The following is a 144,179-nucleotide window of genomic DNA, read 5'->3' on the forward strand; positions in this document are numbered from 1 at the left end:
CCCCTGAGCAGCATATATGTGTTCATTTAATCCTTTCAGCAGCCCTGTAAGTCCTATTATTATCAATATTTTACCTTTAAGGTAATTGAAATACAGAGAAGTTAAATGACATGGCCAAGATCATACAGTTCACAGAATCCTTCAAAAGACGGATGTGGTAAAATGTAATCCCATTTGCGCTCTTCTTTCTCAGCAGTCATGCCAGGAGCCAGGGGCATTTTTGAGGGTGATAACTCCAAATCTGTGCTTCCATGTAGCTAAGAGGCTCTATTTTGTGTCCTGCAGTTAGCCTAAAATACGGGCATCCTTCACGGCTAAAATAGTGATGACTACGCTGAGTAGTGAAATTTTGTAAACCTTTTAAGCTTTAGTGTCATAAATGAAGATACACATGTGTCACATAGAATGATCGCTGCTATTATTTTGCTCCAAACTTGCTTCCCACACTGTTACTGGGTTAGAGTAGGGGTTAAGAACAGGGGCTGGGGTTAATTCCTAGCCAAACTTACTAGTGATGCAACTTGGAAAGTTATTTATCCTACAAGGAGCTGGTGTTTCATTTTCTGCACAGTGGGGATAATAATAGTCCCGATCTTACAGGCTTGTTGGTGGCCTTAAACACGATGCACACTAAATGCTTTGCACAGGACCCAACACTAAGTGCTCAGTACGTGCCAGTTATTATGGTTGGTTTTTATTATTCTGAAGATGAAAACAGAGGAAATCAGGGAGGAAAGAATCTTTAAACTTCATCATATCTCTGGCTCTCTTCTCTCTTTTAAAAATTCTACTCAAGGTGCAGTTAGGACTTCGACAGTTTTAAGATGGGAAAGGCCAAGGTAACCTTTCTCTCTTGTTTTGCCCATCTGAAAAAATGACAGTTTCTTACTGGATTAATGGGATCACTGATCCAGGAGAAAAGAGTTGATGAATAGAAGGGACAGACAAGAGGTAGGAATGAAAGATAAGACTTTTGGGGGGAAGGGAAGCTGACTAGGAAAGAGTAGGGAAACATTGATAGTAACATCTTGTTTTAGGAACTTAGAGGAGCTGGCAGTGGTGCTGCGGATGGAATGCGATGTTGGATAATTTTATAGGTGATGACATCTACATTATCATCTACATCAGGGAACCAAACTTCCTAAGCAGGGTTTAACAGAGACTTGTTTTATACCGACTTCGTTATGTAACACATATTTTAAGATGTTTTCATGAATTCTCCACAGGTAGTTAATTTTGTGGAATATTATTAATTGGTATATTCCCTTCCTCTTTCTCACCAATACTGGCAATATCAAGAAAATAGAAAAAGTATACTAAGATATTTATTAGAAAATACTATGTTAAAAAAGGAACTTACCTATACACCAGTAATATTCCATTAGAAAATATAATAGAAAAAAAAATCTCATTCAAAAATTAAAATAACATAAAAAGTCTCCATAAGACTTTTGTGGAGAAAACTGCAAACCTTTACTGAAAGATATAAAAAAAGGCCCAACTAAATAGTAGATTTGACCATTGAAAGATTGAGGAAAACTCGGTGTTTTTAAATGTCAATTCTCCTCCAAATAATCTACAAATTCAATGTAAACCTAATCAAAATACAAGAAGGATTCAAAAATGAAATTTAACAGGATGATTCTGAAAGTTTTATGAGGGAAAATGTGCAAGAATAACTAAGGCAATTTTGAAAAGGAATTACAGAACAAGGGCTTGCCAATAGCACCTGTTAGAAAATAAAATAAAGTTGTATTCATTGAAATGGTGTGTTGCTGGTGCAGGAATAGATAAGTCAATGAAACAGAATAGAGGTTAGAAACATATATTATATACAAATTTGGTACATTATGGCTCTGGTGTTTAGGTCAGAGTTGAAAGGGTAGGTTATTCAATAAATCAGCTCTCCATTTGGAAAAAAAATAATCAGACATCTGTCTCACAAGATAAACTCAGTTGGATTAAAGACATAAGTACTTAAACTGTGTAACAAAAGAAAATTCTTAAGTGTAGGGAAAACATTCATAAAAGCAAAAACCATAAAGGAAAATACTTATAAATTTCATTAATAATAACCTATAAACCCCTGTACCACAAAGTTCAATAAAAAGTTAGAAAATAACTAATAGATTGGAAGAAAATATTTGCAACACATATAACAGACTGAGGGTTCATATTAGAAATATATGCTTGTAAGAAAAATAAGTGACAGAAAAGGGGATGGGGGAAGCTATGAAAAGACAATTCATAGAAGTAGACATACAAATGCCAATAAAGTCATGAATAGATGTCTGATCTCACTAGTAATCAAGAAGTAAAAATTAAGATAATGTGTCATTTAAAAAATCAATTTGGAGAAATTGAAAAAAATTGATGATGTCCAATACATGTAAGGCAGTAGTTTGACATATTCTCATACACTATTGTTTGGAGTGATAATTATCACAGCTGATAAGAAAGGTGATTTATTGCCACTTATCAAAGCTAAACAAGCACATTCCCCATGACACCCAAATATCACCCCTTGTTTTCTACCCTGAAGAAACATTTGCAAATGTACAGAAAGAGGAGCATATAAGAATGTTCATTATTGTGTTGTTTGTAATAGTGAAAACATCAGAAAAACAATCTAAATTTCTATTTAATTAAAAAAGTTGAGGGGCTTCCCTGGTGGCAGAGTGGTTAAGAATCCGCCTGCCAGTGCAGGGGACACGGGTTCAAGCCCTGTTCCGGGAAGATCCCACATGCCACAGAGCAACTAAGCCCGTGCACCACAAATACTGAGCCTGCGCTCTAGAGACCGCGAGCCACAACTACTGAGCCCGCATACCACAACGACGGAAGCCCGCGCACCTAGAGCCCTTGCTCCGCAACAAGAGAAGCCGCCGCAATGAGAAGCCCGCACACCGCAATAAAGAGTAGCCCCCGCTCGCCGCAACTAGAGAAAGCCCGCCTGCAGCAATGAAGACCCAACACAGTCAAAAAAACAAACAAACAAACAAAAAAAGTTGAACTGTAGTATTTTCATACTATGGAATTCTAAGAAGTTAAAAGGGATGAGTTAGTTATATTTGTAGCAACATGTTCAGATCTCTAAGCTCATTTGTTAAGTGAATGACCCAAGTTGCTGAATGATGAGTAGAGTACAGTAGATGCCATTTATTAAAAACAAAAGAAAACACTTGGCATTGTCAGCCCTTTTGATTTTAGCATTCTTAGAGGTGATGTTGCCACACTGTGGTTGAATTTGCATTTCTCTGATAACTAACGATGATGAACACCTGCTTATAGGTCACTTGAACATCTTTTTTGAAAAGCCGATCAGGTCATTTGCTTATTTTGAATTGGGTTGTCTATTTCTTTTGTAGAAGTTTTTGATTGTAGGATTTATTCATAATTCTTTCTCCAGAAAGTCTTTTGTCAATGATATGTAATTACAGAAACTTCTCCCATTATATGACTTGACTATTCACTCTCTTAATGTTAGCAAGAAAGTAAATTAACTGAAACTCTCATACATTGCTAGTGGAATTGCAAATTGGTATGACACTTTGGAAACTCTTTTGGCAGAATCCGTAAAATTAAACATATGTGCACTTATGACCCAGTGGTTCCACTCTTGGTTGTATGAGTGGAACACAAATGAGATCTTATATACACTAAAAGCCATGTACAAGAACATTTATAATGCTTTAAAAGCTCCAAATGGGAATCATCTCAAATGTTCACCAGCAGTAGTAGACCAGAGAATAAATTGTGGTATATTTGTACAACAAAATATTACATAGCAATGATAGAGAACAAATAACTACCATGTGCAAAAATACGGATGGTCTCATGCATCTATTAAGCAAAAGAACGTAAGCACAAAGTGTGCATATTGATGATTCCATTTATATGAATTTCAAAACCAGGCCACACTAATCTATGATGACAGAAGTCAGACTAGTGGTTCCTTCTGAGAAGTTATTGATTAGGAGGGGACAGGGGGCATTTTGGAGATCTAGAAATATTCTGATGTGAGCGTATACCTACATATGTAAGTATATGTAAAATCCACCAACATGTGCACTAAAGATTTGTGGAACATATTTTACATAATTTAAACTTCATAAAAAAGTTTTAAAATTTTTAGAAAAACCTCATGAGATAGACACTATTATTATCCACCATCATACAGATGGTGTATCTCTTTTGCTTTCTGCTAGAGTTTGTGGGAAGACCTATTCCCAGGCTCTGATAATACACAGCGAATAGGACAGTCCAGGTAACCCAAAGCAGCCTCTTTTCAATTCAGGATACACACCTTTCACAGCGATGAAAGGCTCCTAGGCAGTACCCCCTCCTGCCCCATCCCAGGCCTTTCTCTGTGGGGCCCAGCTCTTCCAATCCTCAGGAAACCTACAAAGGCTTTTTCTCTCTTTGGGTTTAGGCCAACCTGGCCTCCCCCATCTGTGGGTCAGAGAGTGAGGGAATTAATCATACAGGAAATCTCTGCTGTCCTTACACATGCCAGGCTCCTCACCACTTGAAGCAAAAGAAGCTACTGAAAGGTTTTCTGAACCATCTAAAGTGTTCTATATCATCTTGCAACCAGTCTATTATACTGCTTATACTCTAATTTTTTGAAAATCCATAATCACAAACAGCAGTGATGAGGGGGTTCTTTAGGCCTAAGAGTTGGATCTGACCTGAGGCAAAACTAACCTGTGGTAATAGAAGTGAGAATTGGGGCTACCTGTGGGGTCAGGGGATGTTGACTTGCAAAGAACATGAGGGAGTCTCCTGGGCTGTGGAAAGCTTCAAAATATTAATTGGTATAGTGGCTACACATATGTAAAAATTCACTGAGCTGAATTCTTAAGATTTTATATACCTTACTGCATGTAAAATATACTTCAGTTGTAAAACAAAGCAAAACAAAAACCCCAGAAGTAACGATAAAATAATATATAGTAATGAAATAATACCAAGTCATGAAAATTATAGAAAGATCTGGAATGATAAAGATCAAATTCCTAACAAGTTACTTATGGAGGGGTTTGGGAGAGAGAGGTAAAGAGAGAGAATGTGCTTAGTGGTTAAAGGGATCTCACCTTCCTCCTAGTATGTACTTTTTTCTAATACAAAAGTGAGAAAATGCTATGTAACATAAACACGTAGACTGAGGATTTCTGAATCCTTTCTGCCATTAAATGCTCATCACCTTACCTACAACCACTGACATAAAATGTTATACCTGGAACACATTAACTCCTCAGAGCACAATCTATTTCTTAGGTATTTTCTCATCACTCCATTCCATGTGCTGACTTTGTCTTGGTCCTGATATAGATATAGGTCCCAAGATATAAGCTAGGCATATTTTCATTATAACATGTTACTTAATCTGTCATAGGAGGTAACCCCCGTCATAGCCAGTTCTCATTCGACCTTGGAGATAGGTAGAAAAAAAACAATCTTCTCTGCTCTGGCTTTCCATTTATGCAGTTGGTAGTCAGCACTGAAAGAACTGATTAAATGAAAACACCTCTTTCAATATTTCTTTTTTTTTAAGTTAAAATTCAGAGAAAAATGATTTTTACGTTATCAAACCAGCATATGTAAATTTCACAAAAGGCTGCTTTTTAATAAAATAACTTTAGAGATAATAGAATGTATATTTACAGTTTTTGCATCTGTGAACTTTAATTATGGTTTATATTTGAGGGTTGGCTGTAAGTTCTCTAAACCACCTTGCGTCTGAATTGGAGAATTAGGGTCAGGGTTAGGAACAATATTAGGATGGCTTTTATCTTTTATTGTCTGGAGTTGCAGTAAAATGGATTTTAAACATACATTTAAATCTTGAATATTTCCTTTTTTTAAAATAAATTTATAAATTTATTTATTTATTTATTGGCTGAGTTGGGTCTTTGTTGCTGTGCGCGGGCTTTCTCTAGTTGTGGCGAGCGGGGGTTACTCCTGATTGTGGTGCCCGGGCTTCTCATTGCGGTGGCTTCTCTTGTTGCGGAGCACAGGCTCTAGGTGCGTGGGCTTCAGTAGTTGTGGCACACAGGCTCAGTAGTTGTGGCTCGTGGGCTTTAGAGCACAGGCTCAGTAGTTGTGGCGCACGGGCTTAGTTGCTCCGTGGCATGTGGGATCTTCTGGACCAGGGCTCGAACCTGTGTCCCCTGCACTGGCAGGCGGATTCTAAACCACTGCACCACTAGGGAAGCTCTGGAATATTTCTTGTATCCAATGTCTGTCCTACGTTAGGATTGATATCAGACAATGTGCCCTGAGTTTTGGGCCAGAAAAATCTCATCATGATAGGCATGGAAATAGCTAAATTAACTAGATTTTTCCAAATTGCCTCTTCTCTGTGCATAAGAAAATGCTCATTAGCGCCCAGACACTCTCTCTGTGTGAGCTATAACACTACTGGAAACAGAGGTCAGGGCTCTTCGCCTGTATGTGCACATGGTAGAGTCCATGTATCTTTGGGTCAGGTTTGCCAGCCTGTGATCTGAGGGCCACTGAGGTGGAATGACAGGACGTGATTCGCACATTGCTTCCCATGTTCTTTCTTCTTCCTCCTTTATGTCTTCCCTCCTCTCTTTACCTTTTCCTGCTTGTTTCCTTTCCTTTTGTTTTTTTCTTAAATAGACTTTATTTTTTAGGTTCACAGTAAAATTCGGTGGAAGGTCCAGAGTTCCCACATACTCCCTACCTACCCCCCCATGAATAGCCTCCCCCATTATCAACATCCCCCACCAGAGTGGTCCATTTGTTACAATCAATGAAGCTACACTCACACATCGCAATCACTCAAAGTCCACAGTTTACATTGGGGTTCACTCTTGCTGTTGTACATTCTACGGCTTGTTTCCTTTAAAAGAATTCTCTCTTGCTTTATACCTGATGGTTAAAATGTTGGCAGATCCTGGTCCTCGTCTATGCCAGGCGCACTGGAATCACAGACCTTTTTACAAAGCCATCATGCCCGAGTATGATCCCATTCTGATCCTCTCGGAGGTTCCCTCATGGGAAATATTTATATTTTGCCACTTATATCCCCCGAGTGCAGTTTCTCATCACCTTGGATTGTAGAAACTCTATGAAATGCATTCACTTATTCCTCAAATACTAATGACAATTGAGGGCTGAGGATAGAATAGAAAAACAACAGAGTCCTTGGCCAAATAGAGAATACATTCTAGTGTTCGGGCAGCTAAGTAAACAAGCACTTGCGCTGCAGAATGACCAGCCCTGGAGGATCTTTAGTGGTCCCTCCTGGATCAATTCATCTGGCACATAACTGCAAAATTAATAAAACACTAGTGCTCCATCAATGAGATGTGCAGCCCCAGATTCCCATGTTGCTTGGAAATTTCCTATAGAATCAATATGGAAATTTTACTCCTGTTCTAGGGTGACTGTAGAACACTGCAGCTATGCTGGAAGCCAGTGGGACATTAGGGTAAGTCTTCAGCAGACTATCAAGGGACCCCTCCAGGAGTAAGGAAGAGAATAAAAATGATGTATCTTTCATATAATGTGACTCCTTGGTGCCTGTTTCCTCTCTCTCAGGGTGAAACTAATAGTCAAATATAAAAGATATGCAAATCATTGGCTGCTTCCTATGATTTCACCTGAAGTTTTCACTGTATGCAGTAGTCCTTTCTGCTTTCTGTACCACATCTTTTCTCACTGGACCAGCTGGAGCTAATCTCTTTGAGCCAAACATTTTTAGGAAGGAATCACTGGCCATCCCTACATGCTCTCTTTTAACTTGAGCACTAGCGTGGCCTCTGCCAGCCCTCTTTGTCATGGTCCACAGAAATGGGCTAGAGAATACCCTTGTTTTTACTTAGAGTGTGCATGTAAAGGTGATGGCAGGATTAGAGGATATTAAGAATACTGCAAGATTTATGCTGGCATGCAGAGATGACTGGTTTTTGCCTTTCCTGGTTTTTGCCTTTCCTGGTTTTAGCTGGATAGCAAAGACCAGGATGATTTCATCTAGTTGTTGGAGGGACACATGTATGTTGAAAGAAATGTGTGTGTGTGTGTGTGTGTGTGTGTGTGTGTGTGTGTGTGTCTTTGGAAGAGGACTGGAAAGAGTTTTTAAAAGGAAAATAGAAAAGTCTTTCAGAATAGTGACATTCTATTCTCAAACCATTTCCTTTCATTTCAAATAAAGGGCAAATGGAAAAGTCCTTGCAATCATTAGAGGGCCTACCCAAAGACACATGTACTAAAAAGAGGGACTCAGAAAAATTTAGTGGCCAGTGTGAGGCCTATTTCGACTGTGAAGCTCGACTGATAAGTATGTAACCAGCCAGGTGATCAGCGTAGTATAGCAGGGGCTGGTCAGCAAGATTAGCCAGAGATATTGACAATGAGACAGCCCAGGCTGATGCCAAGGAATCCTTGAGTGGAGAAGAATCCCTCATTTGGGGTCTTTAGCCAGTGTGGGTCAGGTAAAATATTCAGGCAAAACCTAGGTTGTATATTAATTTTTTTTTGCAGGTTCCTACAATTAAACTTATTTCTAACAAAATCTCCCAAGTGGTGGCAACTTAAGCTTAGTCAATTCCAAGTAAGCTCAGTAAATGTTACGTTTTTCCTTCCTGTTTTCTTCTCGATTTTGCACTTACGTTTTGGAGTCACATGTAACCTCAAAGCACCAGGGAACAGTTATCATGCGCCCTTATCCCCGCTTCGGGGTCTCCCGTAGCCCATTGCAACTCCATGCCACATCCATGTGGCTCTTGGATACTCGCCATGTCACTGGGGCCTCTATGAAGCTGCTGTGGGCCCTTCTGCTTAGATTCCCTCACAGCCCCTGAAGTCTGCTGTGGTCATGCTGCGCTGGGGGTTGCCCCTCACCTGGGAAACAAAGCCCGTGCTCTTCTGCTCTCAGAATCCCAAAGGGACCTAGGGTTTTTATACTGTTGTCTCACTGCCCTGACTTAGGTTGAGGGGAGGGGCCAGATACACAGCTTTTTTTCATACACAGCTTTTTCTCAGAGGCACTGAACAGCATAAAAACTTCTTACTTTTTCTTTGATTCTTCTCTCTTATTTTCCTCACTCTGTAGGATGTTATCTCTCAGTGGGATGGGGTAGAGGTTGGGATGGATGATTTCCTCTTCTAATTAGAATCATTCATGCACATCTTTTTGTTAAGAGCTAAAAATAATATGCCAGAAGTCCTTCAGCAGCTTTTTTTTTTTTTTCCTTTCATACTATCGTCTCTGTTATGAGTGTCAATTTTTTTTGAAATCCAAAATTCAAGAATTGACTGCTTTTAAGCAACAAGAATTTACTGTGTAGCACAGGGAATTATATTCAATATATGTAATAACCTGTAACGGAATATAATCAGAAGAAAACAACTAAATCAGTATGCTGTACACCTGAAACTAACACAATATTGTAAATCAACTATACTTCAATTAAAAAAAAAAGAATTGACAGCTTAGTTTTGTTGAATCATCATCCACACAGATGTGTGGAATTCTCCAGCTGTTGCCTGATATGCAACAACAGAAACTGCTGAGATTAAACAACACAACCATGAATATGCCAAATGCTATCATGTTACTTAGGCATGCATGTGTGTACATGCACACCTAAATATCATAGCAAACGATCCCAGGTCAATTCTTGGTGAATTACCCTTTATGTTTCCCAAACTCTCCAGCTGAAAAACCAACCCAACTATTACAAATCAGTCATAGATGAATTTGTGGAGTTAATTACCTGATCACCATCTTGGTGCTTGGCATGCAGTATTGCCAAAATGCCGAAGAGTCACAGTTTATTTATTTATTTAGCCATGCCCTGCGGCTTGCGGGATGTTAGTTCCCCTACGAAGGATCGAACCCACGTCCCCTGCAATGGAAGCGCAGAGTCCTAACCACTGGATCGCCAGGGAAGTCCCCTGAAGAGTCACAATTTAAAACAGATCTTAGAGGCCAGCCTGATTGCAGCTCCAGTGTGAATCCCCTCTACATCGTTCTCAGTTGGCCCAGGAAGGAGGACTGGCCATCTTTGTGAAACTAAGTGTCATGTACTTAGGGGCAGGACTGGCTGTGCACAGAGTAGGTAAATCCCAGTGTGATTTTGTTAAAACAGTTTTGTTATGTTTTCTGGGTACAGAATAATATTTTCTCATTGCAAAAAAATAATCGGAAAATGCAGATAAGTGTTTGGATAAAAAAAGAGTATTAGGTGTAATCATACCATTCAGATATAACTCTGTTAACATTTTGTTGTAGATTTTTTCCTATGCATACCCAGGATGTATGTATGTTCGTACATATACAGAAACATAACACATATTTATACAAAACAAAATCCAACCATATTGTATGTATTGTCTGCAACCCTCATTTCCCCTTAAACTATATATTATGAACATTTTTACATGTCAACACATGTGGATCTATAACAGGTTTTTTACAGAAATAACAAATTACTTAACCAATCTCCTATTGACAAACATTTAGGTTGTTTTCAACTTTCATGCTGAAACAGTGCTGTTGCAAAAATCCTCAAACATTCTAAAAGTGGAATCTCTGGGTCAAAGGAATGGACAGTTTATTACCAAACTGCCTCCAAATAGTTTATCAGTTTAGACTTGAGGCAACAATGAGTGCCAATGTCATGGTCCACACAGTGGGATTTGAAGGCCAAGCCAGTCTGTCTAAATGTCAGCATAACCATAACCGAGTACGGTCACCTTCCCCCATCAGCCAGTCATTACAAGTTCACTCATAAGGACTTTCTTAGAGATTAGAGTTTTTTCCAGGAGAACATGATGGGAATGCATCTGTGATCAGAATAAGTGGTTTCAGAACACTCATATAGCAAGCCTGTGTGTGTCTAAGTGTGTGTGTGTGTGTGTGTGTATGTGTGTGTGTGCAGGCAGGCGTATGCTTAAAGGGAGCAGCAGTGATCACAAGTATGGGTACAGTATATATGTTCAAGCTTTTTCTAGGACAGTCTTAATTTTATTATCTCCTTAGGAAATCATTTAATTCTCAATAAATGTATTTACATAAGATGTATTATATAATCTCTTTATATAACTGCATTTACCAATTTATAAAGTTTTTTTTATCAGCTTATTTGTTTTGCCTTTTAACTCAGGACATACCATCATTGTGCTATGGCTGCTGTCCTCAGAGAGTAGATAACGTCCTATCTCAGGAAGGCTGGGCATTCCCCCATAAAATGAAATCTCTAGTTCTGAACCATCAGCAGTTTTTGAAGGAGGCAAGCTCCTGCAGCTGCTGCTTCGTCTCCCACTCTCCGCGTCAGAGCGTGGACCACCCGGTGAGCCCCAATCAAGGCTCCCATCCTTCTCTGAGGCAGTCTTCCCCTATCTGCTCTCACGTTTCTCTCCTGTTATTTCTCCCTTCTCAGGGTAAAGCGTGGGAGTAAGAAATGAGAAAATGCACCATTTTTCTAGGGATTGAATGGAGACTGGGGGATGTTTTTCTTTAAACCTCACTAATCTATTCCAAGCAGGTGGCCTTAGGCTTTCTCTCCCACATCCCTACCCAACCCTGTCCTGCTCCAGTCTGTGTTTATTGTCACAAATTGTCTGGCTTCTTTCTCTTCTTTCTTCCATTTAAAAAGATATCCATGTCCCAAAAAGAAAGGACCTGAAAAAATCCTATGGTAGGTGTGGTGGGTACTGCTAAGTCTTGAAAGCTCTTAACTGTGACAGACCAAAACAGTGTAATCATAACATGGGGGAGATTTGCAATGGCGAGAGAAATGAAATACAGAGAGAGGGAAAAGAGTGACAGTGACAGGGAGACCAATGCACCTGAGGGGCTGCTACACAAGCTGTTCACGCCCGAGGGATGGACAGGGAAAGATGGCTGGCTGTAGTGTAGTGTAGTAGTGATTTTCAGGACAGTGCAATGACCCTTCTGCAGAGAGTAAGGAGCACAGTGAAGAAACAAAGGTCAGGGAGCTTCCCTGGTGGCGCAGTGGTTGAGAATCTGCCTGCCAATGCAGGGGACACGGGTTCGAGCCCTGGTCCGGGAAGATCCCACATGACGTGGAGCAACTGGGCCCGTGCGCCACAACTACTGAGCCTGCGCGTCTGCAGCCTGTGCTCTGCAACAAGAGAGGCCGCGATAATGAGAGGCCCGCGCACCGCGATGTGAATAATGAGAGGCCTGCGCACCGCGATGTGAAGAGTGGCCCCTGCTTGCCGCAACTAGAGAAAGCCCTCGCACAGAAACGAAGACCCAACACAGCCATAAATAAATAAATAAATAAATAAAAATTTAAAGGGCCAGAATTAAAAAAAAAAAAAAAAAAAGAAAGAAAAAGAAACAAAGATCAAAGTTGTTCCCCCGAGACAAACCAAGAAGAAAACCATCCATCCTCTTTGGCTATAATCATTTCCAGAAGTCTTGTCTATTTTTTCTTCCCTTTCTTTTCTCAACCCATCTACAACAAACTAACCCGTGAAGGCATAATTTCATTGTGTGCCTTTATTTCTAATTATATTCTAGAGTACTAAGGGGATGCATGTGGACCCTCCAATCTGGCTTTACTGCTATATCAGGGAGCACATTTCTTTTCATGTCACCGATGAACTGACAAGGGGTATTTTCTGTTGCTCATTTGGAGGCTGCCTGTGCCACTGAAATAAGGCAGGTCGGTTATGATTTAGAGCTGTGTTTTGAAACTGTGGTAACCAGGATGTGACCTTCCCCCAAAGCCGGGCCCTTCAGGAGAGCTGAGGAGGGAGGGCCAGCTGGTCCTGGGAAGAGAGGGTGCCTCCCAGAAGGGGCCCAGCAGAAGAGAGAAAAGTCATTCTGTTTTTCTTCTGAGCAGCAGCTGTATCTTAGTCCCCTGGCCCCTCATATTGCCACATCCTCCTCCTTCCCTTGGCGACACAGCATTGATAAAAGATAACAGAAGGAAGGGTTCCGTAGATAGCAAACCTGCACATATCTTTTGTAATCCTCAAAACAATGCTCTGGGCTATGACACCTTTCCCCCATTGTCTTGATAAGGAAATGAAGCTCAGAGACTTAAATGACATACCTGGGGTCACTCAGGTGGTAAGGAACAGAGGCAGCACTAAAACCCAAGTATCTGACTGCAAGCCCAGAGTTTTCCAGTCTATCACCTGGATGCACCAGCTCCTGCATATGATTTTACGAAGTTTCTTGGCAATCTAGACCATATTGGCTTTTATGCCGCTTATATTTCAAATAGCTCCAAGAAAATTTCAAACAACAAGGAAAACTTAAAAGGGTAAAAGAACTAAGCTTACAGATTCCCATGCATTCACTATTCTTATCACCAAACAGAGCAAATAAAGACATAGGGCTTGTCATTCATGCAGGTCAAATCACAAATGGTGGTTGAAATTTAAAAGAAAAAGAGAGGAATTGAACAGAGAAGATACAAGTCAAGATGGGGTGGGATGCGGTGGGGAGAATGCAGACATTAGAGAATTCTGGTTCTGGAATCAGATTACCTGAGTCTCAAACCCAGTCTCATTGCTTTCTAACAATATGTCATTAGGCAAGTTGGTTCACCTCTATAAGCCTTGGTGTTCTCATCTGTTAAATGGTGATAACAATAGTATTTACCTCAGGGGTATTAGATGAAATAATCCTTGTAGACATAAAGTTGACTTTGTATAAATGATAGCTATTATGATTTTTTATATGAAGGAGCATGCAGGGTCTGGTGTGAAGAGCCAAAATCCATGCCCTCTTCTCCATCTAGGTACATTTGGGGTCTTATAGGCAAGTTCTAAGGGTGTCCTTTCTGGAATGGAAGGAAGTCACAGAAGGAATTTCTTGGCCTTTAACGGAAATAGTAAAAAAGGAAAAAAAAAATCAAATGCATATATGTCCAATTTGCCTTGCTGCCAAACAGGTGATGCCCTGGGATGGAGGAAAGATGGCAGAAAGATAGAAAGTTCTTTCATCATCCCCCACCTCTCCATCCCCCACAGATCCACTGGGAGAAAGGTTTCTGGTTGCCACTGTGATCGCCGGATCCTCTGGCACCGGGCCGTTGCAGCTTGTGTATCCCAAGCTGTCCTCCCTGTGCCTCCGGTTCGTTGAGCAAAGTCCCTGCCGCCTGAAGCTCACCTGCTGCCCGAGGTCTCTTTTGCCCTCTGCCTGGTGCGGGTTAAACCTCGACTCCCGGCAGCTGCTGTTCCAGCGTCTGGGGAGGGCAGAGGCCCCCAAACAGCCTTCCTGTGCCAGGACCAGGTGGGCTTGGGAGGCGGGTCTGGGCTCAGGCTAACCCTGCCACCGCCTGCTTGCCTACGGCGTCTCTCCCCTGCTAGGCAGCTGCGCGCCTGCATTTGCCAAGAGGGAAAAGTGGGGGCCGAAAAAGGCAAACACCTAAGAATTATTTCGTCTTGTTCCTAAGATCCGCGGAACGCACCCCAGGAAGCCGATGAATTATTCATTAAGCCTAATGGCGCGGTCACAAGGGAGCATTGCTGAGATGCAATTAAGTGGTGCTTTAATTTGAGAAATATTTATCAGGGTGTAGCGAACAACGTTCATTCATATCTTTGTGAAAAACAATTTGATGGTAACTAAGGAGAAGAAAAACCAGAGCGGTTAGTAGAGAAGAAGCCTATTCTATAAGCAGCTTTCCTGGGCGTCCTGCCACTGGCTCCTGCCTAGCATCCTGATGTAAAGGATCGATTTTGAGCAGAGCACAGTAGGTATCATTTGCCAAGGATCTGCTCTGGCCTAGAACTGCATTAAGGCGCGTTTGCACATGTATCACTGAATACTCACGCCACTGTCCCAATAGAGTCAGGATCTCTTCCACAGGACCTCACACTCGTTCAGTATATTGGTGGTATTATGCTGACTGGACTTGGTAAGGAGGAAGTAGAAACTATTCCAGCCACTTGGTAAGACACTTGTCTGCTAGGAGATGAATCCCACAAAAATTCAGGGGCCTTCCACCTCAGTGAAGTTTCTAGGCAAGCAGTGGTCTGAGTTATGTCAAATGTATCCCTTCTAAGGTTAAAGTCTCCATTCCTGCAACCAAAAAATGACTTATCATGGGCCTCTTTGGATTCATGGAGGCAATATATACCTCATTTGAGTGTGCTACCTCAGCCGAAAAAGCTGCTAGCATCGAGCGGGGCCCAGAACAAGAAAGGGTTCTCCGACGGGTCCAGGCTTCTGTGTAAGCTGCCCTGCCATTGTCCCACCAGCTAGGACATAAATTCCATGTTGTGTTCTACACGGGGAGAGATTTTGTCTATTTTACTGCCTATTTTACTGTATTTCTAGGACCTCAAACATTACCCAGCACAAAGCACTCAAAAAGTATGCACTGAGTGACTGAACATCCTATGAGGTAGCTGCTATTATTCTCCTCACTTTAGTGACAGAGAGATGGAGATTTCTAGAGATCAAGTTGCTCAAGATTGCATAGAGTGAAAGACAGAACCTGAAACCAAACTCAGGCCAGCTGGGTTCAGTAGGACTCCCATTTTCACCCAGGGAGCAAAGAGAAGCCCATACATCTTCTCTGAAATCATTCATTTGCTCAGCTCAGGTTCTGAGTTCATCTTCTCTGGCTCTTGTGTGCAGCTCCTGGATAAAAGGCATAAATAGAGCAAAATCTGAGATTCCTCCACAACCCATCTGCTCTGCAGAGGGCGCTCTAGGCAAATCTGGAAAATCAATGACTTCATTGGTGAAGTCCCTTTCTATGCCCTTCTTACTCATTTTTTGCGCCCTGGGCTCCATTTATTTATCTGTTGCTTGGTTCTTAACATAGATAGGAATTTTCCCTGTTGTATGGTTTTCTTCATAATCTGTTAACTTTTATTGAATATTCTTTCGTGTGTTGGGTACAGTGCTAGATATTTCCCATATGTTTTCTTATTTAACCAAGGAGAGCTCAAAGAGACCCCAACATTTGGGGGAACTTGTAGTATTGGGTTGGCCAAAAGGTTCCTTCAGTTTTTAAGTAAAAATAAAAGACACATTTTTCATTTTCACCAAGAACTTTATTGAACGATGAATGTATTCACCATTTTGTTCCACTACCTTCTGTCATTTTTCAGGCAACATCATAATTCCATCTTCCCAAAACTTTTTATCTTTTGAGCAAAGAACCTTTCCAGGTGCCTTTTACAGTCTTCCAGGGAATTGAAACTTTTTCCATTTTAAGAGAATTTTGTAAAGACCTAAATAAATGGAAATCTGAAGGTGCAATATCTGGTGAATAGGGTGGATGAATCAGAACTTCCCAGCCAAGCTGTAACAGGTTTTGCCTGGTCATCAAAAAATACGTGGTCTTGCATTATCCTCAGGGAAAATTATGTGTTTTCTGTTGACTAATTCTGGATGCTTTTCGTCAAGTGCTGCTTTCAGTCAGTCTAATTGGGAGCAATACTTGGAATTAATCGTTTGGTTTTCCAGAAGGAGCTCATAATAGAGGACACCCCTCCAATCCCACCATATACACAACATCACCTTCTTGGGATGAAGACCGGCCTTTGGTGTGGTTGGTGGTGGTTCATTTCGCTTGCCCCGTGATCTCATCTGTTCCACATTACTGTACAGTATCCACTTTTCATCTCCCGTTACAATTTGTTTTAAAAACAGAATGTTTTCTTTACATTTAAGTAGAGAATTGCATGTGGAAATACAGTCAAGAAGGCTTTTTTCACTTAACTTCTGTGGAACCCAAACATCAAAACGATTAACATAACCAAGCTTGTGCAAATGATCTTCAACCCTTGATTTGGATATTTTGAGTAGGTTGGCTATCTCCCGCATGGTATAGCGTTGATTGTTCTCAATTAATATCTCGATCTGATCGCTATCAACTTCAACTGGTCCACCCAACCGTGGAGCATCGTCCAGTGAGAAATCTCCAGCAGGAAACTTCGCAAACCAATTTTGACACCTTCGATCAATCACAGCACCTTCTCCATACACTGTACAAATTGTTTTTTGCATTTCAGTTGCGATTTTACCTTTCTTGAAATAATAAAGCATGATATGCTGAAAATGTTGCTTTTTTTCTTCCATCTTCAATATTAAAATGGCTACACAAAAATTCACCAATTTTGATAAGTTTTTTTTAAAATGCACGCTGATATGACAGATGTCACGGTACAACCTAACAAACTTGTTTAGAATGAAGTTAAAGGCAACTAAGCACTACTAGAGCCATCTTACGGAAAAAAACAAGTGAACCTTTTGGCCAACCCAATATTTCCCAAGCCATGTTGCAATGAATAATATTAAACCAGGACTCTGCTGTGCTTGGAGAAATCTGGGCATTAAGGTAGCTTGTGAATATTCATCCATACATCACATGGACCCAGCTCATAACCAAATGGATAGTAAAGAATATGGTGGTTACTTGGCTAAGAAAGACAGTCTCAGTCTCTCTTTCTCCCTGTTCCCCATTATTTTAATTTATTTTAAAATGCAGTCTGGGGACACAAGTTACCAGTGGTGATCATCTGTATAAATCACACTTGTTAGAGGACTTTATTTCCTAATCACTTTCCCTGGCAGGTTACTGTAATGACTTGGAAACATTTCTAGTGTATGATAATAAACAGTTGATTTTTATTTCTCAAAATTCACTTTTCTCTAAAAAGCATTTCCTATTTCTCACCACCAACCTCTTATTAGCATCCCTTTAATACTTACATGCTTAAAAGTAATATTGATAAGAATAAGAAAAATAAAGCAAGCTCTTAGTAGTGTCAGGTACCATTTTACTATTATATTACAAATCGTAACTCATTTAATACATCTGGCATCTCTGTAATTGTAGTTTGTATTATTACCATGCTATAAACGAGGAAACTGAGTCACAGAGAGATTAAGTAGCAAAGCCAAGATTTGAACTCAGCCAATATCGCTCCAAGTTTTGTGTTCTTAACACCTATGCTATGAGATATGATTTTATCACATCAAATCTGTAGTAGTGACTCCTATATGCTAGGCATTGCTAGATAGCTGGGACGACCTGCTATTTAGTGTCTCTAAAACTTTGTAAATATAGTCAGGAGTTTATGTATTTCTTTATTTGGTTGCACCACCTAACTTGCGAGATCTTAGTTCCCCAACCAGGGATCAAACCTGTGCTCCCTGCAGTGGAAGCAGAATCCTAACCACTGGACCGCCAGGGCATTCCCAATATAGTCAGGAATTAATTGTTATTTATTAAAACTATCTTAACAGTTATTGATTATGGATACAGTTTCCAGAAGTGTTGCTGATAATGTCTTTTATTTCTAATAAATATCTATTTTTTTTGTAAAAAGCATGTCTGTATGTTAGTGCTAATTCTCAATTATTTTGAGAAAGAGTATGGCTCACCCTATTTGATAGATGAATAAACTGTGAACAAGAGAGCCTACATAACTCGTCCAAAATCATTCAGCTATTTATGGGCAGAGGTAGGACATGAACCCAAGTTAGACTGAGTCCAAAGCTCACATCCATTTCACTGTATCTTACTGTCTTAGAGCTATACCTTGGTACAAAGACGAGTTCCCGTGCATATGAGAAAAAAGCTGAGTGGATTATGGGATGGTCTAAGGCTAACTCAATATTTTTCAGACTTTTGTGTCCATCACCAGAAGAGCCAGTTAAAAATTCAATGGCTTTGGCCTCACCCCTAGAAATTCTGCTTCAGTATGTCTAGAGTCTTTATGTCTAGGAACTTTAGTTCCTAAGAGTTTATTGGCAAATTATTTTTCAAGGATCTGGGATAGCATTTCCCAATCCTGATTTATCTGATGCAGCTGGATCCATTAGTATGTAAACAATATATTCTGTTGATTAAAAATAAACTAGTTTCCTCAATTTGTTATAGGAATGTGGTATGGGGGGCATGGTGGGGAGACTTGGAGGTTTTCTGAGAAGGCAGGACTTTAAATCTTGTGTTCTTCTGCTGTGGTGGGCTCTTGAGCACACCCCTCCCCGCCACTTATCAATCCCCAGGGATCTCTTCTTTCTCTGAAAACCTACATCATTGGTTCTTAAAATGTGGTTACTGGAAGAGCAGCCTGAGCATCACCTAGGAAAGTATGAGAAATAAAAATTCTCCAGCCCTACCCCAGATATACTGAATTAGAAGCTCTGGAGGTGAAGCCAACTATATATGGTTTAAGGAGCCCTCCAGATGATTTGAAATTATGCTAAACATGTAGAACCAATGGCCTGCATTATTTGCTACCAAGCCACCCATTTGGCATTGCATTAGTTTCCTAGGGCTGCCATAACACAGCACCATAATCTGCATGCCTTAAGCAACAGAAATTCATTGTCTTACAGTTTTTGGAGACTAGAAGTCCAAGATCAAGATGTTGGCAGGGTTGGTTCCTTCTGAATGCTGTGAGAGAGAACCTGTTCTGGGCCTCTCACCTAGCTTCTTGAGGTTTACTGGCAATCTCTGGCGTTCTTTTGCTTGTAGATGCGTCACCTAGATCTCTGCCTTCATCTTCACATAGTGTTCTCCCTCTTTGCATGTTTATGTCCAAATTTTCCCTTTTTTTCATAAGGACACCAGTTATATTGGGTAAGGGGTCTACCCTACCTCATCTTAACATAACTAATTACATCTGCAATGACCTTATATCCAAATAAGGTCACTTTCTGAGGTACTGGGGGTTAAGAGTTCAATGTATGTATTTTTGGGGGTTTTTTTTGCTAGAAAATATTTTTATTTTATCTCCCATTTGATTGTTTGTTTAGCTAACTACAGAATTCTCAGTCCAAACTCATTATCTTTCCTAACATTCAAAGTATAGTTCTGTTGTCTTCTAATGTATGTGTTTTAAGGGGAACACAATTCAGCCCATCAGCCCACAACAGGCAGTTTTATTGATAACTGACTTGTTCTGTTGACATAGGAGATGGACATAGGCAAGCTATCCTCTTACCTGGTAAAAGTCTTTAACTCAGGCTTTCATGCACCTCACCTGATGTCCTAAAGCTCTACATCTGAATCCATTTTGCTTAAAAGATTGTCAGTTTTTAGTGTAAATACATTTCATCTTTTTAAATTAAATTGTCAGATTATAAAATGGTTTAAAAGCAAATATACTGTCAAACATTGCTGATATCCCTGTTTTAGAATACTGATAACAATGATAATAATAGCTAACATTATTGAGAGCTTACTATGTTCTCGGAAGTGTATTAAGTACTTTATGTGCATATTTTCCTTACAACAATTTTATGACCCTGTTATATCAATTTAGAGCTGAGGATGCCAAGGCTTAAAATGCTTAAATAGCTTGCACAAACCCATACAGCTATTAAAGAGTATTCCTGAGATTCCAACTAAGTTGGTTTATCAACTGTTCAGCTAATAACTGTACAATACAGTGAATAGAGTAAGAACATAAAAATGGCCCCTTATTGCAATGTTTTATGGCTTTTACAATTTCGTGTGGGTGAGTGATGGCCTGCATTTGAGGTAGGTTGACCCTGCAGTGTTAATTGGAATGTCAAGTGAACATGCTGTGCTGGTCTACTTGAAAACATTGCCCCTGGGGTTCAACATAACATCTCAGTGATGCAGAATTAAATTGTTAAAAAAGGCACCTTACTCTCTGGTTCTGAGTTTGACTTTTTTAGATTCCATATATAAGTGAGATCATACAGTATTTGTCTTTCTATGTCTGGCTTATTTCACTTTGCGTGATGTCCTCAATAAAGCTGGAAAAAATTAAATAAAAAATAAAAAGGCACCCTAACTGTTGGAGATATGATAAACCATGCGAAATGACCTACATAGACCATGAAAGAAATGTCACAGTTCTTTTGTGTTGCGGTAAAAAGGTCACAAAATTTTCAAGATAACTAAAGGCAAATAAAAAACAATGAGAGACTTAGGTTACATGACAGATTATGCAAGCATCTACCTTTCTCCCAGCTCTAATTACCTAAACCTCTCTACCTCATCTCTGATTGACTATCAGGTAAACATAATTTTCTTTTCCCCTTCACTAAAATCAAAAACACTTTTATGTTCCCCAGTGAGATTCTAGCAACACTACTTAAAATTCCTGTGACATATTAAGGAGACATTTATAAAGTTCTTCTCTTTGGGGCTTTCCCCACAGATTGTTTTAGTGAATTTCCCACAATTGAATGAACTGTTGATGTTAGCATGCTCATCCAGTTTAGACATTAATGAGGTCAAAGCCTTTGGTCTATTTGGAATTGAGTAGACATGTTCTTAGAAGGTTCTAAATAGTACCTTAGAGCAGTGCTTCTCAAACTTTCATGTGTACTTCAATCACCCAGAGTTCTAGTTATGCAGAATCTTGGGTTCTACCCAAACACTGAAATTTTGCATTTCTAACAAGCTCCCAGGTGATGCAGATAGTGCTGGTCCGTGGACCACACTTTGAGTAGCAAAGACTTGGAACAGTGGTTTTCAAATCTGTCTACACGTCAGAATCACTGGGGCAACTTTTCTCTCTCTCTTTTTAAAAAAATATAACAGTTCTATTGAGATATAATTCATATACCATAAATTCACTCATTTAAATTGCACAATTCAATAGCTTTAGTACATACACAGAATTGTGCAACCATCAGCACAAGCAATTTTAGAATATTTTAATCACCTTCCCCCAAAACTTTGTGCCCATTAGAAGTGTATTCCCCTGTTCCCTCCATCAGCATCCTCCCCCTACCATATTTTAGGCAGCCATTAATCTACTTTCTGTCTCTCTCTATTTGCCTATTTTGGCCATTTCATACAAATGGAATCATACAATATGTGGTCTTTTGTGACTGGTTTCTTTCACTTAGCACAATGTTTTCAAGATTCATCCATGTTGCAGCATGTATCAGCAGTTCTTTAGTTTTTATGGGCAAACGATATTCCGTCATATGGATTAACCACATTTTATTAACGAATTCATTGTTTGATGGACATTTGGCTATTATGAACAATGCTACTATGGATATTTGTATACCAGTTGTTGTCTGGGCATGTGTTTTCAATTTTCTTGTATCTGTACCTAGGAGTAGAATTACTGGGTCATGTAACTCTATTTTTAAACTTCCGGGGAACTGTCAGACTGTTTTCCAAAGTTCCTGTACAATTTTACATTCCCACCAGCAGTGTATGAGGATTCCAATTTCACCATATCCTCACCAATGTTTGCCTTTTTTCATTTTAGTTATTGTAATGGTTGTGATGTGGTATTTCTTTGTGACTTCAGTTTGCATTTCCCTGATTGTTAATTTATTCCTAGACTCTGCCCCATATCTACTGGATCAGAATCTCTGAGAATTTGGGTTTGGAGAAATCTATAATTTTTACTAAACTCTTCAGGTGATTTTGATCATCAACCAGCTATCCGAAGTGCTTCCCATCCTAGCAGTTATCTCAAGGGAATTACTTTAGCCTTAAGGAGAAGTGATCTCTGTGTTGAAGATTTCAGAATTCTTTATGTCTCGTGACTTGATAAAGTAGATTAGAAAATGTATTTCTTTTAAGACACACAGATTAACAAATTGTAGATCTTCCAAATGAAATTGTCTCTTAAGGGCACATTGACAATTTTCCTGCTAGTAATAGATTTTTCAGCAGTGTGTATTCTTTTTTTTTTTTTTTTTTTTTTAGATTTATTTTTTTATTGATTAATTGATTGATTGATTGATTGCTATGCTGGGTCTTCGTTTCTGTGCTAGGGCTTTCTCTAGTTGTGGCAAGCGGGGGCCACTCTTCATCACGGTGCACGGGCCTCTCACTGTCACGGCCTCTCTTGTTGCGGAGCACAGGCTCCAGACGCGCAGGCTCAGTAATTGTGGCTCACGGGCCCAGCCGCTCCGCGGCATGTGGGATCCTCCCAGACCAGGGCTCGAACCCGTGTCCCCTGCATTAGCAGGCAGATTCTCAACCACTGCGCCACCAGGGAAGCCCAGCAGTGTGTATTCTTGGTAGAAATTTGATGTGGGAGTCTTCTCTGAAAATGATTACATGACTTTATAGTTTATTTATTTGAATGGCTAGTCTGTAGCAGCTATGGTTTGAATGCCTACAGAACCCAGGAGCAATTAATTGGGTAGCAGTTTAAAAAATACATGATATCTAAGACACTGGGTGATTTAGTGGATGTGTCAGGAAACTGGGAAAAGAAAATTCTTGTCCTGACTCTAATTTACCATAGCTATTAGGCAAGTCCCTTTCTCTTTTGTCAGTTGCCTCATATAGTGAGGTAAAAATAAATTACAGAGAATAAAACACTGACTTGGATAATTGTTTGTTTGCATCCTGTTGCCCACTTTTGAAAGCTACCATTAAAGTAGATACCATTTATTTATTGAAGGTCTCCTATTTGACAGATATTGTGTTAACTGCTTCCTACATTTCTCATTTAATCATTATACCACTCCAAGGTAAATATTATTACACCCACTTTATAGATAAGGAAATTAACATACTTAGCAGCTAAGAAACTGGCTGAAGGATATACAACTATTAAGGGGTAGAGCTGGAATTTGAATCTGGTTGTTTTCAGACCTGGCTTTATAGTTTTCAACTTGCCTTATAGAAAACATAACAACAGGGACTTCCCTGGTGGCGCAGTGGTTAAGACTCTGCACTCCCAATGTAGGGGGCCCGGGTTCAATCCCTGGTCAGGGAACTAGGTCCCACATGCATGCTGCAACTAAGAGTTCACATGCTGCAGCTAAGGAGCCCTCGAGCCTCAACTAAGACCCAGCGCAACCAAATAAATAAATAAATATTTAAAAAAAAAAAAAAAAAGAAACTATAACAACAACAAACAAACAAGCAATAATCAACCAAGCAAAAAAAGACTTCTCAAAAATGTGTTTAAAAAAATCTTATGTAACCCTACTATCCAGGAAGAAGTAGAGTTCACTTCCACTGTCCTGCTCAGTCTCTTTTCTCTGCCTGCACCGTGAAAGGAGGGACTTTCGTGCTAATGCATGTCTAGCAGACAATGGACAAGTAAAGGGAGCTGTGCTTAAATGGAGACAGTACAGATTTTGGAGATATATCAGGCATTATTTGAAACCTGCCTTAGCTGTGTGATTTTGGGCAAATTAATCTCTTGCGGCTCACCTTCCTCATCTGTTAATTGCTGGTCGCAATGCCTACCTCGTAAGCTTATGTAGTGATTATGAATAATGGTTAAAACATACATAACATAGAATAGGTATTCAATAATTGGTAGGTCATAATAATGTGTATTGACTGAGATGTAATGGAAACATTGGTCCATGAGGGCCACGTGACACCCAGTTCCTTAGGCCAAAAATCTAGTAATTATCCTCAGTTGCTCTCTTTCCCTCATAACTTGTATTCACTCCATCACCAAATCTTGCCAACTCTATCTTCAAATATGTCCCCAACTGGACCACTTGTTATCTTCAAGCCTAACACCCCAGGGCAAGCCTCTCTCACCTTTCACCTGGCATCCCAACCGGTCAGCTTCTAGGCTCTTACAGTCTATTTTCCACACTGTGGACTGAGAGATCTGTTAAAAACATAAACCAGCTTAAATCACTTCCTTGGTTAAAGTCCTCTAGAGGTTTTCCATTCCTCTTAGAATGGAACCCAAACTCCTCACCCAGCCAACATGGACCCCCATGATCTCCCACTGTCTTCCTTTCTGAACTCATCTTTATCACTTTCTCCATCATGTGCCAGCTTTCTTTTTGTTCCTCTCAGGATCACTAGCTCATTTCCTCTCAGGTCTTTTTGACTTGCCATTGAAGTCATCTCCACATTCCTTCTCCCCAGTCCTGGCTCACTTTGTTCCTTTCAAATGTACGTTCTTTTCCCTGATCACCCATCAAAAATTTTACTCCCACCCGTTTCCCTTTATCCATTAACATGTTTTTTTTTTTATACCATATATAATATTTTTTGATTGTTGACATATTTATTCACATATAGTTGAGGAAACAATTGCTTGTGTAATATAGTACACTCCATTTAAAGGAAACAATTGCTGGTATAGTGCTGATAACTAGGGAGTAGCATAGTTTGAAAGGTCAATTAATTGCATGCTAGAGAGAGTACAATAGAAGTCAGAGAAGGGAAAATACAGTGGTCTAAAGTCTCAAGTTCACAAGGAGCCAGGAGCCAGGTTCTTGATTGACGCTGGTTAGAATCGAAATGGTAAGGGTTGGGAGACAGGTCAAGAAGAGCCAGTGAGGCAATAAATTCATGGTGAATAGGAGACCAGAAGAAGCTTGATATGACTGGAGAAGAGTACCTGATTTGAAGAAATGAGTGTAATGCCTAGAAAGGGTGATGGAGGCATGTTGCCGAGAGTCTCAAGTCTCAACTGCTAGACAGAGACACTGATGAACATTCCAGGAGCAAATGGTCTTTACATTCTCTATTTTCAGCTGGTTTCACTTATGTCTTACTGAGCGTCCAACATATAATCCCATGGGAGAAGCCTTTCATTTAGAACTACTTAAATACCAGCAATTTGCTTTGGTGAGTTTTGCGTTTAGTTAAATGTGTGTCTGACAGTACCACAACAGTCCAGCCATTAAAGACAGAAGCTAAGTTGGGCTCCTCTGAGATAGAAAACAACAAAAACAGCTAGAAACAGAACCATGTTTGCTTTGGGACAGGCACTGCCATTCTGCAGTTTAAAAAAGGACCTTTTCATTCATCTAGGAAGACTTACACTATGCAAGCACACTTCCAATAGTAATGCTATTATCATAAAGAAAGCAAAGAGTTTTCTCTTTTCAGCTGCAGGCATACAGTGCTTTGCTACAGGCTGCTCTGATCATGAGAGGATTATTTGTTGTGACAGGAAAATGTGTACATCTCTAACTCCTTCCTCAGCTCTCCTTTTCCCTCGGGGAGGGAAGTTTGTCCTTTTCATATCTCTTGGAGAATCGAAGTATATGAAAATCAATGTGCCACGGATGAAGTTTTCCAAACTTCAAAAGCCAGGTGCCCTTGGGCACAGAAGGGACTGCCTGCCACCCAAGTGGTCCCAAGCATGCTCCTCCACTCTGGCCTCCTCCCAGCAGGCAGGTCCTAGGCTGTTTAATGTGTTTTGAGGGCATTTGGGAGCTAAAACAGATGTTTTACCAGAAGTATTTCTTCCTATTTGGAGGAAGAATAAGGGAACAGCGTGGGTTGTTGAACTCGTATGTTTGGAGATGGAAGGATGTTGGAAGCTATTGCTAAATCATTTCTTTCCTGAGGCGCCCGTCTACCGTGGGCTGGATCAGCTTTTCAGCTTGGACTTGAAAATCAAGTCTCGACAACAGCCACCCATTCTGCTAGAGACCTGCTCTGTGTTTTTAATTTTAATTCTCTTGAGTATTTTGGTTATGCACTAAACTGTGAAGTCAGAGCCCATATGTGTTGGGTGGGAGGGAGAGCAATATTTTATATGCATATATAATATATATGTATGTATATGTATGTCTCTATATAAACTGTATATATAATATATGTAAAATAGACACAGCCACATATATATTTATAATACATTATGTATAATATGTATTTGGTATATATCTATATTATATGTATATATAAATTATGTAGTATGTATGTATATTTAAATGATTTTCTACAACCCTTGGGACTGTCCTGCAGTTTTCTTCTTTCTCCTCCTGTTTTCCATCAGCTCTGCTGAGGTTGTTTAAATGCGAATTCTCTGACTACTCCCCTTGACAGGATGAGGGGCACAGATGAATGAGTTCTGGCCGTTCTCGTGGTGGCAGGGCAGGAGACACTGCGACCTACAGGAAGCTTCCTCGCTGGAGAGTCCTGTCTGAGCCACTTCCGAAGGGTGGGCTGGCTGCCCATGAGGCCGGGAATGGAAGCTTTGGCTTGGCCTGAGTTCATGGACATTTTTCCCTGGTTACCTAGGGAAGTTCTGCTTCCACTTCAATTTAGTAAGTGAATTATGTCCTCTTCCCCCAAACTCAGGAGGAGTGGGGAGATGGAGATGCTGCATTTTGTGCCCAGTTCACTTTCATGAGGTAGGATGTGTCCCGTCTCACAATATCGCAGGGCTCCCCCTGTGACTGGGTCCCCCTGCAGTTGTTTTTTTTTTTTTTAAAGATCTCAGAAGTCTTCACTGAGGAGGTAGTATTTCAGTTGTCTTTATTTATTTTATTTATTTATTTTTATATTTATTTTTGGCTGTGGTGGGTCTTCGTTTCTGTGCGAGGGCTTTCTCTAGTTGCAGCAAGCGGGGGCCACTCTTCATCGCGGTGCGCGGGCCTCTTACTGTCGTGGCCTCTCTTGTTGCGGAGCACAGGCTCCAGATGCGCAGGCTCAGTAATTGTGGCTCACGGGCCCAGTTGCTCCGCGGCATGTGGGATCTTCCCAGACCAGGGCTCGAACCCGTGTCCCCTGCATTGGCAGGCAGATTCTCAACCACTGCGCCACCAGGGAAGCCCCCCCCCCCACTGCAGTTTTTAACTCTCAGAGTTGTCCACACTGAGTCTCCAGCAACTGGTCATTCACAGTTCAAGTTCTCCTGCCCCAGCACTGGCTGGTTCCCCTGACGGCGTCTGCTCCAGAGCCTCTGCCCCTGAGAGCCGTGATTCCCTGTGTTTGCCTCTCTCTCCAATCCTGGGGGCAGCCTTTTGCTCTCTGTCCTCCACTCTCTTACAGATACAAGAAGAGTTGTTAATTTTTCAGTCTACTGAGCTTTTTTACTTGTTGTTAGGACAGAATGGTGACTTCCAAGCTCCTTACATGCAGAACCAGAAACTGGAAGTCTTACTTCTATATGCCTGAATGTTGACTATTGAAGTTCATGGTAGCAGAATGAAGGGCTACAAGGTTAAACTCAAGGTAAGCATTTTCCTCCAGTTAAAGGTGCCAGGGAAGTTATTTCTGGGTAAAGGGGAGGAGGCAGTAGAAGCTGTTAGTGAAGTGAAGCATTTGGGTTCATATGGATTATAAGTTGTGAAATACACAGATAGTTGAGAGTTGTCTGAACTTGAAATCTGACTCCAGTTGTGATTTGCTTCTTGGGGGCGACTGAAATAGGCAATGAGAGTGACCCACTGAAAGAACTAAGAAAAGTTAACTTTTGATATTTCCATTAAGCAGAATTTTTTTCTCCCATAGCTGAATCCTTAGGAGTTGGGCAATTCTTTCTGATAATGAATGTTTTCCCTACTGCTGGTTACATCCTTATAGCATGTATTGGCTTGTGTTCTCTGGTGATGTAAGTGTTGGGGAAAGGTCATTAGCTGTGGAAGCTAAAGATCACAGATATTTCCCCTTATCCCTGTCAATTTTTTAGATGTTCATCTCAGTGTTCTGGGAGGCCCAGTAGGAAGTTCTGGGAAATAATTCTGGGATAAAAGAAGTTTTAAACAATGCCCATTTCAAACACCAGAACACTGTAAATAAACCAAGCCTCCCGTTTACTTCCCTTTTAGCCATAAATACATCTCTTCCTCTTCTGGATCTTACTGGTTCCCTCTTATAGGACCTCAAGCCTGCAGCATCCTTGGCAGATTTAGTTTATCTCCATTCTTCATCTAGTCTTTCCTCAGTCATCTGGCCTTCCTATTGCTCTCTCTCTCTTTTTTTTAACATCTTTATTGGAGTATAATTGCTTTACAATGGTGAGTTAGTTTCTGCTTTATAACAAAGTGAATCAGTTATACATATACATATGTTCCCATATCTCTTCCCTCTTGCATCTCTCTCCCTCCCATCCTCCCTATCCCACCCCTCTAGGTGGTCACAAAGCACCTATTGCTCTCTTGATCCCGAAAACTTAGCCTCTGTGCACCAGTGCCAAACTGAATCTTGGCGATAGAGTTTTGGGTGAAGTAGAAAAGAATAGCTTTACTGCTTTGCCAGGCAAAGGGGGACACAGCAGGTTCATGTCTCTCAAAACGGTGTGTCCTAATCTGGGAGGATTTGGTGAGGAGTGTTATAGCAATAGTTCAAGGGAGCGTTGCCAATAATGATTAGGGTGTGTGCAGGGCCTGCACTCATTTAATCTGGCCTCAGGTGGTCTCTTGAAGAGCTTCTCTGGTTCCTTTAATCTGGAATGAAGAATGCTAACATCTTCCATTGTTGGGGGTTTTAGTTCTGTAAAGAGAGCTCAATGATATTGTTATGTGTATCTCTTCAGGCGGCACCAGAATCCCGCCCCAAGGCTGCACTCTTGTTTCTTGGCTGCTCCTCCCTTGTCTCTGCCTCCCCTCCTTCCCTGATTAGCAACTGTTTGAATCTGCCCTTTGGAACTCAGGGAAGGTCATAAAGGCTGGAGTCTATTCCCTACAAACAAGAAACAGGGGACACGGAAAGGTTTCTGTGTCCAGGAGCCCCACAAGGTCCTGCTCAGTTTCACTCTTAGGCTATACACTCCTTCCTGCAATTGCTTGAGCAACAGACATCTGAATTTTAATGGGCATACTTGTTGATTTTCATGTGCACTGGTATTTAAGAACTACCATCTTAATCTATTGATTGTACTTTCTTAATATATTCATTCCCTTCTCTATAAAAGATAGAAGCAGGAATCTATATTGGTTAAGAACAAGAACGCTGGAGCTCTGACATTTAGTAGCTGGGCCAGTTCCTTAAACTCTGTGCTTCCATCTCTTTATCTGTAAAATGAGAATAATAAGAGTACCTCGTCTACAGAGGCTAATAAGAAAGATTAAATGAGTAAATATGTGTAAAGTATTTAGAAGACTGTCTTGCATACAACCAGCTATTATATTGCATAACAACTATTATCATTACTGAATCCTTCCTATCAACATTGAAAGCTATGCAAGAATCTCCTATTATCCTCTGTAGACCCTTTATCTCTCTCTTTCTGTAGTCACAATCATATCACCTTCCCTTTTTTATTATTTTCTCCACCAGATCCTGTTCCCTTTCCCCAGCAGGGCTTTAGTACCAGATAAGATGCTTTTCTCAGCTCCACACTTTAACCTAGTTATTTTCTACTCATTCTTCCATTGTCAGCTCACTGGTCCCTTTTGTAGGGAACCTTCAGACTAAGCAAATACCCCTGTTATGTGCTTTAAAATCCTTCATAGCATTTATCACAATTGTAATTTTATATTTATGTGTACAACTATTTGACTAATGTCTGTCTCCTCAACTAGACTGAAAGCTCCAAAAGATGTGGGATTCTGTGGATATTTCCATAAATGTTTCCCCAATGCTGAGCACTGGCCCTGGAGCATAGTAGGTTCTCATAGGTCTTTGGTACATGAGTGATGAACAAATATGAATGTATATAAAAATCCTAAGGAGAGAGACAAGGCGGCGCTGCTGGTAAGTACTTCACCATTATTTAAAGAGTCTACCTTTGATATAAGACAGACCTGAGGACCAGTCTTCACTCTGCCATGTGCCAGCTATGTAATCTTGGGCAAGATTCTTAACTTTTCAAGGGGCTCCCTTTCCTCATCTGTAAAATGGCCATACCACTCTAGGGAAGTACAGTGTCTACCATACAGAGTTGTCATGGGGATTAAAGAGAAAATGCATGCATAGGGCTTACCACAATGCTTGGGCCAAAGCAAATGCCCTATAAATGTTCATTATGATGCAATGATAATGACCTTCCTCCTGTTAACAAAACTCCCTAGAGGTCCCCAGTCTTCTCAGTGGCTAATTTCAACCATGCAATCCTTAAGTGATCTATTATGCATTTCCCATCCCATCTTTACTCACAGCAAGGAGACTGCAATGCCTTGGATATCTCCTGCACAAACTGGTCAGAGTTTGCTCTACCCCTTGCCTACTCTTGCTGTCTGTCACTGCTTCGACCTGCTCAGCTTGCCTGGTATTTGTTTCTGCTGCTAACACCAAGGCATGCACCTCTATGCACATTCATCAATTGCCAGGGCCTTTGCCAGAACTACTCTGTCATCTTCAGTGCCACCCCTGCCACTTCCTTTCCTCAGCAGGGTTGGGCTCCCTCTTTCCTTTACTGCAGTTGGCAGAATAGAAAAAGGAATGAAGCCTGACCCCCTCGGAGCGAGATGAGTGATCTGTGAGGCACAGCTTTTCTAATGCGTCCTTTGTCCTTTGTGCTTTGAGGTTTCCTCTCTCCAGGGCATGCCTCCGAGGGCCCAGGCAAGTAATGTCATGATCTTCCCGGAGATCCTAGATGAAGGCTCTGTCTCCCTACATCAGTGAGGTTGGGGGCAGTGAGAGTAATAGGAAGGAGTGTCAACCCTAGGAAGCTTGGAGCAACTATTGTGCAAGCTCCCTTTCAACTCTAGGACATGCACCTTTTGTCTCTCCCCCCAACCCCTAGGCCAACTTTCTCTCATGAAGAAAATCCTTCTTCCTCTTACGAAGTAGTCTTGCCCTGGTCCAAGGGCATTTGCAGATCAACCAGGGCCATTCAGAGGGGCCCTGAGCAGTTTTAAAGTTCTAAGATGCCCCCACTTTATACAATAATTTTTATGTTATATTTTTTATTTTCACACTAAGGAACATTTGGTTCATCCCTTCCCTTCACACCTTATCCACGACACTCTTCTTTCCATTTATTTGGTGAGGGTTTTTTTGTTTTTTGTTTTTGTTTTTTGCAGTAGCAATGGGAGTGGGTAGGGCAGGTAGATTATATGCTCTTTTGCTTCTCTGAAGTGGCCTTGAAAAAGTTTGAAAATCACAATTTGAGGAACACATCAGGGAGGAAAATTCACTCTTGCCAGACCTCCCGTGAAGAAGAAATAGAAATAGAAATAGTCAAATGATCAGTGTTCTACCTAAATTTTGTTAGTCTTTTCCCAAGGTAAAGTGCGTACAATTATTTTTTACAGGATGCTTTGCTGATTTTTCTTTCAAGGACAAAAGATTTGTAGTCTGAGCAGCTGGATCACTTCCTCCCACTATTTTGTCCTTGGAGACATTTGGCCCATTAAAAGAAGCCCACGGATTCCATTTCAACAGATGCATCTCACATTTATTCAGGATATAAGTGATAGGGTGACTCATTGTGCTGCTAATACAATTGCAGTCTTTGTTGTTTAAGAATCATATCTTGATTCCATATAGGCAAAGATACTCTGTTGTAAGGAAAGACTAAAAGGACAATATATGTGTAACATTGTCAGAGAAACTGGAATGTTCCTACTTGAGAATAAAATGAACAGTTTGTCATTTGATTCACAGCCTTAGGTGAATGCACATAGAATGTGGGCTTTCTGAAATTCAGTATAAAGTCAGGGACTCCTGGGTTTGTAACACTGGGAAACCTACAATGAGGTGCTCTGGGTAGCTGGCTGTTGAGAAATAAAAAAGAGAGAAAGAACTCTTATTCACTTTCTTATATGTTTTGTACCAATTCTATCTCTATGTGAGTAAAATGCAAGTACTGGCAAGTACAGTATTTGAATTTTACGTTTGATCACTTTTGGACAAACATGTACATACATTTAAATTTTCCAAAGCAAATTTTTGAAAAAGCTTTATTATTAAGACGATTCTGTTTCTCCTTCAACAATGTCTGTCCCTTCCCTTTCTTTCTTCCACTACTTTTAGCTCCCAGTTTCTGTAGGGGTTCTTGAGGCAGCAGGAAGAGTGAATACAGCTGCCTACTCTTCCTCAGACTACTTTCCTGGAGCCCAAAATTTCATTCAGGAAGTGAAAGAAACAAGGTATCTATCTACCTGACCGGGGTTGGGGGTGGGGGTGGTCTTGTCACTGATAAGCAGGAAAAACATCCTTGTGATTTTTCTCTAAGGTCTGAATTTAGAAGTAATTTAAGCAGATGAGGGTTTGAATCTCAGCTCTGCTATTTACCAGTTGGGTGACCCAGAGCAGATTATCCTAACTCTTAGTGAGAAATAGTTTACATAAAATGGCATCACAGTTCTACTCTCCTTAGAGGATCATCAAAGGATTCTGAATGATGTCACACTGACTGGTGCATACTTAGTACACAGTAAATGTTAGCTATTCTTTTTCTTTTAATTATTATACTCTCAGGACTAATTGGTAGCCAAATGCATGAGAGTTATGGACTATTTTGGAAGCCAGCTCCAGTTAACCGAGTGAGAAAAGAGGTGGAATATAGTTTTTGACATATGACCTATTATTTGATCTCTGGTGGGCTAGTTAACCTCAAATCCAAGGAACTATATACCAATCATAGGACTGGGTTTTGATTAAGGTTATATTAACCATGATTTGATTCAACAATGAACAGACAATAAGAGCATGTCATAGGTTAAAGGAATTAGGAAGAAGTAAGAGAATTCTTGACTCAAGATAGGCAAAATGTTGATATTTTGTGCTCACGAGGCAGTGTTGTATAACAGAAAGCCATATGCTTTGGAACTAGAGAGAGATGGGTTCAGATTGCAACTCTAAGAGGTACCAGTTGTGTAAATTTAAGGAAAATGTTTCCTTTTTTTTTTTTTTTTCCTGTAATATGTGGATAAGCATACTTACTTTGGAGTATCAAAAAGATTGAATGGATAGCTCATTTTAAAGTACTTATTAATACCATGCTAGTCATATAGTAATTTCTCAAAAAATGTTAGTGCTTTTTTTTCTCCCTGTTCTCACCTCTTTAATGATGCATAAAGCTATGATTTGACACTAACTCTAAATTTAGCTCATACTCTGTCCTAAAGAGCATTTTCTCTGCTGGCTCATGATCTGATTTGCTCATTTCCTGAGAAGCCATCTCTCCTTGCTGGGTTTGTCCACTCAAGCTTGACACAGCCCATCTTAACTAAGTGCTAGAAGAAGGCAGATTTTTGTCTCAGATGAATTTCTAATCGATGACATATAATTCTACCTAGAATTGCATTGGTTGGGGAATGTCTCTTCAGCTACACCATGTAGGTGAACCTTTGTGTATATATTACCAGTAACAGCCACTTGGGATTTATTTTTCTTTTTGAAAGTAGATAAAGCATAAATCATGAATTAATAAAATACTCTGACAGTGAAGCTGCTTCTGCATCTGACTAAGGGAATTAATTCTCCATAGCCATGACTGAAAGAAATCAGATTATAGTTTCAACAAACTAGTAAACTTTGGTTGTTTCTTTCTTTCCCTCTCAGTTTGATGTTCTGGTGATTTTGTATTACAATCCACAGTCCTGGTGCCTGCTTTTAAATACTTTTTTTTTTTAAATTTTATAGCTACTTTATTTATTTATTTCTTTATTTTTGGCTGTGTTGGGTCTTCGGTTCGTGCGAGGGCTTTCTCTAGTTACGGCAAGTGGGGGCCACTCTTCATCGCGGTGCGCGGGCCTTTCACTATCGCGGCCCCTCCCGTTGCGGGGCACAGGCTCCAGACGCGCAGGCTCAGCAGTTGTGGCTCACGGGCCCAGCTGCTCCGTGGCACGATGGGATCTTCCCAGACCAGGGCTCGAACCCGTGTCCCCTGCATTAGCAGGCAGACTCTCAACCACTGCGCCACCAGGGAAGCCCCTGGTGCCTGCTTTTAAAATGAAGTTTTATTAGTACACAGCTGCACCCATTCATTGATGTATTGTCCATAGCTGCCTTCAGGCTACAAGGTAGAGGTGAGTAGTTGCACAGAGAATAAACCATGTGTGGCCCCCAAAACTGAAAGTATTTACTATCTGGCCTTTTACAAGAAAAGTTTGCTGACACTTGTTGTAAAGAATTTGAAAACTATTTATGTGTTAACCTATGCTTGGGCTCTCTTTAGATGGAACCTGGGGCATAGGGTGAATAGTTTCTAGAATAGGACACAGTAGGTCTGTGACAAATGTCAACTGAATTAAATATCTAAAAAGCATTAGTGCTGAAAAAATGTTAGTAGCCATTCTTAGCATAACGACATAAATTTTTACTCTTCTCTGCTTGTTTAATTGGTTCTCACTGAACACAGAAGAGTGATCTCTATTGTTAAAGAAAGGTTTGGCATCATTGAAAATGGACACTCTCATGAATCCAGTTGAGGCGAAGGAAGGGTGAAAACTTCATAACTAGAGGTCGCTGAGCTCCACCCAACTGTCTGGTGAATTCCCATGGTGTCAGGCCATTATGAAGCCTTGCTCATGAATGGAAGGCCATTTTTAAATTTTTCCTGCTAGTAAACCTTCAACACGAAGCCTTCCTGCCTTTTCTCTATCCAAACATCTCATTTTCCCCAGGATTAGCGTGACTCGGTCCAGTCCCTCTCACAATGTTGTGGCAAAGAAATGGAAAAACTATTCAAGTTGAAAAATTACACCAACTGGTAAAATTTAGTTGGCTCAGTACACTTAAAATGTCATGCATTTGTAGCTTCAATGAACGACTTTATTTATCCAGAAGGAGCTCCAACCTCTGGTCTAATGGGGCTTTGGTGGCTAACTCTATCCAGCCAGAGCTGTATGTTGACTCTTTGTGTTCAGTTGACCCTCCCCCGAGCCTGGGAGTGTGGGAACCAGTACCTGGGCAGAGCTGAGCCTAGACCACCCACTCATTTCACAGAGCCCATTGAACGGTTATCATATGATGCTATGTTACTCCTCCTGTTGACCTTGCCCTGAACGGCTGTGTGTCGAATTACTAATTATCCCTGCAGCTTTGCTACGTAAATGCCAGTTAATTTCCACCTCCACTTTTGGAAGCCACACTGCTCAGACAGAGCCACTGCAATAACCTCAGGAGCTAGCTGTTTCTTGTAAGGCAGTGGGATGCCATCTACCACCACTGTAACCATTACCACCAAGAAATGTTTTCTTAAGTACACAACAATAGCTAAACACCAGAAAAAGAAAAAAAAAAAAGAAAAAGAAAGAAAGAAAAGAAAAAAAAGCCTTGCATTCACTATTCAGCTCTGGACCATTCTCATGCTTCAGTTTCATGCCTGGTCGACACTGGACACTTGCCTGTGCTGTATGGAAATAACAAGTCACCATCTGGGGGTTTCATCATCTTACTCAGAGGCAGGCGTGTCTCTAAGGATTATGCTTTGCCTACTTGGCACGGAAATCCTGCTTTAGCTTCAGTGATTAGCAAATGTAGGGACTGATTTCCCTCAGTCTAGACCCCAAAGACTAGCCCAGACAGACACAGGAATTCCCATGAAAACCCTCTAGGCTGCAGGCCATGATTTACCTTCTGTTGTAATATTCTTGCTAGGATATTGCTAGTAAGGTTTTGCAAATCTTTTGGTTTAAATTGACCCATTAATCTGGGATTACAAAGTGCTAAAATCACGATCCTATTTGAAGAAGATAACTCAGGAGCACTGTAGGTCACACAGGAGTGGGCAGCGGGCGTGGGTTGGAAGAACAGTTAGGAGGCCGATGATCATTGTTTTGATTTAAGCATTATTTTCTAAGTTAAAATTATTTGTAGCCATCAGAAAATAATGGACTACATGGATCTCTCACATATGGCTAAATTCAAAGGGCTTTGATTTTAAAATAAGAACCCAGGTTTAATTGATTCTTTCATCAATCAACACTAAAATCAAGGCAAGGGTCTTAACCTAAGTAGTGTTTGTTGTTTTATTGGGTGTTTTTATTGGTGAATTTCCTAGTTGGCTTTCCAATTACTGACGTGTAGTTACCTACACCAAGAAATAAACAAAAAGATGCTTATTTTTATGAATACAAAGGGCAGTATTACTTTATTCATTTCTTCTTTAAACATTTATTGGGCTTCTGCCACATACCCGGCACTGTGCTAGGTGCTGGAAATACAACAATGAGAAAAATTACATTCCGTTCCTCCCTCATGAGGTGATAGTACCTCTTGAGACATGATCAATTAGAATAGATGTAAATTCACACATTTAGCAACTAAAAACATAAAAACTTTACAAATGACTGTTGAGTGACACCATTTCCTCTACATTAAGACACCAATTTTTTCTAGTTTATTACCATTCAGCAAAACTTATTTTTTTCTATCAATGTCTTTTAATTAGGAAGATAACTCTACTTTTTGGAGAAAATGGAAAACTTTGGAATATTTTTCTGTTTGGAAATACATTTCCCATCATTAGTTTTTATTTCAAAACTCTTCTATTATGATTGAAGTTATACTTTCTCCCAACCTCTCTTTCTGGCCTTATCTTTCATTATGCCCCCTTCCTGCTCAATGCTCTAGTCAAACCAAGCAGCTTCTCTTCTACTAAGATGCCCTACCTTTTCCCATCTCCCTATCTTTGCTCACCATGTCTCCTTTGCCTGAGATGCCCTTCCTCCACCTACCAACATCTCCACTTACCTAATCCTACTCAGTTCCAAGAGCCGGCCTCTATGCCATCTCCTTTATGAAGATGTGCCTGCAGAAGAGGGAGTTAAGCTTTCTGTTCTCCTCTGAGCAATTAGAGCACTTTTTACTTCTCAGCAATAATGCAGGGCCAATAACATGTGTGTATATTTCTCTTCTTTTCTATTGGCGTGTCAGCTTACAGAAAGCAGGAATAATACCTTACTTTTATTACATTGCTTATAAAAACTTTTAATTTATTTATATATTGTAATAGGCGATTATAATTACATGTAATATAATTCTATTACATGTGATTATAATAATATATACTTATTGTAATAATATAATATATAATTATACAATTACAATTATATTTTTATTTGTAATAAATAAGCTTTATTACCTCAATTATCCATGAAGACATGGCACAAATATTTCTTGAGAACTTCCTATGTGTCAAGTTCCACGCAAGGCTCTGGAGATATAGATACCCTTATACCCCATCTTACTGGTGGGCATTAAATACATGGATGCTATAAATATGGTATTTGTGTGATACCAAATTAATGCTCAAATACTCTTCAAATCTCGCCCAATTCTTGACCTGTGTTGGAGTAGAGGTCCCAGAGGCCATGGGGAATGAATTTTTTTAGGGGTTTACACTCTCTGACAGTGCTTATTTTTAGTGGTATCTGACTCTTTATATACCTTGCATCATGAAAATTTGGTTAGGTCAACACTGGATCACCAGGAGAGAAGAGCTGGGCAACTCTTCAAACTAGCAGCTGCAATTTATAATCAGGCCCAGGGGTGTAGCTTCTGCTATTGTCCAGGCTCTAACTGCCTTTTTCAGTCATGCAGTAGAGTGACAAAGTTGGAAAAGTATAGGCTGCTTTGGTGTTAGACTTGCCTTTAGTATAGACACAGCTTCACCCATAACTAGAGGGAAAGCTTTGGGGGTGCCTACTTCATCTGTAAAATAAGATAGTAATACCCTCCTCAGTGAAGATAAGTAAAACATGTAAACTCTAGTGTCCATAACTATGTCCATAAACTAGGTATGGTCTGTAGGCCAAATCTGACCTGCTGCTTGTTTTACAAATAAAGTTTTATTGGAACACAGGGACACCAATTTATTATGTATTTTCTATGTGTCTGCGTAACATAGGCAGCACTGAATAGTCACAATCAAGACGGTATGGCTCATGAAGCCTAAAATATTTACCATCTGGCCTTTTATAGACAAAGTTTGCTGATTCCTGGACTAGAACCCAGCCCTGCACCTGGAAGATAGTCAATAAATATTAATTGTCATAATTATTCTCTTTTTCACCAGACCTAATCTGGGTGAGAGTGGAAAAGAAAGGCTGGAGAAGAGTTGGCAGGAGAGGGACTAGGGTGGCTAATTTTCTCTTTCCATTTATTGGAAATTCAAATTGGAATTGAACTTGAGTCTGGGACTGAAACTTAATAGAGACCTGAAGAAGTAAAATTTCTTTCTTTTTTTCTTTTCCTTATTGAAAACTGTCCAAAACTTTTTCTGGACAGCTTTCTGGTCCCAAAACTTTTTCTTTCCTCTTGGAAAGCACTATATGTCACTGTTGAAGTTAATAGTTTGCTCTTAATAATGGTTATCATTGGTAGAGATCATGAAAATCTTCCATCAGAGAATAGCACTGCCATTCCAGGCAGTTTTTGCCTGTGTTGGTATTGATTTCAATTAAAACAAGTTATCTGAATCACTGGGCTTCCTGTTGGCTGCACTCATTGCCCAGTGATGCAAATGGAAAGCCTGTTTCAAACCTATGATATCTGGTTACTTACAACAAGGCCCAGGGAGCTGGGGTATAAACAAACCTCAAGCACCAATCGGTATAGAAGGAAATGATCTTCATTTGCCCTACATGATGTCATCCATCTTGAGCCTGACAATTTTCTAACAATTATTGACTGTGAGGCCAGGCAAATCTTACGAATTCATCTTACTCCTTATCAGGGCAGGTAGTCAAGCGTATCCCAAAACATTTGATTTGGTTCAATTCCTTGTGTACATATCCTTTCCTTCTCTCTCTCTCTTTTTTTCCCCTCCATTATGTCAATCTCTGTGGGAGGAGTTTGTGTGTTTGCACAAAGCATAGCATGATGGTGTTCTGTGTCTGCGCATTTATTCTGTGGGTGAGCATTTGAAAGCCTTTTCTCTTCTACTTGTTAGCTTACAAATAGCATAATCCAGTGATCAGACACCTTCATTTCACATAATGATTCAGCAATTTGTGTCAGAATGGTTCTTTATAATAGGAAAACAGACCATCATTTCCAAAGATACATGGCACATGAGGCCAAATGTATAGAACATGTTGTAATTTGTGCTTTTGTAAATTCACATATTTGAATCATTGCTTTTAAGGCTTGTGTACTAGATCAAGTCACCTAGCTAGAAAGTGAGCCTAAGTCACTGTGGAACAGATTGACTGTTTTTTTCCCAAATTGCCTTCTTTCGGTCACGTAGCTAGATGATATTTCCTAGCCTCCTTTGCAGTTAGATGCAGCCTTGTGTCAGAGTTGTGGTCACTGAATGAGGTAGAAGGGATATACACCTTTTTCAGGCCTAGGCCATAAAATCCTCCCAAATGCAATCCTCTAATCTCTTTACCGATCTTATAGCTGAATAGAGAGGACTCCAAGGACATACAGGAGGGAGATGTGGCAAGATGGAAGGGGCCTGGGTTCCTGAATGTGAATGTGGAGCAGATCTCCTAGCCCCACTCCTTGCCATCACCAACCCATACTGCACCGTGATGAGATCTTTTGTGCCACTCTTACCATCACCCCACACAGGACTGTGAAGAGAACAAGCAAACATTTACTGTAAGTCACTGAGCTTTGGGGTTGTCTGTTACAACAGTGCATCTAGCCTGACTAATGTACTGGCTGTCATTCTTCTGTGTAGCATTGTTAATTTTTAGTCATCATCTTCACAAATGCAATAACTTTCATGACATTATATTTTGCTGTATTGTATGAAATAGATGATATGCTATAAAGGTGTTTAGAAGTGTGAAGATGTGTGGGCATATTCATTGAAAATAAAAAGGCTCTTATGTAGTTTTTCCTCCACAATTTTCCTGTGCTGGAGGTAACTTGTTCAATGTCAAGGTAACAATAAGGGCTTGATGTCTTAGTTTCATTTTGTAAGCAGAACTTTTTTTTGTAGAAATACCTGTTTTCCCTGGGTGGGTCCATTACTCTATATTAATTGAGCCAACTGTATATGAAATATCAAGCTAAATTATTGGGGAGAAAATGGCAAATTATATTTTGTCTTTGTTGGGCTGAACATTTATTTGTGTCTTAGAGGGAAGTGAGTATGGCTTTAAGGAGGAAAGGATAAGGAAGTAATTTTGCCCATGAGGAATCTGCAAAAGGTTTAGTGTTACTCTGTGATTTTCCTCTGTCACTGGCTGGCCTGATCCAGGTGAGGCGGCAGGTTTAGGCTTGATCACAGAGTGAGAATTTTGCAGAGCATAGTGTCAGACCTAGGATGGACACACACATGGGCAAGAAGCAAAGCGCTATTGTTAAAACCAGGAAGATGTTGGGAACTTCTGTTTCTGTTACTTATCCCGAGCTGACTGATGCTTGGGGGCTCAGAGAGTTTAGCTAACTTAACCTAAGCTCATAGACTAATAAGTTGTGGAGCCAGGATTTGAATCCAGGAAGCCTAATTCCAGAACCTGTGCATATAACCACTCTTGTATAGGAGGAAGAATTTCCTGGACTTTGTGTGTAGGATAGACTGGAATAGGGAGAGGCTAGAGACAAGAAGCCTATTTAGGAAAACTCTAAATATGAAGTTATAGGAATCTGGAAGAGGGTGCATAGTTAGGGACTCTGATTTACATAGAGTAGCTGCCTCACAAACAACACTTGAAAAGGTGAATGAGTGAGTTTTTCTCACTACAGGTGCCAGTAAGTGCTGCTGTCACCACCACATTCTGGGTAGTCATTTTCTTTACTGTACTTCTTTGCTTTACCCACACATCATTGCTGGCAGAGTCACTGAGTCACAGCTTCCCTGAGGATGATCGTCGCCCCCCACCAATGGATCTGCCTGCACTCTCCAAACAGAGGGAGGGCACCCTGCCCTTTTGCTAGATCCTCAGTCAGCACCGTCACAGCTCTTTATTGCCTTTTCCCATCCTTTCCTTTGCGGGTTCAGCGCTGTTAACTGAAATTTAATTCACTCTTCCTTCATGCTACTTATAACGTCCCAGCAGAAAGTCTCTTCTCTGATAAGTCCTCTTGCCCTTTCTCTAACCCTTTCTTTTGCATTTTGTGCTAAGGATGGCATAGGGGGTTATTAAAAGATAAAAAGAGTCTCTCTTCAGTTTCACAAATGCAATTCTTTTCTGATTTGGTGATATTTAGAACCTGGGAACATTAGCCTACATTCCCAGTCTGTGCTCCCCGCTGCCTAAATCCTCATGCTAGAAAAGCAGTCAGCAAACTTAAAACCCATGATTGCTCTAAGTGGGTCTAAGCAAGTCCCATATTTCATTGGCAGTTGGAAATGGAGAAGAACAAAGGAAGGAAAGGAAAAGTGGTAGGACAAAGGGAATGGGGTGAAGAAGAAAGAGGAAAGTGTGGAGAAAGCTTGCTTGTACTAAAAGCATGCATTCTTATCTTCAAGATGTCCATTTAATGCCATTTTTTTTTCTTATGTGGTAGAAGCTGATGTCACTTCCTGGGGATAAAATGGTAGGATATCTTTGAAAGTAATTTTTACAGGAATGAATAATTTTGTAAAATTTCTGACACAGGTTTATATAACCAAGATGAATTTTTTCAAAAAAGGATGGTTTAATGTGAAAAATCTATTTCTGGTAGGTATTATGCCTCTCATAACGTGGTCATCTTTTAAATGACAGTAATTAAAGTGCAGTGGGGCTGCGCATGAGTGGTAGCCAGCAGCATTGGAAAGATGAGAAAGGAAGAGCAAAAAAAAAAAACCGATCACTTTGGTTCCAGAAAACCTCCTAAAAAGAGGAAGGTGTATCAGGCCCTCAAAGCCACCCAAGAGAAGCAGGCACTTTTGCAAGAAAAGGAGCAGAGGAAATGAAAAGAGCTCCAGTTTAAGTGACTAGAATGGTTCCTAAATGATTCCTGGCAGCAACTACATGACAGGGTGCACCTTAGATGGTTAGAAGGGAAACCCCATGGCTTGAAAGTGCCAGATAAACCTTTCTTGGCCTTTGTTGTAGGCATCCAAAGGGTTAATGTGGTGAGTTTACTGGTGCAGAGTATCATTGGAAAGCTTTGCCTAAGTAAGATTTGCAGTGGTATCTTTGTGAAAGTAAACCCTCATACCATAAAAACGCTTTGGTATAGTGGACTCTTATGTGGCCTGGGGACTTTCCAAATCTAAAGTCTGTTCGGGAACTCAGCTTGAAACACGGACAAGCCAAGGTCAAGAATAAAATCATCCCTCTGACAGACAACACAGTGATTGAGGAGCACCTGGGGAAGTTTGGAGTTTGGTGTCGTTTGCTTGGAAGACTTCGTTCATGAAATTGCCTTCCCAGGGAAGAATTTTCAGGCGATCTCAGGGTTCTTGCGCCCTTTCCAGCTCTCAGTGGCCCATCACGCTACCAAGAATAGGGCGGCCTTCCTCAAGGAAGTGGGCTCACCTCGTCACGGAGGCACACACATCAATCGGCGCATCCAGCAGCTGAACTAAACTTGGAATCTCTGAAAGTACAGGTGCATTGGAAGAATGTGTTTTTGTTTTATGTAATTGTTACCCAGTACCTTCAAAGAAGGTTGTTTTCTGCTATATCCTCAGAAACTGGAGGGGAAGTGTCAGGCAAAAGATGGCGATGTTCACAGCAGACACTTTTCATCCCACCCCAGTTCCAAGGAAAAGTTCCTATGTATTTTCCACATTAGCCACCATGCACCTCTGAAACCAGCAAAGGACTCATGCCATGGAGGAGGGAGTCCTGTTTTGTCATATCTTCTTTCCTGGGCTTTAATCTTGGTGAATGAATACCCAAGCATGAATACAAGACAGCAGTGGACCAAGCCCAGGGGCCTACTTGAACGTGGGGATTCCCACGGCCTTGTTTTGGGAAGAACTTGAAATACAATTAGAAAGAAGTGCACACGCATATAAAAATTATGACAATTAACCTGGAACAAATATTCAGGAAGGTTGAAGTGAAGTCTATGAAATCATGAAGGGTGTAGCTTCATAATAAACAATAGCTCAGTTTCACAGATGTTTATTTAGTTTATGGATTTCAACTCATGTACTAAGCCCTGAGAATACAGAGACAAAAGAGACACAGTCCTGCAGTGAACAGGGGACTCATACAGTAATTCATGTAGAACAGAGGTAGTGGTGGGCTTCCTAAATGATGTGAAGGATGTAGTAAGTCTTGAGTGAGTAGATCTTCAGAAGAAAACATTGCAGTCAGAAGAAAGGAAGGGCCTCTGAAGAGCTATGAGGATTGTTCAGAATTGATAGAACTTAAAACGTGAAGCAGAGAGTGATGGGCAGTGAGAGTGGAGAAGTAAGAACACTTTGCTACTTTTACATGGCAATTAGGACATTGAAGGATTATATTATTCCATGGAAAGGCTCACGTTCCAGTGGTGCTGGGAAAACTGAATAACTACATGTAAAAGAATGAAACTAGAACATTATCTAATACCATATACAAAAGTAAACTCAAAATGGATTAAAGACCTAAATGTAAGACTGGATACTATAAAGCTCTTCGAGGAAAACATAGGCAGGTACCTCTCTGACATAAATTGCAGCAATATTTTTTTGGATCTGCTCCTAGAGTAATGGAAATAAAAACAGAAATAAACAAATGGGACCTAATTAAATTTAAAAGCTTTTACACAGCAAAGGAAACCAAAAACTAAACAAAAAGACAACCTACGGAATGGGAGAAAATATTTGCAAATGATGCAACTGACAAGGGATTAATTTCCAAAATATACAAACAGCTCATATAGCTCAATATAAAAAGAAAAAAAACCCAATCAAAAAATGGGCAAAAGACCTAAATAAGCATTTTTCCAAAGAAGATATATAGATGACCAACAGGCACATGAAAAGATGCTCAACATCACTAATTACTGGAGAAATGCAAATCAAAACCACAATGAGCTATCACTTTACACTGGTCAGAATGGCCATCATCAAAAAGTCTACAAGTAATAAATGCTGGAGAGGGTGTGGAGGAAAGGGAACCCCCCTACACCATTGGTGGGAATGTAAATTAGTGCAGCCACTATGGAGAACAGTACAAAGGATCCTTAAAAAACTAAAAATAGAGTTACCATATGATCCAGCAATCCCATTTCTGGGCATATATCTGGAGAAAACTCTAACCGGAAAAGATACATGCACCACAATGTTCATAGCAGCACTATTTACAATAGCTTAGACATGGAAGCAATTTAAATGTCCACAAATAGATGAATGGGTAAAGAAGATGTGTATATTCCAATACACAATGGAATATCACTCATAAAAAAGAATGAAATAATGCTATTTGCAGCAACATGGATGGACCTAGAGATTATCACACCAAGTGAAGTCAGACAGAGAAAGACAAAATCAGATAAGATCACTTATATGTGGAATATAAAAAAATGATACAATTGAACTCATTTACAAAACAGAAATAGACTCACAGACATAGAAAACAAACTTATGGTCACCAAAGGGGAAAGGGGGGAGAGGAATAAATTTGGAATTTGGAATTGACAGATACACACTACTATATATAAAATAGATAAACAACAAGAACCTACTGTATAGCACAGGGAACTATATTTAGTATCTTGTAATAACCTACAATGGAAAAGAAGCTGAGAGAGAATAAATATACATATGTATAACTGAATCACTTTTCTGTACACCTGAAATAGTGTAATTCAACTATACATCAATTTAAAAAAATTTTTAATGAATAAGATCAATAAAAAAATAATATTTCAGATAAAACCCTAGAAGATTAATAATAAATTATCTGCATGTTATAGCACATGTTTGATGCCATTCTCAGCATATGGTTATTTCCTATATTCCTACATATAAATGGTGTGAGTCTTGCTCATTTAAATACTTAACTATGTGTGCAGTATGTGTACATCAGAAAACACAAGAGATGTATCAGAGTAGTATATATTTAAGTATTAACTACAGGGCACAAAAACAGTTTCTTATGAATTCAAAGGAAGGAGAAAACCTTTGTAGGTTGAGTGACACCCTGTGGTTCTTCTTCCTCTTTTTACTCCTTTTCCCCTCTTCCCTTTCTTTCTTTCCTTCCACAATTATGTACTGGTCTCCGTGTGCCAGGATGTATGCCAAGAACTGGGAATATAGTGGTTAGCAGAAATAGGTGGCTATTAAACAATTCTCCCCCAAACATAATTGTAATAATAATGTGTTCTCAAGAAAGCATACTCCATAAAAGGGCATAAACAAGGCTGAATGCCACAAAGGAAATCTTCCTGAAGAGTTTGTTAAACTGACACCTGAAGCATAATGAGAAGACAGAACGGATTCCTGAAGGAGGAGTAGGTGTGGACAGATGGTGAGGAGCAGGGGAGGACATGTGAGCCTCGCTAAATGAAGTGACGAAAGACAAGGACAGGAAGACTCCCAAAGGACGGCTCAGAGGATTCATCTGATCCATAATGAGAACATCAGTTGCGACACTATTCCTTCTTCAATTACTCTATATGAAAACCTTTTCTGACACCATTAAAATCCATCCTTTCTTCATATCCTACTTTTTATTTTAGTGGTTTCTGTAGGACTTACAGGCTTTCTATTTTTTCTTTTCTTATGTTCCTTTGTCAGGTCATTAATTTAGACCACATTCATTTATAACTCATTTCGACACAATTTAGTTCAATAAAGATTGCTGTATACTTGGAAGAAACACAAATACATTTCTTTCCATTTCTTCTGTATTTTCTCTTTTAATTCAGATATATCTCACACCAAATTAGACTGCACTGAAGCTCCTGAAACAACTTTGACCTTTTTAATATGGCAATTTCCATGGCAGCCCTTTCTGATCACCATTGCAAGTGTGGCTATAAGACTTTCTTACTGGGTGCCTTGGCTAGTTGGGGCCATGGATTTGGACATAACCTTGTTGCTACTGCTGGCAGCTATCCAGGCCCAAATATCCTGATGCTGGTATTTCTCCCCTTCTATATTTAACAGATGGGCTTATTGAACTTCCTTCAGTGCTCAGTAGCCAATGATCAGGAAGCTGAATATGATAGGCCTGGGGTGAATCATAACAGCTATTCTGAGGTTGCAGGATTCTTCCTTGCCCAAACCCAAGACGCAACTTTGTTGGGAAAACTCACAAAGCTGAGATTACTGATTGAGAACTCAGAAACCTCAAGCAGGCACTCAGAGCTGCTCAGGAATCAAATTATGTTTCTCCATCTCTGTGGGATGACTGTACCATATCATCTCCTTTTTCCTCAAACGTCCCACACATCCTCCTCCTACTTATGACCCAGACTCATATACTTCATTGAGAAAATAGAAGTCATTGAAAATGAACTCATCTTCCCACCACAAAACCTGTCAATTTGGTGCATTTGCATCCCAATTCTCCTTCCTCCACAATGAAGGAAGTGCTCCTCCTCTAAAAAGAAAGGATATTTTTCTACTTTCGCTCTGGATCCCACTACCTCTTGCGTTATCAAAGACTTTGCTCCTTGAGTTATTCATGCTTTCCCTCAGCAGTAACATCTCACTGTTCATTTAATTATCCCCTTTATCATACAAGCATGCTGTACTATTTCCTCCTAAGACTTTTTTTTTCACATAACCATACATACTGTTTCAGTTCCTGCCTTATTTTCTGTTCTCCTTTGAACCAAACTCCAAATATATAACTGAACAAACTGTTTCTACCTCCTCATCTTTCTTCCACTCTTCAACCCAGTCCAATGTGCTTCTACATCTCTTCTACCTGGAACCCCCTCTGGTAAGGTCAACAACAACCTTCAGGTTGTCAAATCCAGTGAACTTCTTCCCTGCTCATCTTCCTTGGCTTCTCAGCAATATTTGTCAAAGTTGACATTCTACTTGCTTGAAGCATGCTTATCTCTTGGTTTCCAGGATCATTTTCCTAATTTCCTACTACGTCTCAATCTTCTCTGTTGGGTTCTCTTCTTAAATGTTGGCATTTCTCAGAGGTTGTCCTAGGTCTTTATCTTATCTTTTGTCTAATTTTTTCTTCTTACTTATATCATTCATTTCCACTGTTTTAAATTTTATGTGTTGAGTTGTGGTAACTTATTTCTTGCTTCTTCATTTGTATAAATTATGAACGTCACATATGCAAATGCCCCAAGCAGAACACTGAACTCCTTTGTTCTCGTTTGACTTAAGCAACTCTTTATCCAGTTGATCAAGATGAAACTGAAGAGCCATTCTTTTTCTTTTTAAAAATTTGAGGTGAAAAGCACATAACATAAAATGAACAATTTTAAAGTGAAAAATTCAGTACTTACTATGACTTAGCCACTGTTCTATTGGTTTCCCATGAAATAATTCATTTAAACCTCAAAACGGTGCAGTAGATACTATTATTATTGCTCTTTGCAGGTGAGGAAACAAAGCAATTTGCTCAAGGTCACCAGCGAATACACGGTTGAGCCAAGAGCTGAGCTTCAGGAATGTCTCATTAGCCTGTTCTCTGATTGTTATATTAGATTGTCTAAATCACATCATGTCTTTCTCCTTCTAAAAGTTGTTCAATGGTTTCCCATTCTACTAACAATATGCATCATGACCTAGAGGCCCTGCATGAGCCGGCCCTTGACTATCTTTCCACCCTCATCCTACCCCTCTCCCCGTCACTCACTCTTCTCAGTGACTTCTTCCCTCAGGCATTTGAACACACTGAATTTCCTCCTGCCTTCAGGGTCTACACACATCCTCCTCCCTCAGCTGAAAACATCCATTCCTCCTTCCATCCTTCATGTCTCAGCTTAAATGACAACTTCTCTGGGTGCCTATTTCTGCAGTAAATATCCTTTCCTGTGATTCATCTCTCTTTTTCTTTTTTAATGCTCAAAGCTGTTATTTCAACTTGTAATTATGGTGTTTTTTATTGCTTTGTTTGGTTGGTTTTTGCCTGTTAAACCTCTAGAATATAAGCCTCTTGAGGTCAAGGACTATGTTTCATTTATTTGTTTGTCCTTGTTATAAATATTATACCCCCTGAATTTTTCACAGTTCCTGGTGCAGGTTGGATTAATGTATGAATGGCTCCAATTCTATATTTTATGTAGGGAAAAATTAGTTGAATTACCTAGATTTTTATTTTGGTCTTTGAGTAGTTCTGTATCCCTTCCTCCTGTCTTCTCACCGCCTACTCAGTGGAGAAAAGAAAAAGAAACTGCCCTCAGTTCCAGATGTTGCTAAATAATTTTCAACTTTATTGCTCTGGGCAGGCTCTGGTTGAATTCCTCACTTGATTCCAGGGAAGATTAAGCAGAACTTGTCCAAACAAAGTACAGCCTAGCAACATCTGGTCTCTTCGTGGTGTGGTTTGAAGTGCTTGCTGGTTGGTGGCTCCTTGTTTCCCCTCCATGTCGCTATTCATTTTTTTCAAGTAATAACACTTGGAGTTATTAAAGCAGACACCTGGCACATTGGTCAGGCAGTACAGCTTTACCTTATAATCAGTGCATCACTGAGATGAAAATAACACCATGCCACAGTGTGACAATTATGACTGCAGGAAGCAAGACAATACCCAGCCTGTGATGACAACCCACATTCTGCCAACTCTATAGAAAATGAGTCCACAAATTGCTTACTCCAAGCTCTCCCACATGAGTCTGTTCCCCAAAAAATACTTGCCTCTTAATTCAGAGAGAATGCCCCTAGGAAGATGAAGAGGTAGAGCTCTGTGAAGTGTCCTGACATGTGGCTTTCTGCTACACATTGATCTTAAACTTACACAGCTGCTGTCCCTTAGGATAATCAGGAAAATAGAGGGCTCAGAAGTCATGACAGCTGTCTTTTACTGACTGCTAGAGGATTTACATGCAACTTTAACCATCTCGCAAAGTAGGAGTTACATTTTTGCCTTCATGTCAGATAACGAAACTGAAGATTCAAGATACTAGCCAACTTGTCCTTTGCCATTTGACTAGGAAGTGGAAAAGCTAGAATTCTAACCTCTGTCTGAATGACTATCAAGCCACAGTGATACCTGGATACCACACTGCTTTCAAGATTAAAGACTATTAATTATAAATAACTTAAATACTAGGTAAATATATATATTAGTAAAAGTTAAACCTCAAAGTGGGATACATTGCGTATCATTAGCAATAGCCTGTTGTGTCTTTAAAACATATTTGAGTTCTTGGTTAATTATTTTAATCATGATATTAATAACATGTATTGATTGAGGGGTTCCCCTGTCCTGGGTGCAGTGCTATTGGTATTATCTTCTTTCTCTTTATAAAAACTCTATGAGAGGAATACTGTGATTATCTTTATCCTATAGAAGAGAAAGCTGAGGTTAGAGAGGTTAGTTAGCTCAACCAGCTATAAAGTGGCAGAGGCTGGAGAGTTGAACTCCCAAACCATGCTCATAACCATGTTAACTGGCCTTCCATGCATTAACTGTGATCATGCAGCTTTCCACCTGTTCCTAGCATTTAAGCAGATGTTATCTGTAGATTCTGGCAGAGTCAACACTGATGGTTCTGCAACTTCCTGTCACAGTACCAAGAACTAATTATACGTCTTTCACAGAGCCATCGCAATGGCATGGATAAGTTGAAGGCATGGGATTCTGGATAATTTACTACAGTCGTGGACTATCTACTGGGTGTGATGCATAGCACAAGGAGCAATTCATTGGCAGACGGAAAAGATGTGGAAATTATGTACCCTATTCTCAAGCAGTTTAGTAAGAAAAAAATTTTAATTGTAAAAGACCTGGTTGAATAATTGAATAGCAAGAATTTAATTTCAAAGGAGTTATAGTACTGGTTCAATGAGTAAAGGTCTATTGAGTGCAAAAAAACTACATTCTAGGAGCTGGCACATGGGTTTTGATCAGGCATCTGAAAATGGTAAGATACAGATTATTAGAGACGGAAGAAAAGTTGGAGAGGAAGCCAAGCATAAATAAGAGCACAGATGCAGGATGTAGCAACTTGGTTGGCAAGCGATGGGCATGAGTAGAACCGGAATCCGGGATAGAGAGCCAGTGGGGGGAAGAGCAGGTCTTTGGCCAAGCTGCCATGACCTCAGAGTGCTCAGAGGGATGCTGTTCTTTAAATGACCCCAAGTATTGTTCAGGCCATCTTGCTTGTCACTGTCTCTCTTTGACTTTCTGTTTGTCTCCTTAAACATGAAACAATTTCCTTCTCCGCCCTCATACAAGTGACTTATATAAAACCTACAGCCTTCACTGCCAGCCACTAATTAATTATCTTGCAGGTACGCCTTCCCAGGTTCAAAGGAGCGTATGCATAAAAATTGCTACATTTTCCACTTATGGAAATATCATGTAATATCAACCAGACACTATTCATCAGCACTTGAGCAATCGACGCACTTTTACCGAGTTCCTTCATGTGCAGGGTATGGGTCTAGGCACTGTTCCTAAAAATTAGGTGTTTTATAAAAAGCACTTGCAATGATTCAGAAATTTCTTTTTCTTTGATATCAAAAGAGCTGAGCGAAATCTTTGGGGTTTGTTAAAAATGATAGAAGTTGGAACTTTTCAGATAGACATTGAATGTGGGTGTTAAGTGGGTTTTCAATGGTATTTGATTCATCAAATTTATCTTGCTGTTATTCTGAGTTATTATTTTTGCCTTTAAAGTAGAATATTTGGAATGGGGGAACACTTCCTTTATTTTTTAGAATGTTTTCAGTTTCCTGAAAATAGATATAATGAAGGAGAGAAAAGAACAAATGGCAATGCTTTGGATAAGTCAAGGCATGACTACTTTATAATGTCAAAACAGCTAAATATATTTTCCTTTATGATGTGTAGGGGGACATTCAGCCCAGCAAGCATGTGTAACATTTTCATATTCAAATCCAGCTGTACAAGCTACCATTGTACCAAGTAGTTCACTCTTAAATGCCCCCACCCCTATCTCAATCACTGGCCCACATTAATTTGTGCAATAGTTAAGAGCAAGCTTCTGCCTGGGTTCACGTCCCAGCTCTGCTACTCACTAACATATCTCATAGGGTTGTTCTGAGGATTAACTGAATCAATATGCATAAAAGCTGCCCAGTATAAGCAATATATGTTGGCTGACAGTAATACTTAAAATAAAAATAAAGGAAAATGAGCCTGTTAGCTCTGTGACTATAATAATACTAACATTGTCTTTGTAATACTGATACTGTTTGAGATGAAATTTATAATCTATTAAGCATTGTGCCTATTTTACATCTCATTTAATCCTCACAATGTAGCCATCCATGAGTTGGTGTCATTACTGTTTCCCTTAACTTACAGTTGGGAGTCAAGTGACTTGCCTAGGGTCACACAGGTTGGGAGTGATAGAGCAGAATTGGAAACTGAGGCAGTATGATTCCAGAACTTTTACCTTTAGTCACTCTGCTGCACTGTCTTTGCATAATTATTCTCAGTTATGAAGCCAGTTCTTAAAATCCAATTAGTCATCCTGCAAGTTCTCTATATTCTCTAGGTAGCCTCAGAACCCAGTACTATCGACTCCCTCTGTAAGGTACTCATATACTTCCGCTGGGCTGAGATTACTTTGGTTGGCTTTTGTTAGAAATCACATTCCAAAGATACCCAATAACTTTACCGTTATCTAGAGATTCAAATTAAATACGAGTTGTACTTTTATAATATTCCAAAATGTTCACATATAGTCCTGTGTGGTAGGTACCATCGTTCCCATTTACGGATGAAAACCTGAGGCTCAGAAAAACTAGATAACTTTCCCAAAGTCTCATAATGAGTATGAATCAGAAAGCTCTTGATTTCTGGTCTAGTGTTCTTTCCATTAGTGGTGTGACTAAATTAGAGTCAAGATTCTTTTTTTCCTTACTAGCATAATTTGGGGTGTCTAGATTGCCCTCATTTCATAGCAACACAATTATAATGATGAACTTTGAATCGATCATCCCCTGGGTTTGTTTAAAAAGGTAAAGGCCATGCTTAGCTTCTAATTTGCTGTGCATGTTTGAGAGGGAAATGGTTTACTACAAGAGCTCTGCTGTATTTCTGTGAAATTTACATGCATGCTGTGAAGTGATCTTTGAGTTCATGCTCTTGGACTGTGTTTCCCACCTACTTGCAGGATGATGAAACTGGACAGCTGCTTCCTGGGGGCAAGGTGAAGATGTAGATAATATGCAGTGCCTTCCAACCACTGGAGAGGAGTTCAACCATAAGACCCAAAGACCCCTCAGCCTTCTGTTCCACCGATGGCTTCTCAATGATCTGTTTGCACATTCTTTTCCTGCTTGGTAATTAGCACCAGCTGTCTCAACTTAAAAGGAAGGAATCCCTTTGAAATCCTCGCTATCCTCCGTGAAATGTGCTACTGAAACGTGCTAATTAGTAACTGGACTTAGGACAACACAGACATGTGTTTCCTGTGAGTACTGTAGTAGGAAGAGGAGGAGGAATACGAACATCTGTTTAGTTGCATATGTGTGTGTATGCTTTTCTAATGTTCAAAATGACATTTTTAATGAAAATCTATCTGCTCAAATGGGATTGGTAGCCAGTAGCTAAGGCCCAGGCCCCCCATGCGTTGATTGCTCTCCCTTCAGTTGCAGTCTCTGCTCAAGCTTGTCAGTATCTCCGCATGCAGAGAGCAGGGCCAGTGGAGACTTCTCTCTGTGCCTCAGCAAACTGACTTCCCTGTCAACATCCCCTTGCCCTTCACCAGAGTATCAGGAATCATGAGGCTCCAGGGAAATAAAAAAATAACTCCTCTTCCTTTGGGGACCGCTGTCCCAGAGTACGCTGATAGCCAAGTGGGTCTGTCACAATTAGTGCATCCCAGTATTTGAGGAGAGAGCCTAGAAACATAATGTAGCATTGTGTTAAATGCACTTTGCTAAAAATGGAGGAGCCGCTGGTTTGCCAGTTCAAACTATGATTGAAAATCTGCATCTTCACAAATGACTTTGAGCAGCAAGTCCCAGGGTTTCAAACTTCCTTGCTGGTCTGGGGGCAAGAGCTGCTCATGACACAGATGGGAAGCTGGTTGGTTTTATGGGAGCACTTGGGGATTTATTGACAGGATGAAGGGAGCTCACAGGAGGCTTAGAAAAAGGGTGGGTAGCATTTTCTAACTCCAAGGTCATTCTCTTAGAACAGGCCGGTCAAGAACCTACCCTGGCATTCCTACTGCCATCACAGCAGTGATTATTGACAACCCAGAGGCTGCTGCAGCAATAATCTTCACCCCAACTCTTCTCATATTCTTGCCTTACTGGCTCACCATTTAAAGTCTTGGGGTAAGTGTTTGATAGGTTGAACTTAGGTCACATCATTCCCCCCTGGTCGTAAGGTGGGATGGGGACAGTCATCAAAAGATCTGCCCTGTTGATGGGAAGCTCAGCCTGGAGGTTGTTGTTGTTCTTTTCAAAATCACATATGGTGGTGGAAGAATAATTCCCCATGTGGAAGTCAGGTTATTCTTGGCAACAAAATTTGATAAATAACTACTACAGAGGCCTACTGAAGGAGGATTCTGTTAGTCCACTGTCCATCAATTGTGGTTAGATGCAGTCTTGTGTGGCCAATGCTGTGAGAGACCTGCCCTGTTAATCTGAACATCCGGCCTAAATGGCCTTGCTCTGGGAAGTCAATCAATAACTGGGAGTCTCCTGCTGCACCCCAGGGTATAGCAAGCCTCATTCCAAGGACTCCGTACCTCATGTGCATTAGGTCTATGTTAGCTCTTTGATTACCCACCTGGCTCTGCCCCATGCCCTTGACCCATTCCCAGACATCCTGCCCTTGACATCTGTGGGCTCTTGGGCTTTGCCTTGGCTGCCTGGCTTCTCTGAATTTGTGATTTCAGGCTCTCTCCAGCTGGGTAGGTCAGATAAGAACGTCAGGTTGCTATTCTTTCTCCTACATGTTTGCTCTTCTAACTGCACCAGGCTTTGCTATTTGGACTCCTACAGCCGTAAAAGACATCACCATTCTTTTTCTTTCCTGCATCTGTTTAGAGGCAAAGGGAAGAAGTGAGAATAAAAATATCATCGTGTGTTTCTTTTGGAGACAGAACAGATTGACACATGTGATGTGAGTGCTCCAAACCCAATGCTGCCTTAACTCTCCAGCTTAAAATCTGTAATGATCTCTGCAGCCTTCCAAATTAAGTTCAAGTCACTAGGCAGGCAGGAGCGTCTCTGATGTCTTTGTCTCCCATTCTAGGCCTGAGCTTTGCTAAGCTACATTTAGTTTCCCTGGCAAGCTGTGCTTTCTCCCATCTTCATCCCTCACACTTAGGAGGTTTACCTCCACATTTGTAGGGCTGAGGGCTTGCGTACAAATGGAGGCCACAGGCCACACTTCCAAATTCTTCAAATGTGTCGATTAAGCTAACATGCTGTTACATCAAATGTGTTCTATCCTTTACCTTTGATAAAAATACGTTTGTAACTACCTAGAAAGCTAGGTTTAGATTTTGAATCCTCAGACTCTTCAGAGTTTCACATCCGAATGTCATCGTGCAGGAGAGAGCTGCCAGCCCCCAGCCCAAAAGCCTTCTCTTCCCACCCCTCGATCTGTCCTGCGCAACGTGTTTTCTGTGTGAGTGTAGGGACACCCCAGCCTGCACACCTGGGCACCACATCCACAGCCCCTGCACATGGCCATTCCCTAGCAGCAAGCACATAAGCAACTTGGCCCTCTCTTAGGAGGGTGGAAGAAGCCACACAGGTTCTGCAAGGGGGCCTGGAGCCACTGGGGCAAGGACTTCGGGGGTCCTGGTTTCGAGAGCATGGTCTAGAATGGAAGGAATGGGAACAGGCTCTGGGTGGGCATGAGCCCTTGTCCCTGTAGACTCTTTAACCAGAGGGAGGGGCACAGCTGGAGGAGTGCTAGAGCACTAGGTCCTATTGCTGGGTCCAAGGGTGAGGCTGGCACATATTTTTCCCTCTGATAGGATGCCCTTCCCCTACTTTATCTAAATGAGTCACGTCCATCTCTCAGGTATCCTCACATTCCACCTCCTTCCTCCAAGAAGTCTTCTTGATTCTCCCAGGGTGGGGTACATGTTTCAACTAAACTGGCTGTGACACTTACTGTGTGACTCTAAGTGATTTAACCTCTCAGCACCTCAGTTTACCTTCAAGACTGTCATGAGGATGAAAGAGTTAATGTGTGTAGCATTTTAGAGCAGTGCTTGATAGAAAATAAATGTTAACTATTTTAACTATTATTATGTACTCACATAGCATGCTGTTCTCACTCCTGTAGAACTATTTCACAATGTTTTGTCATTGTGTGTTTTCTCACACCTCTCTCTTGCAGTAGATAATGTGCTTGATGCAAGCAAAGACATAATTATATTTAATTTTGTATTTCTAACACAAAACCCAATATATGTAACATAGTAGGTGTTCTATAAATGTGTACAGAGTAGATGAACTGCCTCAAGGGGAGTTGGATTTTACAGGTGGAAATGTTCATGCTGCAGCCTGTGACCTTCTATAGGGAAAATGACTGAGAGGCTGAACTCAACTTCTCAGATCTTTCTGACCCTAGGCTCTTAGAAGATTAGATGGAGATGGTAGAACTGAGCTAGAACTGTGTCACAGGGTGGCACAGAGAGGAAATATTCAAGTGGCAGTCCTACCCAGGGATTAGATATGCTTATACAAGACACCGACCCTATGTCCTGGTAAAGATTTACAATCCAAAACATTCTTTACATAATATTGTATTTGTCCTCATATGAGCCAGAGGATCCAGCAAGCATTCTTCCAAGGGTTTTGAGACCATGTGTGTCTGGGCATCCATGATCTGAGGAGTATGGCCCTGTTTTCTTTAACTGAACCTGTTTATTCTGATGACTCGCAGATAAGCAGAGCTCAGGAAATATGGTCAGGAGAAAGTCTTTAATGATGTTCGCTTGATTGCAATTATGAAACTGCTCTGCAGAGCCTTCCTTCCCCATCATTTACTCAAGTGGTTGCTAAGTAATTTCCGATCTGGTCCCACAATTAGAATGAATGGGCCTGGCTGCTGGTTGGTCACGAAACTGTTCTGTTCATCATTCATTCATTCACCAGGGGTTGTCCTGAACCGTAACTGGATGTAGCAAAATGCTTTGCACAGTGCCCAAAAACAAAAAATGAAAAAAAAAAAATTGAAAATCATCTTGAGTGAATTTACTTTTCCCCTCTTTTGAAGTCCTATTTACTCATTTAGCCATTGCATATAATAAAAGTATGATTGTTTTTAATGCTTAAAGCATGGCAAATAGGACTTTTCAAAATAAAATAAAAACTGAGGGCTTCCCTGGTGGCGCAGTGGTTGAGAATCTGCCTGCCAATGTAGGGGACACGGGTTCTAGCCCTGGTCTGGGAAGATCCCACATGCCGCGGAGCAACTGCGCCTGTGAGCCACAATTACTGAGCCTGCAAGTCTGGAGCCTGTGGTCCGCAAAAGAGAGGCCGCGATAGTGAGAGACCCGCACACCGCGATGAAGAGTGGCCCCCACTTGCCACAACTAGAGAAAGCCCTCGCACAGAAACGAAGACCCAACACAGCCATAAATAAATAAATAAATTTAAAAAACAAAAACAAAAACTGAGCATCTAAAGACAAAATGAAGTTTTTCTTTCTCTCATCAAGTCATTATAATTTATAATAAAATAATTATTTTTATTATGACAAACATCTATATAGTGCTTGTAATGTGCTAGGAACTGAGTACCCTGTATATATTGATATTAACTCATTTAATTCTTACAACGATCCTCTGAGGTATGAACTAGTCTTCTCATTCTACAAATGAAAAAACTGAGACATAGAGAATTAGGAATTTTGACAAAGATTATATAATAAGTGGCAAGGTCAGGATCCAAACCCAGCCCACTTGTTTTTAGAGTCTGGTCACTTCACAATTACGCTCTGTGGTGTAAAAAAAATACTTAAAGGCATTTTTCATCTAGAGAGGCCCTATCTAGTTAAAAATAAAGAGAATAAAATTAATACAAACATCGTGGTACTTATTTTCAGTTTCATGAATATTTCAATTTTTCATTTCTGGGCAACTTGGTCTTGCTGTGATGGAATACATAATATACTGATGTGATATAAGGCTGATTGTGACATGGGTTAGTGAGTTTTCGCTAATGGAATTACACCTTAATATCTTGAGCACCTGACATTTTGGCCTTTTTAGGATTTGGGACCGACCTCCCCAAATAAGGATTTTTCTGAATGAAATGAAATTGATAGAAGTTGAATGAAGTACTGGGGGAGGTGTGCTCTATGCCCTGAAACCCATGTTACTCTGACATTGAGGTCTTGTTTCTATGGCAACAGGTCAGGGCATTAACTATTGCAGGGCTGACATGATGACAAGATTTGGGTCTGGGTTTCTCCTACATTCTTCCTTTCCTTCGATTCCCCACTTCCTGGATATATTCTCTCTTTGATCTGGTCTTATCACAAGTTAAAGATAACCAATTGTTACAGGAGGAAAAGAAAAAGTTCAGCAGCCAGTGAACCTTCCTAGAACCTGATAAAAGGAAAAAAGTGGTGTTCCCATTAATTCATGTGACTTTTTCAAAGGGTGCCTTACAAACACTTTAAGAGTCTTTTTCTGTTATAGATTATATTTAACCTCGTGCCTGGCTTGAGGGTTGGTGGCTCAATGAAAAAATAAAAATAAATAACTTCTTCTCCCTCCCTTATTTGCACCTTTTGCTTAGGTCAATGCTGATAAAAAAGATGGAGTGGGCATATAATGGGGCAATGGAAAGGAAAGGAAAAGGAAAAAACTAAAGGGCTGTCTCTATTATGATGATTATGACAGGACAGCTCAGAAACTGAGTTAACTTTTTCATATTTCTCAAGGTCCATGAAGTCTGATATGTTCTGTCTCTCACTTTTCTTGGAGAAAAAATGATTGAGTGATACTTTAAAAAAGAAAGAAAGGACATACAACAAACACATGAAAGGATGCTCAACATCACTAATCATTAGAGAAATGCAAATCAAAACTACAATGAGGTATCACCTCACACCAGTCAGAATGGCCATCATCAAAAAATCTACAAACAATAAATGCTGGAGAGGGTGTGGAGAAAAGGGAACCCTCTTGCACTGTTGGTGGGAATGTAAATTGATATAGCCACTACGTAGAACAGTATGGAGGTTCCTTAAAAAACTAAAAATAGAACTACCATATGACCCAGCAATCCCACTACTGGACATATACCCTGAGAAAACCATAATTCAAAAAGAGACATGTACCACAATGTTCATTGCAGCACTATTTACAATAGCCAGGACATGGAAGCAACCTAAGTGTCCATCGAAAGAGGAATGGATAAAAAAGATGTGGTACAGATATACAATGGAATACTACTTAGCCATAAAAAGGAATGAAATTGGGTCCTTTTGCAGAAATGCGGATGGACCTAGAGTCTGTCATACAGAGTGAAGTAAGCCAGAAAGAGAAAAACAAATACCGTATGCTAAGAAATATACATGGAATCTAAAAAAAATGGTTCTGAAGAACCTAGGAGCAGGACAGAAATAAAGACGCAGATGTAGAGAATGGAGTTGAAGACACGGGAAGGGGGAAGGGTAAGCTGGGATGAAGTGAGAGAGTAGCATTGACATATATACACTACCAAATGTAAAATAGATAGCTAGTGGGAAGCAGCTGCATCAGATGGGGAGATCAGCTCGGTGCTTTGTGACCACCTAGAGGGGTGGGATAGGGAGGGTGGGAGGGAGATGCAAGAGGGAGGGGATATGGGGACATATGTATACGTATAGCTGATTCGCTTTGTTATACAGCAGAAACTAACACAACATTGTAAAGCAGTTATACTCCAATAAAGATGTTAAAAAAAAAAAAAGAAAGAAAAGGCATGGCCAATTGAAAAGAGAAGAGGTATAGATGTTATCTCGGGTTGATCTAGCTATTAATGGAAATGATAATAATGGGAAGCACTTACATAGAGTTAATATGTGCCAGACACTGTTCTAAGTGTTATGCCTGTATTCACTCATGTAATCCCCACATCAAACCTATGAGGGAAAATGTACTATGATAGTTACAGCTATTTTACAGTTAAAGTATAGAGATGTGAAATAATTTTCCCAGAACTTCCAAACTATTAACTGGTAGTGGGGAGAGTGGAGCGGGGAGGGGCAAGGTAGGGTTAGGGGACTAAGAGGTACAAACTACTATGTATAAAATAAATAAGCTACAAGAATATATTGTACAACACAGGGAATATAACCAATATTTTATAACTATAAATGGAATATAACCTTTAAAAATTGTGAATCGCTATGTTGTACACCTGAAACTTATATAATATTGTACATCAAGTATATCTCAATTTTAAAAAAATCTATTAACTGGTAGAGGCAGTTTTCAAACCCAGATAGTCTGATATCAGACCTATGTAGTTAACCACTATTCTATGCAGTCTCCTAAAGCCTGATACTTAAATCTTTCTGAATCATTGATCCCTATTCTCATTTATTGGATTTGACACCATCTTTCAGCTCTTTAGCTCTGTATCAAAATACACAGCAGTTCTGTTCATTTATGTTTGTGTGTGTGTGCATGTGTGTGTAAGTTAATTAAAATTATTTGCAAATGGAATTTTGCAGTCTCTTTAGAGATAATTGTGAATGACTTGGGATGTCACAAGGACAAGTTTAGGAATCACCTGCACAATATTTGTGTCCCGTTTCCTTCCAAAGTTTTCTATAACTTTTCCTCAGTGTCTCTACTCTAAATCTGAGTGTGTGAAATAGAGATATATCTAAATATTTAGTGATGCCCTAATATTTTTTCAGTCATTCAGGTTTGTCCTAAGGTAATATTTTTAGGACAATGATCACTAATGCTTTGGTTCATGTTTGTTTCAGCCTTCAGCACAATAATGCTATTTAGTCCAACTTGGAGTTCATATTTAGGTTCCAATTCCTGCTTAATTTTTGCTTAATTCCTGGTGGATAAAATCATATATATCTATTTGATATGATTTAACTCATAGCATAACCAAATCTTCATTAAAGAGAGTTTTACCAGTATAGTCATAAAATATTATCATAATAACATCGTAATAGCCTCAGGCTTCTCATAACATCATTAGTGGTTATTTATTAGATTTCCATTTAACAGATGACATTGAATTAAATTACTGCCATAATTTACAGGTTGGGAGTGATGACAATTAGAGTGAAATACTTGAATACCAGCCTTTTAAACTGTATACCTATAGAAGTGTTTAATAAAGATATTCTGAGTAGTTTTTATTTTTAGGGACCAGGAATAATTTAGCATTTTATTAAGATTTACATTACTGAAAACTGAGTCTGGCACCCAAATGCTCCACGATTGATGGTGTTTCTGTACCCTCTAGTGGTCTGATGCAGAATTGAATAATGAACATAGAATCTCCAAGGAAAATTGCCTGGGAGTTCTAGGGTCTGGGCAGCAGCACCTGCATCTCCTTGGCCATAAATTATAACAGGCAAAGATTTAAGGCCAGGCTTCTAGAGTGGGGCAACGTGAGTGTGGATTTTCATCTCTAAGCTGATTTTACAGGCATGACAGAAAGAGTGGTGCTAGCTTAAAAAAAAGCTTCCCCCTTTAAATTTCTTACTCTTTCTGAAATGTTGGAGCTTGCAGTATGTTGAAACAAATGTTCTCTATCTATACAGTTTCTCCTCAGTGACATTATTGACATTTGGGTTCTGTAATTCTTTGTTGTGCCTTCTCCCACACGCCCGCACTGAAAGATGTTTAGCAGCAGCCCTGGCTTCTTACCTGCTAAATACCAGCAGCGTGCCCAGTTGTGATAACCAAAATTGTTTCCAGTATTGCCAAATGTCCCTTGGGGGAAAAATTTCCCTTGATTCAGACTCATTTTAATGATTCCTGTTAGATAAGATGGAAATAGATTGCCAATTGAAATAAATAGTTCATTTAATACTTAGCATGAGCCTGGACATGTACCTGTATTACTTAATTTAATTCTTGTTAGAATCCTCAGAAGTCAGTCCTATTATTGTCTCCATTTTACAGATGAGGAAACTAAGACTCAGAGGAGTTGAGTGACTTTCTTGACATCACATAGGCAAGTGGTAGAGCCATCATTAAAATCCAAGTAGTCTGGCTCTGGAATCTGCATTTGGAAACATTCTACTACAAAAGCATAACTCTTTATTAAGCCCCCAAAGGAGTGAAAAACAGAATTACTGATTTATAAGTAATAATAATCTACAGATGCCAATTTATGATAATTTTCTGAATCAACAAAACAGAATGGAAAGATAGTGTAGTGACATTCTCAGAGGAAGATTTGTTTTTTTCATTCATTTATCAAGTACCCACTCTCCATACAGATACAGAAATGTATAAAACAAAGCCCCTGTCCTCTGAAGCTTGCTTACATTGTTGCAAATGAACAAAGGCATAGCTAATATTTCACATAGTAATATGCTATGGAGAAAATAAAACAAGTTAAAGGGGATGGAGAGGACCTGAGATGGGGTAGAGTGCTTCTATTTTATACAGGGTGGTGGGAAGTATTCCAAGTAGTGAGAACAGCAAGTGCAAAGGCCCTGAGGTAGGAGTGTATTTGAAGTAGGAGCAGCTTGCTAGCATGATAAGAGAAAAGCAAGGAGCCAGTGGAACTGGAGCAGAGTGTGAGGGGGAGCAGTAGATGAGATGGAGAGGGGGAGGGCCAAAGATGCCCTGAGGTCTTGTAGGCCCTTGTAAAAAGACTTCTCAACTTTTACTCTTTACTGAGATGAATATGTATTGAGAAGTGCCATGATCTGACTTAATTTTTCAAAGGACTAGGTTAATCTTTGATTGGGAAGTAGTTTATCATAATGGTTAAGGCCTTAAGCTCTGGAATCAGATTGACCTCATTTTAACGGATGTCTTTAAGAACTCACTCCCTGTGGGCTTTGGGGCAAGTAATTTAACTTATCTGAGCCTCTGAATTCTTATCTGTAGAAAAGATATAGTAATACCCTAGTTAAATTGAATCTAAGTGCTTTTGGACATAAGATGCACCATGATTTTCTCTACCAGTAAGAAAGTTACAAAACAACACTGCTAATCACGCATGAGTTAGACAAACCAGGCTCTCTAAGTGTGAAAGTGTCCTTAAGCTGTTCTTGGGTATTTGGTCATTTGTCCTGCCTTCATTTGCATTGCTTGGCATGTGACAGGCAATTATTTTGCGTAAATCTCAGTAATGAAAGGAAACATAGCTTCATCTATTTGTTAGTAGCTTCATTTCTTAGGGCCCCCTAAAGCATTTGGTTGTTGCTTTGTAAGCAAATATGAAATCAGGGTCTTTCTTTCCTGTGATGAATACTTGCTTTACTAACACCAAATTTAACCCACTTTCTTGCTCAGCTTTTATGCTGGTTCTGCTTGTAAAATAATCTTTAGTTTAATACCGGATCATAGTGTAAAAGATTTTTAAACAGCAATTAAACCCAACGTATGCAGTGCCAAGGACGTGCATAAGTCAACTGAAGTGACAGTATTATGAGTTTACACATTCACAGACAATGATAGAATTAGATCATGTCTGCCCTCTGGTCTATGGTGATTGTAAGGTGACATCAATCCTGTGTTAAAATGTTTTATATATGTGTATCTATCTATCATCTATCTGATATTATGATATATATGTGTATATTAAATTTAAATATATACGAAATCTGCCTGTGCATGCGTTTATTTTAGAATTGATGGAATATGTGATAGTGCCTGCCCTACAGAATAGAATTAGCATGGGAAGTTCCTAGCACATAGTTAGCCCTAGGAAACTGTTATCATTCTTATCTCTATGAAGACTTTATATTACAAACTTCCATCTCTTTCTATAAGACTCCTTAACTTAATTTCCTCTGTTTTTCCCAGACTCAAATCTTCCAATGCTAATTACTCAGGTGACTCTCCCTCCTTCCACACTTTCTACTCTCAGAAGGAAATAAAATTACAAGTCTCTAACTCCCTAAACATTTTTTTCCCCAAGTTATTAATCAACGGCTCATATTAAGAAAAAAAATTGCCTCAGTTTTCTGGAGAACTCTTCTGTGGCATAATAGATTCTTCCTTATTTCCTATCTGCTGAGCAGCCTTTAAATCAAGGTAGATATTTGTCTTGCAATTTTTTTTTAAATTCTCTTGATGATTTAAAATGCTGAGGGGACATTATCACTTTGTCTTATCTCGTTCCCATTTATTCATCAGCCTGCTCTCATAAAATGTTTGTTGGTCCACCCTTCTCAGAGAATGTCATGGTTAACTTATAAGCTCAGTATCCTGGTTTATCATTATGGTCCTAATGCCATGTGAGATCACTTAAAGAAAGGCTGGAGGTAGCAACGCTGCTGATTATTATTTACTGCATGCCTTTTTACATCTCCCTGGAATGATGTACTTCTTGACCACCTGCCTCATCAAATTAAAACAAGAATGAAAATAGATGGGGTGGAGAGGCAACAGATCAAAAGAAGGACTAGGAGGAAGGCCACCTTGGGGATCAGCTTGCCCTCATTATATGCAAGCTGGGAATGGCCTGGGTGCTCAGCTGTGCTGGAATCACTGGCAACGCAAAGACATTGTCAGTGTCTATGAGCCCCAGGTGATTAACAGCCTCTTAAACTTTTAGATTAAATTGCTTCTAGGTCTTTCAGAGCAGGTGGTCTGTTCAGAACTATAGCCTGTGGAATGTCAGAAAGGGGAGAAGTGTCCATTTGTGAGGGAGGATGGGCAGCTAAAAAGGCCTTTATTCTTTGGTTGAGCCCACTTAATCTGGGTAGAGTGTATTAAAGCTGATGATTGGGTCCCTTTAAAGTTATTGATTTTAATTTAAGGTAATCTATCTACACATTCTTCATCATTAGAAGTGCTCTAAGCAGTTTAATTCACTTGTATTGGCACCTGGATTGGAATTTGTGAAGAGGTTAGTGGCCGGATACTTGCCCCAGAGGGGTCACTTAAACTCTAATTGATTTTCCATGAAGTTGCAAAACAACCTGACACATTGACCCTCCAATGCTTTTGATAGTCAGCTCTGTCTCAGTTGTATATGTTTAAATTAGCATATGAATATTTCTTTGTTTCATTCTCCAAGTTCATACAAAAATGAACCCCAAGGTATTTTAATAGCACATTCTCATTGGGAATGTCTAGAGTCCTGCTTTTCCTTAAATTTTTTTTTTTAAGATTTGAAAACCCAAATATCTGTGGATTTTAAGAGGCCTCCCTCTGGCATGTTTCAGGTAAAGAAGATGGTTATGAAGAGAGAGGAATCATTCATTGTGATTTGTGACTGTGCACTGATCTTATCCAGTTAAGAGTCTGTCTGCAGATGAGAAATATACAGTCTAGACAGGAAGAAGGAAGTGATGGGGATCAGGAAACAACAGGCTCCCTGTGGCTCTATGGATTTAACCTCTGGACAACCACACACTGTGGTTTTTGGGAAAAGGATTAGTGAAGCTGAGGGAACTAAATAAATATTAATGTTCACACACAAACACATGATTAAAAATCAAGCATCTTGTTCTTGCTAAGAGTCTGTTACAAGCAAAGTATTCTCCCTAGAAGGAAAGATAAGAGGGATTCTCACCGGTCTTAAAGAGACATCGTATTCTCTGTCAAATGAAGTTAGAATCGGATTGAAAAGCATCTTACGCTTCTTTTGAGATTCTAGACTGGTCACCTATCTGATGCCATAACCCCTTGCTACCAAAACACTTTCAATTTTGAGAATATTCTGGGAAATATTCTGTTCATGGAGACTTTGGGAGGATCTGATTTTGTTTGGCCAACCTAAAACCAATCTACCAAAAATAATTTTGACTACCCATTAATTTGCCTGTTTTCCTAGAGAGATAACATTATTAAAAGTGTGGTAAATTGCATCCTTGGCCCCAATTCTTCACTCAGTCCCGATACCATGCTCTTTGCTGAGTGACTTTGAAGTTATTCTAGTAAAGGAGTAGAGAGATGTTGAGTGACCAACCGGTCCTGGTTTACCCAGGACTTTCCTGGTTCTAGCACGAAAAGTTCCACATTCTGGGAAGCCCCTTAGTCTTAGGCAACTGGGGATTACTGATCACCCTTAGCAAAGTATATTTTTACACCCCTTTACTTTGGGGTGATTTTCTTGGCCAATGAAGTAGAAATGGCAGTGTGTAGGTTCTGAGCCTAAGGCATTAAAAGACTTTGCATGTTTGTGCTGTCTGTGCTTCTGCCATCACTGTGAGAAGGACATGCCCTGATTATCCCATTAGTTCAAGGAGGATGAGGGGTTTGTGGAACCGAGCTAACCTCAGCAGAGCAGCCCAGCCAAACGCAGTATATATCAGCCTAACCCCAGAAAAGCTATGTTTGCATGAGTGATAATAAATATCGTTGTTACTTTGAACCACTGTTTTTTGGGATGCTTTATTACACAGAAATAGTTAACCTATACCAATCAATTTTATTAGTATCAGGCAGTGGGCTAAAAGCTTTACATAGATCCATCTCCTGCTACCATACCATGAAATAGTAATGTAATTATTTTATAGCTAGGGAAACTGATAGAAAGATGGAGTAAATGCCCAAAATAAGCTGATTCGAAACCTGTTTCCAAAGTAATCCAATACCTCAAAGTTCCTAAAAGTTTTCAACTAATACAAGCTATTGTGAACGATTCAAGCAAATCTTGAATATATAAGTAGGAAACATAAATGGGGAAAAAGTAAAATGTCATCTCTTTCCCTCCCTGCCTTTCCCCCTTTCTCATTTCTCTAAGTCTTCCTCTCTGAGGTAATCACAATTAATCTTTTGGCGTGAATTCTTCTGCATTATTTTCTATGTACTTTATAAGCATATTTCTTTATTTTAAATTTTTATGTAAATAAATACATACTGTTCTGCAGTGTTTTCCCTTAAGTAACTTAGACATCTTTCCATGCCAGTCCATATAGAGACACTTTAGGTTCTTTTATCAACTGCATATCACTCCATGGTATGGCTGTATCATAATTTGAGTTTTCTCTTTACAATAAACATTTCAATTAATTCTAACTTTTCACTATTCCAAATAATTATTTCATGAACTTTTTTCATATATCATTGTGCACATACGTATTTCTACAGAAAAAAATCCTAGAAATTAATTTTGTTCACAGCCAATTACACATCAGTGTTCAGTAATTTTCGTTTGTTTAAATAGAACACTATGTGCAAAATATTGTGCTTGTGCACCATAAGCAAATGCTCATTGGATACTGAGTTCTCTTTCTGGACCCCCCTTCTCTTATTGGAGGTATTTTGTAAGGCATTCATGGTAGCCTGTAAAGTGCATTAGCTGTACCTGTTTGTCCCCAGATGAAGTGGGTTGTGTTGCAATCAGCTGTTGAATTTGTTGTTCTTCCATTTCACATAGCATGAATGATTCTTTGGAAGCTTTACCCACAATCCTGAAAGACCCCATCCACTGGAGGTGTTTGCTGCTTAAATGACAAGTTGGTGATGAATTTCTTCAGTGGAAACATTTGTCCCATTAGAGAGTGAAATCATGGTATGAACTTGGGGTATGCCGTCATTTTAAGGTGGGCTCAGTCACTGTTTCAGATTAAACTGTTTAGACTATTTAGTTTAGACTATTTAGTTTAGACTGTTAATAAAGGGTCTCATACGAACAGACTCAAAGGTTTCTGTCTCATTATATAGGTTCCCCTGGCTGGAAGAAAAAAACTACAGAAAGAGAGAAAGACTTTAAAAAGAGGAGGAGAGAAAAAGATGAGAGGTATGGGAATGAGTTGTATTACATGCCTGCTATGGGTCAGGAATTTTGCCTTTGATTCAGAGTTATTGAGACTCACTCATGTGACAGACACAGTGCTAAGCACTGGGAAGAAAGAAATAAAAGAGGCAGTCTCTACTCTCTCGTAGCCTGCGGGGAGACACCTATAGAAGGCAACAATCACTGTGAAAGAACACACAATGCAACAGGAACATATAGAAATGGTGCAAATGCTTCTCCTGGAGACGCTGGGTAGATGTTCTCGGGCGAGTGGCTCTTATGCTGAGTTGGGGGTGGGAGGCCCTGAGCTCCTTTCCTACTGATGCTGAATTGCGTGGCTACCATGTCTCACGCATGGCACCGAGTATAGGAGTTGACAACTAGATGGGGATCCATTAACTGATGCTGCTAGTTATGAGATGAGCCTCTAGGCTCTGCGATCATTAGCAGGTGCTTCAATTCTTAGAACCGAGAGTTGAAAGAATCACGGTTGGTTTTAGAAAGAGAGCACTGACATCCTAGGTGTGATGACAGCAACGATGCAGCACTCACTGTGTCATATCCTGTCCCAGGAGCTCGGGACTATTGAATTATTTACTCCCCACAACATGCCTAAGAGATAAGGCACAGTTTTTTAAAATAATACATTTTTATTGAAAAAATATACATACAGAATACATACATAAATCCTAAGTACATTTCAATGCACTTTCATACATTGAACACGCCTGTGTAAGTGTAACTCAGATCAAGAAATAGAACATTGGTGGCACCCCACAAGCACCTCCCACCCCCAGTCATTACCCTCCGTCTCCCCAGAGCTATCACTATCCTGACCTGTCATTATAGATTAGTATTGCCTGTTTTTGAACTTTATATAAATGGAATCATATGGTACATACTCTTTTGTATCGGGCCTCTTCGGTTCAGCGTTATATTTGTGAGTTTTGCCCACATTGTTGGATGTAGTGGTAGTTTATTCATTTATATTGGTGTCAGTACTCCATTGTATGACTTTTTTTTTAAACATCTTTATTGGAGTATAATTGCTTTACAATGGTGAGTTAGTTTCTGCTTTATAACAAAGTGAATCAGTTATACATATACATATGTTCCCATATCTCTTCCCTCTTGCGTCTCCCTCCCTCCCACCCTTCCTATCCCACCCCTCTAGGTGGTCACAAAGCACTGAACTGACCTCCCTGTGCTATGTGGCTGCTTCCCCTAGCTATCTATTTTACATTTGGTAGTATACATAAGTCCATGCCACTCTCTCACTTCGTCCCAGCTTACCCTTCCCCCTCCCCGTGTCCTCAAGTCCATTCTCTACATCTGCATCTTTATTTCTGTCCTGCCCCTAGGTTCTTCAGAACCATTTTTTTTTTTTTTTAGATTCCATATGTATATGTTAGCATACGGTATTTGTTTTTCTCTTTCTGACTTACTTCACTCTGTATGACAGACTCTAGGTCCATCCACCTCACTACAAATAACTCAATTTCATTTCTTTTTATGGCTGAGTAATATTCCATTGTATATATGTGCCACATCTTCTTTATCCATTCATTTGTTGATGGACACTTAGGTTGCTTCCATGTCCTGGCTATTGTAAATAGAGCTGCAATGAACATTGTAGTACATGACTCTTTTTGAATTATGGTTTTCTCAGGGTATATGCCCAGTAGTGGGATTGCTGGGTCATATGGTAGTTCTATTTTTAGTTTTTTAAGGAACCTCCATACTGTTCTCCATAGTGGCTGTATCAATTTACGTTCCCACCAACAGTGCAAGAGTGTTCCCTTTTCTCCATACCCTCTCCAGCACTTACTGTTTGTAGATTTTTTGATGATGGCCATTCTGAGCAGTGTGAGATGATATCTCATTGTAGTTTTGATTTGCATTTCTCTAATGATTAATGATGTTGAGCATTCTTTCATGTGTTTGTTGGCAATCTGTATATCTTCTTTGGAGAAATGTCTATTTAGGTCTCCTGCCCATTTTTGGATTGGGTTGTTTGTTTTTTTGATATTGAGCTGCATGAGCTGCTTGTAAATTTTGGAGATTAATCCTTTGTCAGTTGCTTCATTTGCAAATATTTTCTCCCATCCTGAGGTTGTCTTTTTGTCTTGTTTATGTTTTCCTTTGCTGTGCAAAAGCTTTTACATTTCATTAGGTCCCATTTGTTTATTTTTGTTTTTATTTCCATTTCTCTAGGAGGTGGGTCAAAAAGGATCTTGCTGTGATTTATGTCATAGAGTGTTCTGCCTATGTTTTCCTCTAAGAGTTTGATAGTGTCTGGCCTTACATTTAGGTCTTTAATCCATTTTGAGTTTATTTTTGTGTATGGTGTTAGGGAGTGTTCTAATTTCATTCTTTTACATGTAGCTGTCCAGTTTTCCCAGCAGCACTTATTGAAGAGGCTGTCTTTTCTCCATTGTATATTCTTGCCTCCTTTATCAAAAATAAGGTGACCATATGTGCATGGGTTTATCTCCATTGTATGATTATACTGCAATTTATTTATACACTTTAACATTGAAGAACATCTTGGTTGTTTCTAGTTTTCACTATAATGAATAGTGGTGTTATTTCTGTCTAACAATATGTATGTGTCTAACTCTCTCTCTCTCTCTCTCTCTCTATATATATATATATATATAAAGGCCCAGAACCAGCAGAAGTCAACATATTTGTTTACATAAACGTGTGTTTATATATACGTATGTTTATATATACACATAAACTGCCAAACTATTGTTCATAGTGATTGTGCCTGTTATCCTCAGCATGGGGAGAACCGTCTCTCATTTCTCAGTACAAAGCCTGGCATTCTTTCCCACTCTTGGTTCTGTCCTGCGTTGCAACAAGTCTAATATGTATAGGCTACGTCATCACAGCCACCCCCTGGATCAAGATTTGCACACACCAGCAATGTGTCCTGCCTTTGAAAAATGGGCTTAGAGAAGAAGCCTAATTCAGGTGGGAAATTCTGGAGTCCTGGGTGTTAGACTATTGTCCAGGGAAGAGGGGTATATATTCTTGGGCTCCGAGGACTCCTTACTCCATGGGGTGGAGCAGGGCCAGGGCGGGGCCCCCCTTGACTGGGTCTGAGGACAGTATTGCACTCAGTTCCCATGTATGAGAGTCCTAGTTGTTTCACTTCTTCATCAAGACTTGACTTTGTTAGTCTTCTTTATTTTAGCCCTTCTGCTGGGTATGTAGTGGTTTCTCATTGCGGGCTGAACTGATGATCAATGAGGTAGAGCATTTTCTTTTTGTATTTTTGCCATTTGGATATGCTCTGTTGTGAAGTGTCTGTTTAATGATTTCCCACAATTTTCTATGAGGTAGCTGGTCACTATTATCATCCCCATTTTACAATGGGGAATTGGAAGTACTGAGAGGATAAATAATTTTTCCATAACTAGAAGTAGAAACAAAGCTGGGATTTGATTCCAGGATGTCTGACTTCACAGCTCACTCTCCTAATCCACTCAAATGGTCAGACAAGAAAACCAAATTGGACTTTTGCATCCGTTATGATTCACTGATATACAGCTTGGGCTCCCCCTAGCGGAGGAAAAGAGTTGTACTCAAGATGCCCAAGTGGGGACTACCTTAGGAAAGGTAAAATGACCACAAACTTGATGGCTTAAAAAAGCATACAGTTATTCTCTTGCATTTCTGCAGGTCAGAAGTCCAAAATGGGTTTTATAAGGTTAAAACCAAGGTTCTCTCCATGGAGGCTTTAGAGAGAATCTATTTCTTTACCTTTTCGCCTTGTACCTTGCTGCATTACTTGGCTCACTGCCCTTTACTCCATTCTAAGGAATCTTCAAGTCTCTCTCTGCTCCTTCACATCAGCTTCTCCAGTGCAGTCAAACCGCTTCTTCCTCCCTCTTATAAGGACATTTATGATTGCATTTAGGGCCCAGGACAATCTAAGATACTCTTTTCATCTCAAGATCCTAATTTAATCACCTTTAAAAAGGTACTTTTCCCACATAAGTTAATATTCGTAGGTTCCAGGGTTAGGATCTGGATATCTTTGGGGGCCATTATCAGCCTACTACACCCCTCTACTATTTTGATTCAATATGTGTATGTCATGTGATTTCCCCTGCGAAGGTTTGTACTTGGAAATACAAAGTATTGGTTCATTGCTTGGTTCATCACTTGATTCAATTATGCTGAATATCAGTCAAACCACTCAGAAAATTTCTGCTCAGAAATATCTGTCTTTGTGGTTCCCATGAACCTCTTACTTCCTTATGATCTGTTAAAGTGTTCTAGGCAGGGACCAAGAATGGTTAGCATTTATGTTCTATCTCAGTTATAAATTCTTTAGATGACTCATGGGGTCTCTTACTGTGAAGTCATCTTTCTTAGAAGCTTCCTTTTCTCAGAACTTGATGCACTTTCAAATTTTCTATGTAAAAAATACCTTCCCACACCACTTCTGTTCTGCACATGTAGCGAATCCTGGTCAGGAGTGACAGGAAGCTCAATTCCGTGAGGGCTGGCTGCTCCGGGACACCTGCTGTGCTAGTAATGAACATGAGATGCCTAACATGTGTTGCCCTTTCCCCCCGGCTGCCAGGTGGAAGACTCAGCTGCTCCTCAGACCCAGGATCTTCATGGCTTTTTCCAGGGGCCGGGAGTTCCCACTCATCCTGCTTTTCATCTTCCACATGATTCACGTTGTGTGAAGCTTTAACTCTGGGTCCCCAGGAGAACATTTTATTCTGCAGCCATTTGTTGTCCATTCATTCATCACATGTTTGCCAAGTGCCTACTATGTACGTGGCAGCTTTCTGGATGCTGGTAATTTAAGGATGAGTAAAGCACAGATCCTGCCTTCAGGATATTAAGCTGCTTAGTCACAGTATGATAATTCTGTATACTAGTCCTTTTCAGCGGCAAGTGACGGAAACAAAATTCACACTGACTTAAACGTGAAAGAGAATGTCTTGATTTATATAATGGAAAAGTCCAGGGATGGTACTGTGTATCAGTCTGGGCCCAAACAGAGAAGAGTTTAATCAATCAAAATTATGCGCGCACACATAGACACAGACACACACAAATTCACACTAAAGGGGTTATTTCATGACTTTGACCTATGCAATTGTAGAGGCTGGTTTGCCAGTTTCTATAAGGCGGTCTTCGTCTCTGATGCTGGAGCTTGAAGACCTCACAGCTAGCTGTCAGATAGGGAAGCTAGATGTGAAGTGGGAAAGACCAAGAACAGACTGGCGTCCCTGAACATGAGCTGTAACCTATGTGGATGGATTGGAACCCAGGTCCGTCTCTCATCATCTCCAGGCCACATGGGGCTCCTGTGGGGCCTGCAGAAGGAAAGCTGGTGCCTTTTGTCATGCAGCTAAATATATGCATGTGGTCCGAGAGCTGAGGAAGCTGCGGGAGAGTCTGAGGGAAGGCAGGGCCCATGGAAACCTGGCTGCTGCCCCACAAACACAAAGGCAGGTCGCCAATCGGCACAGTGAGCTTGTGCTGGGCAGTATCTGCGCCCCTTCCCCAGTGCGTGCAGACATCGAAATGACCTGGCTGCCTTTGAGCCTACCTTCTGAATCCCACACAGAGCACCTTTCGTGTCCAATCCAACTGGAAACACATAGCCGAGGAGATTCTGGGAGAGGTCCTGCGGGTTAGCCGAGCCAGCACCTTACAAAGCAACTCCATCCTGGCAGGAGGAGAGGCTGGGGGATGGTGTTCAGTGTCCTCAGAAGTCTCTCAGTTCTCTGTTCCTCTCTTTCGACTTTTTTTTTTTTTCTCAAAGAGCACTGTCTCTCACTTTAGCTTCGTAAGCCCAGTGGAAAGAGCTCCTCTTTCTCAACACTTCTATCAAGTCCTGGGCTGACACTCATCTCTGATTCACCCAGAGGGACACAGCCCTCTCACTGGGCAGCCCTGGGTCCCTTGTCTTCTTCTGAAGCGGGGTATAGGGTCAGACCCATTTTTAACTACAGGCACTGAGAATACAAGGTATTGATACTAAAAAGGCAAACCAAGCCCCAAAGTAAAAGTCCACTAATACAGATAGAAACTCAGGGAAAGGTTTGCCATAGAACATGATGGTATCCATATAAAAGCAGCTGGATCTACAGAGTAATTACTAGGCTGCAATCTGGAAACACATGGCGTCTGCCTTTATTGCTGTTTCTATTATCCAACTATGTGGCCTCGAGCAAGCTGCTTAACCTCTCTGGAACGAAATGATCTCACTTGACAGGGGAAAATGTTAGCCTCTATTCATTCATTCATTCATTTGTTCATCCAGAAAGCAATTATCAAATATTTAACCATATGCCACACACCGGGGTGGACAGAAAGCCCTTAGGGAGCTTCTCATCTAATGAGGGAGACAGACGAAGTTACAACACGTATAATGGATGCAGTACAAGGAGGATAACAGTCCCTATTTGGGGCAGGGAGCTTCTTAGGGAAGGTCATCTTAAGAACTTTTAAATGACAGGTAGGATTTTATTGGCAGATGGGTTTGAGGGAGCTCATTCTGTAGGTAACGACAGTAGATGTAAGGAGCAGAGCAGTGGAGGAACACGCCACGTCTGAGGCAAACTTCAAGGGTTCAAGGCACTTGGGGACAAACAGAGATATGTTCTCTATTGAGGATCTGAACAAGAAGGGTATTTTATGCCACACTAAGGAGTGTGGCCACCATCCTGAGGGGACGGGGGGTGGTAGCAACAGGATAATTTGGGGCAGAGGAGCCTCATGAGTGGTATGTAAGAAACTGGGTGTCAGTAAGAAAGAAGTGAGAGCAGAGCAGGAGGTTGACTGAGAAATCATTTCTCGCATCCGGGTGGCAGAGGTTGCATGCCTGGGCTTGGGAAGTGGTGTTCTGTTTGGAGTTAAGGGATATTTAGAGTGACTTTCTAGTACTGATTACTGACTGTGAAGAGAAAATGCCAAATCCCAGACTCACAACCAGGAGGAAAGGGAGAGGCTGCTACCATCTAGAACTGGAAAACCCAGAGGACGAGTAGATTGGGAAGAGGCGGAGGGAGGTGTTGAGTTCAGTTTGGAGCATGTTGAACTAAAATAGCTTTTAGGAGGCTCAGGTGGAGAAGTCCATGAGGACCAGAGCTTCTATCTTAACTCTGGGAGTTCTTGACTGTATGTCAAGTTCATTTCAGTCATGCAGCTTTCTGAGCTTTTCTTATCTACTCGTGAGGATGTAAGAATACATATTATGAAAATACAAGGACTTGAGAAGTGCTTGGTAGATATGGTGACCGTGTCTATTGTAATATGGTATTCCCATTGTTTAGTGGGAAAGCATTAGCTGCATTGTATGATTTATACACCAAAGGAACTAAAATAACACATGTATTCCTAATTTCCCTAATTCTTAATATTCCTAATTTCTCACAGAGGAAAATCATAGAGTAAGAAAGAAGTCTTTCTGATGATTCTTCATAAAATGCTTTCTCCACTTCTCAGCTGAAATGACAGCCTATGTGAAGAATAACTTTTGGTAAAGAAATATATTTTTATCTTCAAAATTGCTATAAGTAATGTATTACCATTCTTCATTATAGGAATGCAAAAGATATTCCAAAATAACTAGATCTTTATACTACGATAAAAACACAATCTATAGACCCATTTCCAGTTAAATAAAGTCATTTTCTTTAAAAATGATGTCTTTTATTTATGTAATGTTGTATATATCTAGAGTGAGTAGGTTTGAACTAAGCAAAAGTTCCTTCTAGAGTTATGTCAAGCAGTACTGTATTTTTAAATGATTGTGGAAATGAATTTGCCCAGCATTTTGGGAGCTATCTGTTAAATTTCAAGTGATTTGATGAGACACATACAAACAACAGATTTGAACATGATCGCAATATCTCCTGGGAAAATTCACTGAGGTTAGGGTTCATCTTTTCTAGTGTCTCTAATATATAGATGGAAGTCGAGAAGATTAAATCCAATCTTCACATTCATATAAATTTCCTTTTTTGGGCTTAGGGGCAAAGGAACCACTACAAATTTATTTATAAGTGGTATGAATAAAACATGTTTGTCCCTTAACCCTAAATTGGATTTATTAATTTGATTGGCGCCAAGATTCAGTGATATTTGACAGACTGAAAATTTGGATTCTGTTTGTATGAGGACACAAAGTATTCATGAAATTGACATAATATACTGACATAACATACCTGAATATGCATACATGTCAGCTACATGTAAAAGAATGAAATTAGAACACTACCTAACACCATACACAAAAATAAACTCCAAGTGGATTAAAGACCTAAACATAAGACCGGACACTATAAAACTCTTAGAGGAAAACATAGGAAAAACACTCTTTAACATAAACCACAGCAAGGTTTTTTTTGACCCACCTCCTAGAGTAATGAAAAAACAAACAAACAAACAAACAAATGGGACTTAATTAAACGTAAAAGCTTTTGCACAGCAAAGGAAACCATAAAGAAGAACAAAAGACAACCCTCAGAATGGGAGAAAATATTTGCAAATGAAGCAACGGACAAGAGTTAATCTCCAAAATGTACAAACAGCTCATGGAGCTCAATATCAAAAAGACAAACAACCCAATTAAAAAATGAGTGGAATACCTAAATAGACATTTCACCAAAGGAGATATACAGATGGCCAAGAGGCACATGAAAAGATGCTCAACATCACTAATTGTTAGAGAAATGCAAATCAAAACTACAATGAGATATCACTTCAGACTGGTCAGAATGGCCATCATCAAAAAATCTACAAACAAAAAATGCTAGAGAGGATGTGGAGAAAAGGGAACCCTTTTGCACTGTTGGTGGGAATGTAAATTGATACAGCCACTATGGAGAACAGTATGGAGGTTCCTTAAAAAACTAAAAATAGAACTACCATATGACCCAGCAATCCCACTACTGGGCATATGCCCTGAGAAAACCATGATTTAAAAGGACACATGTACCCCAATGTTTCCTGCAGCACTATTTACAATAGTCGGGACATGGAAACAACCTAAATGTTCAATGATAGATGAATGGATAAAGAAGATGTGGTACATATATACAATGGAATATTACTCAGACATAAAAAGGAACAAAACTGGGTCATTTGTAGAGATGTAGATGGACCTAGAGTCTGTCATACAGAGTGAAGTAAGCCAGAAAGAGAAAAACAAATATTGTATATTAACACATATATGTGAAATCTAAAAAATGGTACAGATGAACCTATTTGTAGGGAAGGGATATAGATATAGACATAGAGAACAGACATGTGGACACAGAGGGGGAAGGGGAGGGTGGGACGAATTGGGAGATTAGGTTTGACATAAATACACTACCATGTGTAAAATAGATAGCTAGTGGGAACCTGCTGTATAGCTCAGGGAGCTCAGCTCGGTGCTCTGTGATGACCTAGATGGGGGGGGGGGGAGGGAAGGGAGAGAGGGAGGTCCAAGAGGGAGGGGATATACATATGCATATAGCTGATTCTCGTCATTGTACAGCAGAAACTGTACAATACAACATTGTAAAGCAATTTTACTCCAATTTAAAAAAAAAAAAGAATAGGAGGGAAAAAAACCCCACCACCATAAAAATAAATAAATAAATAAATGCAATGTTCCCATTAAATCCTTTTCATAATTCTGTCAAGTAGATATTACTATTTATAGTTTACAGTGAGAAAACTGAGATTCAAGGAGGTTAAGTAACTTGTTATAAGTCACTATTGTCATAAATCAGGTTTGTTTTCATCTAAACCTTATGTTCTTCCCTCTTTTAAAAATCCTGTAGGTTCTATACCTGGATGTACACACCTTATCTTATAGGTGGAGATAAGAATCAGAAGGAGCAATGAATTGCAAGTTAAAAGTGAGGAATTCTTGTCCTGGCTTCACTATTATCCCTTAAATCCTCTGCAGCAAGAGTTCTATATACATAAAATAAAGTCACTAGCATCTCTTCTTTCTAGCTTAAAAGTTTGGTATGAGGACTTGGAGTTGGAGGAGTCAGAAGACAAGAGTTCACATCCCAGCACAACCACTCGCTTACCAGCTCTGCAGCCTTGAGCAAGACACACAATCTAACCTCAGCTTCCACTCTATTAAATGGGAATATTGATCCATAGTCTGCCTATCTTACATGATAAAATACTACTGAAATGAAACAAATAGTTGCTAATAACATTTAAAAGCCATTTATGTACAGGATTTGTAAGGTATTATTCCTCTGAGCAGAACTTGTACTGGAGAACAAAGCTTAAGTAAGAAATTTCTCAATATGCGTATTAGTTTTCTGTCACTGCTGTAACAAATTAACACAAATTTAGTGGCTTAAACTTATTATCTTAAGTTTCAGAAGTCAGAAGTCCAACATAGGTCTCACTGGGCTAAAATCAAGGCATCACTGGGGCTATGTTTCTTTCTGAAGGATCTAGAAGGAAACCTATTTCTTTGCCTTTTCCAAACTCTAGAAGCCACCTGCATTCATTTGCTCAAGCTCTCTTTCCCCTATCTTCAAATCCAGCACCGTTGCACCTCTCTGACCTTCCTTTGGTTGCTCAATCTTTCTCTGACCACAGGTGGAAAGGTTCTTCAATTTTAAGGATTTATGTAATAAGACTGGCTCACCTGGATCATATGGGATACCCCCTTCCCCCTTCATCTTAATGACCATAAACTTAATCACATCTGCAAGTCCCTTTTGCTATCTAAGGTAACATATTCAGAGGTTCTGGGGGGGCATCATTCTGCCTACTACAATGTATAACATCGTGGAAGTGATGGTTACAGATGGTTACTGAAAGTGATTTTTTCCTAAATTACCCAGCATTTGATACTTGATTGGACTTTGATTTAATATTGTTAAGTCCTCATCACATTTAATCACCCACAGAAATTGTTTGCACGAGACTATCAGCTCATTAACCCATCATCTCACTAATTTAGTCATTTACTGCCTTTCAAAAGATATTTCTCTGCTACAGGAAAGAGATTCTCAGAAGGGCTGGCAGAAGCATAGCAAGACAGGAAAACGAAAACTAGAACTTCCAAGTAATTTGAGAACAATCTTTTTTTTCAATAGTCTAGACTATTTTAGTTATGTACTTTGAGTGGATTTATATCTTATGCAATTGCTGAAGGAGTTGACAGGAGGTTTCCCTTCCTTTTTACCCACTTGCTATTGCAGGAACTTGTTTTGCACACATTCTCATCTGTGGTCTAGTGGCTCCTTTTGAAATATTTTCTAGGACAGGACAACCCGCTCACCAAAAGGTGACTTCAGATGATGCACAGTTTTCTTGCTCTGGAATCAGTTTTCCTGCTATTTCTATTTGGTTCTTCGGCTTCCCATTGAAGAAACCAGGAAGGGATTCTCCCCCATACTTTTTCTTATTCCAGCAAAATGTCTTAGTTCCTTCAGTCATTCTTCAAATGAAAATACTGGTTGGATGAATGAAGGCAGGTAAGCATTAGTGTGCTTACTTTACAAATAGGAAAGTTGAGACTCAGAGAATTTCAATAACTTGCCCAAAGTACACAGTGAGTCAATGACAAAGCCACAATTTGAGGAAAGATTTGCCTGGCTCCAAAGCTCTTGATTCTCAGAAGAGAGATCTGAATAAATTTAATAAACAGCTATCAAGTTGATGCAGAGTGTGTCATGGCCAGATATTGGATGCAGACCTCCCAAATTTGGAAGATGGAATGGTTTATATTTTTCCTTTCATAAATACATGTGGGAGGGAATTCCCTGGTGGTCCAGTGGTTAGGAGTCCGTGCTCTCACTGCCAGGGCCCGGGTTCAATCCCTGGTTGGCTAACTAAGATCCCACAAGCCGTGAGTTGCAGCCAAAAAAATAAATAATAATAATAAAAATACATGTGGGAGATTTAAAAAATGGGTGAAAAGTGATTAGGACCTGAGAAATATAGAAGGAATGTTTAATGTTTTCCAAGTCTCAGACTTTAAGACCCTTGAAGGAATAGTACAGATCAATAGTTGATCTCAAGTGTGTTTTTTCTAATTTCTCTTTAATATGTCTTGCTACAACCCCTTCTCAATCAGACTTCACAGTTAAAAAAAGAATCTTTTATAGAATAGATATTTGTAAAATTTGTTTCTAATTAAGATATTGGGTTTGTCATATTTTTTTGTTTGGTAATTATTACTAGAACTTTGTGAGAATTAACACCAAGGTTAAGATGAACTCAAAATTGAATTCAGCCGTATTACCCAAAGCAATCTACAGATTTAATGTGATTCCCATCAAATTATCTGTGACATTTTTCACAGAACTAGAACAAATAATCCTAAAATTTATATGGAACCATAAAAGACCCAGAAATGCCAAAGCAATCCTGAGTAAAAAGAAAAGAACAAAGCAGGGGACTTCCCTGGTGGTCCAGTTGTAAAGAATCTGTCTTCCAATGCAGGGGACGTGGGTTTGATCCCTGGTTGGGGGACTAAGATCCCACATGCCGTGGGGCAACTAAGCCCACGCGCCACAACTATTGAGCTTGCACCCCTCAACGAGAGAGCCCGCGTGCCGCAAAATACAGAGCCAAACTACAGAGCCCATATGCTCTGGAGCCCACATGCCCTGGAGCCCACACGCCACAACTACAGAGCGCATGCTCCCTGGAGCCCATGTGCCACAACTAGAGAGAGAAAACCTGCACACCACAACTAGAGAGAAGCCCGAGCACCGCAGCAAAGAGACCATGCGCTGTAATAAAAGATCCCACATGCCTGAACAAAGATCCCGTGTGCTGCAACTAAGACCTGATGCAGTCAAAAATATAAGGAAAATAAATAAATTAAAAAAAAAAAAAGAACAAAGCAGGAGGCATAACCCTCCCAGACTGCAGACAATACTACAAAGCTATGGTAATCAAGACAGCATGGTATTGGCACAAAAATCGACATATGGATCAATGGAACAGAATAGAGCCCCGAAATAAACCCACACACCTACGGTCAATTAATCTTTGACAAAGGAGGTAAAAATACACAATGGAGAAAAGACAGTCTCCTCAGCAAGTTGTGTTGGGAAAGCTGGACAGCTGCATGTAAATCAATGAAGTTAGAACACTCCCTCATATTATACACAAATAAGCTCAAAATGGCTAGAGACTTAAATATAAGACAGGACACCATAAAACTCCTAGAAGGAAGCATAGGCAAAACATTCTCTGACATAACTTGTACCAATGTCTTCTTAGGTCAGTCTCCCAAGGCAATAGAAATAAAAGCAAAAATAAACAAATGGAACCTAATCAAACTTGCAAGCTTTTGTAGCATAAAGGAAACCATAAACAAAATGAAAAGACAACCTATGGAATGGGAGAAAATCTTTGCACATGATGCGATTGACAAGGGCTTAATTTCCAAAATATACAAACAACTCACACAACTCAATAACAAAAAAACAAACGACCCAATCAAAAAATAGGCAGAAAAACAAAATAGACATTTCTCCAAAGAAAACATACAGATGGCCAATGGGCACATGAAAAGATGCTCATCATTGCTAATTATTAGAGAAATGCAAATCAAAACTACAATGAGGTACCACCACACACCAGTCAGAATGGCCACCATTAAAAAGTCTACAAATAACAAATGCTGGAGAGGGTGTGGAGAAAAGGTAACCTCTTATACTGTTGGTGGGAATATAAGTTGGTGCAGCCACTATGGAAAACTGTATGGGGGTTCCTCAAAAAACCAACAATCCCACTCCTGGGCATATATCCAGACAAAACCATAATAGTGCTGCTATGACCATAGGGGTGCATGTACCCCACTACTGTGCATATACCCTGAGAAAACCATAATTCAAAAGATACATGCACCCCTATTGTCATAGCAGCATTATTCATAATAGGCAAGACATAGAAACAACCTAAATGTCCATTGATGGAGGAATGGATAAAGAGGATGTGGCACATATATACAATGGAATACTACTCCGCCATAAAAAAGAACAAAATAATGCCATTTGTAGCAACATGGATGGACCTAGAGATTATCATACTAAGTGAAGTAAGTCAGAAAGAGAAAGACAAATACCATATCACCTATATGTGGAATCTCAAATATGACACAAATGAACTTATCTATGAAACAGAAACTCACAGACACAGAGAACAGACTTGTGATTGCCAAGGGGGGGGGGGAGGTGGGGGAGGGATGGAGTGGGAGTTTGGGATTAGCAGATGCAAACTATTATGTACAGAATGGATAAACAACAATGTCCTACTGTATAGCACAGGGAACTATATTCAATATTCTGTGATAAACCATAATGGAAAAGAATATTTTTTAAAAGTATATATATGTATAACAGAATCACTTTGTTGTATAGCAGAAATTAACACAACATTGTAAATCATCTATACTTCAATAAAAAAAAATTGAATTCAGTGCTCAGTGGTGTGTTTTCCCAGTACCCATCACAGTGAAATATTTACTTTCCCTTATCTAGGCAATAGGTTTCTATTAATATAGCCCCTCTCACAATTTAGGAGGTTAGGAGATTACGGTTGGGATTTAACCCAGCTGGTGGAGTTTCGGTAGATCCAAGACTGTCCCCAAGCTGTGGGGACCATAGGAATGAAAGGATCATTTAAAATCAGAGTTTGGGTGTGTGTACATGTATGTATTTGTGCATGTACCTGTTCTGTGTGCCTTGGAAGTAGGGTGGAGTTTGTAAGCCAGAGAAGAGCATCCAATCTCCAAAAAAGGAAAAGCTCCAGAAGCACGTATGATGATCTAGAACGCCAGCCAGGGGACTGAAGTCCATCAGAGTGGCAGGACCACAGGTGACAGATCATGCCAGTCCAGAGGGGATGGTGTGGGGGAATAGATTCTTTTATGTTAATATGTTATATGCCAAAGAAATGATGACTAATCTCCAAGTAGGACCAATCTTATAATTTGGACAGTCAGCAAAAAATTCTAGGGAATGATGATAAAAATTGAAGTCAGGTGTGTGGCAATATCTTCCTTCTAGGTGGTCAGCCCTTTTGGACTATGGCCCCCACCATGGGTGGGGAAAAGAATCCAGACCCTTGAGGAAGGCGCTGCAAATGTTAGTCTGAGGGTCATTTTCCCAGAGAGGCAGTGCTGGGATTCAGGGCAGGTTTAACACCAGTGGATAAATGGGAATGCCAATCTCAAAGTCAAAGCTCAAGCCTGGTAATAGAGTGAGAGCCAAAGGGTGGACGTTTGGGGAATCCATAGCTTGGTGCAAACACACTGCTGAGGCCCAGACACCTGGCTTTATGGCCTTACAACTCATGCCAAATACCCCTCCATAAAATCCCAATGTACTGATTTTCCCGGGGAAGGCTGGGTCAGTAGAGAAGCTGGACTGAATAAATCTGGGTGAAAATACCTGCAGCTTAGGAGACGGGGAAGGCAGGATCTATGAACAGAGTCCGTGGGTCTTTGCCCAGAGCTGTCTCATTGCTCCTTGGAACCAGAGAAGTCTCACCCTCCTCCACTTCTTGTAATCACGTATCTCCTGCCAACACTTTTTTGAAACTGCTTCTTTGAATATCACTAACAGATTCCTACTATGTAAATCCAGAAGTTTTTTCTAAACTCCCACTTTTCTTAACTCAACTGGCCAATCCCTCCTTATTTGATATCCTCTTTCCAATGTTGTCTTGTTCTCTACATCTTTGGTTAATTACTCTTTCCTTGGAGAGCTCCCCTTTCTTGTTCTCAGGCAAGTACACTTGGCAGTTCCTAAGACTTTGTCCTCAATCACAAAGGATTTTTTTCTTCCCATTTACTCTCTCCTCCAAGACTTTAGTTATTCTCATGGTTTCAAGTATTTGCTTTATACAGATGATTCCAAAGTTTGTATCACCAGGCCTGACTTTTCTGTGTTTCTTTCAGCCCCATGCAGGAACTTCCCACTTGGGAGCAAAATAATGACATATCAAGCATAATGAAATCAGTATGTTCAAATTTGAACAAGAAGACCTGATCTTTGGGGAAAAACTGTGCTGTACCCCAAAATTGGTACAATGGTGAAATTTATAAAGATGTCAGTTCAATACAAACTGGTTTCCTTATGATATAGTAGATGATAAACTTTGGGACTTTTCTAATTTTTTAAATAAATTAAATCACAGAAGTGTAACATGCGTCTCCTTTTCACAGGAAAGTTCCCCACTAATTCAGTTGAGTACAACCTTTATCGGGATGCAAGATTTTTCCTTCAGGCTCCCCCCACATATCTGCTCTCCCCTATTAAGGGGAAGGGACTGCTTATGAGCATCCAGGATTATTACATGACAGGAGGTGTACAAGAAACGAGTATGAGACACGCTCTAAGACAGCGCATCCTTGATGTTCCTTGCACACTGTGTGTGGCAGCAGTCTCTTTTCCCTCCTCCATCCAAGCCATCTCCTTCTTTAGTTCTTTTAAAATTGCTCCCCGACTTCCTGTTTCTCCTCCCTAATGGATCATCCCAGAGGTAAAAACTCAGACCTGAAATAATGTCTCTTAGAAGGGAAACTGCACATGGCACTGCATTTAGCAACTCGTTGAAACCTTTACTTCTGTATCATGTTGACTAGGATATATCAGTGCAAGGGAAAATGCACAGAAGAACAAGGCTAATATTTCAAGGTATAAACCTTCCACATATATTTTACACATACTTGGGAGAGAACCAATTACTATTAGAGTTATCACCAAGGAAGAAGAGCAAGGGCACAAACCCGATAACCTAGGCCATTGGGCCACCCCAACATGTTGCAAGGATTTGGATATATGGGGAGGTGAAGGTAGAGACCTAATTTGGGCATGAATGTGGGTGAGATGGTAAGACTGCCCGGGGGTGTTTGTGGGCAGGTATTTGAGAATATTCAAAATACGAAATACAGACTGAAAAGAGGGGTTCTTGGTTTTACATAAACATATAATAAAACTAGCATTGATTGAGCACATAATGTCAAACACTGTTTTGAATACATTCTGTGTATTAAGTTATCTAATCCTTACAGCAATCCTCTAAGAGATAAAATATACCCACTTTACAAAGGAGATGCTGAGGCACAGAGTAAGTGGCAGAGCTGGGACTCTCAACTCAGGCTCCAGATCTCATAATCTTAAGCTTTACACTATGATCCCTGCAAATCAATGTCTGAGAGTTGGATAATTTTTGAGGTTCTTCTCCCACTGATTCTGGTGAGAGCACATCATTAATAAACCGTGAGACTGTATTTTCTCCTTGGATAATCTCTTTTGCATGGTTGACATCAGGGTCTGGAGGACACCGTGGTCAAGGAAAAGTCAGAGCCTCGGGTTTACTGGTCCAATGCCATGAACCAGCTGACCCAGAATTGGAGTCATCTGGGCAGCCTCCTGCTTAACTTCCCTTCTTGGCCCCTCACATCATTCTGGGGATTTGAGCCCACCTACCAGGGGAAAAGAGCAGGGGTCACCACTGCATACTGGAAATTTCACGTAAGTAACTGGTAGACTGAACACATGACAAAAATCAAAATGCAGCATTCTTTTAATTTCCCACCATTTTAAAATATTTTATTCAGTGGAGACCATCTTTCCCTGCCTCTAGATGAAAACTCCAGAAGATCCCATGGTTTCTGTTCATTTTTATTTATTAAATTAATTTACAATGGTCTATTTAAGTTGCAAACAGTATAATTTCAGTATTTAGAATGTCAAGCCCCATATTAGTTAAAACTTCAGCAGATCCCTATGGTCTGGAAGAGAATATCTCACATTTTCTTCAGAGAAGCATTCTTACAGCAAAAGACAGGAAAATGTGTATTTTGGTGGGGAGGGAGGAGCTCACACTTGGCATGGGTTTGGAGAATGTAGCCATTGGGTGAATGTAGCAGGTGAAATTTTTCTTTGATTTTTGTTTTTATTAAACATTTACATCAGCTTTTCACTAACTTCCGTAATGCATCAGTATTAAAGAATGTTAAAATGTTTAAAATTATTTACTGGGTAAATGACTATACTTCTGTTTTTTCTACTTCCCCAATCTCTGAGTAGAGTTCACAGTTAGGGAAAACATTTCAAGTTGATCCTATGTGCCTACCTCCAGCTTGAAAAGCCCAGGCTAAGCCTATAGAATCCACATTCAAAATCATGCCATTAAAAGTGCCCAAGAATCAAGCATATACGCCAAACTTTAACATCTGTTTAAAGTCTGTGTACACACATAGATATGTTACATAACTTTCTATACTTTTTTATGTTTGAAATGTTTCATATTTATAAAACACAAATAAAAGGAAAATGAAAACAGAATTTACAGTCTCACTGCTACCTATTAATCCAAACTTTTCTCCTTATACTTTTCTTAGTTTCCTGAACAGAATGAGCTGATTTCTGATTGTAAATCTTAACTTATTCCATTCCCCAACGTGAAATTTCTTCTTTTCATTTTGTGCTTGTCTGAGTCTCATCCTTTTTGTTGAATTTAAATTTCATTGCCTACAGAAGTCCTGCCAAATACCCTCATTCCTCAGTTAATCACCTCCTCTTCAAGCAGATGAAATATCTACAACCTGGTCTATTCCTGCATACCAATCTGCCTATCATGGTTATTATCTTTTTCCTGATGTCCCTTTTTCTCCCCAATCAGTTGGTAAGTGCCAGAGTAGGTATTTAAAAAATATTTGTTAGAAAAAATAACTGAAGGACATTAGAACACTAGTTCCTCAAACCTTAATCTAGATCAACTGTTTTCATGAAAATGGGTGGAAGATGGTTCTTATTAGTCCCTTTGACTTGCCAGATGAATCATTTCATGAAATCATGTAAACACACTTTGAAAAGAGAACATGCTTCTCTATTTTCAGTTTCAAATTTCCATGTGGTTTGTTCACTCATTCATTCACTTAACAAGTATTTTTGAGTGCCTATTAGGCCCAGGTACTATTCTTGGCACTTGGGATGTAGCAATATGCAAAAACAGATGATATTGATGGTGGTGTTGGTGATGATGATGATGAAAAAAGGATATCTGGTCCATTTGGGTGTGGTAATAGACATTTCCTATCAGCTGGGCCTTATCTAGAGCATTCGGTATGAGTCTGGGCATATTGAAGGTTTTCTGGTGGTAGAACTCTAAGCATATTGCTGATTGGGTGTGCCAAGGGTAGATACATTGAGGTTGATAGTTGGTCATCAGGAACAAGAGCTACTTCGTTAACATTCTAGATAGTGATGGGGTAGGAACTCAGCCTCTTAGGAGACTGTCTCCTTAAGGTTAATGAGAATGGATAATATTAAATGTAGGGCATAGATTTGTATTCTGGAGCAGAACCCAGTAAAATTGTACCAAGATTCAAAGAGAGGAAGTCCATGATGAAGCAAAAGTGAAATGTAAGAACCATTCCAAGAGATACAATAACAGAGTCAGAGCAAAGGCAGCTCTGTTTTGCATCTCCAGGAACAGAATATTCAGTGTAAAACAATTCCTTCTAATGCAGAGTTTGGGCTTTAAAGCTGTTTAAATAACATTTTCTCTGTTTATAAAAGTAATCCATTCTTTTAGAAATGTTAGAAAATTACTAAAAGAAATTAATGAGGAGGAGGCTGATTTAAGTAGGATAGATTCCAATTACAAATCAATACATGAATGATTATTCTTAATTCCTCCTGAAAACTTTCCCTATTAAGTGAAGGCTCATACTTCTTTCTATGTATAAGCTAGTGTATGCTTTCTTTGTTTTAATAATCTTGAGAAAACTGAAAAAACTAGTATACTTTCTAGGGTGTATGTTTTTTCTAATTCTTTAATTTACATGTACATTTGTAGAAAACTTGAAAAACACAAAAACGGATAAAATTAAAATCATCTATAACCTCACCATTGCTAATATACTAATATTTTGATGCATTTATATACAGATTATGTATATGCATATGCATACACTTACCGTGTGTATACCAACATATATGTGAAAAATTATAACTGCATGGAAAATGCTTATGATGCAATGCAAAAAGAAAAGATCAGGGGCTTCCCGGGGCTTCCCTGGTGGCGCAGTGGTTAAGAATCTGCCTGCCAATGCAGGGGACACGGGTTCAAGCCCTGGTCTGGGAAGATCGCACATGCCGCGGAGCAGCTAAGCCCGTGCGCCACAACCACTGAGCCTGCGCTCTAGAGCCCGTGAGTCACAACTACTGAGCCCGAGTGTCACAGCTACTGAAGCCCATGTGCCTAGAGCCCCTGCTCTGCAACAAGAGAAGCCACCCAATGAGAAGCCCACGCACCACAACAAAGAGTAGCCCCTGCTCACCACAACTAGAGAACAGCCTACATGCAGCAACAAAGACCCAATGCAGCCAAAAAATAAAAATAAATAAATGTATTAAAAAAATAATTAACTAATTAATTTTTTTTAAAAAAGAAAAGATCAGGATGCAAAACCCAGTCTGATCTCATTAAAATTATTCACAAGTGTGCCTTAATAACTGCATAAGAGTTCATCATTTGGATATGAACTGATAACCTTTTCAGAAAGAATGGAGTCACCCTTAATAAATTCAGAAAATTCTCTCTAATGCAAAATGATGGAAGCTTGTCTACTTATTCTTTCTCCTCCTTATCATAATCTCATTTCTTTCTCTAGCACTTTCCAACATCCAAAGCATGTAATCGGGAATCTACTGCCTCTACTGGAGGCTTTAGAACTGGATCTAATAGTCAATAAATATTCAAAGTACTAGCGTCAACATTCTGAAAGTGAAGTTAGAAAATGTGGAGTCACAAACTTCCTTCATATAATTAGAGCCTCAAAAGTTAAAACACCTTGCTTGTTTCTCCTCCTGTGCCTGACACAATAGTAAGATACATTTCTCTTGGCAATGGCATCTTAAAGTCATAATTAAATATCTCCTGAGTTCTGAACTCTATGATTTCTCAAAGCCAATTAATGGATCCATGTGGCTGTATTAAGATACCTTGAGAGCAGCTTAAAAAACACAAAAAACACAGAAACCAAAACTGATTCTTGAGTCCTCATTCAGTAAAACTAGAGTTGGGCCTAGAAATCTGTGTTTTACAAAGCTCCCCACGTGGTTCTGATGAATAACCAGGTTTGGGAACCACTGCCCTGTGAGCTGTGGTGTAATCCAATTATTTTCTGGCAGCTGGAAGGAAAGAAATGAAGGTGGATGTTGATTTATTGTGTGAAACCTAGATTCCCCAGAGAGACTCGTGCTGGAGGACATTTAAAAAATCTATTTCAAGATAATTTCCCTGCAGTGTTTTGATTGTCATTCTAAAGCCATGGCAGCGATTTGATGAACTTTACAGGTCACTTCCAACTGTCCAATTTTATAAAAATGTGCCTAGTTTTGTAAATGTTGCAGTGATCTTTAGAAAAGATTTTCCCTCTAGAAAAAAGCGCATTTACTTCACACCCATTAAGCTAAATGATCATGACATTTTCACACCCTTGAGCACATTTATTTCTTGATAGAGAATGAGACGTTTAGCTTATTGTAGGCATATAAAGACACTGGGGATTTTACTGCAGCTTTCATTTCTCAAAAAAATCTATATTAAACATAAAACTAATGCGTAGTTCCTTCATTTTGTAGATAATTTGCTTTGTAAAGAATATGTAACAATTTTCCCAACTTTATAAAAGAAACGACTTGTCTTGGACAGATGCCTCATTAATAGGATCTTATGTTCCTCTCTTCTATTTCTTCATATTAATTTATTTTTACAAAAATTATTTTAACCCAAGACTTAATGTATTTTACAATATACAATGCACTCTGTCCCAAATTTCCAACCTTCATAAGACCCTACCTAGAGGAATTATTACTGGAGTAGAAAGTTGATACTTTTGTCTGGACACCACCCCTATGTACTGTGGGAATGTGCTATTGTCTGCTCCTTTGTTCTCAGGGGTGGACATGTGATCCCAAGTGGACCAATTTTAATAGCCCATCCTTCCAGGAGCAGTGATTGGCTTAGATGTGAGCAGGTGCCCTAAGAAAGACCAATCAAATGTTGGATGATAGAATTGTTATCCACCCCCCTGCCACCCCCACTCTTTTTTTCCCTTCTGTGCTTGCTAGACTGGAAGAAAGTGACACTGGGTCAATTAGAAGTCGTTTTCCCCACCAAATGATAAAGATTTTGTTTGCATAAGGAAGTGAGCCTTTGGGAAGAGGCAGAGAAGACAGATGGAGAAAGAGACTTATGACATTCTAGATCAAATTGTGTTGATTCCTGAACTTCTAGAATGTGAAGTACCTGAACTTGATCTTGGAGCTATCTTGAATTGAGTTTGAAAACAAATTGTATTGCAAATAAGTCCTGACTAATACAAATATTTTCTCAATTTTCCAGATGAATAAATTGAAACCCAGAAAAATTAAGTAATCTGATCTATTTAGTAAGTAAGCCAGACTTGAACTCATGTCCTAATGCTCTAAATCCCACGTTCTTTCTACTACACTATAATTCTTTAGCATCTCTTAAATAAGTATGAAACTCATGGGAAAAAACGTGATGTAAGAAATAGGTCAAAGGCGGCTGGCTGAGGAATATACCATATGAAAATACTGAGTTAGCTGAACTGCTTTTGATCCAAATTTACAGAGATCTTTGCTTGGAAGAGTCTAAGATGTCTACATAAAAAATGAATCTTCTAAGTACCAAAAATAACATGAGAATTTAAACTTTATATTATTAAAAGATAAGTACATTTCATTCAGGAATCCTTCAGAATTTTAAGAAAGTTTTGTTAAATCACGGAGTGCAGTAAATTACAGATACAAACTCTACCCTAATGTACAAATCTACCATAATATTCTGCTCTGAAGGCTAGTGGAGATACCCTGTTTCAACCTAAAATTTTAGAAGTGGCAGGACCTTATCACCTACCCTCAAAATGGCAGGCTAGATTGAACAACCAGAATCTATGATTATGGTATTTTCCAATCAGATAAATTAAAATTTATTTTATCTTCTAGTGACAGATCAATGGTTGTCTCTTCAGGGTCCCATTGCACCTGGAAGTGTTCTTTGATTTTCCCCTCCTATTCCTAATGCATTCCTGTCCTTCTGTGACAAAATGCTGTCCTACCAGAAAGAATCTGAAGAGCATGATGTTTAAAATTTGTACATTTTAAGACATGTTAAACAAAATAAAATTGAATACAAGAGAAAAGCAAACTGCTAAGCATGCCTGAATAGATACTATAGCTAACCTTTAGGTTGTATTTTCCTCTCTTAATAAATCTGTTTAAAATGTAAGATATAACTATTGATATATAAACATCACAGTAACATTTATATAAGCTATAATATCATAGTATCAATAATAAAAAGGATACCTGAGAATCCACTCCTGATCTTAAGAACTAGAACTTGATCAATCTTTGGAGAAGAGTGATTCTCCCCAAACCCATCTCCATGCCTCCTTCCTCAAGGTTACTACTTTCCTGAACTCATTCCCTTACATTTAAAAAAAAGTAGTTTAGTTTTTTAAATTATGTCTCCCTAACAATACACTGTTTGCTTTATCTTGAATTTGAGCATTATAATATTTATATTGTGCTGTAGGCTGTCTTCTGTGACTTGCTTATTTTATTTCTGTCACATTATGTTTCTAAAATGTATGCATATGCTTATGAGGAGCTATAGTTCATTCATTTTTAGTCTGTATAATATTCCATTGTGTGATTAGTCTATAGTTCATTTAGTCACTCTCTTGTCGTTGGAAATTTGAGTTTTTTCCCTACTTTTTGCACATATCAATGATAATATCATAAATGTTCTTATTCATTTCTCTTGGTATACATGTACAAGAATTTTTCTAAGGTGCATACCTAAAAGAGGAATTGCTTGGTCTTTGCGTATAAAATATTTAACTTAATATGAAGGTGTCAAACTCTTTTCCAAAGTGATTAAATCAATTTACATTCCCACCAGCAGTGTATAAGTATCTGCTGATTCAAATCTTTATTGATATTTGGCGATGTCAGACCTGTATTTTTGTACATTATTGATATTTGGCGATGTCAGACCTGTATTTTTGTACATTTAGTGGTTATAAATCCATATCTCATTGTAGTCTTAATTTGCATTTCTGCAGTTACTAATGAAGTGGAACATTTTTTCATGTGTGTATTCAGTATTTGTGATTCTTACCCATAAAATAACTGTTACTTTTTCCTATTTTTTCTCTTGAGTTGTTTGTCTTATTTTTTGTAGGTATTTTAAAAACACATTCTGGCTTCTATTCCCCTTATTAATTCTGTGTTGCAAATGTCTTCTTCAAGTTTATAACATTTCCTTTTTACTTTCTTTCTGATGCTTTTAAGAGTAGTTATGTTAAATTTTAATATGATCAAATTTATCAATATTTTCCTTTACAATTCATGCTTTTTTGTCTTAAAAAAACCCTCACTGAATAAAACTTTTATATTTTCTTCTAAACATTTTAAAGTTTTATTGCTTGCATTTCAATCTGGGCTTGTTTTTTCTTTTTTTCTTTTTCCCCTATGGAGAATCTAAGTGTAAGGGAGGGCCCACGAGCACAAGTTGTTTGACCAACCTGAAGAAACAATTATTCATTGTCTGGCGAGACCATAGAGCCCCAGGGATGAGCCTCTACGTTGTGAGCTCTCTTGAGAATGGGCTGTTTCTGCTGTGAATTGCTGGTGTATCCCCAGCACTTACATCAGAACCTGTACATAGTAGGCAGATGGTAGGCAATTAATAGGCATGTGTATTAGTGTGTGTGTGTGTTTGTGTGTAATACAGGAGTTAAAACAATTCAGAAAATATAAAGTTTAAAAAAAGCACCTACACATAATCATTGTTAATAATTAGGTATTCAGGAGGAACTTCAAGATGGTGGAGGAGTAAGAGGTGGAGATCACCTTCCTCCCCACAAATATATCAGAAATACATCTACATGTGGAACCGCTCCTACAGAATACCTACTGAACACTGGCAGAAGACCTCAGACCTCTCAAAAGGCAAGAAACTCCCCACGTACCTGCACAGGGCAAAAGAAAAAAGAAAAAACAGAGACAAAAGAATAGGGATGGGACCTGCACCAGTGGGAGGGAGCTGTGAAGGAGGAAAGGTTTCCACACACTAGGAAGCCCCTTTGCGGGCAGAGACTGCGGGTGGCAGAGGGGGAAAGCTTCGGAGCCGCGGAGGAGAGCACAGCCACAGGGGTGCGGAGGGCAAAGCGAAGAGACTCCCGCACAGAGGATCGGTGCCGACCAGCACCCACCAGCCCGAGAGGCTTGTCTGCTCACCCGCTGGAGTGGGTGGGGGCTGGGAGCTGAGGCTCCGGCTTCAGTCGGATCGCAGGGAGAGGACTGGGGTTGGCGGCGTGAACACAGCCTGAAGGGGGCTAGTGCGCCACAGCTGGCAGGGAGGGAGTTCGGGGAAAAGTCTGCAGCTGCCGAAGAGGCAAGAGACATTTTCTTGCCTCTTTGTTTCCTGAGGCGCGAGGAGAGGGGATTAAGAGCACTGCTTAAAGGAGCTCCACAGACAGGTGTGAGACGCTAAGGCTGCTGCTGCAGCCACCAAGAAGCCTGTGTGCGAGCACAGGTCACTCTCCACACCGCCCCTCCCAGGAGCCGGTGCTGCCTGCCACGGCCAGGCTCCCATGATCCAGGGACAACTTCCCCGGGAGAAGGCACGGCATACCTCAGGCTGGTGCAATGTCACGCCAGCCTCTGCCGCCGCAGGCTCGCCCCGCATCTGTGCCCCTCCCTCCCCCCGGCCTGAGTGAGCCAGAGCCCCCGAATCAGCTTCTCCTTTAACCCCGTCCTGTCTGAGGGAAGAACAGATGCCCTCAGGCCACCTACACGCAGAGGCGGGGCTAAATCCAAAGCTGAACCCCGGGAGCTGTGCGAACAAAGAAGAGAAAGGGAAATCTCTCCCAGCAACCTCAGAAGCAGTGGATTAAATCTCCACAGTCAACTTGATGTACCTACATCTGTGGAATACCTGCATAGACAATGAATCATCCCAAATTGAGGAGGTGGACTTTGAGAGCAATGATATATATATATATATTTTTCCCTTTATCTCTTTTTGTGAGTGTGTATGTGTATGCTTCTGTGTGTGATTTTGTCTGTATAGCTTTGCTTTTACCATTTGTCCTAGGGTTCTGTCTGTCCATTTTTTTTTGTTGTTTCTTTGTTTTTGTTTTTAGTATAGTTTTTAGCACTTGTTATCATTGGTGGATTTTCTTTTTTTGGTTTGGTTGCTCTCTTCTTTCTTTTTTTTTATTACTTAAAACATTTTTTTAATAATTATTTTTTATTTTAATAACTTTATTTTATTTTATTTTATCTTCTTCTTTCTTTCTTTCTTTCTTTTTTTTCTCCCTTTTATTCTGAGCCGTGTGGATGAAAGGCTCTTGGTGCTCCAGCCAGGCGTCAGGGCTGTGCCTCTGAGGTGGGAGAGCCAACTTCAGGACATTGGTCCACAAGAGACCTCCCAGCTCCACGTAATATCAAATGGCAAAAATCTCCCAGAGATCTCTATCTCAACGCCAAGACCCAGCTCCACTCAACGACCAGCAAGCTACAGTGCTGGACACCCTATGCCAAACAACTAGCAAGACAGGAACACAAACCCACCCATTAAAAGTGAGGCTGCCTAAAATCATAATAAGGCCACAGACACCCAAAAACACACCACCAGACGTGGACCTGCCCACCAGAAAGACAAGATCCAGCCTCATCCACCAGAACATGGGCACTAGTCCCCTCCACCAGGAAGCCTACACAACCCACTGAACCAACCTTAGCCACTGGGGGCAGACAACAAAAACAACGGGAAATACGAACCTGCAGCCTGCGAAAAGGAGACCCCAAACACAGTAAGTTAAGCAAAATGAGAAGACAGAGAAACACACAGCAGATGAAGGAGCAAGGTAAAAACCCACCAGACCTAACAAATGAAGAGGAAATAGGCAGTCTACCTGAGAAAGAATTCAGAATAATGATAGTAAAGATGATCCAGAATCTTGGAAATAGAATGGAAAAAATACAAGAAACGTTTAACAAGGACCTAGAAGAACTAAAGAGCAAACAAACAGTGATGAACAACACAATAAATGAAATTAAAAATTCTCTAGAAGGGATCAATAGCAGAATAACTGAGGCAGAAGAACAGATAAGTGACCTGGAAGATAAAATAGTGGAAATAACTACCACAGAGCAGAATAAAGAAAAAAGGATGAAAAGAATTGAGGACAGTCTCAGAGACCTCTGGGACAACATTAAATGCACCAACATTCAAATTATAGGGGTCCCAGAAGAAAAAGAGAAAAAGAAAGGGAATGAGAAACTATTTGAAGAGATTATAGTTGAAAACTTCCCTAATATGGGAAAGGAAATAGTTAATCAAGTCCAGGAAGCACAGAGAGTCCCATACAGGATAAATCCAAGGAGAAACATGCCAAGACACATATTAATCAAACTATCAAAAATTAAATACAAAGAAAAAATATTAAAAGCAGCAAAGGAAAAACAACAAATAACTCACAAGGGTACCCCCATAAGGTTAACAGCTGATCTTCCAGCAGAAACTCAGCAAGCCAGAAGGGAGTGACAGGACATAAATAAAGTGATGAAGGGGAAAAACCTACAACCAAGATTATTCTACCCAGCAAGGATCTCATTCAGATTCGATGGAGAAATTAAAACCTTTACAGACAAGCAAAAGCTAAGAGAATTCAGCACCACCAAACCAGCTTTACAACAAATGCTAAAGGAACTTCTCTAGGCAGGAAACACAAGAGAAGGAAAAGACCTACAATAACAAATCCAAAACAATTAAGAAAATGATAATAGGAACATACATATCGATAATTACCTTAAATGTAAATGGATTAAATGCTCCAACTAAAAGTCATAGACTGGCTGAATGGATACAAAAACAAGACCCATATATATGCTGTCTACAAGAGACCCACTTCAGACCTAGGGACACATACAGACTGAAAATGAGGGGACGGAGAAAGATATTCCATGCAAATGGAAATCAAAAGAAAGCTGGAGTAGCAATTCTCATATCAGACAAAGTAGACTTTAAAACAAAGACTATTACAAGAGACAAAGAAGGACACTACATAGTGATCAAGGGATCAATCCAAGAAGAAGATATAACAATTGTAAATATTTATGCACCCCAAATAGGAGCACCTCAATACATAAGGCAAATACTAACAGCCATAAAAGGGGAAATCAACAGTAACACAATCATACTAGGGGACTTTAACACCCCACTTTCACCAATGAACAGATCATCCAAAATGAAAATAAATAAGGAAACACAAGCTTTAAATGATACATTAAACAAGATGGACTTAATTGATAGTTATAGGACATTCCGTCCAAAAACAACAGAATACACATTCTTCTCAAGTGCTCATGGAATATTCTCCAGGATAGATCATATCTTGGGTCACAAATCAAGCCTTGGTAAATTTAAGAGAATTGAAATCATATCAAGTATCTTTTCTGACCACAACGCTATGAGACTAGATATCAATTACAGGAAAAAATCTGTAAAAAATACAAACACATGGAGGCTAAACAATACACTACTTAATAACCAAGAGAATACTGAAGAAATCAAAGAGGAAATCAAAAATTACCTGGAAACAAATGACAATGAAAACATGATGACCCAAAACCTATGGGATGCAGCAAAAGCAGTTCTAAGAGGGAAGTTTATAGCAATACAATCCTACCTTAAGAAACAAGAAACTTCTCAAATAAACAACCTAACCTTACACCTAAAGCAATTAGAGAAAGAAGAATAAAAAAAAAAAAAAACCCAAAGTTAGCAGAAGGAAGGAAATCATAAAGATCAGATCAGAAATAAATGAAAAAGAAATGAAGGAAACAATAGCAAAGATCAATAAAACTAAAAGCTGGTTCTTTGAGAAGATAAACAAAATTGATAAACCATTAGCCAGACTCATCAAGAAAAAAAGGGAGAAGACTGAAATCAATAGAATTAGAAATGAAAAAGGAGAAGTAACCACTGACACTGCAGAAATACAAAGGATCATGAGAGATTACTACAAGCAACTCTATGCCAATAAAGTGGACAACCTGGAAGAAATGGACAGATTCTTAGAAATGCACAACCTTTCGAGACTGAACCAGGAAGAAACAGAAAATATGAACAGACCAATCACAAGCACTGAAATTGAAAGTGTGATTAAATATCTTCCAACAAACAAAAGTCCAGGACCAGATGGTTTCACAGGCGAATTCTATCAAACATTTAGAGAAGAGCTAACACCTATCCTTCTCAAACTCTTCCAAAATATAGCAGAGGAAGGAACACTCCCAAACTCATTCTTAGAGGCCACCATCACCCTCATACCAAAACCAGACAAAGATGTCACAAAGAAAGACAACTACAGGCCAATATCACTGATGAACATAGATGCAAATATCCTCAACAAAATACTAGCAAACAGAATCCAACAGCACATTAAGAGGATCATACACCATGATCAAGTGGGGTTTATCCCAGGAATGCAAGGATTCTTCAATATACGCAAATCAATCAATGTGATATACCATATTAACAAATTGAAGGAGAAAAACCATATGATCATCTCAGTCGATGCAGAGAAAGCTTTTGACAAAATTAAACACCGATTTATGATAAAAAAAACCTCCAGAAAGTAGGCATAGAGGGAACTTACCTCAACATAATAAAGGCCATATATGACAAACCCACAGCCCACATCATCTTCAATAGTGAAAAACTGAAACCATTTCCACTAAGATCAGGAACAAGACAAGGTTGCCCACTCTCACTACTATTATTCAACATAGTTTTGGAAGTTTTAGCCACAGCAATCAGAGAAGAAAAAGAAATAAAAGGAATCCAAATCGGAAAAGAAGTAAAACTTTCACTGTTTGCAGATGACATGATATTATACATAGAGAATCCTAAAGATGCTACCAGAAAACTACTAGAGCTAATCAATGAATTTGGTAAAGTAACAGGATACAAAATGAATGCACAGAAATCTCTTGCATTCCTATACACTAATGATGAAAAATCTGAAAGTAAAAATAAGAAAACACTTCCATTTACCATTGCAACAAAAAGAATAAAATATCTAGGAATAAACCTACCTAAGGGGGCAAAAGACCTGTATGCAGAAAATTATAAGACACTGATGAAAGAAATTAAAGATGATACCAACAGATGGAGAGATATACCATGTTCTTGGATTGGAAGAATCAACATTGTGAAAATGACTATACTACCCAAAGCAATCTACAGATTCAATGCAATCCCTATCAAACTACCACTGGCATTTTTCACAGAACTAGAACAAAAAATTTCACAATTTGTATGGAAACACAAAAGACCCCGAATAGCCAAAGCAATCGTGAGAAAGAAAAATGGAGCTGGAGGAATCAGGCTCCCTGACTTCAGATTACACTACAAAGCTACAGTAATCAAGACAGTATGGTACTGGCACAAAACCAGATATATAGATCAATGGAACAGGATAGAAAGCCCAGAGATAAACCCACAGACATATGGTCACCTTATCTTTGATAAAGGAGGCAAGAATATACAATGGAGAAAAGACAGCCTCTTCAATAAGTGGTGCTGGGGAAACTGGACAGCTACATGTAAAAGAGTGAAATTGGAACACTCTCTAACACCATACACAAAAATAAACTCAAAATGGATTAAAGACCTAAATGTAAGGCCAGACACTATCAAACTCTTAGAGGAAAACATAGGCAGAACACTCTATGATATAAAGCATAGCAAGATCCTTTTTGACCCACCTCCTAGAGAAATGGAAATAAAAACAAAAATAAACAAATTGGACCTAATGAAACTTAAAAGCTTTTGCACAGTAAAGGAAACCATAAACAAGATGAAAAGACAACCCTCAGAATGGGAGAAAATATTTGCAAACAAAGCAACCGACAAAGGATTAATCTCCAAAATGTACAAGCAGCTCATGCAGCTCAATAACAAAAAAACAAACAACCCAATCCAAAAATGGGCAGAAGACCTAAACAGACATTCTCCAAAGAAGATATACAGATTGCCAACAAACACATGAAGGAATGCTCAACATCATTAATCATTAGAGAAATGCAAATCAAAATTACAATGAGATATCATCTCACACTGGTCAAAATGGCCATCATCAAAAAATCTACAAACAGTAAGTGCTGGAGAGGGTGTGGAGAAAAGGGCACCCTCTTGCACTGTTGGTGGAAATGTAAATTGATACAGCCACTATGGAGAACAATATGGAGGTTCCTTACAAAACTAAAAATAGAACTACCATATGACCCAGCAATCCCACTACTGGGCATATACCTGAGAAAATCAGAATTCAAAAAGAGTCATGTACCACAATGTTCATTGCAGCTCTATTTACAATAGCCAGGACATGGAAGCAACCTAAGTGTCCATCAACAAATGAATGGATAAAGAAGATGTGACACATATATACAATGGAATACTACTCAGCCATAAAACGAAATGAAATTGAGTTATTTGTAGTTAGGTGATGGACGTAGAGTCTGTCATACAGAGTGAAGTAAGTCAGAAAGAGAAAAACAAATACCGTAAGGTAACACATATATATGGAATCTAGAAAATAAAAAAAAAATGGTCATGAAGAACCTAGGGGCAAGATGGGAATAAAGACGCAGACCTACTAGAGAATGGACTTGAGGATACAGGGAGGGGGAAGGGGAAGGGTAAGCTGGCACAAAGTGAGAGAGTGGCATGGACATATATACACTACCAAATGTAAGATAGATAGCTAGTGGGAAGCAGCCTCATAGCACAGGGAGATCAGCTCGGTGCTTTGTGATCACCTAGAGTGGTGGGATAGGGAGGGTGGGAGGGAGGGAGACGCAAGAGGGAAGAGATATGGGGATATATTTATATGTATAACTGATTCACTTTGTTATAAAGCAGAAACTAACACACCACTGTAAAACAATTATACTCCAATAAAGATGTTAAAAAAATAATTAGGTATTCATCTTTCTAGATCTTTTCAATATTTCAGTGTATTTACATATATAAATATGCATACATGTATATGCACACACATATATCGTTTTTAAAATGTACAAGGGATTTTATTTTTGTTATAATTCTCTTACTCTTTTTCCCCCCCACTTACTCTGTGTGGGGAATTACTCTATTTCCATATTTAGAATTCAGTAGCATTCTATTTAACAGCTGCATAGCACTCGATAGTATGAATGTCTTATAATGTTAAAATCGTTTCCCTATTAGTGGAAATTTTCCTTCTTACAAACAATGCTGCCCTGTTCAATCCTTGACCAAGAATGTTGGCACATGTCTTTCTATAGGTCAGAGTCCTAGAAATGGTGGTGTTGGGTCAAAATTATACATGTGTTTAAAATTTTGTATAAATATTCCCAAATTTGTTATGAATACAAAGGTCCTGTCTCATGAGTTAAGGTCAGTAAGAAATATTGACATTGCTATGTCGATTTATTTTTGAGAGGGTGTTTAACATGATTCCAAATTATGAGGACAACTGCTTTCCCATCAATTGTTTGAACACCTAGTAGATACTGTTTTCATGTGCTAGCCTGAACAACTGGCAAATAGAAGCACAGCTGGGCTTCTTTCGTTTTCTTTTTTCCCCCGATGGAGAATTCTAAGTTGGAGGAACAGCCTGGAGCACTATGTCTGAGCTCCGAGAACAATCTCTCTAGGGATTTGACTGGTTCACAGAGGGAGTCTTGAAGTGTATATTTCTGATATATGCCTATCTTCATAGTAGTACATGAAAAGGGGTGTGTGTGTGTATAGATTGCTTGTGTGTGTATAGAAATTAATACATGTTTATTATAGAAAATATAAAAAATGCAGAAAAGTATTAAGAACATTGAAATCGGCTCATTTAATGACCCAGAGATAATCAAATTAACATGTTAGTGCATATCTTACCAGATATATACATTTTTTTAAAACAAGATTGGGACTACACTATAATAACTGTTTTGCAATCTGTTTCATCTCTCCAACTTAAAAATACATTATGAACTTTCTGCCGTATCAATATAGTGTCACTTCAGTGTTTGACTTAAGAGAAAGCATAAGCAATTAAGACTTTTCGGCTGAGAATTTACAAATAGATCTCAGGTGCTTCAAATCCATGCCCTTAATATACAAGTAATATTAATGGACTGCACTTAAATGTGTATGACCCAAGGCCGAGAAAGCCCTCCTGTTTGTATTTTATGTCACTAATTAGAATACTAAATTTTATTGAGTCCCTACTAAATACCAAACACTTTGCAAAGCCCTTGACAAATATATTATTTCTAACTATTACAACTACCTTTGGAAGTTGGTATTATCAACATTTTGCAGAAGAGAGAACTCAGATTCAGAGAGAATAAAACCTTGCTCAAGGGCACTTGGTCAGCAAATGGTGGGGTTTGAATTAGAATCCAGGTCTATCTGCCTGTAAAACTGCTACTTTTCTACCATCCTTGCTGTTTTGGTCATGCAAAGCATTTTCACGTGCGGCTTCTGTATTCAAAGTCCCTGCTTTACGTTCAGTTCGTGATTAGATTGAAAGTGATTTCTAAAGGAAATTAAGGAATATTTGTCATATTTTTCTAACTATCGCTACATAACAGAGTTTATGCACACGTGTTTATTCTCTTTTCATTAATGGAAACTGAGCCTGTTGTATGGAAGGAGAACTGCGATAACTGAAACTAGAGCGCCATCTGTTGGCTACAGAGTTCTAGGCACTTGATTCAGGAAAATTAAGAAATATATCATCACCATTGCTTTCCTCAACAAAGAAAATATTCTTAGCAGCAATCTTGGACCAAATGTAAGGGGAAGTTAGGAGCTAATAGTACTAGCTCCTATTTTTAAAAAATAATTTATTGAGGTGAAATTCACATAACATAAAATTACCATTTTAAAGTGAATAATTCAGAGGCATTTTGAACATTCACAATGTTGTGCAACCACCACTTCTATCTAGTTCCAAATCATTTCCATTACTCCTAAGTAAAACCCATTACTCATTCAGCAGTTTTCCCTGATACCCCCTCCCCGACGGCCCTCGGAAACTACCAACCTGCATTCTGCCTCTATGGATTTATCTATTCCGGATATTTCATATACATGGAATCACAGAGTACGTGACGTTTCACAACTGGCTTCTTTCACTTAGCATAATATTTTGGAGGTTCATCCACATTGTAGCATGTATCAATATTACATTTCCTTTTATGACTGAATGATATTCCATTCTATGTATATATCACAATTTGTTTATCCAGTCATCCAATGATGTACATTTGGGCTGTTTCCACCCTTTGGCAATTGTGAATCATGCTGCTATGAACAAGAGTGTCCATGTGCGGTCTGAGTACTTGTCAATACTTTTGGGTAAATACCTAGGAATGGAATTGCATTAGCCTTGATTTTAACATGAAGACATGGATGAGAAGTATCTGAAGATGGAATTAAAGTTGTTTGATGAAAAGTAAAACAAATTATTTCAGCAGAAGAAAACAAATCATTAATGGATCTAAGAATGGACATTTTCTCATGTGTGTTTTTCAGAGCTCTTATCCGCCACATTAAAAAGTGTCAGAATTACCTGAGGTGCTTGTTTTAGAATGGCGCTTCTGCTCCCTGCCAGCCCCCATTCTGATTTAGCAGGTTTGGGTGTGGGAAGAATCTGCTATTTTAGAAGCTCTCTATCATCCCATGTGAGGTCCCTGGAACCACACTTTGAGAAACACTGGTTCACCACTCTCTAGCTGCACAGCTTCGGCGAAATCAGTTAACCTGAATAAGCGTCAGGTAACTTATCTTTACTATGGGGCAACACCTTGAGAATTAATTTAGAAACAGTGATTTGCACAGTGCCAACAAATGTCAGGTGCTTAATAAACATCAAACTTCTCCTTTGTTCCTTTCAGGAGAGGTGATTACATTCACCTGGCATTTCAGAACTGTGTGCACTTTCACAGCAAAAATGGTCTCAATACCAAGAGGGCAGGTGAATGGAGTGTTGATCTACGGAGTTGCTTGGCATGATGACAATGTGGTACAAGCTCCCCTCCGTGGCTCTCAACAGTGAGGTGCAGGGAATTTAGTCCCCGCCCCCCGACCCAGAAAGACAACTATACTTTCTGCCCCAGGAGGAGTTCCCCATCACTCTAAAGGTGATCTCAGAAGCTCCTATGAGACATTTGACAGAAACTATGAAAGAACCACAAATATTGGTTTGTCTTTTACATAGCAAACTTGCAAATCCCTGTTTTTAAACATATAATGTTCCCACAAACAAAATGCAAAATTGTACTCGAGATGTTTTTAACTTTTAGATATTCCTGTGAATTCTTACTGTATTACAAAATCTGTGTGCCCAAGAGAAATCGTACTATCATAGACTTGCAAATGTGGTCGAATTCTGGGTGTGAGAAAATTTTAGTTGTAAATAATTGAGGGAAATGCTTATCTGTAACTGGCTTGACTTGGTAACACACATTTCCAAAACAGAATTATTCAGGGTTTCATAAAAATATATATCAGTGTGTGCGTGTGCATGTGCATGTGTGTGTGGTTCTCTATGTATCTTAAAGATCAGTGACTTTACTAGTGGTAAATAAAAAAAGCTAAACCATTAGTTTAGAGAGAAAGAAAGATGTATACATAAGAGACCATAAAGAAGGTAGAATAATTAAATGCAATTTGATGTATTTTTTTAGAAGGGCAGGGTAACAGATAAGGGACTGCCCCCAGGGACACAGCCTTGGCATGTGCTTGAACACACAGGCTCCACCTTGAACCCAATGTACTGCACTTTTAGTGAATGCTGGCCACCATATTCTTTATCTTCTTTAGTAAGGACATCACCTTGTCAAGTAGATAATGTTATTCCCAATTTACAGATGAGAAAACTGGGGCTTAGAGAGATTAACTAATTGCCCAAAGTCTACAATTTTTTGGTGGAAGATCTGGCATTTTATCAAGGACATTTTGATTCTTAACTAATATATTCTTTTTTTGACCTAGGGAGAAGGAAAGAGCTCATCAGTCTCCCTTCTGATCTGGGAAAAGGATCCCTCTTGTGGTTATGATATCTATTCTTCCTCCATGAAAAATTTGTTCTAGAGCCTCCTAGAGGTGGAGGGAGCCTTGGAAGTTTTCTGGCTCAATTCCCTCATGCAATTCAAGGTTTCTTTGTAAGGGAGGCTGCCACTATCTTTAATAAGGGCAGATTTGGGGAGTTTACTTCACAAAGCAACCTATCACATATTTGCACTTAGGATTGTGAGGAAATACTTTATATAATTCTTTGAATGACCAGATTTGCCCAGTAGAGCCTCAAAATCATATTGGTTAGTTGTTTCATTCATTAAATTGTTCCTTTTTTCAGTCATTCAAAAATATTAATTAAGCCAGGCTTTGTCTGATTCAGCTTTGAAATTACAGTCCTAGATAGCTGTGAATCTGTTATGTTTTCTGGAAATTCCACTGGGGCTAGTTCATATCAAATTTGCAGGTGATTAAAATTCTTCATCTTTTTACAACAACCATTGCATAGTCATTCTTTAATCTGGCAGTTAAACTTTTCCTCTGGGCTGAAGTGTTGGATTTTTCAGTTTTGACCCTTTTGTCTACTTTTTGAATTCTGATTATCATCAAAGAAATCACTCCAATTTTCTGGTATCTGAAAAATTGGTAAGCATACCTTCTGTGTCTTTGTTTAAATAGTCATTAAAAATATTGGTTGGATCTGTTGTATAAAAAATACATATATATATATTGGTTGGTTCTCCTGGTAACCAGCCCCCACCCTTAGGTGGGCCCAAAAGCCACCTCATTAACATAACAAAAACACCTTCATTGCTCTCAGCACTTAGGAAATTGCAAGGGTTTTAGGAGCTCTGTGCCAGAAACTGGACAAAGACCGAATATGTATTTCTTACTATAAACCACAATATCACATATGACAATATCACATATATTTATGGGTGTTAATTCTGTTTGATCTCTGTCATTTGCAAGTAAGAGAACTTCTCTTTTCTTTAGAAAAGTGCCCCAGCCCCCAAAGTTCATTTGCATTATGAAGATCAGGTCTTGGGAGATCCAATCTGGTTCTTCCTTGCATAGAACTTTCTTTGTGACCAGTATATGGACATTTGTTAAGTGTCAAAAGTAAAAGTTATTGGAGGAACTCCTTCAAAGAGTCCAAATGAGAACTCATTCTACAAGTGTCCATTTAAGCCTGATATTTTCCTGTGGTAAATTACTATTCTGATTGACCCATTTCCCAAAAGGGAATATTTTAACTCTTTCCTGGTAGCATCAATTCTGGCCCTTTTATCAGTTTAGTTATTCTGTCACTCCACTCTTCATTCATTCATTCATTTAAGAAATATTTATTGATCAACAACTATGCCAGTTACTGTTCAATGTGTTGGGAATACAAAGTTGAACAAGACAGAGAAGGTGCTGACCTCAAGGAATTTATGTACGCAGGGACACAAAAACGAACACAACATTAGAGACTGTGATAAGAGGTGTCTGGACAAGGCACAGAGTGCAGTGAGTGATAAAGATGCACTGGGGTGCGGGGGGGGGGGGCTATTTCAGATGAAGTGGTTGGGGAAGACCTCTATGAGGAAATGAAATTCGACCTGAAATCTAGAGGAGCCATGTGAAAACTCAATCATTTCCATCAAAATTCAGCTTTGTGAACTGTAAGCCCTTGCAAATGAAGGTTACCATGTGAGAAATGTTTCACTGGCAAGAGGGGTTGGACAGCCAAGCCTAGGTTCAGCTCCAGACAACATGCCAGTATCATTAAAACAAGGCCATTTTTCAGGAGGAGGCTATTATGAGAAACAAACGTTCTAGGGTGCTATTTCAAGTGCCAGATGCTCAAAACGGGGAATTACACTCAATGAGGCTTTGGAAGGCATGTACGGAGGCATATCCAAAAAATTCAGTCCCATTTAAATGGTGCAGTTGCTTCCCAATGATCACGGGAGTCTCTGCAGACTAACTATTGTGTATGTTTTTTAAAATTAATTTATTTTTTACTGAAGTATAGTTGATTTACAATATTGTGTTAGTTCCAGGTGTACAGAGAAGTGAATCAGTTATACATATATATTCTTTTTCAGATTCTTTTCCCATATAGGTTATTTACTGAACAGAAACAGAATCACAGACATAGAAAAAAACTTATGGTTACCAATGGGGAAATGTGGGGGAAGGCATAAGTGAGGACTTTGGGAGTAACATATACACACTACTATATATAAAATAGATAATCAACAAGGATCTACTGTATAGCACAGGAACTCTACTCAATATTTTGTGTATGTTTGTTTTAATGAACAAAGTCAGCCAACCAGCCATCTAGCTATTGACTAATTCCATTCTTTTTCTCCAAAACAACTACCTATTTGACTGTTAACGGGTTTATTTCTATTTATTTGTGTACATAATCTCCTAAAGACCATTCTTCTAGAACCTTCCTGGGTTTCCTCTATGCTAGCCGTGTTCCATGTTCATGTGGATGCGCATGACACAAACATACATACCTTAAAAAGAAGAGCACCCGATGAAAAATGTATGCTAGTACATATATAACTTCAATATATCGATAGTTATCTGGTATTTTCTCAAATAGATGACTTGCATATGTGTTTACACAAAGGCAAGGTTACTGGGTACTTTCACCTAAGGCATATGGACCCCAAGGAAATGTGGGCCTCAGGTTCTTGAAGGAGAGAATTTGTGGAGGGTGGTGACCAGAGCTCCTGATGCTTGGGAATATCGTACACGCAGGGCAATTTTTCTAAGTAGCCATATGCATGGCTGTCTTTGTGGAGGATGTTCTGCAAATATTCTCTTTCTCTTCCTGTCTTTCACTTGTAATCTTAAATCTTGTCATTAAAATATAAATTTTAGATATATTTTTATAACATGTATTTTAAGACTTTCCACTTCTATATATATATAATAAAGCATGAAAACCCTTACAAAAATCTGATCGCATTACTCCCACGTTACTCCAATGCTTCTCTATTGTCTTTAAGGTGAAGTCTAAGATGAGCAGAATGGCACAGTAAGTCCAGTGCAGTCTGGTCTCTGCCTATGTCTTTAGTGTCTTCTCCTGAGTCCACTCTCCTCACTCCAGGAAAAACAGTCACACTACTAAGTATTGGGTACTGTGCGAATAGTTTTACGTGCATTTTTTTCAATTAGTCTTCACGACAGTTTTCTAAATCGTCATGTGATTTCATACCTCTGTGTGTTTGACCATGGTGTTCCCTTCACCTGGAATTCCCTTCCTGCTTTGGCTGGCAAATTGCTTCTCATCCTTCAAATCTCAGCTGAAGAATCTCCTCCTTTGAGAAACCCTCCTTACTTCCCCAGAAAGAGCTAATCACTTCCTCAGTTCTGCTCTGATTATAACTCACATACTCAATTCAGCTCAAGTCTACTCATCTAATGAGCTTTTAGTACAAGCCAGGCACTGTCCTAGGCCTGATCATAAAATGATTCAGGTCCTGGTCACCACCTTAATCAATTCACAGCCTGGTGGAGTAGATTGACATGACAGTGGAATAATACTATGCATAGTGATAAGTGCTGTGAGATTTATTATCACTATGCATAAGTATTATTCCAGCATTAGATGACTGCTGAGTAGAATTAAGTTGAATTGAGTTAAAGATAACAATTTTACATTTATCAGCATTTATCAGTTAACATCTGTAGTGGGTTGAACGGTGGTCCCCCAAAGATATGTCCATATCCTAATCCGCAGGACCTTTGAATATTACTTTATGTGGCAAGAGTTAATATTAACCTGTATGGATACTGAGAGGAGGAGTTTATCCAGAATTATGAGGGAGTGCCCTAAATGCAATCATGTATGTCCTGATAAGTGAGGAGAGACACACAGAAAAGAGAAGGAGGCCCTGTGCCCATGAAGGCAGCAACTGGAGAGATGCAGCCACAAGCCAGGTGCACCCAAGGGCTTCGGGAGGGAGCAGGGCCCTGAGGACACCTTAATTTGGACTTCTGGCCTCCAGAACTGTGAGAAAATAAATGTCTATTATTTTAAGTCACCCAGTTTGTGATAATTTGTCAAAGCAGCACTAGGAAACTAATACAGTATTTTGTGGTAAGTTTTTTAAAAATATATTCCCTTTGAAGTTGAAAATAATTTTTGGATCTAATAATATAGAGAACCCTATGAAAAGTTATACAAGTTTTTTTCCTGAAAGTTTTTTTTCAGATCCTTTAGTGGGCTAAGGAGTTTTGTGAATCTCAAAGATATCTATCTATCTATCATCTATCTATCTATCTATCTATCTATCTATCTATCTATCTATCATCTATCTATCTATCATCTACACCATAACATTTCTTAGCATCTTTTATCACGGGATCCTTTTTTCATGGACTATATATTAACATCTTTCTGTAGATGTTAATGTTCTATAGAGCAGAGTTTTGAGTCTATAAGACTTAAGGCTCCACATCAGTTAGAATGGGCATCATCAGAAAATCTACAAACAACAAATGCTGGAGAGGGTGTGGAGAAAACGGAACCCTCTTGCACTGTTGGTGTGAATGTAAATTGCTACAGCCACTATGGAGAACTGTATGCAGGTTCCTTAAAAAACTAAAAATAGAACTACCATACGACCCAGCAATCCCACTACTGGGCATATACCCAGAGAAAACCATAATTCAAAAAGACACATGCACCCCAATGTTCATTGCAGCACTATTTACGATAGCCAGGTCATGGAAGCAACCTAAATGTCCAATGACAGATGAATGGATACAGAAGATGTGGTACATATATACAATGGAATATTACTCAGACATAAAAAGGAACGAAAATGGGTCATTTGTAGAGACATGGACAGATCTAGAGACTGTCATATAGAGTGAAGTAAGTCAGAAAGAGAAAAACAAATATCGTATATTAACGCATATACGTGGAACCTAGAAAAATGGTCCAGATGAACCAGTCTGCAGGGCAGAAATAGAGACACAGATGTAGAGAACAAACGTATGGACACCAAGGGGGGAAAGCAGTGGTGGGGGGGTGGTGGTGGGATGAATTGGGAGATTGGGATTGACATGTATACACTAATATGTGTAAAATGGATAACTAATAAGAACCTGCTGTATAAAAAATAAATAAAATTAAATTAAAAGAAAAAAAGACTTAAGACTCTTAAGACTCTTCTGTAATGAAACACAAGTTGAGGGTATTTGGAAGAGTTGTAGAGGGCATTGTTCCTGCAATATGTACACAGGAAACTGCCATGGGTCATAAAATACTTCTACAAATATCTAATGTTTACTTGGCACAGCTTCTCTTGGGTTTAGCTTTGCAAAATCTTCCTCAGGCTTTGTTTTCCTGGTTGCCATGGAGCCGGTTCACTTCTAAAGGCAACTTGGGGCTGGGCCTGAGGAAACTAATGAGGAATTAAGTGACTGCGCTTGTTCTCCAGGGACAGAAGGGAACTGGCAGACCAACTTGTAATTTGGAACATTAACGTTCATTTTTGGTGGGCTCCTCCTCCCTCTGCTCTGATTCTTTCTGTTTCAACCTCTTGGAATCTGTCTTTCCCAATGTAAGTCAGAGCCCAGTGCATCATGATGCAGTTTGGTTTGGTTTGGTTCTGTAAAAATATTCTTAACTGCATTTGTTTAGGCAAACCTGTCATCATTTATGCCTGAGGCAAGGTGGAGGGAAATCAGGAAACAAAGGATTAGGTATCATATAGATTAAACTTGGCTGACGAAAATGTTCTGGGGTGGAGTCTAGGCGGGGGAGGTATTTAAAATGTGAGAGTATGAGAGAGAAGTGAATAGATTTGCAGGATCTGGTTTAGTGGGGTTTAGAAAGTTTTGCAAACTTTAGAAGCTATACGGGGAACACACTATATGACCCAACCTCCTGGACATCTTGAGGTGTAAAGAGAACTATTCTTAGTAATTAGGCAACTTTAGCAGAATAAGGTTGAAAACGGTTAGAAGAAAAACCTAGAAAATGTTATAAATATTATTTCTACCAATAGCTCAATTGGAAGGATTCCTCATTAGCCTGTGGCTACAAAGGGTTACTTTTTTTTTTTTTTGTAAAATCGAATCACATTGTTTCAGAGCCCTCTTAAAAATTTCAAACTTGCTTGCCTTACATTAGGGCCACTCAAAGAGTTCTCAGTATTTCTGTGTGTACCAAATGGGTGCCTCTCATGAGCCCGCAAGTGAATTGGTCAGCTGCAGTCACCTCATCTGCCTTTTTAGTTCTTCCTGATCTGGCTCCCACTTCTCCACATCCTCTGCCCTTGAAGCTGAGTGGAGATGACTTTTAAAAATGGCTATAACTTGATGTGCCAAAATTTTCCTGTTCGGAAGAAATTTCCAAGCACATCAACACATGCAAATAGACGCTGTGGTAAGGTAAGGAAGGCAGGGAAGGAGAGAGCGAGGAAGAAATGAAGATGTTGTATATATGCGCTGTGCCTGGGCCCTAGGTCTATCAGCCTTAAATGACAGTTGTAATAATTTGTTGCAGTCATGATGCTACACACATATTAATGTGAACTCTCCCTATCAGAGATAGGAGAAAACTAAGATAACTCTTATTTCTTTCTTTTTCTTCCTTTCTTCTTTCTTTTCTTTCCTTCCCTTCCTTCCTTCTTTCCTTCCTTCCTTCCTTCCTTCTTCCTTTCTTCCTTTCTTTCTTTTCTTCTTTCCCCTTCCTTCCTTCTTCTTTCTTTCTTCCTTTCTTTCTCCCTCCCTCTCTCTCTCTTTCTTTTCTTTTCTTTCTTTCTTTCTTTCTTTCTTTCTTTCTTTCTTTCTTTCTTTCTTTCTTTCTTTCTTTCTTTCTTTCTTTCTCTCCCCTTCCTTCCTTCCTTCCAACTTCCTCAATTGTTCTTTCATGCAACAAGTATTTATTGAGCATTGACTATGTGAAGGACACTGTGCTAAGGGCAGGGGAAATAGTAATTAACAAAATAGACACAGTCTTGTCTCTCAAGGAGCCTAGAGTCTAGGGTGGCATAGAGACCATTTGTAAACAAGGCATCATAAAAAAATTCATTAAGTATAATTTTGTTAAGTACTGTGAAGGAGAAGCTTATGGTACTTTGTGTGTGTGTGTGTGTGGTAAGAACACTTAACATGAAATCTACTCTTTTAACTATTTTTTAAGTACACAACACAATTTTGTTGACTATAGGCACAATGCTTACCGCCTACCTTTAGAACTTATTCATCTTGTATAACTGAAACTTTACACCTGTTAAACAGCAGCTCCCCATTTTGCCCTCTCTCAACCCCTGGCAACTAACATTCTACTCTCTGTTTCTATGAGTTTGACTATTTTACTATTTCAGATACCTCATATGAGTAGAATCACGCAGTATTTATCCTGTGACTGCCTTATTTCACAGCATAATGTCCTCTGGGTTTAGTCATGTTGTCACATACAGCAGGATTGCCTGTTTTTTAAGGCTGATTAATATTCCATTGTATGTATATACCAAATTTTCTTTATTCATTCATGTGTCAATGACATTTAGTTTTTTTCCCATATCTTAGTTATTGTAAATAATGCTACAATGAATACGAGAGTACAGATATCTCTTCAATATCCTAATTTCAAATATTTTGGATAGATACTCAGAAGTGGGCTTACTGGATCATATGGTAGTTCTAATTTTAACTTTTGGAGGACCATCCATACTGTTTTGCATAGCAACTGCACCATTTTAATTCCCACCAACAGTGTTACAAGTGTTTACTTTTCTCTATATCCTTGCCAATACTTATCTTTTGTTTTTTGATAGGAGGTGTAAGACAATATCTTATTATGGTTTTGATTTACATTTCCCTCAAGATTAGTGATGTTGAACATCATTTCCTTCATCTGTTGGCCATTTGTATGTCTTCTTTGGAAGAAGTCCTTTGCCTATTTTTCAGTCATACTCTCAAGAGTGTATAACAAGGGGGACAAACCTCATCTGGAAATGTAGGTAGTGTGGCCAGACTGAGAAGATAAAACTACAGGACATCCAGCTAAATTTGAATTTCAGATAGACAACAAATCTTTTAGTATTAGCATACTTTATACAGTATCTGAGATATACTAAAAGCTTATTTCTTGTTTACCTGAAATTCAAATTTAACAGTTTTCTGTATTTCATCTGGCAATCCTATGTGTGGGGTGGGGGAGGGAATAGTTAAGGAAGGCTACTTTTAGTAAGTGATATCTGAACTTAGCCCTAAAGGGTAATTGGCAAGAGAGGGCACAGGCAAGTCAGACAGACAGAAGGAATAGCACATGTACTGAAGTGGGAAAGGATCTGGCAATTGTAGTCATCATGGGCATAATGTAAGGAATCTTGGGGGGAAATGGCATTTATCGATGTTGGAAAGAGAGAAGAAGCCAGAAAGATCAGGGATTAGCAGGCTAGGTTAAGAATGTTGGATGTTATAGAGAACAGACTTGAGGTTGCCAAGGAGGTGGGGAGAAGGCAGAGGGATGGACTGGGAACTTGGGATTGGTAGATGCAAACTATTACATTTAGAATGGATAAACAACAAGGTCCTGCTGTATAGCACAGGGAACTATATTCAATATCCTGTGATAAACCATAATGGAAAATAACATAAAAAAAGAATGTCTATATGTGTATAACTGAGTCACTTTGCTGTACAGCAGAGATTGGCACAGCATTGTAAATCAACTATACTTCAATTAAAAAAAAAAGAGTGAATGGAGAAACAAACAAACAATAAAGAATGTTGGATGTTAACTACACTGGGGAAGGATATTAGAAACTGGGCTCTAGTCCTGGGGCTACAAGGAGTCTCCTGCTGGCCTGAGGCAAGTCACTTCACCTCTCTGGATCTCAGTTTACTCATGGGCCAAGTAGATGTTAAAATACTGACAAATGAGATAATGAAACACAAGTCCTGAAAGGTCCACCCAGAAAGAAAACTCAAGGTCATCTAATCTAAAACCCTCAAGATAAAACTGGCATTGACTGAAACAAAAGTATGAAGACTTTGAAGTCAGTCTTAGATGCAAAGCCTGACTCTGTCACTTGCCTGCTCTGTGGCCTTGGGTGAGCAAGTTAACCTCTCTCTGAGCCTCCACATTTCTCATGAGCAGGATGAGGTTAGCAACAACATCTTCTTCCTAAATTGTTGTTAAGATTAACGATGAAATAAATAGAACACTTGTCACAGAGTTACTCTCCCAATGATTTTTTTGCCCATATAGGTTGGCTGTCTGTTCATAATTTTAAATAATTCTGGAAACATTTGGTGGGAGTCTAGAAGGTGAGGAGAAAAGAAGCAAATTGTTGCCATAGACACACATTATGTACATCACAGTTTTTGCCTATGGCCATCGCTGCTTTTGGAAATAGTTGATCTGTTAGTTCTGGAGGCTCAGGGAACATGACGATTCAAATAACAGATGCCCTGAGACTCTCAGGCTATGAAGTGTCAAAAGTTCAAGAGATGCAGTAGGAGAAAGAAAGACTATGAATCTTGAAATTTTCCTCCTTCTCCAGGTAACATTTTAAGGGGGGCTTCTAGAGATAATTTGATTCAAATACATTCAATTAATTAATCAAGCAAACATTAATGAATATTTTTATGCAGCTCTTAAGCAGCTTACAAGTACCTAGAGGAAGACAAACAAATCAGTTGAATAGGGACGTGTTTATTGATGTCCCAGGGGAGTGGACTTTATTAGTAGGAATTTTATACCAGGTTAAGGAGAAGACAGCTCTGGAGAGACCTTGGAGCATCTCTCAGAACACCAAACGGAGGCTGGCCCTGCTCTCCAACAGTGGCTCTAGCTCAGTGCCCTCCACCTGCTCAAGGTGTCCTGCTAGTTAGGACTGTAGAGCTGGTTTGTGATCTAATTTCTCAGTTCCCTCTAACACACTGAGACCAAATGGTAGGCACTTGCTGTGGTAGGTTAGCATTTGAGAAATGTTGGCTGAACTGAACTGTTTACCTAAGGGCTCAGTGCCAAGTAGATGGCAAAATATTTAGTGGAATCTTTCATATGTTGAAAAAGCAATAGAAGTCCAAGCTCATTGAGCTGTTAGTTTTTTCAGCAAAGATGGATGTGTGTGAATCCATCCATAGCTGAGTCTAGTTCATGCTTTTGCAAAGCAACTGGCCATATTAGGAGAGAAGTTGGTGGCTGAGAAGAGCTACGCAAATCCTTTAACAAAGGTGATGCCTGTGACTAATTCTCCAATGGAGGCTGAAAAATAGAACCCAGAATGAGCAGGTGATAAGCATTTACAATTTGAGGTCCTACAAAATGTTTGTTTAAATTGATCATGGTTTAATGTCTCTAGATAGTTTGGTTTTTTGTGCTCCTCCTTTGGAAGAAAGGAAACTTAAGAAAACCATATGGTATAAAGGATTCAGTTTAAGAAGGTCAACCTCCCACACCTTCTACAGTTATGGTTTTGGGCAAAGGAAACTGCTGTTCCAGAGGATGTCCCTGGGGCACTGATCTTCAGAATCCCCAAAGAAAGGTTCAATTGTGTTCAGAAAGGCTGCCTTTCCTCACAGGAAAGGGAGTAGCATGTTTTAGAATTATTGCCAACTGCAAGGTTGAGACAAAAATATCAGAGACTCTGAGTTGGAATATTCCAGTGACCTCTAGCCCTCCAGTGGTCAGAGATCTGGGGTGCCAGGTGCTCCAGGGCAGTTGAGGAAACTGCCTTCTCAGAGGTTCTAGTCTAGGGGGAAAAGAAGAACAGATGGTACGAAAAATATATAAAAGTCAAAAGCTCAAATAATGTGAAGGTGTGCATCACTGACACATATTGGTTTGGGTTTTTTCCCCCCATTTAACCACACAATTTGTTTGTGTTTTTACTCCTTTGTGGGGCTATCTTTTTTTCTTTTTTAAATCTATGTTGGCAGTTTCTGTGTAAATATATGAGACCTACGAAGATGCTCATCAGGAGCCCTGTTCTCTGGCCAGTTAAAAAGTGAAATGTGGGCTTCCCTGGTGGCGCAGTGGTTGAGAGTCTGCCTGCTAATGCAGGGGACACGGGTTCGAGCCCTGGCCTGGGAAGATCCCACATGCCGCGGAGCGGCTGGGCCCGTGAGCCACAACTGCTGAGCCTGCGTGTCTGGAGCCTGTGCTCCGCGGCGAGAGAGGCCGCGGCGGTGAGAGGCCCGCGCATCGCGATGAAGAGTGGCCCCCGCTTGCCACAACTGGAGAAAGCCCTCGCACAGAAACGAAGACCCAACACAGCCAAAATCAATCAATCAATCAATCAAAAAAAGAAAAAAACATACGCATCTGATTCAAGATCCTCATTAAAAAAAAAAAAAAAAAAAAAAAAAAAAGAATAGTAATTAATATAAAAAAAAAAAAAAAAAAAAAAAAAAAAAAAAAGTGAAATGTACTTACACTGGCTTCCTCTAAGTTTATAACAAACTTTCATTAGTACAAAAGCCACTTACTTAATAAAAAGTCTATGGTCCACCATTAGAATCATTATCAGTATCACCACAAAGATAATTTTTTATAAAATGGAGAGTACATTTTAAAATCCAGTTTCCTTTTTGAATTTGAGTGTATTGGAAAATGGATTCACAATGGATATAATAATTGCCAGGAGTACAAACCTCATATTCCAGGAACTTAAGAAATTTACAAGTTAGAGTTAAAACAGAAATACACATAATAATCTAATTATTAAGGAAAAATAACTATTATTATTTACTTCCTCAGTGCACCAGAAATATGTAATAGTTCTAGAAAAGTTAAAGTTTAGACTACAGATATTTTAAGTATTGTTTCTATGCTTGTCTCCAGTAAATAGATGAGGTTTGAAGGCAGTGAGTTTTTCTAATTCATTTGACAGCTATAGTATCTTACACGATACCTGGTATAGAATAACCAGCACAGGATAACTATTAAGTAAATGGCTTTGGACTGCTGGAGATGGTACTATAGACATGGAGTTTTTCCCAGTGATGTGTGTTTGTGAGTGGAGGAGAGGGGCTCTGTGCACGGACCAGAGATGCTTAAATGTCCTACAAAACTGCGGGACAGTGTTGTTCAGTTTCCTCATCTGTTCAGATGAATAGTCTCAAAAGTACTGTGGCTCTCCAATGCTGAGGATTCTATTCTGGCCCATCAAAAAATTCTAGAAATGATTGTTCCTGCCTATGGGATTGAAACCAGGTTCAGTTATACTAGAAGGATACTTTTTTCAACACTGGTGAAAATCCTTAAGCAATGAATGCAATTTTGCCTACTTGTTCCATATGCAGAAATTTATCCTAGAAAAATAACAAGTGAAATTGTTATGGAGAAAAATATGTATAATTTTTCTTGACAGCAGAATAGGGTGACCAACCCATCCTGACTTGCTGGGGCCTTCCCCTTTTTTAGCACTGTAATTCCCTCAGTGCTGAGCAAGTCCTGACTACCTTACTGGTAACCACACTACAGCAGAACCCTCCCTTTTGTTCAGTGAATATTTTGAGATGTTGCTTAAAAATATGGAAAATATGTCATCAAATTGCCTTCTACGGCATTTGGGTTTAGTTAACTTCAAGACTTTTGCTTTTCAGAGCAGACAGTGTGACTTAGGGGCTGAGATGAATTCCTTGGGGAATTAAAGGCAGTTAGGAGAGGTTAAATGAGAGAAGAATTTAAAGAAAGGAGTAGACTCAAAGGCTTGTGGCCAAGAAAGGAAGTTGAAGAACTTAAGTCAAACAAGGATGTTTATAAAGTTGTTTGCTATGCAGTGCATTTGATATAAAGTTTCTTTTTCTTCTTCCCATTCTGGCTGATATTTAAATTTTGATTGATGGGTTAAACAGAAGATTAGATTCAGGAGAAAAGAGAATGAGTCAACAGGAAAATAGAGCCCTGTGCCCCCCTCCCCCGCAAAAACAAAACCCCTGAAATGCAGTATAGGGAGACAGTTAGAACATACAAAAAAGAGAGAGATTTAAAACATGTATAACGGACCTTAGATTTGTATTCAGACTTTTAAAAGAAAGAAAAAAAGCCCTTTAAAAATCAGTAAGAAGTCAAACAAAATAAGGAAGTATAAGCAACAAATATGAATGAGCAAATCATATAAAAGGAAATATGAATGGCAAGTAAATATGAATGAAATTCAGTTTCGCCAGGAAAATGGAAGTACAAATTAAAGCCATATTGAGATACCGCTTTTATATTAAGATATCTTTTTTATACCCAGTAGATGGGCTTGTGTGTGTGTGTTTAACAATTTCAAGCCTTGGCACGGACATAGATCAATGGGAACTCATATTTTAATGGTGAAAATATAAACTGGTTCAACCATTGTGGAGAGCAATTTAACCGTATGTATCACATAACATCATATGACCCAGCAAATCTTCTAGGTGTGTTCCAGGGATACACTCTTGCACATTGCATACGGATATAGGGATAAAGATTTGCACTGCAGCATTGTTGTTAATAGTAAGAGAACCGGGAAGCAATACATTGTTTACTATAAGTCAAAACGCTTATACCCTTATAATGATGTTTAGCACAACCTCTCATGTTCTTTCCACAGGAAGAGGAGCAAATTATTGGTGAGTCTTACATAAGGAAACGAAGCTGCATGGCTTGGCTCCTTTCTCTCCTTTCTTGGGAGAGTGCCTCCAGGCAAAAAGTGCACATTTTGCTCTACTTCATTCTACAGGTTTTATAGTCCTGCCCTGTTGGTATGGGGAGGATGGCCCTGGGTGACCACTGCCTATGCCTTAGGTTCTGGGGTTCAGAATTAGGAAACCCATTTGCCCACAGATATAAGCCATATTCTCCAGTTCAATTTTACCAGTAAAAAGGTGACATTTGATCTCCATGAGCCATCCTCTTATCTCATTTATTGAATGGGTCAGTATAGAGGTATGCTATTTATTGAGCCCCTTGAACCCCAACATTAAGAAACAAGTAAGAAATACAATTTAGGAGAAAAGAACATATGAATAAAGAGGTTCTTAGATGCCCAAGGTGGATAAATCTATGCTTTGGGGTTACTATGCTAGGCTGTGGCCATAGGAGATGTTCACCTTAGTGAGTTTCTTCAGCTTATAGGGGCTTTGTATACATGTGTGTGTGACCGTTTTCAGAAAGGCAAGGCCTACACACATGAGGCCATAAGCAAACATCATCTAGCCCTGCTCTGCATTTAGCAAAAGCAACTGCTCAGCAGGCTGTAAGCTTCAGCAGAGGCCCAGGCCAAGGTGACATCTGAATCAAGTGGTGGGGACTTGAAAATGCAGATCACCAAGTCGATCTGGATCTACACCTGGACCAGGTATCAGGCAGAGGCAGGATTAAATCTTCTGAGCCATTCTTGAACAGAACAGTATTTGCTGATTTTAAGCTGAAGGCAGAAGTGAATTCCACATGAATTACAGAACACTAGCAGAGGTTCCAGGTTTAAACATTTAGAAATAGGCCTAGCTAGGTAGCCTTATATTGGTGTTTCAAATTCCATTTTGCTACCAAGACTATAGAGAACTTCAAAGGAACAAATCTTGGACATCTTGGATTTATGCGGCTTACTCACAGGCCAAGGGGTCACCCAGTGGTATGCAAAAGCTAGTTTGTATTAACTCATGAGAGCTGATTGTTAAATTTTCAGTAATTTTGTGAGGTGGTTGATATCACACTGGTAGCTTGAAATTGGCCATGATGGGAGCATTTATGCTTTTGAAATCGGTAAACCCTACACATCAGGGTTTTTCCCTATCCTAATTCCCAGCTAGTTGTTAAACTTTTCCTATCATGTGCTTTCACATGCACTTTGGACTTGAAAATTACATGAGTTCAGACCTGAATTGAGATTCAATCTGTGGTAGATGTTATTATTTTCAAGAAAACAAACAAAAAAAAGGACCAGAGCACCAATTATAAAGAGACATACCATTCTGGGGAGATTGCAGTAGAGCACTCAATGAAATTATTGCAGACTCAATAATTAGAAAGACAATAAAAGAATTCTGTGCCTGGAATAATCTGTCTCACATAGTCTGGTCTGTGTAGGAATTGAAAGATAAACTGTAGAGGTTTGAAACACATGGCATAATAAAAATTAAAACACAATAATAAACAGAGACAGGCTGATTAAACTAGGAGAGAAGGAATTTCTTAAGGAAAACAGTGGAGATCCTATAGAAGAAGCAAGACTTTTACAAAAGGGAGATGAAAATTTTAAGGATGGAGCATATAAAAAATATTAAAGAAAAATGGAGATGCACGTTAAACTAAGTCTCTTGGGGTCATTAGAAGGGGAGGGGAGGCACTGCCTTAGTTTTGTCCTGTCAGAACATTGACTGGGGCCCAATGAACAAAGGCAAAATCCTAGGGAGCAAACCGGAATGGTTGCCCCAGGGAAGGCCAGGATTTAGGGCACTGTTAAGAGGCAACTTTTCTAATGTTGTTTAAGAAAAGCAACTTGCTAAGCTCTTGTCCCTTAGATGGAGGCATTTGAGACATTGTCTTGGGAACTTTAAAGATTGGATCCCCCTAAAATTTAAAACAACTCTTCAGAGTGGCGGCAGGAAATCTAGATAGATTTCAGAGGAGAAAATGAGGAAGATCAGTATCAGACTCAAAGAATTATTGAGGGAGTTTCAAGGCACCAGTTTCTGTATGTGGGAACATAGGAATTGCTTGTTCTGAAAGGGAACATGTCTGAGAAAATTAGGAAATTAAAGCTCTAAAGGAAGGCCCAGCAGAGAGAAAATATTAAAGGAGCACACAGTGCAATAGTAGGTCAAGTCCAGGCCTGGTTGAAGGCTGAGCTACAGGAGATGCCCTCCAGCTGAGCTTTCAACCAAGAAAGGTGACAGCGGATAAGCTTTGTTGAGCAGTGGATAATTCTGGCAGGTTCAGAACAAACTAATTTCATATCTCTTGTTAAGAAAGAAATACAATACAAACCCTGGAGAAATAAGTTAGAAAACTAAATGTCTGGGTCAGAAATCAAACTGTAAGTTTAAGGAAAGAAGACATTCAGGGCAAAAATCATAGTCCTTTGTGAGGTACAGAAGGAAAAGGAGTAATTTCGGAAGCAGGATAAACTGTTTACAAACCCTGTAGAATCATTCTCAAAGATGTAGGGGAAGAGTAGAGTGATATAAAGCATTAGAGGATTATCCTGCTATTGCAATACACACACTACACACACGCACTTAATGGAAAGAATGCTACACAAGGCTAGAACATTTAAAAACAGAATTGACAGTCCCTTGAGGAGCATCTGAGTTACTGGACCTTGCTATGTCACTAGGGGCACAGACTTCAGACTTCATTTTAAGACTACAGCTTCATTTTAAGAACCTGTTAAGAAAGAAAAAAAGCTACATGATCTCGCTTAACGTAGGATCTTAAAAAGTCGAATATATAAAAGCGGAGAGTAGAACGAAGGTTAGTAGGGATGGAGAAGTGGGAGAAATGAAGAGATGTCCATCAAAAGGTACACAGTCGCATCCTGTGAAATGATTAGTTCTAGAGATCTAATGTAGAGCATGATGACTAGTGAATACAGTAATCCCCCCTTATCTGTGGTTGCGCTTTCCATGGTTTCAGTTACCTGTGGTCAACTGTAGTCGGAAAATATTAAACAGGACATTCCAGAAATAAATGATTCATAAATTTTAAATTGCAGCACCGTTCTGAGTACCGTGATGAAGTCCCACACCCTCCCTCTCTGTCCTGCCTGGGACATGAATCAGCCTTTTGTCTAGCAAGTCCCGCCTGTTAGTCACTTAGTAGCCTTCGCGGCCATCAGATCTACTGTCGTGCTATCACAGTGCTTGTGTTCAAGTAGCCCTTCTTTTACTTAATAATGGCCCCGGGGCACAAGAGGAGTGATGCTGGCAATTTGGATATGCCAAAGAGAAGCTGTAAACTGCTACTTTGAAGTAAAAAGGTGAAAGTTCTCGACTTAATAAGGAAAGAAAAAAGTCGTACGCTGAGATTGCTAAGATCTGTGGTAAGATTGAATCTTCTATTAATGAAATTGTGAAGAAGAAAAAGAAATGCATGCTAGTGTTGCTGTTGCATCTCAAACTGCAATGTTATGGCCACACTGCACAATAAGTGCTTAGATAAGATGGAAAAGGTATTAAATATGTACAATATTTTGAGAGAGAGGGACCACATTCATATAACTTTTATTACAGTATATTGTTATAATTATTCTACTTTACTATTAGTTACTGTTAATCTCTTACTGTGCCTAATTTATAAATTAAACTTTATCACAGGCATGTATATATTGGAAAAAAACATAGTGCATATAGAGTTTGGTACTATCCACGGTTTCGGGCATCCACTGGGGGGTCTTAGAACATATCCCCTTCAGATAAGGGGGGACTATTATAAAACTATATTGAGGGACTTCCCTGGTGGTGCAGTGGTTAAGACTCTGAGCTCCCAATGCAGGGGGATTGGGTTTGACCCCTGGTTGGGGTACTAGATCCTGCATGCCGCAACTAAAAGAGCCCGCATGCCACAATGAAGACCCCGCGTGCTGCAACTAAGACCAGGCACAGCCAAATAAATAAATAAATATTTTAAAAAAAACTATATTGAATACAGGAAATTTGCTAAGAGAGTAGATTTCGGGTACTCTCACACACGAAAGAAGTAATTACGTGAGAAGGTATGTCATTGGCTTGACTGTAGTAAATATTTCATTCCACCATGCATATGTATATCAAATCATCATATTGTACACCTTACATATATACAATTTTTATTTTATAAATAATAAACAAACAAAATAACCTGCTGAGGGCAGATTCCCTAGGTGGATAAATTCAGAGAGTTGGGGATAATCTTCCTTAGGAGGTTCATATCACAATCTCAAGCAATTCTATTGCAAGTGCTGATGGCAAAAGCCATGAAGACACTGGAATGAATGTGTCTGCTCACACGGGTGGGTGCATCTTTCACAAGGCAGAGTCCTACTGGAAAGTAGCACCACAAAGCCAGAAACAACAAGCACAAAGGGGAAATGGAAATTCATTGGATAGTCTGGACGAGAAGGCATTTTGAGTTAGACTTGTAGGCTGCCACCAGTAGAATTTCTAAGCATTGCAGGAAGACCACAATATCTAAAATGCCACAGTCAGAGAGACAAGACTATAAGCATGAATAGATTTCCTATAACAAGCCCCAACTCCACCCACCCCCAGACGCTCAAAACAGCAAATGCATGGCCATGCATTAACCACTTGCTGGGAGATCTTTCCCATGTTAATTTAAATTGACGATTTGTAGACACTGAACATCTGGAATAGATTTATCAGCATTCTGATGAGGTTCAAACCAAGTTTTTCTCTCTACTTTCCTTACCTCAGATATCAGTGACGTTTTGCTGTGATCTTTGACATCACTAACTAATATGTTTCAGGAACTTAAATTTTGCCTGGGATAACTACTTTATGAGTTACTTTTTTCCCTCTGCATCTTATAGGTGTGGTATTGGTGCTGGGATAATATTCTGTATCCTACTCATCCTTTGGACCATTTAATAACTGAGGTGCATTGTTGAAATTACCTAAATTTTGAGATGAAGGCGCTAAATTAGTTCTTGTGAGTTCAACCCAGGATGCCACTGCTGAAACCCTCTGGGTTCTCTGTAGCCACTAGATCCCCTCTAGCTAGACTGAGCAGAATAAGAAATTGGAGAGGATAAATTTTAGACTCTCTTTTCTCATTTATTTCAACTTCAAATTACAGTGGAAAAACAATTTGATTTTTGGCTTTGATATCATTGACCTTGAACATTTGAGGAACTTAATCTTTGAATTGGATTTTCTCATGAGCCATAGTGAACAATGATGCTGGACAAAATTTGTAATGAGAAATAGGATGAAGAGTGAATTTCAGCCTTGGAATGAAGTGGTGTCAGAGTTAATGTAACTAATTTGCTGCTCTGACATAGAACATTTTGAGAAGATATTTTACACTTGACTTTTGAGGCTGCTTTCTTCACTGGCAGTCATTCTAGGAAGAACCCATAGACTTATGGTTGGTATCAGGGGAGCAGCTTTGTAAAGGTAGGAACAGGACCACCCTAAAAGGATGAAGGGTTCTTCCCTGTTTGATTATACATTTATTGGTTAGATTTAATAGGTTAAGAGAAACACTGGAAATTTTTAGGATGAACATTTTTTCCACCCATCATCCCTCACTCCCCCCCTTGTGAGGAGTGAAATATCTCATTGGTGATTTGGGATACGAGATTGCACGTGCACATCTTGGGGGCTGGCATTGCTTCCAATTGCTCTCAGTCATGCTGTCATCTTAGTGGTGAAGGTCTTGTTCCATGCGTGAAGCTTGTGTTGGTCCAGCACTGACTGTGGGTGGTTGATTGTGGGTAAGTCAGTCTAATTCTGAGGTTCAATATTATGAAAACAACTTCTCTGCAGATATAAGCTGTATTTCCTGGTATCTGATTTATATATTATAATGGTGTCATTTTCGTTTCTCCTCTGACAATTCTATTCTTACTTTAGAGGGGAAATAATACACACTCCAGATATTTTCTTCCATGTGGAAGGATCTACACTTGTATAACGTTCCTGGCCTCTCTATATCCCCACTTAACACTTGGAGAAGTAAAGCAATTTATATTTTTGGTAGTTTGGGGGGAAAAACAACTGAGCATGCCTTCATCTTTTCCTCCACTCCAGGATAAGTCTGCCAATTGTTCTTGGCCATATCATGAACTCAGTGGTAAAGGCTCCACTCTTACCAGAAAAGCCTGAAGCTGTCTTGCTTCAACTTATACTATGTGTTTCTATATTATTTGAGAATATTCAACTCTGCTATAGAGGACAAGAGAAACAAATGGGACGATGAAACTCATGGAATGTGTTTAAGTGTAGACAAGTCAGTAATCTATAAGATATGATAGATATGGATGAAGTAAATAGAGCATATGAGTGCTACAAACAGACAAGAAGGAAAGAAGCACCAAGAGGATACAGATAATTATAAGTCATTAAATATGCACATATGAAGTAGCACTCGATATTCATGAAGATTTAAATAAGTCACCTACTGGTAACACCCATTCTGGCACCACAAGTTCTCTGCCCAGAAAATGCAGACAAAATTCATGCTTGCTCATCAGCTTAATTGCCCCTAAATCTCTTAAATGAAGCAAGACTTGTGTTAGCTTAGTCATCTTCTGTCTGTGGACCTCTTGCTTCAAAACTCGACAATCTTCGATCTTCACAATCACATCATCAACAGAGAAGGCAGATGATCAGACAGAGACAGGATTCAGGTTCTATGGTCCTTCCGTCCTGCTTGTATTCTTTCATAACTGTATTAACCTACCCCATCTCTTTGCTCTTGCTCCTCACTGTGTACTTTATATTGATTTAATAAACTATGTGATTTGAGCATTTTAACATGGTCTGTGAACGTTTCTGTTCCATGGCCTCTAGGAGAGCTTTCCTGGTGCTGTACTTGGAGGCCACCATTGTATGAAGGTAATTTCCCACATGGCAAAATTGATTCTCAATTAGTTCAACACTCAGGGAAGATGGGGGTTATTTACTAGATTTTTATACCGCAATATCCACCAGTAAAATGGATAAAGGGTGATTTATAGCCACAATGGGATCTGTGCCATTATTAAAATAACTAAAATTTATTTATATGTAACAATAAGGAAAAATCTCAAAAATGCAACATTGATGTAAGAAATTAATTATAAAAAGATAAACACAATGAAATCAACTTATATAAATGTTAAAAACATATGAGTGACTAACTGTTACTCAGGATCAAATTTACTCTTCTTTCTTCCAGTAAAAGAATAGCCACTCACCCAAGATTCAGCGGAGTATATGAGTATGGGGCTATATTGCTAGATAATTTCTAGGCTTCCTTGAAGCTCAGTGTAGCCATGAGCCAGATTCTGCCCAGTGTGATGTAAGCAGAATTATGTGTGTAATTTCACTGTTACATCCTTAAATGTGTAAAGGAGGCTGCATGCCCACCACTACCTCTCCTTCCCCTTCTGATAGCTGGTATGCAGAAATACCAGCTTCAACTATTAGAACACCCACAGTGATGATGCAACACCAAGAGAAGGAGCCTAGGTTCCAGATGGCCTTGTGGTCATCTGGCCTGGATTGCTAGTCTATCACTGGACTCCTCGATTGAGCCACGGTATTTCTGAGTCACTGTATTTTGAGGTTTCTTTGTTATAGCAGCTCAATATGTACCCTAATTAATGTAATACAAAATGATACATTTAGTTTTAAATACTTATACAATAAAATATAAAATATTTGTGAGATGATACACATCAGCTTCAGGATAATGGTTAACTCTGGGGAGGAGAAATGAGAACGGATGGAGTGGTGCTTAGGAGGTGATCTATAATTAGTAAGATGAATCCACAATGTCATAGGAATCCAGAATCATCATTTCTGCTTTGCTCATTCACATGTGTCCCTTCCTTCCTCAAGGTCTCAATATGTTTGCTGGAATCCAGCCATCACATTCTTATTCCAAGCAGAAAGCAATAAAAAAGAGGGGAAAGAAAAAAAAGCATCATACCAAATAAGCTCACTTAATGAGATTTCATGTAAATCTCACCCCGAAATCTTCTGCTTACCTCTCTCTGTAGTCTCGTCCCCTCCATTTTATACTCCATGCTGTGCCGAAGCAATCTTGTATTTTAGGCATCAATAACTTCCCAATCCTTGGGATTCAGTTCAGACCTTAAATCTGCATGTGAGTGTCTTCATAATCCAGCTATTAACCTCACCAGCTCTATCTCCTGTCTCTCCATGCTTGCATGTGATGCTCCAGACAAATCAAATGCTTTTAGTTTCTGAAAGCTGCTCTGCTCTCTCTTGTTCCTCTGCCTTGGCAACTATACCTCCTTCTGCTTGGAACATTCTTCTTTCACTTAGCTAACTCTTATTTTTTCTTTGAGACTACCTGCTCTATGCCCCTTGGACTTTATAAAGTATTCCTTACCTTAGGTCTGGACCAGGTATGCTATAAATAAACTTTGAAGACACTCTATGTATATATCTATAATATATAACACTTAGCACATGTATTAAAATTGTTTATTTAATTCTCTTTCTCTTCTACTATACTGAACTCCTTAAGGGTAGAGATTTTCTTGTATCTCTAGTGCTCAGCATGCATGAGTTGTTTCATAAATAGGGCAACCATATAATTTGCCTTCCAAACTAGGATGCTATTAATCATTCCATGGAGACAATGGATGTAAGGTGGGCAAGCTGGAACATATGATCTTCCCATCAATAAATGTTTGGTTAATATATACATACCATCAAATTGGTATGTATACATTATCAGAGTGTTTATATATCATTGCACTGGAATTTAAAAAAAAATCTGGCTTCCTTACTTTTAGTTACTTAATGACATCAGCCCCCAGTATAGTTCATGGGGGCTGTAAGTGCTGCATGTTGTTGAATAAATGAGTAAGGACATGCTATCACCTACCACTTCGAAAAGAGCATTCACCCTTTATGTATTGGAGAGAATTGGTAGAGATGGATGATTCAACTTTTTAAAAAAGAGCACTTTCAGTAGTGTGTACAAGAAAATACTTTCATAGAAGAGGTAGTATGCACCATGGTATTTTCTACCATTAACATTTACTCATGATTGTCTTTTCTGAGAAGGTTCTTTTTCCTCTTGTCTACTTTAAACTTTGTGATCTCCCCCAATCTTCAAAGTCCATCATAAATACTTCACAGAAGAGGAACTTCTGTGCTGTTCCTCATGCCAGCGAATGTGGTCATTGTGGGGAGCAGTGTTGAGATAGAGTTTATGCACAAAAAAACATGTGAAGTGTGGAACATCTTTAATTTGAGTAGGAGATCAGAAAGGCCAGAGTTACTTCATCCCCACTCATTTCTTGGGTACCAATTCAGGACAGTCAGATCACTTTCAAGAGTATATTTCTTAGTTCTCCTTCTTTTTTTCTTTCTGTTTTGTTTTTATATTAGCCACCTGTAAGAAGATTTTCTTTTTTCTCTTGTGTGGGAGTCTCTGCCCAGAGGACATTTTTATGTTAAAATTCAGAAATACTTTGAGTAAGTGGTGAAAAGCAAACACCTAGATGATTTACAGAGATCTTTGTTCAAGCTTTGAATTGAAAACAATTACTTCCAGACACACTCATTACCTAATTACTGTTCCAAGTTTCCAAAGCAAAATTAAATTTAGTTAAAAATTATGAACTTGTTGGTACACAGTTATTCCTAGACACACATTCAGGCAAGAGTGTCAACATTTAGTCATGGTCTGAGGAATGCAGGGCTCTGGTGATTGGGTTCTTGAGATGTTTAGGTATGTGGATAGAGGACTGGGGAGCTTAGTCCTGGTAGAACATCCCAAGTTTCCATCTACTTGTTCAACAATCACTCCATTGAAAAAGTTCCAGTGCACACATATGGACCAAAATAAATACATAACACCTACTCCTTTTCAGAAAGTTCAAAACCAATCAGAAATTAAGACAAACCTCTACCAAAATTCTTCAGGAAGACTAAGGTATAAGGTTCCCAGTTTTGAGCATACCAGTTTCCGCTTGCCTTTGCACAAAGAACCAAAGTCTTTTAAATGACACCAAAGGAGTCTGAGCTAATTATTTTATACTGCATATTCCAAGCCAAAGAAAGTTGAACCTAAGAGACGCTACATATTAGAAAAAGACCTGGATCTGGCACTAAATAAATAGGAAATCTTGAGTAGTTAATTCACTTCTCCTTTTCATGGCCTCATTTTTCCTCAGTGATAAACCTAAACTAAATGATCTGTAAATTTAATTTTAAATATTTGATTCTATGAATTCAAGGCATGAGAAATTGTGAAAAGTACATCTTCTTACCACTAGTCGTCCTTCTTGCACAGAAAATGAGGATGCTGGATTGAGGTGCCCTTAGTTTAGCTGGTTATTTATCAGAAGTAGAAGTTGTGCCATCAAAATGCTTGGTTTTTGTTTTCCTATCACCATTATGTTTCTTCTAGGAGTTCTTTGTATGCAGATCTGGAGCGCTGTGTTATAAAGATGGTGATACATGAGATAAGCTGGTGCCGGTGTTGCAGTATATTCATCTATTAACTGTTTTCTCACAGGAAAGAGTTTTTATTAGTCTCCATCTGAATGGCTTTGCGAACCTGGATAAGAATTGGATACATGAGAGTCTCTGGTTTCTAAAGAGAGGACTTTGGAAAATTCTGCATTTGCTTGGGAATGCATGTGTCTGCTTTCTGGGCATAAGCACAAGAGGAAACCTCAGGGAGAAAGGACTAGAATTTATTTGCATGTGTAGCTGACGGTAGGGGCAGGGGATCAGCCTTGCATTTATGTGTCTCCAGATCTCGACACCCCCAAGTGGCTCCTGGAATGAATGAAAGACATGTCTAATAAGGGCCTGTATTTGGGTGTCTGTTTTCAGACAGTAAGTATTCCTCAGCTCCCAGCAACAAAAATAATTCGTTCTTTCTGAAGTAGTTTCGAACCAAAAGCAATTCAAATTCATGCAAAAACACAGTGAAATGTATCACATAAATCCTAGGATTAAAAGAAAGGTGTTGGATGACAATGTGTTTTCCTCTACAGTTTATGGTTGAAATATTGAACGTTTGTGGAGACTGATTATTATCACTTTAATTTTTGGACCATCCAAATAAAAATAGAGTCAAATTAACAGCCCTCTTGATATCATATTAGCTTATATATATTGGGGTATGAAGAAGGGGGTTATAGTTATAATTATATTACCATAGGTATAATAAAATAATTAATTATATATACTATATTATATATAATATATAGTAATATACATACTATATTATATAGTCTATATAATATATTACATTATATTACTATTATGTAGTAATTGTTATAATAATATCTTGCATTTACTGGGATTATTCTGTGCCAGGCACCATGTTAAGTGTTTACCTATATTTATTTATTTAACACTCATGTGACCCTCTTTGCCTATGAGGAAACCAAGGACTAGCGAGAAGCCCAAGAACACATAACTAGTATGTAGTAGAGCCAGTACTTGTGCCCATATCCAAATTCCAACTACTGCACTCTGCTACTAAAGGCCAAAGGTTTACCACTGGCCATAAAGATGGAAGAATAATTTAAAATGAATCAATATTATTTCTGTTTAGCTTTTTATTGGCCAGATGTATCACACTGATTACAAGTTTTAGCTTAAAAATCATATTTGTTGAGATTAAATTCTTGTTAGAAAATATCATTTGTGAAAATAAGGTTAAATTGTGAAATTTAAACACACTCTATTTTCCTGAGTATGCACTAAAGGCAACTTTTACTCATGCAAGCTAACAATGACTTTTTGTAGGTCAGAGAGAGGCACAGGGCCAATAGGTTATTTTCCCCTGATGGGAGCAATGATGGGGAATCTGGGTTTGTTTAATCATTCAGATGGTAAGAAAGGACAGAGGATCTGGTTTATTGACCTTTTTTTTTTTTTTTTGGTAAAATTATTTTAAAAATATTTTTCTTAAATTATTTAAGAAACTATTTCAGTCCCCTTGGAAAGGAGAAGAAGACACTGAGATCTGGACAAGTGTGTTTTCTGCATTTTGTTTTTACTTTTGACCCATGGCTGAGGTTGTGGAATAAGCTCTCTGTGTGTGTCTGTGACTGTATTTGAGAATAGTCTTTACTTCTTTTGACAGATTGTATTTTCCCCAAATGGCCACAACACGTTCTTCCATCCAACATGTTATTACAACATGACTTTGACACTCCTCCTGTTGAGAGGCAGGATGTATTTTCTGTACGATCATAAGCAGGTTTTGCACTATGGTGTGACACTATGTGATTTCTGAAGCTAAATCATAATAGATGATACAGTTTGTTCCTATTCTTGGGACCCACCACCACGTAGTGAGGAAGCCCAAGCCATGCGTATAGAAAGACCCACATGGAGAGGAACAGAGGCCCCAGCCTTCAGCCCTTGTTGAGTTAACAGCCAACAATCAGCACCCACTTGCTAGCCAAGTGGGATTGGATTTTGGAATTAGATCCTCACCCCCCAGGCAAGCCACCCTCACTGACACTGTATGGACCCTTCCCCAAGTCCTGTCCAATTTGCGGCTTTGTAATCCAGATAACTGATAGTTGTTGTCTCCAGCTACTATGTTTTGCAGTGGGTTGTTGAGCAGCAATAGGTAATTGAAACCCCTCTCATCATATGAATGTGGAGTATCTTCCTATCTCAAGAGGATAGTAATAAATTAAATAATAAAGTCTCAAAATAAAAGAGCTCTGTTCTGATTGTTTAAAAGAGATTCATGAACGCTTACATAAATCTAATATTCTCCAAGTTCCCATGTTTTTAAATTCTCATATCTTACATGTTAAATAATAATCCAAATTCATATAAATAAGGTAAATTTTAGGACAAAATATGCTGGGTTTAATCATTTTGCTTTTAAAAAAGCAATGTCTTTTTCTGGCCTTATGAATGTGGAGTAGAATCCAAGGAGAAAACAAGTAGAATGCAATTCTATTTTATATAACATTTGCAGGTTTTTTTTAATTGAAGAAATTAGTTAATCTGAACTTATTAACATTCTAATACTGTTTTACCAATCAGATAAGCCAACACTACTTCCTACTACTAACTATTTCCACATAACATTTAAAATGAAGAAAAAGGGTAAAATCATGTGTTCAAACAAATTGAACTACACATTTGACCAATGTTTTTATATAAATAGTAATTATGTTCTATATGTGTCAGTGTAAACAAACTTTCCAAAATCTATAATTAATTAAAATTTTTTTTTAAAATTCTTGAAGTATTATTATACTCAGGTAATTAATCTTGGATATACAGATAATTTTTCAGTAAGGCAGAATACTAAAACATTGGTCACCAAATATTGTTTTAATACATATATTATTTTGCCTTTATTTTTGTATGTTTGGGGGTAGCCTTATCACTGGATTATATTGGCACTATATTGGCATAGTGGCAAATGATGTTTTGCCACTTTAAGAAGGTGTAAAAGAAATTGGTGTGTCTGTGAGTGGAACTATGCTATCCGGATGGAAATTTTTACGTCTCTCCATTCAGGAGGTTTGTTAGTATGCTAAAATGCTTGCTAATGATGCACAGTTATCAATTACCTATCTCCCAGTTCTCTCTGTGGAAAAGTAGTTAATCTGGATAAAAATTATAATTAAAATGGGCAACTGTAAAGGAAAACCTCACCCTCCCTCCTGAGTTTCTCCTTTGCTCTCATACTACCTACCACACTCACAACACTTGTGACATCGGATGTCTGGAGATTCTCCCCGACACCAAGTAATTCTCTGTGACACCCAGGTGTCCTACAGTTCAATTCAGTTCTGCCACTAACTTGAGTTAGGACGGACCCCATAGGTTAGGGATTGGTCCCAGGACACTGCCCCCCTGTTGCAAGTAGTAGGTCCCCAGGTTACCCACAACTTCTGCCTGACTTGGTTACAGATCAGAGGTTCCCATGATTTCCTTCTCTTTAGATTCAGTTATCAATATTTGCTAGAACAAACTAGCATGGAATGTAAGGAAACACTTACTTATGTTTACCAGTTTATTATACAATAAAGGACACGATAAAAGATACAGATGAACAACCAGATGAAGAGATACACAGATTGAGGTCTGAAGGGGTCCCAAGTGCAAGAGCTTCTGTCCTTGTGGAGTTGTGGTGTTTCACCCATCTGGCACTTGAATGTGGTCACCAACCTAGAAGTTCCCCAAACTCCACTTTGGGGATTTTTATGGAGGCTTTATCACATAGGCATGATAAATCATTAACTCAATTTCTAGCCTCTCTCTGCAGAATGGGGGGGTGGGGCTGAAAGTTCCAAGCTTCTAATCATGGCTTGGTATTTTAGTGGGCCCCCCATCCAGGGACCCGCCAAGAGTCACCATAAAAATAAAAGGTACACCTATCACCCAGGAAATTCCAAGGGATTTAGGAACTCTGTGTCAGGAACCAAGGTCAAAACCAAATATTAGAAGAAAAGAGGCTTCTAGAGCTCTTATCATTTAAAAAATCCAAGGGTTTTAGGACCTCTGTGCCAGGAACCATACACATATATATTCTATTATACACCTATATGTATACGATATATGCTGCTATTTCACAGTGATCGAGACTATGTTAGGAACAATAATGACAAGGGAGTATAACTGTATCAATGGAAGAAATGTGCTTTAGTTTATCAAGGGTAAAAGAGTGTAGTTTTGACCCTAAGTAAGTATCAAGATGTTCAGAATATGAAAAAAGACAGTAAGAGACAAAATTTGTATGGTTATAGAAAATTGTAGGCTTGTAGAAATTAAATTTTACTTCCTTCCTTTATGATCTCTAAAAATAATGAATCTGAAAAGAAGTAATAAAATATGTTAAATTCCAACAAAATTTATTCAGTTTTGAGGCAGTTATTCAAGAAGTAATTTATAAAGAAGGACCTTGTGGATCCTTTACTGCTGAATATATCCACGCAACACTAGAATTTGGTTTTCTCTCTTTGAAAATGCTAAGTGTGTCTTGGCACATTCTACTCTTTACAGATGTAATAAAAGTTTATCCTTTACTTTTTATGCAGTCTATTCAGACAGCAGCTACTCTGTATCTTGCTATTATTAAAAAAAAAAAATGCTCCTTACTTGAGCTAAAGTTCCTTACTATTGTGCAAGTAAAATACAATATTGTTATTCTGACTGATAGACAGGCAATGTTCCTTGATTTATTCTTTTCAGGTATGCATGATCCTATCTTAATCGAGTGACCACTTGGTAACCCCTTTGTTTTTGCTTCCAAGATCAGACCCCAAATTCAAGGGGGTGGGGATGGTGGATTCAATATATCTTTTACACCTGAAATTATTATTGAGATTTCCCAGAGAGTACGAGAGAAATCACAAAAATTGTTCTTTCACCTTATAAAGAAAGGGATGCTATAAATGATTAGGTTTGTTTTGTATGTTCAGCATTTCTTAAATAGCTCAACACTACAGTAAGATCTGTAATTGTCTTACTGGGACAATTACTGTTAAAGTCTTAGGAGGAAAGAATTGTTGATACAAAAGAGGAGCTCAGCCTTCCCTAGGTCTCTTTCTGTCAGGTCAGGAACTTCAGATTATGGGGACCTTGACAAGACAGGAATTCTTCCACATTGATAGGTACTGCAGGTGAAACTCAGGGAAATAAATTTCTTGAGTTTGGTTTTTTAGCCTCTGGATCAAAGAGCAAACAACAGAGAGGCTTTTGAAAATTCAATCCTAGGTTTCTTCTACATATTTCCACATGAAAGATGATTCTCTGGCATTCGTAATTTCTTATGAGCCACTGTATGGCTCTATATCCTCAAGAAAGTTAACATCTTACGTTACATCTATACCAATAAAATAGCCAGAACACAAGTCTATCATTTTGTGTGTGTGTGTGTATGTGTGTGTGTGTGTGTGTGTTGTAGTCACGAGTGATCATGAATAAACTTTGGAGATTATTTATCATTGTAAAGGTGTCTGTTAAGAAAAATTATTCCAAACTTGAAAATAAGACAAATAGAGGGCAGCATGTCTTTTTAATGTTATATGGGAACATTGTTTAATAGGCCTACCCAAGAATCCTTTACCTAATTTAGGGGAATGTACCTTTGTTTGGACTTGTAATTCACTCTTGATTAAAGGTTCAGATTTTGTGAGTTTACTTGTTCACTTAATAAATAGAAAAACTCTATATTTGTCCTCAAAACCAGGATGCTGTTGATCATTACACTTGGACAATAGTGTCCAGTAGGGAAGCAAATAATTTCTGAGCCACAGAATATAAAATCTCAAAGATTATTGCCCTGGAAGACATTAATCAGTTTTGCCTCTAACTTAGCAGTTGTATTCAAATGCATACAGACACCCACTTCTTCAAATACCCACTTTTTTTACCATCTGCTGGTTCCCTAATTAATGGTTACATTTATAAACACTGTGTTTTAAAATTTTTGAAATTATACTTTGACAGATGTTTTACAAAGTGTATTCTGGGGTATACAAGTCCCAAGAGATATTTTATGGAGAAAATGATTCCATATTCACCCTCTTGCCACCAGCCTCTGAAGACATTTCACACACACACACACACACACACACACACTCTTCCCTTTAGCCCTGCATTTCCTAAATGTACATGAACCTGGCAGCCCTTGCCTTTCTTTTTTTCTCCCCTTTTGGTTATTATGTATATGTTACATCATATTGGCTTTTCCTCCAAAATGCATGCTGACTCTCTCCACCTCTGCTGACACCATTCTAGTTTGAGTCATTATTATCTCTTGCCTGCATTTAGCATTAATCTGAAACATAGGTCCTCTGTTCTATGCTGCTACTCTCCAACCCATTTTTCATACAGTGGCCTAAGTGATCTTTCAAAAATAAAATTATATCGTGTTTTCACCTTTTAAAAACTTCCCACTGGGTTCCCACTGCACTCAAACTAGAATTAAAGCTTCTTCCCTGCCAGGCCCTACATGAGGTACCTGCTGCCTGCCCCTCCCTCTTGAGATCAGTAGTCCCCTCCTTCTCACTCTCTGTACTCTAGCCTCACCAGCCTTCCTCCTCTTCCTAGAATAATCCATGTTTCCTCCACCTTAGGGTCCTGCTTCTTGCAATGGTCTTCCTCCAGATCTTTACATGATAGTTTCTCCATATCCTTCAGTCTCAGTTTAAATGTGACCTCCTCAGAGAGGCCTTCTTGACCACCCAGTTTAAAATAGATCCTCCATATATGCAAAGAGGCCAAGGAAAAGAAGTCTGATGATCCGAGTTAAGGGAGCTGAAAATGTGTTGTGCTGAAATGTCTCCTACTTTTACTGTAGGGTTGCCTGAAAATCTACTATACCAAGTCTTTTAAAAATCTACCATGTATTCATCCTCTTTTAAAATGCATGAATTCCTAGAAGGATTAAGGCAAAGATGGAAGGGTAAAACAGTTGGCCGGGGGCAAGAATTGGCCCTGCAGATAGGCTTTGTGTGGCTTAAACAAGTGTTTAAATATTTGAATTACTGCCAACATTTAAAAAATTAAGAGGTTTTCAAGTAAATATTTCTTTTTGTGTTGAAATCAGGCTGATTTTCTCCCTTGGCAATAATCCTGTGAAAGGGCAGCACCCTCTAGGGGTCTCCAATTCCCACCCAATTCATGACACTCTTGGAGGTTATCTGCCTGCACTTTGCAACCTCTCTGTCATCTCTTACATAATAATGGATTTGGTGAGAGTGACTTAGACGAGACTTCTGAGTTTTCTTACAGGCAAGGAGATGGTGATTTTAAAAAAACAGGGCTATGGTAATCATAGGTGTGTAATCTGAATCTTAGAAAGTAATTTAGAGATCATCTGGGTAGCCTTTCTTTCAGTGGAAGAATTACTTCATTTAATTTTTACAGACTTTTGAAGAAGGTATTAACCGCCCCCTCCCAAACTTCTTGGGTGAGGACATGGGTCCTCAGAGAGATCATACAGCCAGTAAGTGGTAGAATCTAGTATCTCACTGGAATTTGTTCAAAGTCTAGAGCTCTTTCCACCACACTGGTTCCCTACATGATAACAGGCTGTGTGTGTAGCCAGTGTGAGAGTCTGGCAACAGCCAATATGGATCTCTGCTCAGCTCTCTGGGCTCTGCATCCCTGTCCTAGACTTTGACTCCAGGTATCCTTCTGGACCTTCTGTGTCACTGGCTCAAGAATGATGTAATGTGCCTGCTTTTGATTTAGATTGTGGTCTCCTGGCTCATGTTCCTTTCTTGCTACTGTTATTCTTCAGTTTGTTCACACTATGTCTTATTTTTTTCTTCAGGTATTTTTTTATTCAATATAGATTTTTAATTAATTTTTTCCAGCTTTATTGAGATATAACTGACATGTAACATTGTGTAGGTTTAAGAGGTACAATATGTTCATTTGATACACTTATATATCACAAAATGATTACCACAGTAGCATTAGTTAACACCTCCAGCACCTTACATAATTACCGTTTGTTTTTTGTGGTGAGAACATTTAAGATCTACTCTCTTAACAACTTTCAAGTATATAATATAGTATTGTTAACTATAATCACCATACTGTGTACTATATTCCCCAGAATTTATTCAACTTATAACTGGAAGATCGTATCTTTTGACCAACACCTTCCCATTTCTACCCTCACTCCCCAACCCAGCCCCTGGCAACAACCATTCTACTTTCTGTTCTATGAGTTTGGCTTTTTGGATTCCATGTATTAGTGATATCACACACTATTTACTTTCTCTGTCTGGCTTATTTCACTTAGCATAATGCTTTCAAGGTCCATCCATGTTGTCACAAATGGAAGGACTTCCTTCTTTCTCATGGCTGAATAATGTTCATTATATATTAATAATATATATTATATATATAAATAATATCTTCTTTATCCATTTATCTGTACACAGACACTTAGGTTTTTTCTATATCTTGGCTATTGTGAATAATGCTGCAATGACTATGAGAATGTAGGTATCCTTTTGAGATCCTGATTTCATTTCCTTTGGCTATATACCCAGGAGTGGAATTGCCAAATCACATGGTAATTCTATTTTTAATTTTTATGGAAACTTCATACTGTTTTCCATAGTGACTGTACCAACTTACATTACCACCAACAGTGCATGAGGATTCCCTTTTCTCCACATCCTTGCCAGCACTTGTTATCTCTTGTAATCTTGATGATGGCCATTCTAACAGGCATGAGGTGATAGCTCATTGTAGTTTTGATGTGCATTTTTCTGATGATTAATAGTATTGAGCATAGTTTTATGTACCTTTTGGCCATTAGTATATATTCTTTGAAGAAATGTCTATTCAATTCCTCTGCACATTTTAAAATCAGATTGTTTGGTTTTTTCCTCTTCAGTTCTATGAGTTTCTTAAATATTTTGGATATTAACCACTTCTCAGATATAAGCTTTCCAAATATTTTCTCTCATTCTGCAGGCTGACTTTTCATTTTGTTGATTGTTTCTTTTGCTGTGCAGAAGCTTTTTAGTTTGATATAGTCCCACTTATTTGTTTTTGCTTTAGTTGTTTGTGCTTTTGGTGTTATATTTTAAAAATTATTGCCAAGACCAGTGTCAAGGCGGTTCTTCCCTATGTTTTCTTCTAGGAGTTTTATAGTATCAGGTCTTTAATTCTTTTCAAGTTAATTTTTCTGAATAATGTACAATAGGGATCCAATTTTATTCTCCTGCATGTGATTATCCAATATTCTTGTCTCCCTTGTCAAATGTTAGTAGACTATATATATGAGGGTTTATTCCTGGACTCTCAATTCTGTTCCATTAGCTTCGTATCTATTTTTATGCCAGTGCCATACTGTTTTGATTACTATATCTTTGTGGTATAGTTTGAAATCAAGAAGTATGATGCCTCCAACTTTGTTCTTCTTTCTCAGGATTTCTTTGGCTATGTGGGGTCTTTTGTGATCCTGTATGAATTTTAGAATTGCTTTTTCCTATTTTCTATATTGTGTATTTATTAACAAATTATTGTGGCTATAGTTATTTTTAATACTCTTGTCCTTTAAACTTCATGCTAGAGTTAAGTGGTTAACTTACCATGATATTATAATATTAAGGTATTATGAATTTGACTAGATACTTACTTTCACCAGTGTGTTGTATATTTTCATATGTTTTCATGTTACTAATTTGCATCCTTTCATTTCAGCTTGGAGAATGCCTTTCAGCATTTCTTGTAAGGCAGGTCTAGTGGTGGTGAACTACTTCAGCTTTTGTTTCTCTGGGAAAGTCTGTATCTCTCCTTCATTTCTGAAGGAAAACCTTGCCTGATAGAGTATTCTTGGTTGGCAGGTTTTTGTTTGTTTGTTTGTTTTCATTCAGCACTTTGAATATATTATCCCACTTTCTCCTGGACTGTAAGGTTTCTGTTGAGAAATTCACTGATAGCCTTATGGGTGCTTCCTTGTATATAAGCTTCTTTTCTCTTCTGGCTTTTAAGATTCTCTTTTTTTCTTTGATTTTTGACAGTTTTACTATACCTTGTCTTGGAGAAAATCTCTATATATTGAGTTTGTTTGGTGACCTAAGAGCTTCATGAACTTGGATATCTAAATCGCTCCCCAACTTTGGAAAACTGTCAGCCATTATTTCCTTAAATAAGCTTTCTGTCCACTTCTCCCTCTCTTCTCCTTCTGGAACTCCAAAAATTGGAAAATGTTTCTTCTGATGGTATCCAATAGATCATGTAGGCTTTTTTCATTGATTTTTATTCTTTTTCTTTGTTTTCCTGACTGAATTATTTAAAGTTCCTGTCTTCTAACTCACAGATTCTTTTTTCTACTTGATGCATTTTGATGTTGATGTTCTCTACGCATTTTTTAATTTAATTTCATTCATTGTACTCTTTAGCTCCACAATTTCTGTTTGGTTATTTTTTATGATTTATATCTCTTTGTTACACATATTTTGTTTGTGTATTATTTTCCTGATTTTACTGAATTGTCTTTCTGAGTTTTCTTGTAGCTTATTGAGTTTCCCTAAAATAGCTACTTGAATTTTTTATTAGGTAAATCCCAGATCTCCATATCTTTGGGATCATCTACTGGAATATTATTGTGATCTTTTGGTGGTGTCATGTTTCCTTGATTTTTTCATGTTCCTTGGAGTTTTGTGTTGCTGTCTTTACATTTGAAGTAGCAGTCACCTCCTCTAGTCTTTAATGCCTTCAAGAGAGAAATACCTTCCATCAGCTCTGCTAAGGATTCTGAGGCTTTCTCAGATCTTCTATGGATACACCTGCTCCATGCTTCTTGCTCCAGAAATATTAAGTGTCTATGCCTTCTCTTATTCCTGCAACACATCAAGCTGAGAGACGATAGCCTCCCTTTAGTTTTCCCAAAGGTGGCACTAAATCTCAAGTGTGTGGTCTCTCCCTGGCTCACAGATCCAGGCTGGCTTTCTATACTTGCTCACTAACCATCTGCCAAAGCTCGCTCTCACCGCCGCAACTGGGAGTACACATGGGGATGGCCACAGGGTCATGTGTGGGTGAGGTGCACAAGGTGCTGGGAGTGCCCATGAGCTAGTTGGGGAGATCTACAGGTGAGGTGTCCCCAGCAGTTCATGGGTAGGCTTCTTGATGGAGTCTGCAATACAGTTAGTAGGATCTGCCTTCCTTTAATGTCCTCCAAGAATCCTTTTTACCTCTCTTCCAGACTCTTCACACCCCCCAGTCATGCAGCTCATGATTCAGTAATATGGAAGGGGTAAGAGAGAAATGAGCCTCTTTGGCAGCGTCCCACACAGTTACGGAAACTGGGTGCTCACTCACATGCTCACACTTTCCCTGCTAGGAGAAAACATGAGCTAAGAAGATCTCCTTTGGCCCTAAGTTTGCCACCTTGGGGGAGGGATAATGTGGGTAAAGTCAAACTGTCCTTCTTACTCTCTCCAATGCATCCAAACTTGTATTTGTTTGCTCCAATGCCATGCTGGACCTTCTCTGATGGAAACCTGGACTTCCATAAAGGCTGTCTCATCCATTAGTGATTGTCTAAGAGAGTGTTTTCCAGGGCTCCTGGACAATTGCTGAGAGAGGCTGGAGCCAGTTCACAGTCTACTGCAGGGTCTACAGCCAGGACCAAGGTCTATATGCCTATTACCTGATGCACAGGTGGGCAAGACTCCTTCTAGGTCCCTTGTCATATGGTGCTGGATCCCACAGTAACCACCAAGGCATGGATATACAGGGATGGATGCCAAATTGTTGTTGTTGAGGGGGGGTAAACATGTATGAGGGACATCTTTGTCATAATGCTGACATCACTTCAAATACATCCACTCTTTGTCTTGTTGACCTACAGGTTTTAGTGGTTTTCTTGACTTCCCTGAATTGCACCTTATCCTCTTCCCTAAAGCCCTGCTACTCAAAGGAGATTGGAGGAGCAGCAGCATGGTATTGCCTTGGAACTTGTTAGAAATGTAGCATTTCAGGCCTCTTCTCAGATCCACTGTATTGGAATCTGCACCTTAACGAGATCCCGGGATGATTCATATGCCTATTAAAGTGTGCAAAGCACACACTATATGACTTCTTTCTCAGCCATCATGGGGTAGATCTCCTTCTGCTGTAGCTATCCTGCATTCCCACTGGATCAATTCTAGCCAATTAGAAATCTTGAGACAGGTCCTTTAGCCTTTGGTGTCATTCCTATCCTGTGGTCTGTGACTGCCTTATTCCTTTCTAGACTCTACTTGGCTGTTACATTTATTTGGTTAACCCTGACAATGGTGTGTGTGTGTGCACGTGTAGATATGTGCATATGCAGGAGAAATATCTAGTTGAGGACTATATTTTCATCAAGATGGTAGGTTTTCAAACCGAATGTTAAAAGATAAGGAGGATTTTTAAAAGGTGGAATTTGGGACAAAGAAGGAGGAAGGAAATCCCTTAGAATAATAACCAATGAAATTAGGAATTTCTTGGTAACAACCCATGTACTAATGCTTCACATATGTTTCTTTCATTTAGTCCTCACAACAATTCTATAAATTAGGTTTATTATGATCCCCTTTGTAAAAATGGGGAAACAGAGGTGCAAAGATATTAATTAACTTGCCCACGGCCACAAAGCAAGTAAATGGTGGAGCAGGCCTTTGATCCCAGGCAGTGTGAATAGCACATCCACGCTCTTAACCGCATCACTGCTTATGGAGAAACATGAGAAATGTATCTAGGTTTGAGGAAAATGGAACTCAACTCATTATACACTAAAGAGTCTGGATTAGTTAAAACATAGTATATAAAAAGAAAAGTAATGGAAAGAAGAGACAGCTAGAGAATTTCTATATGAAGAAGGGTCTAGGGTGGAAATCTGGTGAAGGAGTTGCTTGGGGTCTTACCTTGATATTTCATTTGCATAATGAGTACTCTTTTTTACCTAGTATATGAAATTTAAGGTGGCATGTTGGCAGTAGTGGGCAGTAGTATCAGCCCTTGGCTGCAGGCAAGGGCTAATAAATAAGTATGCATAAGAGCCCTGAAAAGCTAGCTGTTGTCATTGCCAAATCTGGAGAACTTAGCTGGGGCAAGAGCATGCATGGCCTCAAATGTTGAACTGGCCCAAATTAATATGACTAATCTGGGATTTGTGTGCAAAAGAGATTGCGGGAAAAGGGCTAATGAAGGGCCATGAGAGATAGAGAGAGGAGTTGGGGAATTACTGTAGTAGACTAAGAGGACCTCTACTTTGCTAGAGCAGAGGCTGCTAGTTTACAAAGGGAGAAACAGTAGAAATATACCTTATGTCTGACATGGGCAGTAGAGATTGGAAACAGCTAAAGTTGACTCTAATATTTTGAAACTCAGTGACTAGAATGACTAAGAAAAATGGAACAACTCAAGACAATGCCGATTTGGACAGATTATAGATCTAGCCTCTACTTAAACACCTGGAAGGATAGAGATCTCTTTAGTTTGCCACACAGCCTGTTCTACCATGAGATAATTCAAATTATTATTGGTGAGAGAACTAAGTTCATCTTAGTAGAAAAACGTTTCTGAAATCCAAAGCTAATCTTGGAATACTGAGGTCACACTACTCCAGGAATATTTTTTCCATATACAATTAGAAAAGATTTATATACTTTGAATACAAAAATAAATTGATAATTATATTTAAAAATTAGTGAAATAAGTGCTTATGACAATACATGAAAATTTAGATCAAAAACTTGAAGGAAAGATAAAAGTTAGATGAGAGAAAATGTTCCAGGAGGAAGGAATAGCTTGTGTGAATATCCTGGGGTGATAAGGAAAAGGGAGCGCATCTGGGGAACGGTAACTCGTTCTGACCAGAGTGCAGGTAGATGGGGGTGGAGCAGATCCCAAAGCCTAGTGAGCCAGGTTAACTGTTTAGATTGTATAACTACAGAGGGAACCTAGAGTAGACATTACTAGTGCTCACCAATATCTGGTTCTCTTCTTCTTTCTGGTCACATTTGAGACCCTGCTTCTCAGAACACTTGCAGCTGAGAGGATGTAACTAGTTCTGGTAATAGAATGTATGCAGCAATTGGACTGTGGTAAATAATGCCCATCCCCAAAGATATCCATGCCCTAATTCCCAGAACCTGTGAATATGTTACGTTACATGGCTAAAGTAATTTTGCACTTGTGTTTAAGGTAAGGATCTTGTGATGGGGTAGCTATCCTGGATGATCCAATGGGCCAATGTAATTTTAAGGGTCCCAAAGAGATGTGTTAACGGAAGCAGAGAGGAGGGAGGGAGGGAAGGAGAGAGAGAGAGAGAGACAGAGAGAGAGAGAGAGGGAGAGATTTGAAAATGTTATACTGCTGGCTTTGGAGATGGAGGAATGGACCCTGAGCTGAGGAATGTAGGCAGCCTCTAGAAAGGCAAGGAAGTTTATTCTCTCTTAGAGCCTCCAGAAAGAACCAGCTGACACCTAGACTTTAGCCCAGTGAGAACCAGTTGAGCCTCCTGACCTTCAGAGCTGTTAGATAAAACTTTGTGTTGTTCTAAGCTACTACACTTGTGGTAATTTGTTATTAGTAGAATAGGAAACTATCACATGTCCTGAGGTAATGAATATCTCTGAAGGATTCTACATCCCTCTCCATCTCCCAGGATTGAACATGGAAGCCCTGTGATGGCAGAGCTATGTGATGGGTCCAATCTGGATTGATGATAAAGAGAGCTGCCTGGGAGAGTCCCTGATCTAGGCATAGGTGAGAGAGAAACTTTCTGTCTTAAACCACTGAGATTTTGGCTTTGATAGAGAAGCATTAGCCTATTCTATTCTATCCTGACTGCTATAAAGCCCTTAATGGTTTTTAAGTAGAAAAGTGACATGGTCAGATTTGCATTTTTATTATTATTTTAGCTATAGCCTGGAGAATGGATTGGAGGGATACAAAGTGGTTAGGTGTTAGAAGATTATTGTAAGCATGCAGGAAAAATAGGGCCATAACTGGTGGGAATGTGAAGAGAAAAAGACAGTTTGAAAGATGTTTTTAGAAGCTGAATCAACAAGGTTTGGTGATTAGTTGTATATGAGAGGTGAGGGAGAAAGAAGACTCAAGGATGACCAAGTTTCTTGTTTGGGAGGTGGACGGTGGTGTCAACTGTTGAGAAAGAGACACAGGAGGAGGAGGAGGAGAGTGAGGAGATGAGGAGTTTCTACAGACCATCCAAATGGAGGTATATTGTGGGAAGCAGAATATACCGATCAATCTGGAGCTCAATGAGTGCTTTAAGCTGGAGGTTAGATTAGAGAGTCATCAGCATGGACATGGTAAGTGGATCCATTCTTTCACTCAATCAGTATTGGAGTGCCTACTATGTGATGAGCTCTGTTCTAGGCACTGGGGATTCAGCAGGGAAAAACAGCCTAAAAATCTCAGCCCTCATACAGTGTGCATTCTAGTGGGAGTGGCTGAGATAACCCAGAGGGAAGATAAGGAGGGAGGAAAGATAAGGGCTGAGGACAGAAACAAGAATAACACCCACATTCAAAGAACAGCTGAAGGAATAAAGTCCAAACTCTTTAGTCTGATATAAAAGATCCTTTATAACCATTTTTCTCTCTCTCCAGACTCATTTCCTGAAGTTTCTGTGATAGCAGCTTTACTCAAAAGGAGATGCGGAAAGATCAACAGAACGTTAGAATGAAAACCAGGGAAGTATAATACCAAGAAGACCAGAGGAGAATGTTTTTTGAAGAAAATATTCAATTCTGTTAAATGCTATAGAGATAACAAGAAAGAGAGAGATTGAAAAGTATCTGCTCGCTTTGGAATAGTGGTCAGAGTCACTGGCAAGAGCAGTTTCAGGGCCTGAGGTGTTCCCAGAGGGTGTAGGCCTGAATGGGCTACAATAGGAGAAATATTATATGTTTCCAGCATGATAAAATATTATAAGATGGTATCTTATTATCTCTGGCTGTGTAATAACTTATCCCAAAACTTAGGGGGTTACTTAAATAATAAGTATTTGTTACTTCACATGGTTTTGGAAGGTAAGGAATCCAGGAGCAGCTTAGCTGGATGGTCTGGCTCAGGGTCTTTCATGAGGTTGCTATCAAGATGTCAATCATGGCTGCAGACTCTGAAAACTTGGCTGAGGCTTAAGGTTCTGCTTCCAAGCTCACTCTCTGACTACTGGCAAGAGGCAGTTCCTCACTGGCTACATTGCTTGAAGGATCATTGTCAGGAGGCCCCTCTTGGAGGCTGGTTACCACTGGGGGCATGGAAATGCAAACTCAGGAGTCTTACTTAACTATTTATGTTGGTGAAGTGGCCAGTAGTAACATACCACATTGCTTTTCTTAAAAATCTCTGTTGTAAATGCTATTAAAAATAATAGCTTTTGGTGAGGTATCAGGGCACTAGTGCCTGAAGGTTAAAAAGAAGTCTGTCAAGAGCTACAACTTTAAATTATTGTGATCTGGCTTTTAGGCTCTCTTTGACACAATTGCAACAGATTACCCCATTAAACATCTTGGTGGAGAGCCATATTGAAATATTTTCTCTCTATTTAATAGATTATAAATTATATATTCTATTTGTATTATTTCCTATTTTAATATTATTTCTTATATTTTTTATCATATGTGTTTTATAATATCTTATCACTTTTTTTAAAAACT

At 39.2% G+C, this 144,179-nt stretch overlaps 1 pseudogene; it reads left to right on the forward strand.

Moving 5' to 3' along the window:
- The first annotated feature begins 8,190 nt into the window (after positions 1-8,190).
- LOC103010117 (60S ribosomal protein L7-like 1) lies at positions 8,191-42,912 on the forward strand (annotated as a pseudogene).
- Positions 42,913-144,179: the final 101,267 nt, after the last annotated feature.

The sequence above is a fragment of the Balaenoptera acutorostrata genome, chromosome 11 (assembly GCF_949987535.1).
Source record: "Balaenoptera acutorostrata chromosome 11, mBalAcu1.1, whole genome shotgun sequence".
Taxonomy (NCBI): Eukaryota; Metazoa; Chordata; class Mammalia; order Artiodactyla; family Balaenopteridae; genus Balaenoptera; species Balaenoptera acutorostrata.